This window comes from Crinia signifera, chromosome 7, assembly GCF_055691185.1.
Source record: "Crinia signifera chromosome 7, ASM5569118v1, whole genome shotgun sequence".
Taxonomy (NCBI): domain Eukaryota; kingdom Metazoa; phylum Chordata; class Amphibia; order Anura; family Myobatrachidae; genus Crinia; species Crinia signifera.
The window spans coordinates 59,793,475-59,937,653 of record NC_139223.1 but is presented as its reverse complement, the minus strand read 5'-3'; the positions used below and the strand labels follow the sequence as shown (position 1 = coordinate 59,937,653).

The window sequence follows — 144,179 nt, the reverse complement described above, 5'->3', positions numbered from 1 at the left end:
GGGTCACCAAATGTTAAAACATGAAAGAGATATGAAGAATATAATAGTGTAATACGTTCTCAACACAAATCTATTATAAAAACACATATGAGAAAACGTACCCATAAAATATGGGTGTTATGTGTTCAGAGTATGAACACATCAAGTCGTGTATGCACATACTGTATGTGACCCCTACCAAGATCCATTAAGGAAAATGAACACTGCTTGATACAGGATCCAGGTAGGATCCGAAACATGTTGCAGGTGCAGGAGGGATTCTAACTACTGTTATGCCCCTTTCCCACTGCAGCCTTAAAACGGTATATTGCCGATTTTTGAGGGCAAAATACCGTTTAAGGCTGCAGTGGGAAAGCGCCAGAGTTGAAATACCGTTTAAAGTTAAACGGTATTTCAACCCGTTTCCAAAGCAGAGTTTTACACGGTAATCTACCGTTTAAGAGGCAATGGGAATGCATCTTAAACGGTAGAGATGATGGCTGATTTTTTCAGCCATCATCTCCGTGTGTGTACGCTGCCGGGCTGAAAGATTAACCACTTTCAGCCCGGCGGTACGCCCCGCTGCCACCCCCCGCCCCCCCCCCCCTCCTGTTATACTCACTTGTCCACGCTGCCCCGCTGTGTCCGGCTGGCTGCTGCTGCGGCTGGATGCCGTTAGCGACGCTGGTCCGGCCACATGCCCCGCCTCCCTCCGTCCTGCTCCACACGGAGCAGCACTGGCCACCAATGTTTTATTTTGTAAGCCAGTAATATATAGATTGCTGGCACATGCCAGCAATCAATATATTTCTGGAACCACTGGGCACCAATGACAAACCTAAGCCAGTAATATATAGATTGCTGGCACATGCCAGCAATCTATATATTTCTGGAACCACTGGGCACCAATGACAATCATAAGCCAGTAATATATAGATTGCTGGCACATGCCAGCAATCTATATATTGCAGGCACCACTGGGCACCAATGATTTAGTTATTAGGCAGTAATATATACATAGCTGGCACTGGCCAGCAATGTATATATATTACTGTCCACCATGGGTTAAATTGAGCCGACACATAGCACAAATGTCTACGGCTGCGGGATTTGTACGCACCACTGGCCCCTCCCCCACCTTTTATTATGTGAAAACAACTGTGGGTGTGCACCTTTTTATCCCTGAAAAGCCCATTAAAGTCACAGGCACTCATTTGTGTTGTAAAAACGTTTTGAAGAGCTAAAACGTTTTACCTGCAATGGGAATGGTACTTAAATGGCATTTAACCCCTTCCCGACATTTGACGTACATTTACGTCATGGTCGGGAAGTACTTCCCGACACATGGCGTAAATGTACGTCATGGCTTGTAACTGTCACCGCGTCTATAGACGCGGTGACAGTTTCAACATGTCTGCTGTCCCTGACAGCAGACATGTCCCTGCATGCCCAGGGGGGGCTGCGATGCCGCCCCCCCGTCGGCGATCGCTGTGATTGGCTGTTCAGTGTGAACAGCCAATTACAGCGTTTTCTGTGTCACCGGCGAATAACGTTCGCCGGTGACACGCGATCGGAGGTGATTGGTGCTGTAAAGTACAGCACCAATCACCGCGGGGTGTAAGGGTGACACTGGTGTCACCCCACCTCACCCCGCCCGCCCCCAAAGGCCGTGATTGGTTCGTCGGACCGACGGACCAATCACAGCCAAGGAGGGGGATTTAAACTAACGGTGACTGCACTGCAGACGCCATTCCGGTCTGGAATTGCGTGCAGTGCGGTCACCGTGCCTAGCTGCCGCAGTATACTGACCTGAACCGAGCAAAATACTTACCTGATCACTGCTTCATTACTGCTTGTAGTGTGCTGGATGCTTCCTGGATCCTGTTACTGACTTCCTGTGTTGTGAACTTGTGCTGCTGCAGTGTAATAGCGTTAGATAGAGAGAGATAGATAGAGAGAGATAGAGAGAGATAGTGTCAGAGAGTGCTATATTTTGTGCTGCTGCAGTGTGATATAGTTATAGATAGAGAGAGAGAGATAGAGAGAGATAGAGAGATAGTGACAGATTGTGCTATATATTTTTTATATAACTGACTGCTGCCCCCCCTTTTGTGCTGATCAGTATAAATTAACTGATCAGCAACTTTTTGGGGGCGCAGGTTTTTTTTTATATATATATATACCTGTCAGTGCTGCTGCTGCAGTGTTATAGAGTGATAGATAGTGAGAGATAGAGAGATAGAGAGATAGAGAGAGATAGTGACAGAGAGTGATAGAGACTGCTATATTTTGTGTCTGCTGCCCCCATTTTGTGCACCCCCAGCAACTTTTTGGGGGTGCAGGGGTTATTTTTCATATATATAACTGTCAGTGCTGCTGCTGCAGTGTCATAGAGTGATAGATAGTGAGAGATAGAGAGATAGAGAGAGATAGTGACAGAGAGTGATAGAGAGTGCTAAATTTTGTGTCTGCTGCCCCCGCCTTTTGTGCTGATCACTATATCTGAGGTGATCAGCAACTTTTTGGGGGTGCAGAGGTTTTTTTTTTTTTATATATATATACCTGCCAGTTGCTGCCAGTTGCACTGTCAGTTGCACCAAAGGTTGTGCACCTGCTGCCCCTCACTGGTAATCAGTGTCGCATCACTGATCACCTTTTTTTTTTTTGAGGCTGCTGTGGGGTCTTTTTTTAATTTTTTTTTTACACACACTGTGATTTTGTGGGTGTCCTGTGGCCACTGTGCGCTGATCAGTGACGTACATCACTGATCAGCTTTTTCGGCACAGGGTTGATCTTTTTTTTTTTTTTTTGATCAAATTCCTGTTGCCTTTGAGCGCTGTTCAGTGACGGACGTAACTGACCAACATCTGTGCTCAATTTTTGGCGCAGGACCTTTTTTTTTTTTTTTTTAACCCCTTCAATTTTTTTTTTTTAACCCCTTCAATTTTTTTTTTTTTAACCCCTTCAATTTTTTTTTTTTTTGTATAAAGTATTTTTTTTTTTCTGCACTACATACACACTACATACCCCCCGGGTTGAAATAAAGTTTGTACCCCCCCCTACACTGTACACGTGTTGAAACATTTCACTACCAGTAACACAAAAATAAAAATGGCATCCCAAATGTCATCCCAAATGTCATCCCAAATGTCATCCCAAATGTCATCCCAGTCATCCAGAAGAATGTATTCAGCGGAGGAGGCATATGCCATGCTTGCCTCTGACTCTGACACAGCCAGTGATGCAAGCGGGGAATTTGAAGGCTTCGTCTTAAGCTCCTCTTCCTCCTCTAGTGATGAGGGACCCCCTCAAAGACGCCCCCGTAGAGCAGCTGAGACCCCCCCCCAATAATTGATCTCGTATGGACCCCACCACCAGACAATTTTGAGCCCCAGGTTCCTGAGTTTTTGGCCATGCCAGGAATCCAATTTGATTCCACAGGTCTCAGAGAAATTGACTTTTTCAAATTATTTTTCTCTGATGATTTTATAAATTTAATTGTGGACCAAACTAATTTATATGCCCAGCAGTTTATTGCTCAAAACCCCACGTCATCATTTGCTAGGTGGACCCCTGTAGATGCAGTAGAGATGATGACGTTTTGGGGTCTGGTGTTTCATATGGGCATAGTAAAAAAGCCAGAAATTAGGCAATATTGGAGTACAGATGTTCTGTACAGCACCCCATTTTACCGTATGGCCATGCCCCGGGCTCGATTTGAGACGATCCTTAAATTTTTGCATTACAACGATAATGCACAGTGCCCACCCAGAGATGATCCCACCTTTGACCGGCTATTCAAAGTCAGGCCGGTCATTGATCATTTCAGTGCCAAATTTGAAGAGATGTACATCCCAGATAAATTCATTTGCATAGACGAGTCCCTTATACATTTTAAAGGAAGGGTTAAATTCCGCCAGTACCTTCCCAGTAAGAGGGCAAGGTATGGCATAAAAATGTATAAGCTGTGTGAAAGCACCTCAGGGTACACCCACAGGTTTAGGGTATATGAAGGGAAGGATTCAAGAATTGAACCGCCAGAATGCCCCCCCTCCCTCGTAGGTGTTAGTGGAAAAATTGTCTGGGATTTAGTGCACCCCTTCCTGGATAAAGGTTATCACCTCTATGTGGATAACTTTTACACCAGCATCCCCCTGTTTAAGGCCCTTGGTTCAAGAGGTACAGCAGCTTGCGGTACTGTGCGCAAGAACCAAAGAGGCCTCCCAAAAACGCACATTGCCCAAGTAATGAGAAGGGGTGAAAGCAGGGGAATATGCACCGAAAATATGTTGTTGGTCAAATATAAGGACAAGAGGGATGTCCTTATACTGACAACAATTCACGGAGACAGTACCACCTCCGTCCCTGTACGAGGTACCAGTACCCACACCTCCAAACCTAATTGTATCCTGGATTACAATAGGTACATGGGCGGAGTGGATCTTTCAGATCAGGTACTGAAGCCGTACAGTGCCCTGCGGAAAACAAAAATCTGGTACAAGAAGCTGGCCGTGTATATCATCCAGATGGCACTGTATAACGCTTACGTGCTATTCCGTTCTACCGGCCAGAGGGGGACATTTATGCACTTTCAAGAGGAAGTCATAAAGGGCCTAGTATTTGGGAACCAGCAGGCAGAGGGCCCCAGTACTTCTAGTACTGGCCCCCGTATTGTACCAGGGCAGCATTTTCCTGATGAAATCCCCTCCACTGGAAAAAAGGGCAGGACACAAAAAAGGTGCAAAGTTTGCTATAAAAAGGGAATAAGAAAGCAAACTATTTTCCAGTGTGACACTTGCCCCGACAAAACCGGCCTATGTATAAAGGAGTGTTTTAAAATATACCACACATCTATGGATTTTTAGGTTCATCATTTCACCGTGCTTCGGGGGTCTTGCTAATGCCACATAGCACCCACCATTCATTCCACCAGAATCTGAGCCGCAAAATCCAAAAATCACTCCTTCCCTTCTGAGTCCTGCCATGCACCCAACTGGTATTTTTTGGTCACATGTGAGGCATTGCCGTACTCGGGAGAAATTGGGGCACAGATTTTGGGGTGCTTTTTCTCCTTCATACCTTCTGAAAATGAAAAATTTTGAGCCAGAACTGCATTTTTGTGTAAAAAAATGTAATTTTTCATTTTCACTGCCCAGTTGTATCAAAATTGGTGAAACCCCTGGGGGTTTGAAATGTACACTATACCCCTAGATGAATTCCCTGAGGGGTGTAGTTTGCAAAATGGGGTCACTTGTGGGGGGGTTCCACTGTATTGGTGCTTTGGGGGTCTTGCTAATGCGACATAGCACCCACCAACATTCCACCACCAAAAATCACTCCTTCCCTTCTGAGTCCTGCCATGCACCCAACTGGTATTTTTTGGTCACATATGAGGCATTGCCATACTCGGGAGAAATTGGGGCACAGATTTTGGGGTGCTTTTTCTCCTTCATACCTTCTGAAAATGAAAAATTTTGAGCCAGAACTGCATTTTTGTGTAAAAAAATGTAATTTTTCATTTTCACTGCCCAGTTGTATCAAAATTGGTGAAACTCCTGGGGGTTTGAAATGTACACTATACCCCTAGATGAATTCCCTGAGGGGTGTAGTTTGCAAAATGGGGTCACTTGTGGGGGGGTTCCACTGTATTGGTGCTTGGGGGGTCTTGCTAATGCAACATAGCACCCACCAACATTCCACCAGAATCTGAGCTGCAAAATCCAAAAATCACTCCTTCCTTTCTGAGTCCTGCCATGCACCCAAATGGTATTTTTTGGTCACATGTGAGGCATTGCCGTACTCGGGAGAAATTGGGGCACAGATTTTGGGGTGCTTTGTCTCCTTCATTCCTTGTGAAAATGAAAAATTTTGAGCCAGAACTGCATTTTTGTGTAAAAAATGTAATTTTGCATTTGCACAGCCCAGTTGTATCAAAATTGGTGAAACCCCTGGGGGTTTAAAATGTACACTATACCCCTAGATGAATTCCCTGAGGGGTGTAGTTTGCAAAATGGGGTCACTTGTGGGGGGGTTCCACTGTATTGGTGCTTGGGGGGTCTTGCTAATGCGACATAGCACCCACCAACATTCCACCACCAAAAATCACTCCTTCCCTTCTGAGTCCTGCCATGCACCCAACTGGTATTTTTTGGTCACATATGAGGCATTGCCATACTCGGGAGAAATTGGGGCACAGATTTTGGGGTGCTTTGTCTCCTTCATTCCTTGTAAAAATGAAAAATTTTGAGCCAGAACTGCATTTTTGTGTAAAAAAATGTAATTTTTCATTTTCACTGCCCAGTTGTATCAAAATTGGTGAAACCCCTGGGGGTTTGAAATGTACACTATACCCCTAGATGAATTCCCTGAGGGGTGTAGTTTGCAAAATGGGGTCACTTGTGGGGGGGTTCCACTGTATTGGTGCTTGGGGGGTCTTGCTAATGCAACATAGCACCCACCAACATTCCACCAGAATCTGAGCTGCAAAATCCAAAAATCACTCCTTCCTTTCTGAGTCCTGCCATGCACCCAAATGGTATTTTTTGGTCACATGTGAGGCATTGCCGTACTCGGGAGAAATTGGGGCACAGATTTTGGGGTGCTTTGTCTCCTTCATTCCTTGTGAAAATGAAAAATTTTGAGCCAGAACTGCATTTTTGTGTAAAAAATGTTATTTTGCATTTGCACAGCCCAGTTGTATCAAAATTGGTGAAACCCCTGGGGGTTTGAAATGTACACTATACCCCTAGATGAATTCCCTGAGGGGTGTAGTTTGCAAAATGGGGTCACTTGTGGGGGGGTTCCACTGTATTGGTGCTTGGGGGGTCTTGCTAATGCGACATAGCACCCACCAAAATTCCACCAGAATCTGAGCTGCAAAATCCAAAAATCACTCCTTCCCTTCTGAGTCCTGCCATGCGCCCAAATGGTATTTTTTGGTCACATGTGAGGCATTGCCGTACTCGGGAGAAATTGGGGCACAGATTTTGGGGTGCTTTTTCTCCTTCATACCTTCTGAAAATGAAAAACTTTGAGCCAGAACTGCATTTTTGTGTAAAAAAATGTAATTTTTCATTTTCACTGCCCAGTTGTATCAAAATTGGTGAAACCCCTGGGGGTTTGAAATGTACACTATACCCCTAGATGAATTCCCTGAGGGGTGTAGTTTGCAAAATGGGGTCACTTGTGGGGGGGTTCCACTGTATTGGTGCTTTGGGGGTCTTGCTAATGCGATATAGCACCCACCAACATTCCACCACCAAAAATCACTCCTTCCCTTCTGAGTCTTGCCATGCACCCAACTGGTATTTTTTGGTCACATATGAGGCATTGCCATACTCGGGAGAAATTGGGGCACATATTTTGGGGTGCTTTGTCTCCTTCATTCCTTGTGAAAATGAAAAATTTTGAGCCAGAACTGCATTTTTGTGTAAAAAAATGTAATTTTTCATTTTCACTGCCCAGTTGTATCAAAATTGGTGAAACCCCTGGGGGTTTGAAATGTACACTATACCCCTAGATGAATTCCCTGAGGGGTGTAGTTTGCAAAATGGGGTCACTTGTGGGGGGGTTCCACTGTATTGGTGCTTGGGGGGTCTTGCTAATGCAACATAGCACCCACCAACATTCCACCAGAATCTGAGCTGCAAAATCCAAAAATCACTCCTTCCTTTCTGAGTCCTGCCATGCACCCAAATGGTATTTTTTGGTCACATGTGAGGCATTGCCGTACTCGGGAGAAATTGGGGCACAGATTTTGGGGTTACTTTTTCTCCTTCATACCTTCTGAAAATGAAAAATTTTGAGCCAGAACTGCATTTTTGTGTAAAAAATTTAATTTTTCATTTTCACTGCCCAGTTGTACCACAATTGGTGAAACCCCTGGGGGTTTGAAATGTACACTATACCCCTAGATGAATTCCCTGAGGGGTGTAGTTTGCAAAATGGGGTCACTTGTGGGGGGTTCCTAAATTTTAGCATCTTATGGTGCCTAGAAACCTACATGGTGCCTAAAAAATAATCTCATAAAAAGGAGGCTCCAAAATCAAGTAGGTGCTCCTTCTATTAGGAAGCCTGTGGTTTGGTCAACGTGCACACTAGGGCCACATATAGGATATTTATGAAAACAAAAGAATTGGGGGAATCAATTTTTAGTCACATTTCTCTAGTAAAATGTACTGTGTTCCTTAGAAAAATGTATTAAAATTGCAAATCTGCAAAAAAAATGAAATTTAGAAATTTCACCTACACTTTGTTTTAATTCCTGTGAAACACCTAAAGGGTTAACAAACTTCCAAAATGCTGTTTTGAATACTGTGAGGGGTGCAGTTTTTGAAATGGTATCATTTATGGGGGTGTCTCACATACAAGTCCCTCAAAGTCACATCAGAACTGAACTGGTCCCTAAAAAAATCAGTGTTTGAAATTTTCTTGAAAATTTGAGAATTTGCTATTCATATTGTAAGCCTCCTAGTGTCCCAAAAAATTAAAAGGAAGTTGAAATAATGATGGAAACATAAAGTAGACATATGGTCTATGCTAGTTATTAACTATTTTGAGTGGTATGATTATTTGTCTCACAAGCAGAAAATTTAACATTTTGCAAATTGCAAAATTTTCCATTTTTTCACGACATTTTGGTATTTTTCACAAAAAAACACAGACTGTATCGACCCAAATTTACCACTAATTTGAAGTACAATGTGTCACGAAAAAACAATCTCAAAATCACTGGGATAAGTAAAAGCAAAAAAAAGTTATCCCCACTTAAGTGATACATGTCAGATTTGAAAAAAAGGGCTCTGTCAGGAACGCAAAAACTGGCTCTGTCAGGAAGGGGTTAAAACTGTAATCTGCTGCAGTGGGAATGCTAAATACCGTTTAAGATTACATGTAACTTAAAACGGGTCTGCAGTGGGAAAGCAGCATTACTTGGAGACCGAAAACATCACAGTGTTTATACTGAGGCTTTTCTTTCTCACCGTTCTGGTAAAAGTCCCCATCTTATTTTTATTGGAATTACCTCCTTTTTATTGATGCTATTTTCCCATATTTTATGGGTAATTATTCTCATATAAGTGTGTTTTTACAATAAATTTGTGTTTTGAACGTATTACATGATTATATTCTTCATATCTCTTTCATGTTTTAACATTTGGTGACCCGCCGAGGGTGAAGATACCCATAGAAGGGAAGTATTGTTCATATCCTATATCCCTATTCACAATTGATGTTTATTCCCAATTTGTAAAGCCTTTGTGCAGAAATCTCTACTCACATCCCCCCTCTTTCACTATTGAAATTTCAGGCTGTTTCTTTGAGGTATAGGGCCTTATTCTGGTTAGGTCGGTGAAACGGACAAATGGTCCGTTTCACCGTACGTTTCCCATACGCTCGCGGTGAGCGTAAGTCCGCCCACAGAACAGCCGCATACGGACTGTCACAAACACCGACAATGGGGAGTGGCGTACACTTGAGCATACGCCACTGTATACGGACGGGTCTCCTCTTAGACACCATTAACTGGCGTACAACAGAGCGTACGCCACCGTATAAGGAAGGGTCTCGTCCGTTTTCACACCGACATCTTCCGTATATCTGAGCGTACGCCACAGTGCACGGACGGGTGTGTGAGCGTACGTCCGTGCAGGGTGGCATACCCTTCACATATATGGCACTGCAAATCTTCCCTTTCAATTATAATTAAGACTTTTAATTAATTATTCTAACTGTTATCAATAATTGTTTTCTATTAACTCAATTGTCTACCTTAATAAACACCCTAATAAAACAACATTTTAACCCTCATTTCATGTATATTTATTATGTTCTAATGTTGCATTTTAATCACTATCTATGTGTCCCCACATTGGTTTTACTTTTAAATAAAGGTATGTTGGTGTTACAGTGAAAAAGTTGACACATGTCGACTTCTGTGAATTGAGTGTCCTGCTTTTTAAAGTATACAAAAACACTTTCTGAATGGGTGTAGATGGTTATAAACTAACTACCTTGACATATATAAGCAGGTCTTAGAATGAATCTTACCTAAAATTAAACCAACCTTTACATGTAGAGAAGTGTAGAAAGATATGCTTCCTATGTGTTTGAGGGCTGTGTGTGGCTTGCAGGTAGTGAAATCATGGTTTTCACTTAATAGGCTGCAGCATTGCTTATTACATTCAGGTGTAGTAATCAGCGTTAATTAGCAGACCCAGGCGTCTCTAGGGGTGGTCTGGAGCTATCTTTGGCGTCCGCCTGTTTTTGGGCCAAAATGCACGATGCTTTCGCTGATCGAGCGATTGTAGCACCGTACATTTTTGGTGCACACCCCCGTGTACGCCCATGTTTTCGCCCAGTTTTCCTCATTATTCCGGCTGCTCCCATAAAAACGCCCACAATGACCGTACTCTTGCGGACAGGTGTTTTCACACGGAGAGACCCGTCCGTGAGCGGTGTGAGGTCGCCGCACATGCGCATAGCGAAAACTACGAATGCGCAGATGAAAAAAAAAATGATCCGCCCGTATACGGTCCCACCGTACCAAGCAGAATAAGGCCCATAGCCTCGAGAAGAGTAGTGCAGCATTGGGTGGTTAGGTTTGCAAACATCAGCGCCATATAGTGGAACACTGCTCTCTTCATATGCACTGTATATATACTGTATTGTCTCATAAACCAGCCATGTCAAACTCTCTATACCAAACGTGGCTTGCCAGTCAATCATCCAGGTCCCATGCATGCTTGCAGAATATGCAGCCTGTAAAGTAAAAAAATGATGTGCCCGGATTAACATGGCGGGTCTGGTAGATAGCCCAAAATGTTATGAAAAATATGGGCTCATCTGGGTGTATGATACAGTAGGTAACCTTGCATGTTTCTCTGCATTGTCCCATTGTCGACCTTTCGACCTTAGGCCTGTTGACCTATTTCATATGTTGACCTAAGCACTAATGTATGTTGACCATCATAGAGTCGACCCTATGACCCATACACCTCTCCAACACTGCAGTAGACTGCAATTTTCCTGGAGTCTACTGCGAATGCACAGTTCTCTGAGAATATGGTGCCCACAATGTGTCTTCTAGTCACACCTCTCTTGTGCATGTGCAAATCGTCAGAAGTGGCAGCCATTTCCTAACTGATTTTTACAGCTGCACAGACAGTGCCGGACTGATGGAGAGGTGATTAAATGGGTTCAGGGTGTGCAATGTGTGGGCCCCACTGTAGATATACCAGTGTGCAAAAAGCATGCTGAGTAGCCATAATGTTATGAAGTGTCTGACCACGTAGTCACCCGGCGACCAAATATATATATATATATATATATATATATATATATATATATATAATTGCAATCGAAGGTATCAAAGTTTTAGAATGTTACATGTGACAGCGTGGGCCGTGTATATTGTTATTATGTGCAGGTTTTCACAGGCCTGTTAAGCAGCGTGGGGAAAGAGGTAAGTAAGACATGGTATGCAATGCTATGTAAGGGGATGTCAGATGGCCAAGTATATATTATTCATCAGGCAGCACGCCTGGCTCCAGCTTTGGACGGTTGGGCCGCATGGGCAGTGCGCCAAGTTACGGTGGTATGCGCAAGGTGCGGACATGCCCCACCCATTAGGTAGAACCTTGCTCACCAATCCTTACCTTCCCCTGCGACACATCATGGTATGTTATGGTTAAAGTGTTGTTAAGTTAATAAAATCTGTGACAATTTGGTCCAATGGACGTGTCGTCTCGTTTATTTTTATATGCGTGGGTGGAGGGGGCCGCCGGGTAGTCAGCCTCTCCCCCTTATGGGAGGGTAGGAGACAAAACATCAGAGCTAGGTGCACTGAGTGCACCTACATGGAGGGCTTCCAACAACCCATTACAACACCGCTGGTCTGGGCAGCCTTGGGGCCCTTAGCCCCCAGGAGCTCTGCTGTACCGATGATAGATAGGTGTCTGTGGGGCAAACTACTCTACTGCTTTGGGACTCCTATACGGTCAGATGTAAGTTAATTTTCTAAAACATACGACCCAGGGCGACTAGCACATGTGCTTACACCGTGGTGCCCCGCTGTGTATTACTCACCTCTCTGGGATTCTCCCTGATTTGGTGGCAACCCTCCAGGAGGATTGTCCCAGAATCCAGGTGACTGGAAAAGCCTGGATAGCCTCACGCACTGCCACTGACACACTGCCCGGCCTGCTGCAGACAAGCTTAGGTTGGTTGCCCCCGGGACAGAATGGTACTGCCCAGAGTAGTGAGGGTGAGGGCAGAAGTGACAGGTGGAAGCACTGTACTAGAGCATAGAGGTGGGGCGGAAGTAGCGGTCCAGTAGCTGACTGAGTGTGAGCCAGCTGCTAGGCAGAAGCCAGGACTCAGGAGCAGTGCAGTTGTGTGGTTAGGATGTGGCACTATAGAATAGCTTTTCTATAGGTAAGCTCAAAGCACCCCTCTACATATGCCTTCCCTCTATAGATGCTGCAAATTGCAGCATTTAAAGAGGGTAGGAAGCATGTAATCCCCCATGGCAGTGGGCATATAATCCCCTTGGCAATGAGCATTTAAACTCCCCCTGGGCAACAAGTATGTAATCACCCTGGGCAACAAGTATGGGATCCCCACTGGGTAACAAGCAGTGCTATTTTTCAGCAGGAACTCAGTTCCTGAACCTCTAATTACATATGACATCATCAGGAACTACAAATGTACTTTCCATAAGATAAGTTTTATTTTAAAGTCACATGTGAGTGCCTTTGTTTCTAAATGCTATATACACATCTATCTCTCCCTCCCTCTCTTTATTATATATATTATTTTTTATTTAATTGATCCAACCCCAGACCTGGAGTTCCTGCACCTATTTTTCCAGAAAAATAGTACTGGTAACAAGTATGTAATCCCCCTGGGCAAAAAGTATGGAACCCCCCCTGGGCAACAAGTATGGAATCCCCCTGGGCAATGAGCATGTAATCCCCACAGCAACAAGCATGAAACCCCTGGCATAGAGTAAGAAACCTCTGGCGATGAACATGCAACCCCTGGCAACAAGCATGGGTACTCTTTACTTAGAAGGGCGCCCATCTCGGCCATCTCGGGCATTGAATGCACTAAAAAATCAGGTGCGATGCGACAGACGAGATGCCCGAGATTTCCCATAGGGAACAATGTTAAATGTCTCAATTGACCCGATTTTCCTGTTCAATGCCTCAATTGACCCAATTTTTCCATAGGAAACAATGTTAAATGGGCCACAGAGGCCAAATAGGCACCCTGAAGTGAATAATGGCCACCTGAATTGTTAACGCCACCCCACGATCAACGTCAACCCGAAGCGTGGCGAGCGGCGGCGGTACGCGTCCTACGACCTTTTCATACCCCCACTATCCACGTCGGCGTGGAGTTGAGAATAGAAAGTGTGGCGAGCGCAGCGAGCCACCGAGCCCGAAGCGTGGCGAGCGCAGCGAGCCCCGCGAGGGGACGCGGATACCTTCACAGGTATCCGCGTCCCCTCGCGGGCTTCACAGCTGTCCGCGAACCCTCGCGGGGCTCGCTGCGCTCGCCACGCTTCGGGCTCGGTGGCTCGCTGCGCTCGCCACACTTTCTATTCTCAACTCCACGCCGACGTGGATAGTAGGGGTATGAAAAGGTCGTAGGACGCGTACCGCCGCCCCGCGCGGGCTCGCTGCGCTCGCCGCGCATCGGGTTGACGTTGATCGTGGGGTGGCGTTAACAATTCGGGTGGCCATTATACACTTCAGGGTGCCTATTTGGCCTCTGTGGCCCATTTAACATTGTTTCCTATGGAAAAATCGGGTCAATTGAGGCATTGAACAGGAAAATTGGGTCAATTGAGACATTTAACATTGTTCCCTATGGGAAATCTCGGGCATCTCGTCGGTTGATCGCACCCGATTTTTTAGTGCATTCAATGCCCGAGATTTTTTACTAACGATGCCCACGATCAAAATCGTGGGCGCCCTTCTAAGTAAAGAGTACCCAAGCATGTATGTAAGCGGTACTTATGTTGCATAATATGTTATAGACATTATGGTTTGTGGTATAAAATGTAATGGGCAATACGACGTGTGGTATAATATGTAATAGGGATTAAAGTGTGTGCTATAATGTGTACTAGGCATTATGGCAATGTGTACTAGGCATTATGGCATAATGTGTAGTAGTTATTTTGTTGTGTGGCATATTGTGCGCCTTCTTCCAATTTCTTGTTGATGGTGGTTTTGCCAGATTTTTAGTGAGGGAGTTGGTAATCTCACTCCATGGTTTTCCATTGGTCTCCAGGAATCGACGATGCATGAGGTGGCAACCCTACCCCATTGGGTAGGGGAAGAGATCCAAACCTGTATCTACACCATGTATAACATTACTATTCAAACCTCCAGCCTTTATTCATACACTCTGCATTAACCTACACAGGTTATATAACAAATTGAAATCACCATCCAGCACTGCAGCATTAATACTGCACAGTAGTAAATGGAAGATAATATTCTGCATAGAGTCCCTCCAGTCCCTGTGTATATAATGCCACCTTATAGCACCCTGATGCCAGGCTCCTGTCACTCTATAGAGGGTCCCCCCAGCCAGCAGCAGCATCAGGTGCCACTGCCGCCGATTTGACTGTCCCTTTAAGAGGCGCTTCCTGCTGCCGGCCAGGCAGAGTCACGCAGCAGCAAGGGACGATCACATGATCCGAGTCTTGTGACTGGCGTTGCTGCGCTCACTCACTCCAGTCCCCGCACATTAGGAAGAGGGAGTGTGAGTGCTAGTGTGTGCCTCTGGGAGCTGCTGACAGCGGGATAACCCGGGAGCCAGGTTCCTGCCAACCTGTGCTCACCTGCCTGCTGCACCCAGCGTCTCCTCCGCCGCTCTCACCGGGAGCCAGCATGGACAGCAAGCCCCTACTGCAGGACAGACCCCCAGCCTACTCTCCGGCGGCTCCGGGGGGGTACGAGTACGGGCAGCCGCCGCAGAACTATGGAACTATGCCGGGAGCCCCCCAGACTGCAGCTCAGACCGTGTATCAGCCTCCTGCATACCCTTACCCCACTGGCACCGGTGGGTACCCTGCACACAGCAGCCCGGGCTGCTGCTCACAGGCTGTAATATATATATATATATATATATATATATATATATATATATATATATATATATATTTATTTGATGGTCATCTATATTTTCATGCCAATTCAATTAGGGGTGATGTTACCCAACAGTGATTTGTTGCTATGTTCTGCCCTTTGCTGGACTTGTCAATTGCTGTCGAATAGTGGTGTGTACAAAAATCTGTGAGTCTGGGCTGAGAGTGTCTGAGGGATGGCATGGTCTGCTGCATTTATATGCCTTTACCTCTAACTGAATTGGCCTTTTTATATATTTTAGGGTAATTCTGGTTGCCTGCAACTAGTAGCAACTGACACCTATTGAGGTGCGCAGGAATATCTGTGATGCTGGACTACTGTATGTGGTCACCATGTGCAGCTGTATGCATCCCTTTCCCATCTTCTCTTATTATAGTTTTTAGACAATCATTTGATTTTATTAAGAACTATTTCTGGTAAATCAATGCACGCTGGCTACGTGTTATTTGCATTTCAACACAGGACTATCGGTCTTAGATCTGGAGCTGTGGCAGTGATCCAATGGTCTGTTACATTAGTGACAAACCATTGGTATGGATATACAACCGCTTCCCTCTCCAGCTGTTTCTTAGCTTTTTTTTCACCCAACCTGTGGCTATTCAGCTGTTGCGAACTACAAGTTGCAGCATGCCCTGGCACAGGTTTGCTGTTAGATGCTAAAACTGTGGCAAGACTTGCTGGAATGTTAGTTTCACAACAGCTGCAGTGGAACAGAGGTTGACAAGAAAGTACTCAAAGTGTAATAGTGGGCCTTATTTTGGTTCATTCTTTCTGACAAAATCCTTCTTAGATGGGCAAAACCATGTGCACTGCAGGTGGGGCAGATGTAACATGTGCAGAGAGAATTAGATTTGGGTGGGGTTTTACTTCAAAGTGAGATCTATATTGCAGTGTAAAAATAAAGCAGTCAGTATTTTTCCTGCATAGAAACAAAATTACTCACCCAAATCTAATTCTCTCTGCACATGTTACATCTGCCCCCCCCCCCTGCAGTGTACATGGTTTTGTCCATCTAAGAAGGATTTTGTCAGAAAGAATGAACCAAAATAAGGCCCAGTGTCTGACATGTGACCTGCCAGTGCTTGATACGGCGATCAGGTGATGCCTGAAAACCAATGGGTCCATTGTGTGTCTCAAAAATGGGATGCTTCCTGTCTTCATGCAACTAACGGTCCAGTGGTTTCCACACTGTGTGCCGTGGTGCCCTGTATTGGTGGTCCTTGACCAATTCAAATTATTCCTGACCATGTGGACAAACAGAATTGGATGCTGTCCATTACCACATAACTGACACTAATGCTGGGTACACACCTAAAGATTTAGATGTCCATTTTGTCTGAATGGAGCAAAAATCAGCTAATGTATGGGAGCAAATGGCTCTGGAATGATGGAATGCAGATATTGGTCAATCAGACAAATTGGTTGAATCTGTTTGATTTCACAAACGTATCCGGAATGTTTTGGGGCAAATGGACAGTTTTTTTCTTATTTTTATTTTGCTCCCATGGGTTACCAGATTGTTATTCCCACCAGATAGATTGGGCAGATAAATCTCTAGGCACGTACCCAGCTTTAGGATGAGATCTGTATTAACACGATTTACTTAACTTGGGAACCACTGCGTAACCACTGAATTCTGTTACAGCATCCGTTTCCATTAGCTTGGATTAGGAAGCCTTTATTGTTGTCCCAAAGTGGCCACCGCTTCTTCTGTGTGTAAAGGACTCCACCTAACTGTACAAACTCCGCTAGCTCCTATTAGTCATTTTTTAGCTCTAATTTAAAACAAAACCCCTGTGGTTTCCTGATTTTGATCATTTGTCATGTGGACTTTGCCTTCCTCTGGGAATTCCTGCTGCATAATTATCATGTGATAGACAGGTCATGTTTAGCAGAGTACTGGCCTGAAATCATGTTGCAACCCCACAGGAGGGTTCTTGTCCTCTTACAAAACTATACATTTTCTTCCAATACATTCTAAACGGGAAAAAAAGGGGTTGTCGGATATCCTAGAAGCCGCTTCTAATTTAACTTTCTTTTCTCTTCTGTAATTGTCTAGAACAGGGGTTCCCAAATCTTCTTGTAATCACGGCACCCTAGAGCAGTGGTTCCCAACCCTGGTCCTCAAGTACCCCCAACAGTGCACGTTTTCCAGGTCTCCACACAAGTGACATAATTAGCTCCACCTGTGGATCTTTTAAAAGGTGTCTGAATAATGAGTGCACCTGCTGGGTGATCTGGAAAACGTGCACTGTTGGGGGTACTTGAGGACCAGGGTTGGGAACCACTGCCCTAGAGTATCAGAATTTTTCCAAGGCACCCCTAGGCCCCCCAAAATATATATCAAATTAAGTAGATTGTGTTTATATGTGCTTCTTAGGTTCAGTTTTACGGTAAAGGGCAGGATTTGGTTCTGATTGTACACATTTTATGATTGGCAGCCACCAGCTCTGGTTTTGTCCAGAAATATTTGATCATAAATTATTATTATTTGAATTGGTCCTGGACAACCAACCCGAGGCACCCCTGCAAGTGTCCCGAGGCACCCCAGGGAGCCTAGGCGCACAGTTTGGGAACCACTGGTCTAGAACCCAGTAAATAGGCCACTATAGGTCCTATAGCAGTGGTTCTCAACCTCGGTCACCAGGACCCCCCAACAGTGCATGTTTTCCAGCTCACCCGGCAGGTGCACTTATTATTCACTGGCACATGGTGGGGGGGGGGTGGGGGGGGGTAGGGGGATCTGCGGACTGAGGTCGAGAACCACGTCCTTTAGCTTATAACCTATATCAGGGCTCTTCTAGCTATTTTTGTTTATCTAAAGCAGGAATTCTCAAACTCTGTTCTCAGGACCCCACACAGTTCATGTTTTCCAGGTCACCAGGCAGGTGCACTCATTACTCATTGACACATTTTAAAAGATCCACAGCTGTAGCTAATTATTTCACTTGTGATTCTGTGAGGGGACTTGCAAACCATGCACTGTGTGGGGTCCTGAGGACTTATGTTGGCTACACACCAGAACAACCATGATTGTGAAACGATTTCCTTGATATCGTACGATGGTCGCACAATGGATGGGGGTACACTATCTGCAACCAATCCAATGTAGATGACTAATCTCTAGTGCAGTAGGTAAAATCTCCAAAGTGACCCAACATCCGACGGGGACACGCAGCGGATCGGAGTTGCATTGAAGACCTGCACAATTCTGCTCTATTTACATACAATTGGTTGTAAGATGAGACAAAATTGGGGTAATTTAGCTCCAATTGTTCTGGTGTGTACCCAGCATAAAGCTATTTGGTGAAGTATTTTGCTATATGTAATACTGATGGAAAAATACTACTTAATGCAGATTGTAAATGGATGGATGACATCATCTTTTCTTGAGGTTAACTAAACAATCTGAAAAACATCAGTCTTCTGAACATGGAATAAACCATCTCTTGGCATGCAGTTGTCTTACAGGTTCCTTCCATCAAATGCCAGTCAAAGTGGGAAGTTTTCTATAAAAACAGAAAATCCACAGGAAATGAGGACGGTCTGCAATGCAGAATAACAAGGGGTGGCGGCGTTTTATTCACAGGCCTGCACTAGAACTTTCACTTTCTGAATGTGTGTCTTAAGGTGGATACACAATAGGACTGATGCAGGTTTGGCTGGATCTAGCATAGCTGCTGCTTCTTTGAATGTAGCAGCAGTGCTTACATATGGCACTGTAGCAGGAGGTGTCTGGGACAAATAGCTGCCTCCTTCAATCATCTGTGGTCCCTGCCATATCCAGGGGCACACCATCATATCATTATGCAACGCCAGCCTAGTAACCCTGAGGTTACGCAGGCCAGCCATCACCGTTCTGTTGTTGAGGCCAGGAAATCTCTTTTGGAAGACTGCACGCCTTGGCACTCCCTCCAACACAGAGGGGATATGGTCATAGGGTCTACAGCATGTTGGTCGACATGGTTCTAGGACTACAGGTCATTAGATCGTCACAAGCATTAGATCGACAGTCAAAAGGAGTTTTTAACTGTTTTTTTTTGGGCTGACAGGTGGTATTTCATGCCCTAGCATCCACTAGGGCGTGGTGGGAGAATAATATAGTGTGCCAAGCCCAGCGAGTGAATGCGGTGCACTGGAAACTGTGTCGACATTCGGGTCAAACAGTGAAAAACCCATGTTGACCTTTTGACTGTCGACCTAATGCTTGTGTCGACCTATTGACCTGTCGATCTTGACCCATGTCGACCTAATGCTTGTAGACCAACATGCTGTAGACCAAACGATCCCAACCCACACAGAGGCCACCATCGCCCTCACCCTGCCAACCGGTGGCTGCAGACTGTCATGTGACGTCTTTAGCCACACAGCCTGAATCAGGCCCACTACGCCATCTATTTTGTAATCTTAGTAACGTCGACCAATCTGTATGACTATCGTACAGCGTGTGTGTGTACCCAATCTATCCTTTACACGCGCTGTTCATCGCATCGCCCCATCTGATGTTCTGCACGCCAGATGGGAAGGTGCTCCGTACATTGTGTTACGTGTACGCAGGACCACATGATATGTTGGACTTTGGCATTTGTCACTCTCCTTCTGTACACAATGATTGCATAGTGTGTACAGGAGCGAAAATTACTGGACAGGGATATGTTGTGTCATCTTCCTGAAGATTGCATTGTGTGTATGCTAGACATTGTGTGCTCTGGGATTATGACTGTAGTGAAATGGAAATAACTAGTGCATCCTTTTATTAAGTTCATTAATAGGGTATCCAGATTAAATAGCAAATGACTAAATGTTTCTTATTACATTTTTCAGACCTTTTTTAACACCATTGCGAGCAAAATGTTAGCAATGTTAATATTTAACTTCCTAAGTGTGTTCCCGGACTGATACGTGGAAGTGCTTACAGCAGTACATGGCTTCTCAAATATTGGCTCTTCCCCCAGAAAGGAGATGTACTGCACAGCCAGCTTCTGTCTCCGCTGAGAGACCACTGTGGCCTTTCTCACATGCTTTATCAGTCCTGTCCACGCTTCAGGGCAGCTGATGTCTGTGTGGATGTGGAATAATGAATGCCTTGAACAGACTCATTTACTTCATGTAAAATTAGATAAGCTGGTCATGTGACAGGCTACAGCATTGTCAGGCCTATCGGCATATAGACTGCCAGGAGGGAGGGGTTAGCTGAGGGGAATGGTTGATGGACAAGCCGTTATCTTGTAACTAGAAAAACAACTCGTGCTCTGGCAATGAAATACTCTTTGTAGACTAAGAAGTAGGATTTTCCCAAGTTTAAAGGACAATGAAAGACAAAACAAAAAGTTCATGCAGATTAACAATATGAAAGATGTTAAGCCAGAGAGGTCCTGAAGTTTTAGGGAAGGTCATTATCACCTGACATGTGGAATGTAGTCAGGTGATGGCCTGATGTTTACCCATTGCTGCGTTGTGCCAACGCTGCCAATAGTGGTTATTGCCAGCCTGATATAGGTCATGTTCTACCCAAAACATACGGGTTCTGATTGCCCTTTTGCCGGGACCTTACTTAATTGTATGCTTACAGTAACAGTGAATGCCACCGGTTTTGATAATCTGGATGCGTGAAGTGCGCAAATATCACTTCACGCGTCATGCCCAAGAACATTGGGCGGGTTTAACCATTGTATGTTGTTACAAATGGTCTATCTGGGCACAATCAGCGTGTACCCCACAACAATTGAATAGGACCTGCCATCACTTGTCAAATTAGACAGGAGATCAGTCACTATGGAAACTGTCAACAAAATACTATAGGGACCCACCTCCAGTCCTTATTCCTTACCGCATCACACGGCAGTATATGTGTGGTCCCCAGCTCTGCTTCTAGTGTCGCCATACTAGCAGCAGTGATTCTGAAAGCCTATTACTGATCATGACTGGCTGGCTTCCAATGGGAGGGTGAGTGGTTCTGTCTTGTTACAGGTACATTGTCTAGTGAGCTTATCACTACTTATACTCCTGCTTCTATCTTCATGTAATCAACCTATTAAATTAAGATGTATTAATATATATATTTTTCATTTCAGGATACATGCCATCACCACAGACGAACTACCCAAGCACATACACGATTATCCAACAGCCAGCAGCAGTGACTTCTGTGGTAGTGGTTGGGGGGTGCCCGGCTTGCAGGTATTTTATTTGTGCATTTGTAGTGTTGTGGTTTGTTTTTGTTCCTGTCTTAAAGAGGCAAACTACATGCATTGCCCCCACCCATACACTTTTATTTTCCTCACCTGATTCATATACACCAGGCATGTCCAAACTATGGCCCTCCAGTTGTTGTGAAACCACAAGTCCCATCATGCCTTGCCACAGTTTTGCTATTAGGAAATGCTAAAAATATGGCAAGGCATGCTGGGATGTATAGTTTCACAACAGCTGGAGGGCCATAGTTTGGACATACCTGACATACACTGTCAAGAATCTTTTTCAGCTGTAGCTTCTGTAGCGCAGTACACAATAGAAAGAATACAAGGCAAAAACACTTGTATTTCTTATACCACTTTCAGACAGAAATATCTGAAAATCCCTGCCCAGCATTTTAAATTCCGGGACATTTTGCCAGAAGCAGCCTAAACCCCTTCACAAAGAAGATTACCGGAGTTAGTAATTTTGCTGAATAACAGCGGTATTTCTTCTGCGTGATGGGGTCAACCCCGGTCCTCGACCCCGGTAAATTCACAAAATTACCAGGTAGAACTGCTTCACCCGGTAATTTTAGTTTTCTGTGTGAAAGGGGTATTATTGAGTTGAATAGAGCCTAGTGGTCAGTTTAGCACCCTGCCCTTTATTAGTGAGGTGGGCATGTTTTTGATATGATGTATCACTACAGTATGAATTTGCCTAAAGGTCCCCATACACGGTGCGATGAGATGCGCTTCTGTCACACATCTCATCACAACTCAAAAAGTATACGCTGCAGATATTTGTTCTAGATCTCATTGCATTGCAAAACCAATGCAATGAGATGAAATATTGTATACAATAATTGTATTATGTATGGGCACCTTTTACATCTCCTCTTTCCAAATATTGATTGATGGTTGACATCCAACTTCATGCCATTATTTAATTGGAAAAGGCTGCAAGATACCTACATTGCATGGCCATTGTGAGTCTCTTGCTGAAACATGGCTGCAAATTACATGTTTTCAATTTACCAACAGTCAACAAAGAACATAATGTAGAACAATGAAACACACTGTACCTGTGACCATGGCTGCAACTAGGGGGGCTGGGTGTGTTACCCATATGTGCATGCAGGTGGGGAAGGGTGGTGGGGGGAGATGGAGCAAAGACAAATTACTGCCTTGCGGGTGAGAATCCTAGTTTCAGCCCTGTCTGACACAACCCGGCAGCAAATGAGATGAATCCAATCTGTCTCTGTACGATAAAGTGAAATGCTTGAGACATAAGAGATTTGGTTCCCTTTTTTATCATGTGACTGTTATAGAATGCAGATCACATGCAGAGACTGTTGTGTATAAACATTTGCAGCACTTATATCTAATCATGTTGTAATACAGCAGAATGTTCGGAGCCTGAGGTCTGCCAGCTACACTTTCTAGCTTCCCACTTCACACATAATAAATACATATGGGGCTGTAGATACGAAATTCATTATATTTGTACATAAGGACATAATCTCTCTGATTTCAATACATTTTGCCCCTCTGTCAACAAGCTTTCATATTCCTTCATTAAAAAAAGTTTTAGGCTGAGCTGTTAGTCACAATTGCACCACTGTCTGCACCTCTTCAACAGATGTGAATCTTCATCCTCTCATGGCTTCTGCCAGGGGACCAAACAGGTGATAGTCCAATGGGGTCGATATCAGGACTATAGGGAGGATGCTTTGACATCTCAAAACAAAGTTTTTGGAGTGTATTGACCGTAAGGGTAGCTGTTTGTATCTGGCTCCTTCTTCATGGCTGACACTTGTGTGACCTTCTTAGAACTTCTCTGTCCATGTATACACACTTCTTTGTGCACAGTATGTAGAATGTGCTTTATCACAAAGTCTTCGATAAATATCTGCACCAGGCACACCCTCAGACCACACAAAAATATTCACTGCACACTACTTTACTTTCATGAGAATCACAAGTAGGGCAGCCATTTTTTTTGTCCTGCACATCAGTAACCGTGGAGACAGCGACCTAGTATGGAAAGCATTGCTAAGACGTGGCTGACATGTTTTGATATAAATGGAATGTGGATAATTTTGTCTCACCCTTGTATAATTATGAACACAAGTATGCTATTATAGTAATAGTTGTCAATAAGGGGTTTTTATAAGTAACCTAGTAGAAAAATTGAAGTACTTAATAATAAATCTGTCCAATACATCTTGCTGATACCTGTGCTCCACACTATGCTCCTTTGTGTTGCATCACTTCTGTGCCAGAGCCTTGCTTTGAGTGACATGAAAGTGCAAATATGGTTTGCACACATGATTGCATCTCCTGCAGGGGGCGTGATCACTGCCAGCATAGCGGATGTATAGGCCATTGTAGATTGTTTGCTGTTTTACTCACCTCCTAACCCCATAGTTATCTTGTGTATGGAGATGTTGTTTTTACTTTTGAAGCTTAATATTGTGTTTTGTTATTCTTTTTTTGTGCCAGAGTTGGGGTTCTAGAGGATGCCTTCACCTGTCTGGGTATTTTCTGTGCCATCTTCTTCTTCCCGATTGGAATCCTGTTCTGCCTGGCTCTGAGGCAACGGAGATGCCCCAACTGTGGTGCCACATTTGGTTAAGAGGATCCAGGGAGGCGACACTGTCCTACACCTTCTCAATCTAGTTTTAAAAACACAATCCTCCTCTTTAATTACATAGCATCTTTATATCTGGGTGTTTGATACGTTTAATATTCCTGTTCTGCGTAGCGTGGGAGGGAGAGCTCTGTGCCATAGACACACATGGAAGTGTATTCGACTTCCAGACAGCAGTGCCTTCAGAGACTGTACAAAATTCCCAGCTCTGCCCTGTCTTCATGTCCTGTATCAACAAGTCCCTGTCGCTGGTGTTCACCTATTTGTATGTACATTTGTGTCACACCAACCTGAACCATGTATTTGGAAACAATTTTATAGTAAAAACAAAACAGCACTGTGACAATATGAACGTTTATGTCGTCATTTATGAAGAGCGGATGGTCTTTTTGTGCAGCTGCGAAACACGTGCATACAAAAAGATATCTCCACGTGCTCCCCATGCCCTGAAATAATGGTTGAATGTTAATCCACTCAGGAAAATCCACTCATGAAGACACTCAAAGAAAAAAATATTTCTCACATAGCATAATAACGTCAGTTACGGTGTCCCCACCAGTGGCTCCCACGTCCGACTTTCACTCCTCCAAAATTTTCCTCCACGGAATTATGTATGTAAAAAAGGAAATGCTCCCAATGGTGTAAACACCCTTTTTATTAATTAAACATACAGTAAAAACCAAAGATATATATGCAGGACTCTCATTCTTTTATATGGTCCACAATCTGGTTATAGACTAAAACAGATGAATGTTAAGTATCAAACAGGGGTTTCCCTGTGAGAGGCTGTGTATATCCAGGGTCAGAACGTTCAGCAAATACTCTCCAGGAATTCCTCCACCTAGAGAGTATTTGCTGGATGTTCTGACCCTGGATATAACAGCCACTTGCGGGAATGCCTGTTTGATGCTTAACATTCATCTGTTTTTGTCTATAACCAGGTTGTGGAGCATATGAAAGGGTGAGAGTCCTAGATCCTATTTTTATTTCAATGTAATTAATCCATCATTAAAAAGTTTTTCTTTACACCATTGGAGCTTCTCCGATTTTGACTATATACTCAAAATATCATGCTGAATCTCACCGTGTGCACACACCATAAGATAGCTGGCATCTTGTGGAGACTCCATATTCTTTTCACAAATAATTCTACTTACACAAAGCAATTCACCCTGGCAGCATCAGAGCATATATGGCAGTTTTTGGTTTGTTTTAGTATAAAGTATACTGCTAGCTGCATCTTTGTAGTGTTCACTCATTGATGCAGCTGTGATGCTGTATTTGCTGTGGCTTCTTATTGCTAACAAAGTCAAAAGGTGTCCTCTTCAAAGAGTAGCCATAATTGTCTTCAAGCTATGCTACATGATGAATCCTCCTTGCACAAGTGGTCCAAGAGTTGAGCCTATCAAAAGGAACCGAGGGAAGTCTACAGTGTATAGGTGCTGCACCCAGAGGGCATGTCTCCTTTTGCAAATACCTAAATAACATGTTAAGAAGGATTTCCATCTCTACTAGCATGGCCCAGAGACAGAAGCCGAAGTTCTAACCACCCCACACCCCCTCCTGCTTCAATAGACCGCAGTGGATGCTGTCATCTTGCACATGAGATACCAGAGTTTGCATGCATGCAGATCTAGGGAACTTGCCACACTAAGGATCTGTACTGAAATATGGGACCTGACCAATTTCCTTGATGTAAGATGGTTAAGTTGTGCTGCAAAGTAATAAAGCCAGGATTGGGCAACACAAGGCTTCCATGGTCCCTCAGCTTACACAAATGCTCACACTATGGTATTTCTAGCTAGTTTCAATCCTCATACAATAGACCAGGCATTCCCAACTACGGTGCTCAAGGCACACCAACAGGGCAGGTTTTAGTGATATCCAGGCTTCAGCACAGATGGTTTCATCAAAATATCTCTGGTATTGATGGGGTTATTTTTGTTAATTCGGTCCTCCATTCGCACGGAGGACCGATGTTGTACATCTACGGAGACGTAGGGTGCGTGAACCCACAGCAAACTTTTGGTTCACCGGGTGAATGCACCCTACGCGGCGTGCGGGGGGCCGGGCTGCCCCATTACCATATGAACGCTGGGCTTTCTCATGGTAATAAGGCCATGATGCGGGGGGCCGGCAGCTGACATCGCCGGATGTCAGCTGCCCTCTCATTTCCGTCCCAGCGTACACGAATATGGAAGTCACTTTTGTATGCGTGTACCTTCCACAACTTTCGATGGTCGGCAACCATCGAAAGATGTGTAAGGTTACCTGCAGCATATGAATGGATGTTTATGCTAAACATTTATTCGCAGCCAGTGCGGGCGAACCCACGCTGCGAGGGGGGGGTCGAGTGGGCGGACATTCGCAGGGTGGGGTTTGGTGGATTTGCAAGGCTGCGAATCAACCATAATAACCCCCCTAAGCCTGGATATTCCTAAAACCTGCACTGTTAAACTGCCTTAAGGACTGAGGTTGGGAATGCCTGCATAAAGCCATGGTTCCAAACTTTGTTGAATTATAGCACCCTAGAATATCAGCCTTTCGTGTTCTACAGCACCCCTAGGCCAATTTTCTTAACGATAAATTCAGCAAAAATATTAAACTGTACTTTGCTGTCATCCTTAGGTTCAGTTGAGTTGCGGTTCTGTTCATGTATGTTGTGACTGGCAGCCACCAGCACCGGTGTTGTCCATCACATTGACCCTAAATAGAAATTGACCAGGTACTGGTCCCCCGCAGCACACAAAGAACCAGTGCAATAGATGATGGCAGGGCTGTCTTAACAGCATCACAGGCCCCCGGGCAAAGCAGTGCAGTAGGGCCCATACCTAAAATATATAATATAATAAATATATATATGTGTGTAATCGATCAAATGCCACACCTTTGCCCTAACAAGCCGTTTTGGCAGGCATCTACCTTATTCAGAGGGCATCAACTTAATTATGGATCAACGTGTGTGTGTGTGTGTGTGTGTGTGTGTGTGTATATATATATACATACAAGAATCTCACCTGAGTGTAATAATAATCAGGCGTCCCTGCACATGGCGCCGGCGTCCCAGATGCACAGTGCGCTGTGGCTCAGGCGGCTGGTGCAGCGCACAGGTAGTGATAATGCAGCTCTCACAAGGCGCCCACCTCAGCAAAGCCTGCCCTCGGTCTCTACACCCACCTCTTTCTGGGGTGGAAGGCTTGAGCTTTGGGCCCCTAGGAATATGATGAAGTGATGAATCAAGCCCATGCGTTAAGATGGCCCTGGATGATGGAACCCTTGGAGTAACACTGCTACTATCCATGTGGCCATTTGTTGGGAATAGTAACTATTGATGAATGTAGGGGGACACCTTGCCCAAACCACGGAGAGCATATTTTAATAGTCAGCCAATCAGCCCCTACCTGCCATGTCACAGACTGCATTTGAAATATGTCAGACAGGAGCTGGTTGGCTGGCTGGCTCTCCATTTTATCACCTTATCACTGGCCCACAGTCAGTTATGCTAACCCAGGGGGCCCATGTTCTGAACTTGAACCCATGATAGCAGCCAATCAAACAATACTGGGGCCTGATAAAACACACACAAACCTAATTTGCAAATGTGTTTTATATTCTAGATTAATTATTTTCTGGTTTTACTATTTATAATGTACAATTGTATGTGTTTACTATAGCGCAGTTTGTGCTTACTATAGCGCAGTTTGTGCTTACTAGATTAGTGTGTGCTTTTAAAGCTTCATCTCCAGGGAAGAATATCGGTTAAATAATATATTTATCAGATACAGCTTCCTTTAAGTCACATGTCTTCAACCTAAGTTTCGTTTTCCATTACAATGCATTTTCCTGATCTCAGTGCTGCCACCTGTGGCAGCTGAGATGTACTACCTCTTGAGACTGAGTACAGTGCTGTGACTACAAGTGATAGAAGAAGTGATTAGCTGCTGCTGCTGCCAGGGATGGCCATCGGTGCAGACGCCATCGATGGTTGCCATCAATGGCGATTCTGCACTCAGCCATCGATCAGTGTTTTTACTCGGTCATGTACATTCCCCCTTTTTTTAAAGCGAGCCAAGGGCCCATCTAAAACATCCGTATCTTCCCACGGAGAGATCCGTCGGCTCCCGGCTCAGCTTAATGATCCGTGTTGCCCATCTCTGCCGCACACGCTCCTTCCCTTGTGTTCATCCATGCTGCTGGATGTGCAAGGTCTAACACCGACTCTCAGCATCTGTATATACAATAATACAGACTGGTACAACCTTAGATGTCCTCAGCAAGAACCTAGGACTAGTCACCCCTTTATTTGTGACTGCGCGTCTGTGTAAGCAGCCAATTTCACTGACCCCCGCAACTCTCCTATAAAACGACCATTAAATAGACCATTTTTGTGTACGCATCTAGGCAGTGCTGTGCAGTGGTTTTCAACTACAACAGCACCTCTGTGTGGACACTCTGTGTAATGCATGTGCTGTAAGAGTTGCAAAACCCCCCAAATAAAACTTTTGTGGACCATGGTACTGTCGACCTTCAGCACTGTGTACCTTTCATTTGCCGACCTTTTGACCATGTCACACGAATGCATGTCAAAATATTAACTCAATGTTCACACAAAGGAACGAATAGGAAACGCCTCATTCTTCTATGGAAGATTTGATGTATTAAAGGTGAAAAGCTCCAACCTCTGGAGTGGTAATGGTTAAAGAGATTCCCCACCTTTATATAACTTTATTAGTTTGTAACCGCCCTCATGCAGATGGTACCATATATTTATCTAGCAGGCTTGTATTATGACACGGGTTGTTTATTGTAGATTGATATGACACTAATCTGCTATAAATACATTGCGTTATCCTTCTGACTTCCTCATGTTTAGCAATGTATCGGGCTGAAGTGCAATAAGGACAGGGATTGTATTAGCTGAAGCTGGAAAGGGCAGTCACTTTGAAACTACATACTATTTGTATCATATGCTACATATTTAATATTAGTTTTTTGATGCGTTTTAGTTTAAGGACCATACAATCATGACATTGTGGCTGCTAGTTGCCATGTTTTGTATACAGTAAAACTCATACAGAGTGGCGTGACCTTGCTCTATTATATGGTGCATTACCTGGCAGCACCGGAACTTGGTCGGACATTGAGGTTTGGTTGGCTTCTATAAAACTACACAAACATTCACCAATCTAAACAAGCTTTTTTTATGTTAAAATAATCTCAAAATATATACGGCCCATGAAGCACCTCAATAGTGGTTCTCCACTCACTAACCCTGCAGTACCCCAATAGTGGTTCTTCCCTCACTGCCCCTGCAGCACCTCAATAGTGGTTCTCCCCTCACTGCCCCTGCAGCACCTCAATAGTGGTTCTCCCCTCACTGTCCCTGCAGCACCTCAGTAGGGATGTTAAGGACCCACCTGATAAAAGGCACACCTTGCCATGATAGCTGGGCCTAGTTTTTTTTTCTAAATAATTTTAAATTGTAAGACTGCAAAATACATAAAGTAAGATTACAGTGTTATTTTCGCTTGACTAATGTAAGGAGAAGAATATATAATTACAGTTGCAAGAAAAAGTATGTGAACCCTTTGGAATTACCTGGATTTCTGCATAAATTGGTCATAAAATGTTTTCTGATCTTCATCTAAGTCACAATAGTCACACAGTCTGCTTAAACTAATATCACACAAACAATTACATGTTCTCATGTTTTTATTGAAAACACCAGGGTGGACAAAGTATTACCTCTATGACACCAAAACTGCCGGGTCGCACCCAGGTTTTTGGACCTGGATGCGACCCGGCAGTTGCTCCCTTTTACACCGTCGTCCCCCGGCATTATGCCGGCAGTCGGGCCCTGAGCCGGCGCTTGGAGAAGACATCATCTCCAAGCGCGTGGAAACCCACCGTCCGACTGTACGCAGCCCCTGCCCAACCTCCGGACTGACCTCAGGGTGCTGTGATCTGGAGGTTGGGGCTCCCTGATTGGTGGAAATGGGTCCCTGGGTCGGATAACTCAGGCTACCCATTTACATGGCCCCTGACTCTGGGGAAGCCCCGTGTCCGGTAACAGGACCCGGGTTTTTTTTACCCCTTTTACACCAAGCCCCAGCCCGTACTGCAGCGGCAATAACCCGGGTCACGACTCTGGTGTAAAAGGGGCATAGGATTTAATAACTGGTTGACCTTTGGCAGCAATAACCTCGACCAAATGTTTCCTATAGTTGCCTATCAGACCTGCACAAAGGTCAGGAGGAATTTTGGACCATTCCTCTGTACAACACTTTCAGTTCAGCAATATTCTTGGGATGCCTGGTGTGAATTGCATATCAGACCTGCACTAAAATGTGGGGTACCAGAGAGCAGTATTTCTTCGTTATACCAGGCAGTGACTTTCACTGCAGCACAAAGACTGTTCCTAACCTGAATAGTGATGAAGAGTATGAATATAGGGAAGCCAGATGAAAAAAAAACTTGTTAACCCTTTCAGTGCCAAATTAATTTGTCAAAATTGGTGTGAACATTTTTTGTTCATCATAATGGTAATACCACCTAACGGGTCCTGTATAAGGTTGAACTTGATGGACACACATTTTTTTTTCAACCACAACTACTTTGCTACTATGTATTCAATGTCATTAACCCTTCATATTCCCTTGTCGGGATTCCGGCGTCGGGATTTTGAACGCCGGGATTTCATATCAATCCCCTTTTATTATCTTGGTTGCTCTTCTCTGGACTTTTTCCAGTTCCAAAATATCCCTTTTGTAATGTGGGGACCAGAATTGCACTCCAAATACCTGGTGAGGTCTAACTAGTGTCTTGTAGAGTGGTAAAATGACATGGTCTCCCCTAGTTTCCATGCTTTTTTTTTTTTATAAATGCCAATATCCTGTTGGCCTTAGTGGCTGCACTATGGCACTGAGCACTGCACCCGAGTTTGTTGTCAATTTGGACTCCTAGGTGCTTCCAATTATGATGTCCCCAACACTACTCTATGTCGCACACTGGTTATGTCCTCTGAGATGCATAACCTTACATTTATCTACATTGAACCTCCTTTTATCAGTCCATTCATCAAGTTTATCTAAGTCCCTCTGTAGAATGTTGACATCCTCAACCGTTCTAACAACCCTGCACATTTTTGTCTCATCAGCAACATTTGAGATTCTGCTTACTATCCTGTCCTCTATATCATTAATGAATATGGTAAATAGGAGAGGTCCTAACACTGAACCCTGTGGTACTCCACATAGTACTGGTATCCAACTTGAAAACGCACCATTTACCACCACCCTCTGCTCTCTATCATGCAGCAATTTTCTTACCCAGCTATAAATTTTAACCCCTAGTCCCAAATCCACGATTTTTAATTTTTTAACCAGCCATAGTGTCAAATGCCTTTGCAAAATCCAGAAAGACAGCATTGCTAATGTCTTGGTTTCTGCCAACTAATTAATTTCTAGGTATTATTGGATACGATCTCAAATAATTTCCCTATGATCGACGTTAAGCTCACAGGTCTAAAATTCCTTTTTTTAAATATACTTTAAAAATACTTCTTCCGCAATTCTCCAGTCCTTTGATGCTGCAGTAGATGACTAAAATGTATCAAATATGTAGTGCAGAGGATTTGCTATCTCCTCCTTTAGATACCCATTGGGATATATTCAACTGGCGAGGGGGTTTTTATGATGCGGATGGCTTGTTTTCGGCAAGGATCGACGAAAAAAAAAGCCATCCTCCCTGTTTAACCCGCTCGCCCTATTCTATGTTTTGGAGGAAATCTGACAACGAGAATTCCCCCGAACAGTGAGGTTCTCTGCTAATGCAGCACGCCCGCTGCATATAGCTGCGAGCCGCGCTGCTGGGCTCCGGCCATCCTGCTCTGGTTCTCAGCGATCACTGCCGGGGGTGTACAGCGCTCACCGCTGGGGGAGCACAGCACAGCCTCCTTCCTCTCCCCCATCGCTGCCACGCTGCATGCCGCCCTCTACTCCGGAGGCCGGGGATGGTGGAGCTCCAGGGATGGGGGACCGGAGCTCCACGTGCATGCGACCTCCCCAGCCTCCACGTTTATATATGCCTAGTGTCCGTGTGGATCCGAAACACTGCCATCTGTTAGCAGCGAGTGAACCTACATCTACTAACTTTGGAAGCATCTGCTTCGAGCGGGCTTATACTCTGTTTGTGGGTCTTCAAAACACTGCCATCTTAGCAGGGAGTGAAACTAGATCTCTTTCTCTCTCACACATGCACAAATACAGAGGCAATCACAAGGTAGCAGACTAGCGGGCTTACTAGTCTATGATAAGAACACAAACAATAATATGTGAGTTATATTTATGAAAAAGAAAATAGGGAAAATATATACAAGTAGGCAATCTGACAGTATTTAGTATTTTTAAAACACAAGCAGTAAACCTATTTCTATTAGCCTAGCCGATTAATCATTAAAACATCAAGCTTTTATGGATAAAAGACTTCCTAACCACATTTGAACTCGAGATGCTATTCAAGTATTGGTAGAGCATAATGATCCTACACGTTTCATTTAGAATAAACTGCATCAGGGATATGGGGGAAATGTGTTATACTTGCATGTTACTTGCCTATGTTTCCTGCTGAGGCAAAGCAGGAAGCCGCAGGACCATCTTGGATGCTGAAGTTGGAGAGTGAATACTCCCCCCTCCAGAAAAGACACAACCCCTCCCACAGCTGTGGAGTTGAACTAGAGAAAGAGCAGAAGACTAGCAGCATAAAGGCATGTGGACTGTTCAGCTGTATGCATAACCTGGTCATGTTCCACCATGAATTTGTTAGACTATAAGTAAAACACACACAACACACACTTTTATACGAGAATATTTATTTTATCATAAAGATCTTACAATATGGTGCTTTCCAATTTTATCCAAAGAAATATATATTCTTTTTCTGAAGCAACATAGCTTTAGGCATATACATACCGTATATATATATTTATATAAAGGCATTTCGCTTTTAAGTAACATAACAATCAAAATAACTTAACCAAACTGCTCTCATTCTGTGACACTTGGAAGCATTAAACACTGAGAGATAATGATATAAAGCATAAAAAAATGTTTAAAAATAACATTTTTGCTTGCGTGTAAGAGTTTTTGTCTTCTTTTACTGAAGAGACCACTAGAGGACCAGATGGAAAATCACACTTACCAGATAGGCATATGTATTGAAGAGAATATATATATATATATTGTTGGTGTACTTGTTATCTGTTTTTTTTCCAGATAGGCTCAAATGAGTGCGTGATTTATCCTTACCCCCAAAATATAAACAATGGCTGAATTACTCCAGTTAAAGGACAAATCATACGTTAGCTATTGGTAGCTTCACACTGGTGGACTCCAGACAACTGTAGGACAAATCAAACATTGGCCATTGTTTTCTTTACAACAGTGGACTCCACAAAACCGTAGGACAAATCAAACATTGGCCGCTTCACATCGGTGGGCTCCAGACAATTGTAGGGGAATTGAAACATTGGCCATTGGTAGCCCCAGACCAGTTGATTCCAGACAACTGTAGGACAAATCAAACATTGGCCATTGGTAGCCTCACACCGGTGGACTACAGACAGCTGTAGGACAAATCAAACATTGGCCATTGGTAGCCTCACACCAGTGGACTACAGACAGCTGTAGGACAAATCAAAAATTGCCTATTCGGTTGCTTTACAATGGTGGACTCCAGACAACTGTAGGAGGACATATAAAAGTTTGGTAGTGTAGCTCGAGATCAGTTCAACCTAATAATGGGTCTAATATCATGAAACCACTGTTTCCAGCTCTATATTCCAAGAGATTGTGGTCCATCAGCTTTATCCTAATGCACATGCTCCTTGGTTCCAAACCATGGTCAAGTTGAAATCTCGAAACTGGTAATGGGACATGTTTAGACCAATGACTTCATCCTCAGCTACATTGATCGGCATCCAATCTCTCATCCCACAGTCCAATAATCCCTGATATCCAAGAACAGCATTTTATGGCCTCATTACTTCCCTACATCGATTTTAGGATTTATATAAAAAATAACAACAAAGTGAGTTTGAATAAGATTTTTCTTTGTAAAGTTTGTAAAAATTGAAATTTTTTTTTTTTTACACAAGCTTTTTTATAATTACAGCATATTCCTGTTGAGAAAGGTTAGGGAATGTGACAGGGAAATATCAGTTATAAACTAAAGCTTGTGTTTCAGATTTCCTAAAATATATATACAGCACTTCATCTTTTTTTCCTGATGTAGGGCACAAATCATTCCAAAATCACAACAAAAACTTTCCAAAAAAAAAAAAAAATTAAGTTAAAAAAAAAAAATTAGTTTACACAACTCAAGATACATAAAATAATTAAAATGTTATAATTAAATTAATGAGCTCTGCTCATCGAATGACTGGTGCAGAACGGTCATTTGTTACGGTTGGTCGGAGCTTGACAGTAGAAAACGGATTTTCTCCACTGCAACGGAAAATACAGAAAAGATTTTATTTTACAGGACATTTGAAAGGGCAAGCACAGCCATCAGAGTAACACAACTAACAAACTGAGCTCTAGTCACATAGGTGTTTGCTTTCAAGTTTCAGTTGCTTTTGTTAATCATGTTTTACAACTCAAAAATCTAACATAAGGTGCCCAATACACAGGTCTGATGTGGCCTGTTTTCATCGGATCCTGACGGATCGGCCCAAAATATCAGATAAACACTGGCCAAATTGGAGGTGTTTGACATCAGATTGGAGCCTGGAGATCTTATGTTCAGTACATAAGATAAATCGGAATTGGACCATCAGCGGCACATTGTGGGGTATTTTTAGCCCCCACGATGAATTGTATCCGATCAGTGCCTAACTAGGTGTGTGGGAGTTTTGGTAGTGACGGGTGGACAGGAGATTTCAAAACTCCCATTCAAATCAATGGGTGGCCGCTGATTGGCTGAGAGAGCTTCATCAGCCAATCAGCAGCCGCCCATGGATTTAAATGGGAGTTTTGAAATCTCATGCCTGCCCGCCACTACTGCAGCCTGTTCCCCACTGGCCTCTGTCTCTGGCTGCCAGCAGCAGGGGGAGGATCAGTAGGCCCTCGTATGAGATAAATTGTATGTGAAAATGGCATCAAGTGCCAAATAAATCATATGGAACTCCTCCCGATGAACTGTCGGTAGGGGTGTTTCAAGAGAAATCGGGTCCTACTTGCCCTTCAGACAGGTAATATTACAGATAGAAACATTGTAAATAAGATTTCACTATTACTATCCTTTTTTGTTATATTTTACAGCTTACAAATTGCCACAAGTTTAGAAGCTCTATGTCTTAAAGCAGATGTGAATTTACAGTATCTGGTAATGGCAGTGGCGCAGAAATGTTGGACTTAGGGACAGCTTAATGGTCCCTGAAGGGCCAGGCATCAACTCAATACCTGTTCGTTTCAATCTCCAGCAAGCCAAAGTCAGAGCCAATAAGGACTGCTGGATGGGAGGGTTGAGAGAGGGAAGTGATGGAAGAAACGTTGGTAACCAGGTGACAGAAGTTTACTTCCCCAGTAGCAGTATAGTGGAGATTGGGTCACCTTTGTGGCTTATACTGGGATCTAAGAGTGTTTCTCCAATTTTATGTATATACCATACCTCCCAACTTTTGAAGTTGGGAGGTCGGGACGTTCTCCCGACGTGCTCCCGAAAAGGGGGCGTGGCCTCACGGGGTGACACGGAATCCGGCCACGCCCCTGTTTTCGCCACTCGTCGTAATATTATCGTGGTTTATATCTCCCAACCGTCTCGGGAAGCCGGGACTGCGGTAAGCAGTACCGGGACATCGGCCGTAAATCGTGAATGTCCCGCCGAATCCGGGACGGTTGGGAGGTATGTATATACACACATACATATATACATCTATTCTATTCATTCTAGGGTTAATTTTGTTGGGAGCCAAGCCACTGTGACCCAAGACATGGAGGCACTTGCGCAGTTAAGGAAGGAGGCTACCCTAGCGATGCAAGCATTTTGCTGTACAGCAAAGCCTTTGCATACGTGTACTGTTACTGCTTGTGCCGGCCGCCCGCCCCCCACCCCACATGCTAGTGAAAGCAGTAGTAGTTTAGAGAATCTTCGCATAACTACAACGGACGCTAATTTAGGCCCAGATCTAAAGTTATTACACAATAAGGGGGGTATTCAATCCTGGGTCACGACTGTCGATCCATCCTGACCGCCGTGACCCTGGCCCGTTTTCATTTGTTCGACCGCAGATTGCCAGGCCGGATTCAATGTCCAGGTTGCCGATTAGCGAAAAGGGGACGTGTCTGCGTAAACAGCCGTGGATTGTCGATATTCAGCCGCCATATTGACAATTCAGGGCCATAATCGACAAAAAGGGACGGAGAATGGACCGTTTCTTAGAACATATAAACAAGTTGTTGTCATGTATATAATGTATGTGCTGAATTATTCCCCCAGAGTTCAGCTGCGCTGTATAGTGGACACCATGAGACGCCCCAGAATCAGCATGCTTCACACACTCTTAAGCCCGCCTCCGGCTTCCCATTGGCTAGTTTCACAGGAGCCCAGGGGCAGACTTGGGAGTGTGTGAAGCATGCCGATTCCCAACTGCTACATTGCACCCGCTGTATTCTTCGCTGCTGAAGACAGGGGGAACCCTCTGAAGTGCAAAAAACTATAACCTCTTTGAGCCATTCCTGGTTTTAAAAAATTACTGGGGGGAAAAAATGTGTTGGGTTCCCCTGTATTTATTGAACCAACATTAGGTTCTTGGACTGGTCCTTGGTCTAAAAATCCAAAAGGAGAAAAAAAAAAGAGACGACATACATTTCAAATCAGCTCAACTGGTCAGGGAAGTAATGCCACATGGGACACACTTATATTGGTCTTCACCCAGGGTCAGGCCTATCCCCGGCACCCTTAGGATATGGGTACTGAGTTTATAGCCAGTCAGTTGTCAAATTTGCCTACGTCCACTCTCACATCTGCTATCAAAGCAGAATGATAATATGCAAATAGCAGTTTTGGCTGTCCTCTTTTGTACTAGCATGCAACGCAACGTGCAAGCCCTTTTCTGCACCCTTGTACCCAGGACCACTACTGGTGGTACTAAGCAATCCTCCATTAACCACCTGCACATGGGCATGGCAGCACTTATGCATCTGAGAACGCAGCCCTGCTCGCACGGTATTGCAGATATATTTGCATTCCCTTCATCTCACCCTCCAGACACCGGCCACCTGTTGCTCTCTATGAATAATTGCATTTGAGCATATGCCGTAGGGTTTCCATGCACAGTTGCAGATAATTGCCCAACTATGTCCACACTGGCATTGTGTGTAATTAGCATCCACATGTAATCCAGACCCTCAGTATATATATAGGCAGCTAACTTAGCACAGCGCACTAACTGCCCTGTATCATTGTGCTGCTGGTCCATACTCTTAACAGGTGAAACAATGGTTGGTACTAATAAAATTAATAATAATAAGACTGAAAAGTTAATGGCATACCTTAAAAATGGATGTTTCGGAATCCCATTTGGTGTTGGTTTCTGTAAAAACAAAAAAACACGTTACAAACCTCAGCCAATAGTTTTCCCTGCTGTTGAAATAAAAAAATCTGTATACTGTATTTGGTCTCTGAATTACTGCAGTTAATACAAATATAGTTTATCAATGGTCTGTCTGTAATGTGGTAAAGCAGCAGTAATTCCACTTGGAATACAGAAGTGTGGCCACTAGAGGTCAGCAATGTGCAATCCATAGATTTTTTTTTTTGCAAGACTAGACTTCATATGAGAAGTATCCATTGCCTACCTATTACATTACCTGCAAAAAAAAATCAACTTTTCTCCATATGATACTAACCAGTGCAGCAAGGGCCTGACCAAACCTACAGGATTTACATGAAATTACATTTTAAAAGTACCCTGTAGTGAAACATGACTTAATACTGACAACCTATCTATGGTGAAACTGGGCTGGGTGCCGAGTCAGAGATGCATATAAGGCTGTTTTGTAGATGGATCTTGTGGTTTTTAGTATAGCGCATGCTGCGTAGTGGAGTGCAATGCACTTACGCATTAATCGCATGCATCTCATTCAGAATGCTACTGGCACATGTATGGTTGTACTGGGCAGCACCAGGGAGTTTGCGGTTTTTAGTGAAAATGCTTGCAGGATGTTTAGGCAGAATTGCGGGATATGCCAAGTTGTGTGGACAGAGAGACCAGTTGGCTTTGACCAAGCATTCAAGGTTGTATGGATAATGGACGATGACATATGGAATGGAATACAACATGCCAACATAATAATGTCAATATCCTTGGCATGTGAACAATGACCAGGTTAACACTGTGGAAATGTCAACATAATTAGAATGCTGAGAAAATGTTCCAGATAGTCTAGCAATAATTCATCTGATTCAAATCCAGTGTTTTCTTCTGGATCTGGCACCCAGGGTCAACAGACAGTGATTTATCCCTATCCCTAACTCTCTCCTCCTGTAACCTATCCCTAACTCTCTCCTCCTGTAGCCTATCCCTAACTCTCTCCTCCTGTAGCCTATCCCTAACTCTCTCCTCCTGTAGCCTATCCCTAACTCTCTCCTCCTGTAGCCTATCCCTAACTCTCTCCTCCTGTAGACTATCCCTAACTCTCTCCTCCTGTAGACTATCCCTAACTCTCTCCTCCTGTAGCCTATCCCTAACTCTCTCCTCCTGTAGCCTATCCCTAACTCTCTCCTCCTGTAGCCTATCCCTAACTCTCTCCTCCTGTAGACTATCCCTAACTCTCTCCTCCTGTAGACTATCCCTAACTCTCTCCTCCTGTAGACTATCCCTAACTCTCTCCGTAGCCTATCCCTAACTCTCTCCTCCTGTAGCCTATCCCTAACTCCTCCTGTAGACTGTCCCTAACTCTCCACACTCATAGCCTTCTCCTAATCTCCCCTCCCATAGCCTATCCCTATCCTCTGCTCCCACAGCCTAAACCTCCACACCCTCACCCTAAGGGCGTGGATCGTATTATCGACCACACTTAGATCGACAGGCAATAGGTCAACAGGCAGCAAGGTCGACAGTGTTCCAGGTCGACATGGATGAAGGTGGACATGGGACAAGGTGGACATGGGACAAGGTGGACATGGGACAAGGTGGACATGGGACAAGGTCGACATGGGACAAGGTCGACATGGGACAAGGTCGACATGGGACAAGGTCGACATGGGTTTTCCACCATTTTTTTGACCCGAATGTCGACACAGTTGACATGGACACAGTTGGAAGTCAACCGCAGCCTCTCGCATCGCTCGCAATGCTTCAGGCACGGTACTTCGCTGCACTCGGCACACTATTTTATTCTCCCACCACGCCCTGGTGGATGGCAGGGCATGAAATACCGCCTGTCAGCACATGTCGGCTCAAAAAACAGTGAAAAAACCCATGTCGACCTCGCAACCTATCAACCTAACCCATGTCGACCTAATGCATTTGTCGACCTAGACACCTGTCGACCTTCATCCATGTCGACCTAGTTGCCTGTTGACCCAACGGTGTTGACCTAATGACGGTCGACCTAAGTGTGGTCGATATTACGACCGTATCCTCAGCCTAACCCCAACCCTCTAATCTGTGCAGAATACGGACATTCACATGTCAACATTGTGGTCTTGAGGTTACAACTGTCGACATGATGACTGCATCCCATACTGGTGTGATTCACACTGGCGCTGCCTAATGTAATCAAAGCTGCTGTAATGGAGGGTATCATCCTCCTACAGAAATGATAGTATAGTGTAAATAAAGATAGAGTACTAGTAATGGTAAACTACTAAATAACACTTTGACAGAGTTCCACAGGTGTGTCTGATTTGTTTTCAGGCCTGGGGCTGAACTGCTCATGTTGCTTCTGAAGAAGCTGGGGGGAGAAACATGTTTCGCAGCTATTCAACCTTTTAAAAGCTGGTCTACACCTTCCACTGACACTACAGTGACTTCTCTGGATCCTCCAAATTAGGACTGCAAAGTGCACAGAAACGGCATCGAAACCAAATAGAAAAATAGACTGTGCAGGCAAAAACTATATACCTGTAGTACAGATCTGTACTGTATAGTCTAAATCGAATGTGTAAAGGTCTTGCAATTCGATCCTGATTAGATCGGGACTGAATCGGGATTGAATAGAAAGTACATTGCACTGTGTGTAGACTATACAGTACAGATCTGTACTATATACTGTAGTCTTGCCTGCACAGTCTATTTTTTTTTAATTTGATTTCAATTGGGATCAAATCAAAATCCAATGCATTCGATTTCGATTCGACTTATATAAGCAAAATTGAATAGAAAAATACACCGTGTGTATGGGGCATTACATCAGCATATAGCTGTGCATACTGAATGTGTGTTCATTTGCTTTCTTCATATTTATGTGGAACTTCCCTTTTTTAATCTCATAAATGCTTAAGTTTTCATTTTTATCAGCCTCACAATTATATTTATTGAATATATATTTGTACTGGTCATACTGGGATTCTGTCGGTATGTGCATGAACACGCACAAAGTTCTGTTCTCCACACAAAAAGGTCATAGTGAACAGAATGACATCATGACCAGCAGCCTGTGTTATCTATGGAGCCTGTGAGTCAAAGTACATTGGGGAGTAACATGCCATGACTTCTGTACTACAGCCTCTCTCTTATGCAATGACCTGTACTACATATTTATGCCGTGATCCTTGAAAAACAAACATGTGGCAGTGTCATAAAAGGATACTATGGGGCGGATTTAGAGTTGGATGTCCTTCTCTGAGTGCACACGTGCTCCGTGGGGATATGCATGGATGATTGGCGGTCAGAATACCGACAGAATCAGGTAAGTATACTTATCATCCCCCTGCCTTCCCCTAACCTTCCCTGGTACTTGTGTATTTTGGCGGCGCCCCCGATGTCCGTCGTACGACGGACAGATCGCATCGCATCGCATGCCATGCACCCGATGGCATACGATGCGACGCGATTTTGACCCCCTATACGACCAAAAATCGTATAAGCACCCTAAAGGGTGCTTTTCAGCACCCAAATGGGTGCTTACAATGTTAAATGCACCCCCACGCCACCCCCCCACTATAAACGTGAACCCGAAGCGTGGCGAGCGCAGCGAGCCAGCGAGGGGCGGCGGTACGCGTCCTACGACCTTTTCATACCCCCACTATCCACGTCGGCGTGGAGTTGAGAATAGAATAGTGTGGCGAGCGCAGCAAGCCACCGACCCCGAAGCGTGGCGAGCGCAGCGAGCCCCGCGAGGGGACGCAGATACCTTCACAGGTAAACGCGTCCCTTTGCGGGCTTCACAGGTATCGGCTGCGCTCGCCACGCTTCGGGCTCGGTGGCTCGCTGCGCTCGCCACACTATTCTATTTTCAACTCCACGCCGACGTGGATAGTGGGGGTATGAAAAAGTCGTAGGACGCGTACCGCCGCCCCTCGCGGGCTCGCTGCGCTCGCCACGCTTCGGGTTCACGTTTATAGTGGGGGGGGGGGGGGGGGGGGTGGCGTGGGGGTGCATTTAACATTGTAAGCACCCAAATGGGTGCTTAACATTGTATAAGCACCCATTAGGGTGCTTATACAATGTTTAATCGCATCGCATCGTATGGCATTGTATGCCATGTACAATGGCATACAATTTCAAAATTGTATGCCATCGTGCACTATCGTACGATATCGCGTCGCATCGCATACCATCGTATACGTTATGGTATGCGATGCGATGGGCGCCGCCAAAATACACAAGTACCCCTTCCCTTTCCTGCAGCCTAGTGCCTAACCCCCGTAACCAGCCACCTAAACTTAACTCTGCAGTCTAACCATAACCATCCTTTCTAAGTACCTAACCCTAACCTACCCTCCCTGCAGCCTAACCATAATCCCCCTCCCCCTCCAGAGTAACAGTAACCTGGCCCGGTTACTCGCTGTTCAACATCCTAGAAGTCGGGATTCCGGCACTGGCATTCTAATTGATGTTAGGATTATGGTGCCGGTCTCCTGCCAGCATTTGAATGCAGGCATTCTGACCGTTAGAATGCTGAGTGCATCCCGTTTTGTGCTGCTGCAGTAGGGGGTACATGTTCTGCCCCTTTCCTGAGTAGGAGCCTAATTTACTGCACATACTGTAGAAATGAAAACACAACAAACACACACGGGTGACTGCACCAGATATACCTTAATATTAGCAGGCACATTAAGACGAAAATACCAGCACAAGTTGTGTGTATATGCAAAGTTAGGCAAGTGTTGGCATCTAGCGAGGATCATGGAATATTAAAAAAAAGAAACCTTTATAAAGTGTGAGTTGTGGCACACAAGCCCTTCCCTCTCCTCAACGAAAGTAAGCATTGTCCACAACGCCAATCGGGCACTACACACGGAGCGATATTCAGACATATTCTAAGCAATTTTACATTTTATTAATTCATTCAGAAAATTCATGAAAATCACGGTGTATGTGTGGACTACACAGCGATTTAAATGCGCGGCCCCACGGGTCTCCGATTAATAACCTGCACACAAGTTATTAATCGGTCGGGGCCAGTGTTCCCAATAGAGAACACTGCGCTGTGCGGAGAGACCTGAGGGAAGCAGCATCGCTCAGGACGCTCTCCCTACACACGTCGGTACATGTACAGGGCCCATTACAGAGTCTGTAAGATTGCCTTATTGCGCTCATCACAATCCAAGGTCAATATCAGTATTTATTTTATGCAGGACCCACACAAATTATACATACAGTATTTTTTTTTTTTTTTTAGGAATGAACTTTCAGAAAACGCTTTTTATTTTGTTTATAAAGATAAAATCTATTCCAATTTTTGTTTAAATTTAATGAAACAGAAATTAACACAAACCCGCATTATATAATTCGGTTTTCATAATAAAATCTCAATCTAAAAATGAACAATGCACCAAAAATTTTTTATTGATTTCTGCGCCTTAAACTAAACGTATGCAATATATACGAATGATACGTTAGCCCGGCAAGGCGGAAACCAGCTGCATTAAATAGGGGAGAGAAGGTGGTGGAGCTATGGGCATTAGACCCGCACCACATCTGTGGCAATTTGCCTATTAATATGCAAGGTTAGGTATCATTACATGGTGGTCACATGACTGCTAAGCGGGAGATATTTTCTGATGATCAATAGACAAATAACTACTGAAGGGCCTCCTTAAAATGTGGCAGCCCTTGAATTAATGGATGGCAGGATGGGAGGGATCTTCCACATGTATAAAGTCAATGACCTTGGTGATATTGTCCCATGCCTCCCACCCCAGGACAAACCTGATTTAAGGGCATGACTGTAGAGGTTAAGGCCTGTTGGCTGTAAGGATTGCAAACAAGTTGATGTCCGTGTTAAGTATCGAAATTGGATGGTTACCTGCCTTATATGCATCTCTGAAGATTAGGGTATGGAATAACGACCCCGATAAATAACGAAGGAATAACGATCCACGAAAAGCAGCCACGGCGAGTAACACTGGGGAATTTATCCCGGATCCCATGCGTCATCGTGCTATCGCAGGTCCATGTTTGGATTATGTAAACAGCCTCTAATTGGATACCGTGATAATGACCATCAGGCTGTTTTTATCAGCCAATGTGATACCCCCTTAATGTATTTCAAATGACACCTTTACACGAAACATGCTCAGCTCTGACGAACTCCAGAAACTTTAAAACTGGGTACACAGGGAATGCTCCTGCACCAAGGGACTACTGCCCAATCTAGGCAACCAAGCTGAGCAACTACTAAACCACAGCTGGTGGGTGAGCTGCCAGATTGCTGCAATCTGGAGAGGAAAGCTCACACAGGTAACACATGTTCCCACTGCATTTTCAGACATGTCTGATGAGCGGATCGCGATTACCTATCAACACTCCACATCACTGAGCCTCCTGTATCATGTAACTTATATAATAAAACTAGAATTTTAGATTATGTGGGGTATTCAATCCTGGGTCACGTCCCAACAGTCGTGACCCAGGCCCGTTCTCGACCCGCTCGACTGTTATTCGGCAGGAGGGATGCAATGTCCCACCTGCCGAACGTCAAAAATGGGGCGTGTCTGCGGAAACAAGATACGGCCATGATCTCGACAAAATGGGCCAGACTGCTTGTAAAGGTGGGTCCGTTCTGCCGAGATGCATCTTCAATGCTGTCGGGAAAAACAGCATTGAATAGGCTCCCGCCACTATTTCCCCCATCAGAAATAGCGGCGGGGGATTGAATACCCCCTTTAGTGCCTTTTTAAGTTATTGAAAAAAGTATTATGACTAAAGATTGTGGTAATAAAGGTGAAGATAAAACAATCACACAATGAGCTTCTTCAGATATCTTACTTGTTCTTTTATGGTGTTGATTGCTCTCACTTCTGATAATAATAATAATAATAATAATAATATCTCACTAGGCTTCCACTGCATTCTTATTAGTGCATTAACCCTTTGAGTGTCAAGTGAATTTGTCGAAATTGGTGTGAAAATTGCCAAGCAAACATTTGTATTCCTCATAATGACCTGTAATGTTACCTTATATAGGAATATAATCTTTTTTTAACCAACATATTTTATTTGAATCTATATAACAAATGTGACCAACGCTGGCATTTTTAGCAGTTATTTTGAACTTCTCTCACAGAGATGCTGGCACTCAAAGCGTTAATACAGGTTTCTGTACTACTCCCAACAATACTGAAATGTATTTTACATTGCGAGGAAGGGCAGCCAGGAGTGTTCAGAAAGGTTTCAGTGGTATGTGCAGTGACACAATACAACAGTAGGGGGCAGTATCTGTTACTGAGAAATCTGAGGGAATGTGTATCATACAACAAAACACTTGAAGTCCGCGGCAGGGTCTTCAACACCGCTGAAATAGGTAATCCAGCACTAAACGATGCAGATAACCTGTGCTATCTTGTGACAGATCTCTGATAAGGTGTAAATTGCTTTGAATCTTTATGTTAAAATCTGTGCAATGGATGTGCTATTTGCTGCAATAAATTCTCCTACATCTGATGAGACTTTAACCCAGGTACGAGAGGTGAGAATTTTTTTGCAGATTGTTACATGAAATGAATATGGTTCAAGTGGTAAACACAGAGCGAGTGTTTCGTTTTTATCGGACTCAAAATATGACTGGGTATATTCAATGCCAATAGGCACTGCTATGATGGTGAGCAGTGCCTATTGCTCAGTGCAGAGGTGGAAACTGCAAGTGCGGTCACTAAAACAACGAGGCTCGCGGCTATATGCAGCGGACTCCCTGCATTAGCCGCGAACCTCACCATTCGGGGGAATCCTTGCCATCCTCTGACGTTGATGATCGCCCCGGAACATAGAATAGGGAGAGTGGCCAGCAAGGGGGTGAAATGGTGAGGATAGTTTGTTTGTTCCTCGCCGAAAACAAGCCATCCTCACCATAAAAACCCCATTGAATACACCCCAATAACAGTACATCACTCTGAAATAGCGGTGTGATCAAATAGGTATATTGCAGAGGATTTTCCAGAATGTTAGTGCTTTCCAGGTACATGAAATGCACATCATTCTGGTAACGACATCAATGTGTATAGCAGGTAAGGGATCAGATGCTAGCATGACACTAAAATGACTTACCGGTGATCCGTTGTTAGACACGGTGGTAAGATCTTTGGCAAGATATGGGGTATATGGAACTTGCTCCTGGTCAGAGGAACTGCTAAAGGAAGATGTTTCTAAATAGTCCGGTTCGGGAAGAACCATGTTATGTTTGTCAATTAAGTTGGCTGTGCTGAGACTTCTCACTGGAGCGGGGCTGGGAGTCACACTGAAAAAGAATAGATTAGAGAAAGGATGTAAGCGAGTGTCAGGCACATTTACCCTATACTACTTACAGTGCAGTGTTGCACATTCCCATAGCAGTGTGTAAATCACTGTGTCAAAGATGCAGCGTCATCATCTCGCCACTAGAGCAACAGTCACAGCCACAAAGCATTGGCTAATCGCCATATCCTGCAGGTTAGCATGTTCTAGGTGTGGTCACATTGTCTACATGTAATTAAGTGTCACATTAGTTCCCACATTTGCTGTCTTGCAGCGTGCTGTGGTTGTGTAAAACAAGGCAGCGTATACATCGGTAAAGCCTTGTCTGCTTATGTTTGGTCATTAAACTGGGAGTGCTCTGCACCAATCTATATAAACAGTGAGCAACCAGCCTCACCTTGGCACCTGCACCAGGTCCTTCCCATTCTCTTCCAGGGGCCTGGTGTATGACGAAGGGAACCAGCCTTTTCTGTAAGTGGGAAGGAATTCAAATAAGAGGGATTAGGCAATAAAATGGGCAGATATTTGCACAGCATGTGCCAACTAGAATATTAACAGATTCCAAATATAGCACCCCACAAACAAGTTTTCATCATGGAACTTATCACAGAGTCCGTGGATCCTGGTGTGTGAGTTTTACTGAAGTGTTTTTGAATTAAAAACTCCTTATTTGATTGCTGAGAAGGAAAATTCCTGTGGCCAATTAGAAATTGGACAAAGGAGTCAGGGCGTTCATGGCTAAGTGCGGAACAGGAGCACTGGTGTTGCAGATGTGTCCTCATACAAAAGGCCCTATTAGGGCACCAGGTCCGTGGCAACTTGGCCACCTTTATCACACACAATTATGCGTCTTATTTGCACAAAAACAACTGGAAGTGACAAAATTGCACGGACCATTTTGATATGTGACATTTGCCTGTGTGTGTGTGTGTGAGTCAGTACGATACAGCATCCGCACTTTGAGAGCATGACAAGTTCTGTTATCCAATTTCTTTGCGCAGAAGTTGAGAATGCTTAAAAAATGTTTCGCAGGACGAAGGTGGTGTACGGAGAGCAGTGTCTCACACAGTGCACCATATTCCGGGGGTGTCAGCGTTATGAGGTGGGACGCAAAAGCATCAAGGACTTGCCAACTTGGATAACAGAACTTTGTTTTGATCTGAAGGAATCCATCATGCATCCGACTGCGCAAAACAAGCATTCCAGGAATAAAGAAACTGAGGCGAAGACGTTCACTACACATGCTTAACTGGGGAAGATACCACGCCATCTATCAGCAAACACATTAACCCACTGCAATTAGATACAGCGCCACTACAGTCTCCTTTTCATTTGGGCATACCTTATAGTTAAGTCACAAAATTATTTTGCAGATAGAACATTTTACCCCACTCACAAAGCAGTGTTTTTTTTACGGATATATATATATATATATATATATCCATGGTAGGAGCTGATTGGCCGGTGATATAAACCTGACACTATCACTTCACCGAGCTTAATAAATCTACCCATCAGTAGTATGACTCATTCTCCAGTCATACCACTGGTTTATAGAAATAGACCAGCACTGAGGGGTAGATGTATGAAGCAGTGATAAGGGAGAAGTAAAAAGTGCGGTACTTGTGTAGTTTCACGGCGCCAGTACGGCGCCGTGCGTCTGAGTCCCCTTGCGGGGCTCGCTTCGCTCGCCCACGCTGTGAGCTTGGTGGCTCGCTACGCTCGCCACGCTATTTAAAATCAACTCCATGCCAACATGGATAGTGGGGGTATGAACTATCCATGTTGGCATGGAGTTAAGTTACTTTTTTTAACATTAGTTCGTGGCGAGCGTAGAACCCGGAATGGGCCATGCTGGCGCCGTGAAACTACACAAGTACCAAAAGTGCCTATTCCTTTATCACCGGCCAATCAGCTCCTGACTGTTAAGTTACAGGCTGGGTTAAAAAAGGGACAGTTAGGAGCTGATCGGGCGGTGATAAAGTACCAGGCACTTTATCACTTCTCCCTTATCACTGCTTCATACATCTACCGCTCTTTGAGACATAGGGGTGGATTTATTCAGCTCGGTGAAGTGATAAAGTATCTGGTTTTTATCACCAACCAATCAGCTCCTACCTGTCATTTTTCAAACCAAGCCTGTAACTTCACAGTTAGGAGCTGATTGGCCGGTGATAAAAACCAGACACTTTATCACTTCACTGAGCTTAATAAATCTTCCCCAAACTGCCTTATCGGTGCCCCTAGTTTAGCACATATGCATTTATCTTCATCTAACACCTTTAGGTCCCACAGATTGTAAATAAATAAAACTATGTCCATATAATTGTGGAGTGAAGTCTGCCTTTTTAAGTTTCTATAAAAACACTTACAGTTTTGTTGTGTCGTGCTCCCCATACAACCAGCCATCTTTCTCTTCTGGAAGAAGAAGTGTGATGATGTCACCTTGGGCAAAGCTGAGTAAAGTCCTGCTGTTTCCGGTGTGAGGGAAGATTGTTTTGACTTTTGCCCTTTTCATTAGATTCAATCCTGTTGCGACAGACATGGACCGTGGCAGGTTTCCCTCATCCGTGGCCTCTGCTGTTGAGAAACAATGGAGTTAATGACAGGCCTGGCTATTTAGTAGAGTCTGCAGAGTTAATGACGGTTAATACAGCTTCCTGTATCTGTAAGCAGACCGGTGTGTGGCCTACTGGGCTTTCAGGAGCTTTATAGTTGCACAGAACCATCGTAACATAAACACAATACTTTCTTTGCTCCTATCTTCACTTCTAACTATATTTTAAGGACTCTCCCTAAGTAGCTGCCAGTTCTGATACAGTGGAGCAAATGGCAATACTGCACTGTGTTATATTGGCACCGTGGCCTTCTTGGTCCACGTTTCCACATGTCCTTGTTTGGAACTGGTTTCCCTGGAGTGAAAGGTGTGAGGTGATCTCATTACACATTGCAGAGACTAATTTGATTTTCCAGTCACTCTGCTTGCTCTCTAGGCAAGTTCATTCATGTTATTTTTCTAGATCATCAATCTGGACCAGGTCTGCCAATACCAATGCCATTTATTTTTCATTCTTCATAAATGTTATACTCCCGATAATGTCCAATTTGCTATATCTACAACAGAGAACTAACACCTGTCTCTCACTTTATGGCTAACCTTGACACTCCAGATGTTTTTAAACCACACATCACAGCATGCTCTGCTTCAGTTTTGCTATTTTGGCCATGCTAAATCTGATGCAGAGCATGCTGGGATGTGTAGTTCAACAACAGCTGGAGTGTCAAGGTTAGCCATCAAGGCTTTATGGTATTCCACATTAAATTATGCAACCACTACAATAGGATGTACGCTCGGCAGAACTATGGGCCTTATTCTAGTTCACTCTTTCTGACAAAATCCTTCTTAGATGGACAAAACCATGTGCACTGCAGGGGGGCAGATGTAATATGTGCAGAGAGAGTTACATTTGGGTGAAGTGGGTTTAAACTGAAAGGTAAACGGCAGTAAGAATAAAGCAGCCAATATTTACCCTGCACAGAAACAAAATCAATCCTGCATCTGTAACTCTCTCTGCACATGTTACATCTGCCCCGCCTGCAGTGCAGCTTGGTTTTGTCCCTCTGCAAAAATTGCCGCTGTGCTAACAGGTCTGAATCAGGACCCAGAGAGGCCACATCAGAACCTAAGGCCATCGATGTGGTACTGCACACCAGAGTTTCAATGCCACCGGTTATGTTTATTTCATGTCCATTGCAGCACAAGTATCACCTATTTAGTAAACATGGCATTTAGTCTACACTGCCAGCAAGAACCAGTGCCGGCCAGTTGCTGGGAATTGCTTCTTTCATATTTTTATTACTTAACAGTTCCTGGTTCAACAGTACATATATTATGGATCTTTACACCATTGCTGTTTGAGAGGGGCTCAAGGGGCTGTAAAGAGAAGTCTGACCAAAATAGTTGTAACAGTATAGATAATGAATACTGATCATGCAGCATTAGGTAAGCCAGAACCAGGCATCTGTGTACAATACTATATACACTGTACAAGTGATTTGTCCTCCCTTATCCCGTGCCCCCAGTTCTCACTCACCCTGTGATGATTTTAGCCTGTCATATGACACCTTTGTGGCTGGATTGTTAAACATGTCCACCAGGGGACTTGTCTGCGCCCGGCTTGGGGGTGCCGGTGGCATCCGCAGCGTGTTCCTAGAGATTGTATCATCTGCGTTCATCTGTAACACATCGAACACGATATAAACAGAGGTCATCAATCTTCTTACTGTAACATTGCATTAGTGCTTGCCATTCCCCCAGTTACACCTGTCACACATCCTTCTTGTATGCAAATATACTGTAAATTGGGACAACTGCATCCATTATTTCCCCAAGGTGATATCAGTTAGAAACAAAAATAGCTTTGGGTTTACCACAGCATGAACAGTCCTAGTTATGGCTGACTGCTTAACCCTTTGAGCGCCAAGTGAATTTGTCAAAGTAGGAAAAAACAGCAAACATGTATTCACCACAATGACCTGTAATGTTACCTGATGTAGGAAATATCTTTTTTTTTTTTTACACATTTTTTATTTGAATTTATAGAACAAATGTGAGCGACGCCTGCATATTCAGCGGATATTTTGCACACCTCTCACAGAGCTGTTGGCACTCATAGGGTTAATGTAATATTGCCAACATTTCATTTAGCACTGATTTATTCACTAAAAGATTGCCCTCAACAAAATAAAATGAAGTAAAAAATGGTTGGAAATGTGGGGAGAGATGTGACGATGTGACCATTGGAACTCCTAGAAATCACTGTTACACTAGTACGCAATGAATAAAGCAGGACAGAGCCTGCGGAGATCTAATTCCATCATGTACAGTAGTGTTCATTCTAGCACCCGCCATCTCTGAAAACCCATGCAGTTCCTCTTCCCTGCCTGGGGTGTCGCTGTCTGCTGTGGTGTTTCTAGCACAGGTCTGGTTTGCATATCAGTGCTGATATACAGACCACACTGTGCTAGAAGCACTACAGCAGACAGCGAGACCCCAGGCAGGTAAGAGGAACTGCAGGGGTTTTCAAAGATAGCGGGTGCTAGAATGAAACATTAGTACAGTATACACCAATATGAATGCTCCTGGTCTTGAAGACTACTTCCAGCAGGTATATACAGTATATATTTTGTAGTGGCTACAATCTAGTCTGGGAGACAACTTCCAGATAATCCTGACAAAACCCATTCCCGACTCTCACATTACCCATATAATATTTATCTTGCTACTGCAGTTACTGAAAGCATGTGCAGGGATGGCCTGGATTATCATCTCTAAAACCATAAGACCCGCACACATCTATAGAACGTCATCAGTATGTACGAGGCACGTATAGGTCTTGCATCTATCAGGCAGACGAACATGAAACATCTACTCTGGTGAGTGAGAGGCCACTAGCCAATGACAAACAGTCTGAGATACAGTAGTTGTGTACCAGAGCTTTCTTGTCCATAAGGGGAGATGGTTCGGGGGTCCCATAGATTGGAGTTGTTCCGGGAGTCTTCATATCCTGGTATAGGGTATTGACGTTTTCCGGGACTTGGGAGACGTCACTGCAAGTTTCCTGCCACTTGGGGATTTTAGCGGTAAGTAAATCCGTAGCCTGCAAGGGACAAGAAAACAAAACAGCGCTGCATAAGTGAGGGTATCATTTCACTGACAACCATTTTAGGAAAAGCTTTAAGGGAAATATAGTTCTAGGTTGATTCGTCGTAAAACTGTGGTACTATTAGTGAAGTGGAATCCAACATGGTGGAGAGTGTTCCAGCACTCTACAAGGCCAAGACAAGGTGACCAAACAGAGGTGACTTTTGGACGGCAGTGTAGTCAGCTGCTGCATGGTTTATTCACCTAAGTAGTGCCTGAGATTTATGCCTTGTGCACACAAGCATTTTCTAATCCATCTCTCCTCTGCTTATCAGGCAGAAAATGGAACGGAGGAGACAATTCAAAAGGACACAAGCACTTTAGTAAAGACGGAATGAGTCCTAATTGCACTTTATCTATCGCTTACATCATTTGCTAAAGCAAACAACTGCCACTCAAAATCAATAAACACAGCTGGCCCCTGGGAATCACGTAGGTGGGATAGGTATCATCCAAAATATGGAAACACCTTATAAACAGGAAAGCAATGTACAAACATCAATTCATATGGCTTCAAAATCTTTCGATTTAATTAGTGTGAGTGTACAGAGAATATCAGGGCTAGCATTACTTGTGCTGCTGTGTGACTTAAGGCCCCAACACACACATGCGATTTGGGCCGATTTCACCCGATTCCGACACAGATTGGGCTCAGAAATTGGGTGAAATCGGCCCAAAGCACAAGTGTTTCACATCCCATACGATGCGCGGGTTGTGCGCATCAGAGTTGGAGGTCAGATCCAGAAACTTCTCATGAAAAAACCAACCAACGTTTCGGGGCAGCGCCCCTTTGTCAAGGTGTAGGTGAGAACACTCACTAGCTACCTGTGATGGAGCATCTAATGCTGACTATGCACTACGCCAATGGATCGCTTACCTCTCTGATGATCAATAAGTGCATACACACTTACTAAATGTCGGCCTGGTGTGTTGTCTTTATGGGCCATACACACAGCATGATGCGCAGATACATTGGCCAGGGGTCCACACAATATGTGTGTGAATGATGTCATACACACCCGCTGACGAACCTATTATATATCAGCCATTTAATTAAAAAAATGATATATCAGCCAATGTGTACTCGGCTTAAGTAACCCCAAGCACCTTGACCGTATGTCGCACAGGCCCTCAGTGAATGAGGACACATCTGTATGCATGCGCATTTCTCACAATACCAATGGAATGTGCATTTCTGTGTTCACTTTGCAATAACACAGCAACTGTAAAGCACTGAAGGGTGTTGGGGTAAGGCATGTAATGGGCTTTCATCTCTATATTAATAAATACCTCAGCCTTAACTACACATGCTTAGTAGCAGCCATCTTACCTGTATGTGGTAGTAATTAAGATAATTAGCAAAATTACAATGTTTGTCCACCAGGAAGCAGAACCGCCTCTTCTCCTCCAGCAACGCTTCCCTGCAGCCCTCAGCTATAAATTTCTGGATGTCACTCTGGCGGGAGTTAATGGTCTTCAAGTACTAGCACAAGGGAGGATAAAGAGACTTTTAGCCCAACGGCGCATCATTCAGAAACCTAAATAAGATCATTGCTCTACATACAGGCAAGATACAACTATAGGTGCGGATGCAAAGTGTGACATTGTAGGAAAATAGAGGAGGGAAGACCTTGCTCAAGCAAGGTTTCTTCTGGAAAACCAGCGTTCTAGCGAACAAAGCTCCAATGGAATCTGGCTGCTAACAGAATCTCACTTCTGTATCAAGCCTACACAGTCTGATTTACACAGCTCAATGACAAGGCAGTGGAAGAAGATGTGATTTAAAGATGACATCAGCAAAGGCTTGGCTAATCTGTGAATGAGTTACCATGTAGCGAGCAGAGCATTCCAATGCTGGTCCTCTGATAATCGCTGGTCATGACTTATGTGGCATACAAGCATCTTCCCCCGCTTACACTTTATTTTGGTATATTGAAATTCGTAGGTTCTGGCCAGCTGGCCCTAGTACTATGCAGAATACTAACTATGCACATGGAACGTGCGCAATAAGACTGATTCCTCAAAGTGTGCTAAAGGCGTGTAAGCAAAGAGTTCCTGTATTGAGACGAATTTGCATTTCTAAGGGTTTTTTCATGAGGCGTTTCCAGAATCGGCAATAGCTTTTATATTACAACACAAACCTCTGTCTCCTTCACGTCATATTTTGTAGCGTTTTTCGTCCCTTGGCTTTTTCTCCTGAGTTTCTTCAGTTCTGCCTCCGATTTCTCCAGCGAGTCCATTTTATGTCGGTGTTCTGTCTGGTATCGTTTTAGAGTGGCCTGGCGATAATAAAATGATAAGCTTCGGTCATCTGTAACGTTATAGGGCAGATCTATATAGCCCATATATAGTCCATATTAGCCCCAGGCATTTTAAAGAGCTTACAGTATATGTCAACAGGTCCTCTGATTTTACGTGATGATATGACAACTTCTGTCATCTGTCACAGTTTGTAAAGCTGCTGTACTGCCAGCATTAGAATTGGGGACAGCCGTTAGCCAGGTAGTATGGAGACATTTCCCTGCTTTCAAAAAAAGGGGCTCTGATGGGAATTTCTAAAGTCAATATGCAGTTATAATAAAAAAAACAGCCTGATAAGACTCCCTTTTGCCCAGGACAGGGCAGTAAATTCAGTTTGCATGAGTTATACTCTCCAGGATCAGCATCACCCTGACTGCACAGCAGAGGAAGCAGCACAAAAGTGACCATTGCTGTAGAGTCCGATCGCATGAATCGGAAGATGAGCTGGACTATCAGACCCAGGAGCCACTTCCACCATAGACATTGATGTGAGACTGGAAAATGCTGCTCACAATACGTAACTTCAGCAATCAATTTGGGAGTCCGAAAAGAACAGAAGTCACCAACTCTTATTTTAAACTCAACCCCCAGCCGACTCTGCCTCTAATACTTTATATATCGCTTACAAGTAAAAATTAACAATGCAAAGTTTACTATACAAAGCAGAAAACAGCACATATCAATAACATTTACACCGGCTGAATGTTCATATCATTCTGCAGCTGGATAGAAGCTTTTGGAAGTGATCACAATAGATGGATTGTGCAAAAACATACAGAATGGTATATGGGATAAGTCCCCAAGACCATGTGTTATTGCGGGTCCTGCGGCTATTCCTAGCATAATCCCCAATACGTTTGGGTATCGGGAGACAGAGACACCAGCATAGGGCCTAATTGGGACAGTCCCCAGTGAACCATTACCGTGGGTAACTGGATGCCCCCTGTGTGCTGATCATATCATACAGACTTACATTCATATATTTTACATCTTGTTCTGTCTTCTTTTCTAACTCTGCAACTATTTCTTTGTGAAACTTCCGGAACTGTAAGAATATGAGAGATCAGTATTATTACATCAAAGACGACTGAATCTACAAGAAAACCACATTTACAATAGTAAAAACACACTGACTAGCAAGTAACAGAAATGCGTAGTATAACATGCAGTCTGTTACCCTGGATTAGTTGAGTGCAACTTACAAACACAAAAGCATTCCTAGTGTCAGTATACCATAGTTCTGGGAAATAAGAAGAGGTATACTGCATACAGGACAATCCAAGGACCCCCAAAACACATTCGGAGAATCCACATGTAATGAGAACATGATTGGTTACTACGGCAACAGCGTTAGGGCTTCGTCCAGGGCCGTTTCTGCAGACGGACAAGCCGTGCAGCAGCCCAGGGCGCCGCACAGCTTGTCCACCTCTGTTAAACAGCCGGGGCGCCCGGCCGGCAGCTGGGCTCCCCCCAACGCCGCCTCCAAGTCCCCCCCCCTCTCCCCGTCCGCAACGAACAGGCACAGCGTGAGCCCCAGGGGAGGGGAGGGGAGCGCATTGCGCGTCTCTCCTTCCCCACGCTCACTGTGTCATTGGGCTGGCAGCCAATCAGAGGAGCTCACGGGCTGGCAGCCAACCAGGAGCCAGCCCGCGAGGTATGAATGGCTGACACAGTGAAAGCAGCAGCACCAGCGGGCACTTTGGGGGCATGTGTGGCACTGTGGGGGCATATCTGTGGCACTGTGGGGGCATGTGTGTGTCACTGTGGGGGCATATGTATGGCACTGTGGGGGCATATACAGTATATGTGGCACTGTGGGGGGCATATATATGTGGCACTGTGGGGGCATATATATGTGGCACTGGGGGCATATCTGGCACTGTATCGGCATATCTGTGGCAATGTGGGGGCATATGTGTGTCACTGTGGGGGCATATCTGGCACTAGGGGCATATTTGGCGCTGTGGGGGCATATATGTGTGGCACTGTTGGGGCATAGCTGTCACTGTGGGGGCATATATGTGTGGCACTGTGGGGGCATATGTGTGGCACTGTGGGGGCATGTGTGTGGCACTGTGGGGGCATATCTGCCACTGGGGGCATATATGTATGGCACTGTGGGGGCATATCTGCCACTGTGGGGGCATTTTAGTAAACGGCATGAGTTGTGCGGTAGCGGCGTGTGGGGCATAATGTGTAATAGGCATTACGGTGTGGGGAGTATTGTGTAATTGCCATCACAGTGTGGGGTGTAACAGGCATCATAATGTGTAATTGTCATCACGGTGTGCGGCGTAATATGTAATTGCCATCATGGTGTGAGGCGTAACGTGTAATTGTCATCACAGTGTGTGGCGTAATGTGTAATTGTCATCACGGTGTGCAACATAATGTGTAATTGTCATCACGGTGTTCAGTGTCATGTGTAATTGGCATCACGGATAAATAGTGTATAATGATTCAAGTAGCCTGTCATTGTTTGGCCTTGATCTGTGAGGCGTACTAGGTCACGGTGTGGGCCTTTACCGTATATACTCGAGTATAAGTTGACCCGAATATAAGCCAAGGCACCTAATTTTGCCACAAAATAATGGGAAAACTTATTGACTCGAGTATAAGCCTAGGGTGGAAAATGCACAGGGTCTAGGGCAGGCATTCCCAACCACGGTCCTCAAGGCACACCAACAGTGCAGGTTTTAGTGATATCCAGGCTTCAGCACAGATGGTTTAATCAGAATCCCTCAGATACTAATTAAGTCACCTGTGCTCAAGCCTGGATATCTACAAAACCTGCACTGTTGGTGTGCCTTGAGGATCGTGGTTGGGAATGCCTGGTCTAGGGGCACACTGACACACACTGACACTGAGGGGAGTTTTAAGTTGTGGGACCCATGGTAGAGGGGTTAACAGTGAGGAGAAAGTGATTGATCCATAGATGGCTGCTGTCACTGTGAAGGAAGCAAGTCCTCCACAATGCCTTTTACCTCTCTCCAGTGCCCAGCAGAGTGTACAGGGATCCAGGCACCTGGTAAACCTTAGCAGGGTAGTCAGACCCTCAAGGTCCAGGGTCAGTAGGTGCAGCTCCGGCTGTAAAAGTCCGCGATTTTCGCCATGGAGCCCGATTCCCGGCCTGGCTCCAAAATTTAGGCCCCGGCTTACCAGTCATGGTAGGCCTCAAGCTGAAAAACTGTCCACCAGGTCTGCAATGAACAGCGCTATGCTCAGGGGACATCTGGCTATCGGATGGAGCCCAAACTGAGCAGATACAGCGCAGTTAGAGGGGAATAGGTCTGTGGGAAGTAGCATTAGGCCTGGATCCACTTCCTCACAGTCTAAACTACAGTTACCGTATTCACCCTAGTATAAGCCGAGGAGGTGCTTTTTCAGCATGAAAAATGTGCTGAAAAAGTCGGCTTATACTCAAGTATATACAGTATATTTTTATGTCACTGTGTGGCCTTCAACCCACCAACTAAAGTGCGGGAGTACAATGACAATTCCTGCCGTAACCAATGTCTGGACATGCAGGTTGCAAAGGTGAGATGTAAGGTAATTGTTTTCCTGCTAGACCACGCTCTTATATTAAGCCACACCCCCTTTAAAAATAAACCACGCCCCCATGGAGGGGGGGGGGGGGGCGCAAATTTGTATTCCTTTGCCCTGGGAGCTAAATTGTCTAGAAACAATATCACTAGGAAAGCCTGTCCTGTTGTAGAACAGTGGGAAGCAATTCCCAATTGAGAAGATGTTAAACTACTGTATATGGAGACTTTTTGCTAAAACTTCATTCATTTTTAAAAGTTGCTTACGTTTTCTTCGAGGCTTTCATTTAACTTTTTGTGTACACTAGAGATCTCCAGAAGGACCAGACCTGTTAATAAAACAGAAATAACAAATCTAAATGTAAACTGTACTATTCATAGAAAAATAAATACATTTCTTATTATCCAGAAACTACAATACATTCCATATATTTGTTCCCATTGTTATCATGTTTCCAGTTATATTTCTATTATTGCCATTAGAAGTATCCAAGTCAGCTTTTGCATTTCTGCAGTTTTTGATACGGCATGCAAGATAGAATACAAGACTGCAGTACAGCATATACTTGCACAGGTTAACATGGTTCACCTGAATACCCTGTATATTTATTAATAATTGAAATGCATGTTTAATAACAGAGTCTACATTTCTTGGTAAATGCATCATTGTACATATATATATAGATTTGGACTATAGGGCATTGCACTTAAACATAAATGGTACTTTCATGTCTGAGATAGGATAATGGTTGCAGGAGCCATAACTTACTGTAGCCACTAGGGGCACTGTTTCACTAGATTGCTTGGCTGCTGTTGCAATGGTCACTTACAGTACATGCATCAACACGGTCAAAAGGTCAAAATGGGAAGGGTCAACAGGGTCAAAAGGTCAACATGGGAAGGGTCAAAAGGTTGACATGAAGAAGTTAGACACATAAAAAGGTCAACATAAGCTTTTCGCATTACTTTTGGTGTCAATGTCAACATGGACCACCAGTTGGTTTAACGCGTACCCTAGCATGGCTTGCTGCGTTCACCATGCTTCCGGCTCGGTTCCTCACTACGCTCGGCACACTTATATTCTCCTTCTATGGCAATTACAAAAGAAAAAAACCCTTGTGAAAAAAGTATGTCGACCTTTTAAACCTGCTAACCAATTGCAAGGCAACCCTTTAGGGTAGGGTATATGATTCTGCAAAACCTTATTCTTGCATTGAAGTAAGGCACCTCTACTGAAGCCTTACTTCAAGGCAAGAATAAGGTTTTGCAGATTGATAGAACCACTTTATTACAGCCCAAACAAAATGTGGAATCAAGATGCAATGTGATCCCTTGGGTCAATCGTTTCAATGCAGCATCTAAAGCGACCACATCACTAGTTAATCCAATTGGCCTTTAATACAAAGTGAGGTACTTGTTTCCTAGCAGGGCGCCCACTACTCTATTTACGTAGTGGGCTATTCAGGGTAAGGAAATTGGATCGCATCGCATTGTATGCCATTAATGTCATCCAATCAGATGAGATCCAATTTTTTTATCTTATCCTATCTTTTTAATGGGCTAAGTCAGAGAATACATTAAAAAGATAGGATAAGATAAAAAAATTGTATGGCATACAATGAGATGGGATCCAATTTTTTTAATCTTATCCTATCTTTTTAATGGTAAAAGCGCCTAAATACATGTGAAAGATAGGATGCCCCCCACTATCCACGCCACCCCGTAGCGTGGCGAGCACGGTTGACGCCACCCCGCCATGAACGTGAACCCGAAGCGTGGCGAGCGCAGTGAGCCCGCGAGGGGCGGCGGTACGCGTCCTCAGACCTTTTTATGCCCTACTATCCACTAGGGAGTGGAGTGAGAATAGAATAGTGTGGCGAGCGCAGCGAGCCCGAAGCGTGGCGAGCGCAGCGAGCCCCGCGAGGGGACGCGGATACCTTCACAGGTAAACGCGTCCCTTCGCGGGCTTCCCAGGTGTCCGCGTCGCCATGGACACCTGGGAAGCCCGCGAGGGGACGCGTATAACTGTGAAGGTATCCGCGTCCGCTCGCTACACTATTCTATTCTCACTCCACGCCCTAGTGGATAGTAGGGCATGAAAAGGTCGGAGGACGCGTACCGCCGCCGCTCGCCACGCTTCGGGTTCATGTTGATGGCGTGCTCGCCACGCTACGGGGTGGCGTGGATAGTGGGGGGCATCCTATCTTTCACATGTATTTAGGCGCTTTCACCATTAAAAAGATAGGATAAGATAAAAAAAATTGGATCCCATCTCATTGTATGCCATACGATTTTTTTATCTTATCCTATCTTTTTTTTTTTTTCCATCAATAGATTTTTATTGGTGCAGAAAATTTATATGGGGTACAAAAAAGAAAAGGGGGCATTCCAGGGAAGGAGGGGGGGGAGGGGGAAGGGGCGTGGATAGCAAACATAAGGGGGGTTACAAATCAGACACAGATCATAACATATCACTGCGCAGAGTGATCCACGGTAACGGCATAAATTCAAACAATACAACACAAGTACTGATTATTATTGTACATTGTATATTGCTGCTCTGTGGCCTAGGGTTAATGGACTCTCAGTTATAGGAGGTAGAGGGAGCAGGGCTGCGGGGCTGACATTGAACTGGGGAGGCATCAGGAAGCTCAGTCAGATTGAATTGTGGCGAAATAGGAGTGGTATCGGGGGGGAGGTGACCAGCACCATCACCCTCCGAGGTGTATATAAACCAAGGCAGCCAGCGGGAGTGAGGGGGGGGAGGTCTGGAGGAGAGGGGTAGGGCATTGGTTTCCATAAGATAATGATGGTTAGTCTTCAGGATAACCTTAAGGAGAGAAGGGGGGGAGGGTTGTTTCCATTGCTGTGCCAAATTGGCCCGAGCAGCGATGAGGATATGCCCTAGGACATAAGTTTTCTGTGTCGAAACATCCTGGGGGTAGATGTGGAACAGGGCGATATGGGGGGAGGGAGTAATAGGCGTCTGGAGGACTGTGGAGGCTAGGTTGAAAACCTCCTTCCAGTACTCCCGGAGTTTTGGGCAGGACCAAAAGATGTGGTATATGTTCCCCACACCGCCACACTGCCTCCAGCACTTATTTGAACAGGAAGGCCAAAAGGTATGGAGGCGGTCGGGGGTTAGGTAGAGCCTATTGATGAGTTTGATATGCATCTCAGTGTGATTTAGGCAGCGGGACATTGTGTAGGAAGATAGAAATATTTGACGCCACTGGGCGGGCGACAGCGGTCCGCCAAGGTCCACCTCCCACTTCTTATGGGCTGAGGTTTTGGAAAATTCAGAAGGGGTCACCAAGACTTTATACCAGAACGATATATCCCCTTTAGAGTGTACCATGTCGGGCCTCGCAAGGGCCACTTGGGAGAGTGCATCTGGGGGGGAATAGTTTTGGAAGTTAGATTTCCACCAGTGCGCGAGTTGCAGATAATGGTAATATTCCGATTTGGGGAGAGAGAATTGGTGTTCAAGGGAGGTGAAGGGGGCCACAGAGTGTGCTTCCAGGATGTCGCTTAGGGTTTTAATCCCATGGGCTTTCCAGACCGTCAGTCGAAGGTTGGGTATCAATTTCGCTACTGTGGTGATAGGTAAGGTGGCTATAAGAGAGTTCGAAGGGGGGAGCGAGGCCGTAAGTTGGTCCCACGTATGAAGGGAAGCTATAGTGGATGGAAGCAGGTTCGGGAGGTTGGGTCTAACATGTTGCGGGATCTTGAGGAGATCTGATAATGGGATAAGGGGGGAGCGGGTTTGTTCGATGGTCACCCATGCCCTGTGGGAAGAAAGGTCAGTGTAGTGCTTAATTGGGGCTAGTAGGCATGCTGCTTGGTATTGGAACAGATCGGGGAGATCAAGTCCCCCGAAAGCTCTTGGGATTGACATCTTGGAGCGGGCCATAGTCGGAGGTTTCGCTGCCCAGATATATTTTGTCAGGATGGAAGTGGCAAGTTGTAAGGACTTTTTAGGGAAGATATATGGGATGGTACGAAACAGGTACATTAGTTTAGGAAGTAATGACATTTTAAAAGCTGCCATGCGTCCCAACCAGGAAATTTCAAAAGAGAGCCAGGATTTGGAAAGGGCGGCAAGGGAGGTGAGGAGGGGGGATAGGTTGGCATCAAAGACATTTGCCATAATGGGGGTAATGTGTATGCCAAGGTATTTTATTGATTTGGTTTGCCAATTGTATTTGTATATGGATTTCAGTTGCTGCAGTGAGTTGGTGATGTTTATCGGGAGGGCATCAGTTTTAGTAGTATTAAGTTTATAGTATGAGGCTGCGCTATATGAAGCTAGTGTTGAGTGGAGAGACGGAAGGGAGGTAATAGGGTTGGTCACAAAAAGGAGTACATCGTCTGCGAATAGGCTAAGTTTATGGTTACTGGATCCTTTTTGCAGACCTGGGAAATTTGGATTATTGCGAATGGAGACGGCCAGAGGTTCTATGGAGAGAACAAAAATTAACGGGGAGAGGGGGCAGCCCTGCCTAGTGCCGTTTGAGATCTTAAATGGGTCCGAAACAAAGCCGTTGGTGAACACCCGGGCTGACGGGGAGCCATATAAAGATAGGATTGATGTGAGAATTCGATCCCTGAAGCCAAAGCGCAACAGCACCTCCTCCATATATTTCCAGTTTAGTCTATCGAATGCCTTTTCGGCATCCAATGATAGGAGGAGGAGGTGCTGTTCCGCCGAGAGAGAGTCGACCAGATCAAACACTCTTCTGGTATTGTCCGAGGCCTGACGCCCCGGGACGAATCCCGCCTGATCCGGGTGCACCAGCAAGGGCAGAATTTGGTTAATACGGAGCGCCATAAGTTTAGCAAACAGCTTAATATCGGTATTTAATAGTGCGATAGGTCGATAATTTTGGCAGAAGGCCGGGTTTTTGCCTGGTTTCGGGATGGTTACTATACGGGCCTCTAGGAGCTCTGGGGCAGCATGACCTGTGGAGGACAGTTCATTGAAAAGATTCGTCAAGTATGGGGATAAAAGGTCGCTGAAGGTGATATAGAAGTCTGTAATAAACCCGTCGGGTCCAGGGGCCTTGTTGCGGGGAAGGGATTTAATGGCCGATTGAACCTCTGGCTGTGTCCAGGGGGCATTTAGGGAGTCTAATTGTTCCGGGGTTATGGAAGGGAGTTGTAGGTCGTGTAGGAAACTTGAGATAGTGTCACTGGTGGGCTGTGGTGTGGAAGGGTCTGAAGATAGATTGTACAGTTTGGAGTAATAGTCTGCAAATTGGTTGGCTATATCTTTGGGATTGCTAAATTTCTCTTTGGACGGGGAGATTATACATTTGATTCTATTCCTGGCTTGTTGGGTACGTAATTTGCGGGCTAACATTCTGCCGGATCTGTTGCTGGAGAGATAGAATTTATGTCTTAATCTATTCAGAGCGGACTGGGTACGCGCCAGGAGAAGTTTTTGGAGTTGGCCACGTACGTTGGCCAGCTCCTTCTTCAGGAGATTCGATGGGGCTGACTTATTTTGTGATTCCAGGGCACCCAGCTTAGTCTCTAGGGCTTTCTGTGTTGCAATGGCCCTTCTCTTTAGGGTTGCTCCCGCTTGTATGGCCGCCCCTCTGGTGACCGCTTTAAAAGCGCACCAGTGGGTGGTCACAGAGGTGTCCTGTGGTGCATTATGAGACATATAGGAGTTGATGGATGCTAGAATAGATGTTTTGGCGGTGGGGTCAGACAGTAAGTGTGGGAAGAGGCGCCATGGTCTGGGGGGGATTTTAGATGGTTGGAAATCCCACTGCCACAGAACTGGCGCGTGGTCAGACCAAGTAATTGGGAGGATGTCCACCTTGGTGGTGTGCTGCAAAGCCCATTTATCGCATAGGATGAAATCGATCCTAGAGTACGTGTTGTGTACTGGGGAATAAAACGTATATTCACGTCCGGTGGGGTAAGAAGTTCTCCAGGTGTCATAGAGATCGAATTCTAGCAAAAGGTTGCGAAATGCTAAGGACATGTTATTGGAGGAAGATTGGCCGGTGGCGGGGCGTCGGGATTTGTCCAGCAAGGGGTCTAGGGTCAGATTAAAGTCTCCTAACAGTATGAGGGAGCCTTTGGTGGAATTCCTAACTAGAGAGAGTAGTTTGCGCAGGAAGGGGAGTTGGTTGGAGTTAGGAGCGTATATGCAGACAATGGTCGTCAGCTTGTCCTCGAGGAGACCCGTCAGGATTAGATACCTGCCATTCTTATCAGCTATTTGGGATTGATGGACAAAGGAGGTGTGGCTGCTAATCAGGATTGCTACTCCATTTCGTTTGGATGGGCCGTTAGCATAGTAGGCTACGGGATAGTTCGAGTTCTTAAAGGTGGGGGGGTTGGGAGAGGCAAAATGTGTCTCTTGGAGCGCAACCACATCCGCCCTTTGCTTGTGAAAATATGTAAGGGCAAGCCTGCGCTTATTGGGAGAATTCAGACCTTTAACATTGAGTGATAGGAACTTAGGCATTCAGGGGCTTAAGGTGGTACGATAAGGGTGGGGGGCGTCTGGTCTGGTGGGGGCTAGGGCAGCAGTCTTTGTTATCCATTACAGGGAGGGGGGGGGGGGGTGGGGGGGAAGATGTGGAGTTGGGTAGGGACAGAGAGCGAGGAGAAGAGTAAGAAAAAGGGAAAGGCAAAACAAAAGGGTCCAGTAATTGGGCCCGCATGACTACTGCAGGGGAGAGAAAGGGAGGGAGAAACTCGTGCAGTAGTAACTAGAGGTTAGGGGGGTGGCCTGTGTTTTGAGCGGGGAGAGAAAACAAGGCCGCCACTCATAGTTATACAAACAAACATAAACATATAATGGGGGGAAAACCAGCATATTATATTGTAATAAAACCTGAGAATATTACGAAGAAACCGTTTGACACATCTAAGTAATCAGAGGTAGATAGTATAAGATTATGATAAACTGTCTAATGTACTATCAAATACCATAACATATAACTAACTAAAAATAGAAAAGTTACAACTATAACCATGGGACTAGGCGTCTGGCGCCCTGCTTTGCTAAACAAATAGAGAGAGTATACTCATCGCTAAGTCCTCATCCCGGTGGAGGAGGGAGCAGGGGGGACGGCCGTAGGGTCCATGGATCAGCAATTATGAACAAACGTGGAGAGGGACAGTCTTTCAGGTGTTGGACCATTCCTGGCGCATGGACTGCGGGCGTCTCGGTTCTGGAGGTCTTGTGATCGAGATGTCCCATTCCAGTAGGAGCTTGATCCCCGCATCCAGGGAAGATATGGTGTACGAGGTGTCATCATGGTATATTATCAGTTTGACTGGGAACCCCCAGCGGTACCGGATATCCTGGGATCTTAGTGCCGAAGTAATGGGGGCAAATGCTCTCCTGTTAGCCAGGGTGGCGGGGGAGAAGTCTTGAAACAGCTGGAGGCCGCCCAAGACGTCAGTGTTCCTTTGCTCACGTGCCGCTCTCAGTAGCTGTTCTTTTATCGTGAAGAAGTGAACTCTGAGGAGGGTATCCCGGGGTAGGTCGGCGGAAACCGTCTTAGGTCTGGGGAGGCGGTGTATGCGGTCTATCAACAGTTCCTTGGGATCTGTGGAGGGGAGAAGTTTGCGGAAGAGAGAGACGGCATATTCTTCAAGCTCAGAGTTGGCCACAGAGTCGGGTATGCCTCGGATTTTCACGTTATTACGTCTGGACCTGTCCTCTAAGTCCGCCAGCTTGGATTTAAACTGGGTAATCTCCTGTTGTTGTTGATCGTATGAGGATATCAGGTCGTTGTGGGACGCAACCAGTTCTTCCATTTTCCGCTCTAAGTGGTCTGTTCTGTCGCCTATTGCCACTAGCTCAGTTTTGACCTCTCGGATGGCTAGTTTGAGATCTTTGGCTATCTCAGCCTGGAATGCCGAGAAAACCTGGCATAGGGATTTTACCGTCACCGGTTCATCTGAGTTTGCGTCTATCCCTGCCACTCCAATTGCAGGGGTAAGCTCCTCGATTACTCCCAGGGGGGAGGGCATGTGCTTCGGGGGGCTAGGATGGGGGGCAGGGATTTGAGAGGATCTCCGCGAGGACATAGAAATTTTTGCCGGGACAGCGTCCTTGGGTCTCTTAGCGGGCATGTTGATATTGACGGCACACACAAAAAAAAAAAAAAAGGAAATTAGGGTACAGTCAAAGGATGGTACCGTGGGGGTGTTTGACTCAGGCTAAGAAGGCATGGTAGTTGCTGGAGTTCCGGTATTAAGTAGTGGCAGCCATGTAGTCAGAGTGCTCACATTTGTACAAATAGGGATGCAAAAAACTGCGTTAGATCCACTAGGGTGTGCTGGAGCTGCTATAGGACCTGTAACAGGTCAGTTAGAAATCAGGCTGCGTGGACCTTTTAGTATGGTCCCCAAAGTGAAGGTGATATGAAGCTGTCCAGCAAAGTTAGGTTAAGCTGTGTTAAAAGGCAGTGGGTTGAGCTCAATTTTAGTGGTCTCTGTGGGAGCTCCAGGGGGGGGGTTCAAAGGAAGATGGTGGGCTCCAGTGGCTGTGGGGCTGTGGGTGTAGATGCCGGCTGGGAAGTGGGGGCGCAGGGTATTGAGAGGCTGTAGGCACACTCTTAGAGGGGTACTCACAGTCAGCTTCAGGTCCACAGGGTAGAGCCTTATGCGTTGGGAGGCACAGTCTGTCACCTCTGATGGCTGCTGCACTCTCTTCTGTCTGTGCAGCGCAGTGTCCCTAAAGCAGGCCTGTGTGGGGATGATGACCCTTTACTAGGGTGGTGCTGTGCGGGGACCGTCTCTGCTAGGGATCGCCGCTCCGTCCTGCAGTGCTGGGGGTTGAGGGCCGCGCGATCGCCGCGGCTCCAAAATCGAGCCCCCGGCTCCGGCCACCGGACCAGGCCGCAACCCGCAAAAGCGCTTAGAAGCGCTTCCCGGCTCCGCGGCGGGGACCTGTCGCAGCCGGAGGCGATGGGGCAGTCGGCGTGAGTGTTGTGGAGGGGTTAGGTCCACTCAAAAGCAGCTTTTGGGCTGTTGAAGGAGCCCGGCGGTGGGAGCACCCGTGGAGTGCGTCTGGTCCGCTTGCGTGCCAGGCCACGCCCCCCTTATCCTATCTTTTTAATGTATTCTCTGACTTAGCCCATTAAAAAGATAGGATAAGATAAAAAAAAAATTGGATCTCATCTGATTGGATGACATTAATGGCATACGATGCGATTCGATCCGATTTCACTACGGTGCCGTACGTACAAAATCTGGGCGCCCTGCTAGGAAACAAGTACCGAAAGGGATAGTTTTTTATCACTTACTCAGCACCGTATTATGCCATGTTATTCATGTGGTCGTAATCTTAAACATTGGCTCATGAAAACCAATGTTACTTACAAATCAACTCCCATCATTCGCTATTGGTTGGGAGAATTAATGAATGGTTGATTTAAATGCACCTGTACCACGTTTATCCGGTGATACCTTCCATCATCCTCATACCGGCAAACCCTTCAAAATTAAGCATCACCTCACTTGCTCGTCTTCCTTTGTAGTGTATCAGATTATTTGTCCATGTTGCTTGAGCTACACTGGCAAGACGGAGCGCAAATTTAAAGAGAGCATGGCGGTACATCGTGGTGCAATCCGTCAGGCTCTTTAAACAGGACAAAGTAATCGGCAGGTGGCACGGCACTATGTTGAACATAAACATTCATTAAGTAGTTTGAGATAACACATGATCGATTGCATCCCAGCAAATGTACGTTGGAGGCAATCGCTTACTATTATTGCGCTGCGATCACGATGGATACATCTGTTAGAAGTTATCTCACCGAAAGGGTTAAACAAACAAATTTTGTTTTCTGTATTTAGATATTTCTCTATCATGTTGTCTTTTATACAGTAATTTTCTGATATTTTGATACTGTGTCATGTATTTGGATAGCCTTGTTAGTTTAAATGGCTTATTTATATGAACTTTATTGCCAATTACTTTGTTATTGTGTTTCTATTGCTTTATTTAGCCTGTTTCATGTCTTTATGGTGTTTCTATGGTGATGGTTGTTGTTATGCTGATTGTCCCCATTGAGGACTCTTCAGTCAATGGGTGCGTGATCCCGCTGCGGTCAGCTTCATGTATGTCTATAAAGGTATGTGTTTTTGTGCAGCACCACCGCGTCTCTCTCATATTTTATATATATATATATATATATATATATATATATATATATATATATATATATATATATATATATATATACACATACACACACACACACACACACACACACACACATACATACAAAAAGAACATATAAAACTGTAGCCAAAGCAACAAATATTATATAACCTTGGCTCTAAGAAAGGATTACTTCACCTAGAATAGAATATCCTCTAACCAGACAGGCCCACAGTGTTTGTATGGAATAATACCTTAATTAGGTTGACCCATATGGTTAACACACATTAGGTACAAAAGATCAACATGATCTTTATTTTGACAGGAAAAAGGTTGACGTGGTCATTCAGTCGACAAGCAGAAAAGGTTGACAGATACAAATATGACAATGCTCAACAATATTTTGGCACAGATAACATTTATTATTTTTTAAATGTTGTGTTGACCTTATTTGTTTCAACTATTTTCACAATGACATATTTGTCCTGATGCCCATTTTATACCATACACTGCTAACCACGTTCATGTTGAACGTATGGGGTCAATGTCGACATTGACTGGGGTCATGTTGAACGTATGACCTAATATGGGCCCCCCCGCAAAGAGTTCCCCATTTCACACACAGCAATTCACTTACTGTGATATACCCATCAAGTCAGTGACTCATAGCACATAGACTGGGAATATCCAACACGGGACAGAGAGGAATCCGCAATCACGTGGAGCAAGATGCCGGAGATTGCAAGCGATTATTTGTCATTGTGAGTCAGTTTGACGAGCGTTTCATTTTTCAAATAACGGTCTAATTACTCTCCAAAATTAAATGCCACCGGCAGCAAAAGAACGAAGTACATTTCTCATAGAATATCTGCTAAAACAGTAACATTAACGAAGATTAAAATAAAAATGTACAATAGCAGATAGATTGTAAGCTTGCAGCAGGGCCCTCCTACCTCCAAGTCTGTCTGTTGTTACCCAGTTTGTTTTATATCTGTCTACTATTGTAAAGCGCAACGGAATCTGCTGCGCTATATAAGAACTAAAATAAATAAATAGAGGACTTCCCCTGTTGCCCAGAGAATGTGACAGACACACCACCTGCTTTCTGCTTTTTATATTTCCTCCTTTGCCGCACCTGTTGGAATGGAAAGGTGTGACCTCGTCGAACTAAAGTGATCAGGAAGTCATGTCGCTTATACTGGCTCAGCTGCTTCTTGGCTTGTGTAACCTATTATGTATTTTTCCATTACAATAGAATACAAGATGAATATTTAAGAGCCTGCTGGCACAATGACAACTCTCAGCGTATTGTGAGCCGCATTTCACATAAGAAGTTTCCTGGAACCAATGCAGCTGTGTATGTGCCGTATGGGCCACTGTTATGGGAACGTGACACCACTGCTGTTTTATAAACTTTGGGCCTGATTTAGAGTTGCCTTTACACTATGGCAATGTCTTTTTAGTGATTATTGGAAGAATTTGCATGCGCCGCGATCACACTGTGCATGTGTATAGGGGTCTTTGGGAGCCTGCTCGCAGCGAGGGTCTTTGGGCGCCTGCTCGCAGCGAGGGTCTTTGGGCGCCTGCTCGCAGCGAGGGTCTTTGGGCGCCTGCTCGCAGCGAGGGTCTTTGGGCGCCTGCTCGCAGCGAGGGTCTTTGGGCGCCTGCTCGCAGCGCGGGCCTTTGGGCGCCTGCTCGCAGCGAGGGCCTTTGGGCGCCTGCTCGCAGCGAGGGCCTTTGGGAGCCTGCTCGCAGCGAGGGCCTTTGGGAGCCTGCTCGCAGCGAGGGCCTTTGGGAGCCTGCTCGCAGCGAGGGCCTTTGGGAGCCTGCTCGCAGCGAGGGCCTTTGGAAGCCTGCTCGCAGCGAGGGCCTTTGGGAGCCTGCTCGCAGCGAGGGCCTTTGGGAGCCTGCTCGCAGCGAGGGTCTTTGGGAGCCAGCTCGCAGCGAGGGCCTTTGGGAGCCTGCTCGCAGCGAGGGCCTTTGGGAGCCTGCTCGCAGCGAGGGCCTTTGGGAGCCTGCTCGCAGGGAGGGCCTTTGGGAGCCTGCTCGCAGCGAGGGCCTTTGGGAGCCTGCTCGCAGCGAGGGCCTTTGGGAGCCAGCTGGCAGCGAGGGTCTTTGGGCGCCAGCTCGCAGCGAGGGTCTTTGGGCGCCAGCTCGCAGCGAGGGTCTTTGGGAGCCAGCTCGCAGCGAGGGTCTTTGGGAGCCAGCTCGCAGCGAGGGTCTTTGGGAGCCAGCTCGCAGCAAGGGTCTTTGGGAGCCAGCTCGCAGCGAGGGTCTTTGGGAGCCAGCTCGCAGCGAGGGTCTTTGGGAGCCAGCTCGCAGCGAGGGTCTTTGGGAGCCAGCTCGCAGCGAGGGTCTTTGGGCGCCAGCTCGCAGCGAGGGTCTTTGGGCGCCAGCTCGCAGCGAGGGTCTTTGGGAGTCTGCTCGCAGTGAAGATTTCATTGCAGAGCGGTTGACAGGAAGTGACCGTTTAAGGGAGTGCGGTAGACATGCAGCTGTGGCATGGCCGTACTCAGGGCGCATATATGCTTCGATCACATGGATTTCTATTTCATTTCAGAGTGGAAGCGTCACTAGCTAAGCCTTTTGTTTATAAAACTCACCTGTAAACGATGTCAGATGGACCAGGAGTCAGCAACCAGCAAATCCAGCAAACACACTTTCTCCCTGACACTTTGGTCTTTAAGGAAAAACTACTGTGGCCCGGTATATGCCATCTCCACACTGTAAGATACTCAATAGAAGCTGAGAAGCTGGCGCAGCCATAACAACGGGGACTGGATCGAGGACCCTATTCATTGTGACTGTCAATACATTTAACAACATGATGCCCCCAGAATGCCATCTGACTTGTGTTGTCCAAGTTTTGAAGATTTCGAGAGAGGAAGGAAGTAGCATTATAATGGATTGTCTTCCGCATATTAATTACACAACACCGGTCACTGATAGCAGCCTAATGCCTTACACACAGTGTGCGTAGTGAAGAACTGAATTACAGCAAATACAGCATTAAAAGTTCATCAATACATGTCTGTCACCAGTTAGGTTGGGCTGGCCTAATCATAACAACAACAACAACAACAACAAGTCTATAATTGTAAAACAAAATCTACTGCACTATATAAGAAACTGTATATTTATATATATTCTCCTTTCCATCAGGATTGCTCACAGAAAGCGCTACAACCACATATATAGAGGGAAGATTTCTAATGCCAACCAACGACTAGTCCACCACTTTGTCTTTCAGGCCCTTGGCTCTCAAAGAACCTTCATTGACCTTCCCATAACCTCATTTTTATGTGCACTACCAAGACGATCCACACACAGGGCATTACATGCAATCAGGACCCTATTATATAACATACAATCAGAAACACTTGTTTGGGAGTAATGGCAATGGCGATTTCCGTGTTCCAGTCACCCAACAAGAAGTAACAGTATAATATCAGTACTGTGTATTTAGTTCTTGTTTAGTTAGTTGCTTCAAGTAGCAAGCGGAGCCATATCTGCTCTCACATTATCCCAAATATCATCTTCTTTCAACTTCCCAGGTTCTAATGGCAAAACAAGTCTATGAAGTCTCTGACTATGGGCCGCAGCCCTGCTTACTATCAGATGAGCGCAAATGAGCACGGTACACTGTGTGTATGCGCGCGCTGCCCCTGCGGAGGCAGCCAGCGCTGAGTAAATCCTGGTTTACTCATTACTGCGAACAGAGGGGGAAACCTAGCTGATGGCGAGTGACCGCGAATGGTTTTCCCCTCATGGGCATGGATGCAAACGAATTTGCAGCTTGCACATGGGTGGGAATTCGCTGGGCTCTGAAAACTCGTAGCCCAGCAATCAGCTCTGAATCGGGCCCTATGCAACGTTCTGATAATGGGAAAGGAGTGGCAACCATTGTCTAGATCCCCAAAGAAAACCACAAAACAAATTTCTGCTGAAAGAACAATTGTGTGTGCACCGACCATGCAGCGTCTGAACAATCACAAAGAACGGAGTATACTGTACTTTAGTATGTTTATTACCTGGGGAGAAGCAATGCGGCTTCTTGAGTAACCTCCAGTCCATAATCAGATTAAACAGTCAGAATGGGAATTAAAATCTTTGATGAGATTAACATTTTGAGCAGGGTGTAAATATGTTCCACTGCCTCGATCAGCCTACTTATATATACATGTATTTTATTTAACCCTTCTAGGTGCTGGCTTTAGGGTGACGGTGATGAACCATCTGAGAGAGGGAGAGAGAATGCGTCACTGATAGGAATGAGCTTTGGCCATAATTTACCACAAACAGCCCACCATGGCAATATCATGATCCCAGTGAAAGAACAGTCTTCTCAGTGGAAGCAGCCACTTTGTTGGCTTAACCAATAGGGGCAATGCAGTCTAACCATTCACTATTAATTATTACCAGTTCTTACATAGCGCACACATATTCCACAGCGCTTTACAGAGAATATTTGGCCGTTCACAGTCCCTGCCCCCAGTGGAGCTTACAATCTACATTCCCTACCACATGTACATGTGCACACAGACATTCTAGGGTTAATTTTGTTGGGAGCCAATTAGCCTACCAGTATAGTTTTGGATTGTGGGAGGTAACCGGAGTACCCGGAGGAAACCCACACAACCACAGGGAGAATATACAAACTCCACACAGGGCCATGGTGGGAATTGAAACCTTAGTGGTGTGAGGCAGTAATTAGAGGTTGCATACTCATGAAAGTTTGTTAACTCTATGAAAAGTCATGTCCAAGGGCGGGTATGGATCATTGGATAGACAGCAACTAGGTCGACATGCATAAAGGTCGATATGATTGAAGGTCGACATGGGGTTAGGTTGACAGGTTCATTAGGTCGACACAAGCATTAGGTTGACATGGGAACGGTCGACAGTCAAAAGGTTGACATGCGGTTCTTCACGTTTTTTTATCCCAAATGCCAACACAGTTGACATGGACACTAAAAAAGTGCACCGCTTTGCTGGCTATGCTCGGCACACTATTTTATTCTCCCTCCATGTCCTGGTGGATGCTAGGGCATGAAATACCGCCTGTATGTTGCATGTTGTTGTAGACCTAGTGACCGTATCCCCCAAGGGCGTAGCTGGTGCAGGTGTGGCCTGGCAGGTGTAATCCTGCCCCCTCTCAGTGTGCATAGCTGCTTTGTGGCAGCAGTCCGCTTCTTCAGAGCACAGAGTATTTACAACAGGGTGTGGCCATGAATTTAACCCCACTCCATAGAATACCTAATTAATTGGTATCCAGTAATCTCTTGACCATCGACCACAAAAGGTCTGCCTCCATTGTTTGTATGTGAAGTATACACTTTAAGCCTGGCTATACACACTTATGGTGCCCACACATGGTGAAATGTGTGCTAGGTGCCATTGAGCTATACAATTTGTGCTATGCAATTTGATCTTTATACACTGTGCTATTTGAACTACGTAAGATGTTGACTAGACTACAATATGTAATTTAAATATGTAAAGTACATATCACATGCATTTGGTGCGATTTTGCCTTGCGATATGGACTACATCAGAGCGCGCATCGCAGGGCAAAATAAACAGTTCCATTCAAACTAGATGCGATGAAAATGAACTAATAAGTTGGCATTGCATGTGAGAATCACACCGTGTGTGGGAGCCTTCACACATCTATTCTCATCAGAAGCACACGTTACAAGCAAATACTATATTTTTAGTGCATATACTGTGTTAATGACTGAAGTCTAGTTCGACTTAAATCATACAATTGCAAAATATATATACCAGCCATTCAATCACGTCCATTGCAATAACATTTTTCACCTATAACTACTTGATTATCAATTGGTTTAACATCTACATTTCAAATGTACTGGCTCTGTCAACAAACTAGGGGAACAAATCAGATAAATAAAAATGAGAATACTGAGGCTCAGAAGTATCAAGCTTCAAAAAGTGATAAAGTGGAGAGTGAGAAACAACCAGCCAATCATGACGGATTGTAAGCTTGTGAGCAGGGCTCTCCTACCAACCTGACTGACTGTAACTACCCAGTTTGTTTGATCTCTATTCCCAATCGTAAAGAGCAACCAAACCTCCTGCGCTGTATAAGAAACGGTTACGGTAATAAATAAATAACTGGGCTGGAAAGACTCTCCACCGCATAGTGTTCGTCTAGTTGAGATTTATTTTTGGGTTGGTTTGATTTTTTGCTAGAAGCTTCGACACCTGAGGATATGACTTATGTGTGTAGAAATGTCGACGGCAAATGTTTACAAATGTTGACAACTACATCCAGTAAATCCATTAAAACCAGTAGAGTCCAAGGAATTTTCTAAGCTTAGGAAAGGGTTCAGTTAATTTTGCACTTGAAGTGCTTATTGGGATAGAACATGGATTATCATTGGGGCCATACAGTCCGTCATACACTTTGCTAACCATGGGAAGCCAGCTGAGGGATGACCGGAATGAGCTTTTCCACATCTTTTAGATAGATCTTGCCTGAAAGACTCTGGGTATGGGTAGATAAGTCGATAGTGTCTAGGGCATCCACTATTGGTCGACACATGGAAAAAGGTTGACATGTTGTAGGACAACACACGCAAAAAGTTCAACATGTATATGGTCGACACAGGAAAATTATTGACACAAATTTTTCAGTCTTTCTGGTGTCTATGTCCATATGGACACTGTATAAGTGTGACCGTGTTCCCTCGCACGGCAAGCTATTGTATTCTCCATGAACAAGTCAGTTAAAAAAAAAAATGAAAAACTCATGCCGTCCTTTTACTGTGTCGACCATTGTTATGCAGACCTTTTGGTCGTGTCGTCCTATTGCCCATCGACAAATAGTGGCCATCTTATTCACTGTCAACCTATCAACCTCATACCAAGAATGATGGGGGGGAGGGGCGGGGTTGGTTTACATTTAGGCTTTTTTTAGGTATATAAGTGAAAGGAGAAAAACAAAAAGTGGAATAATTAGACTGAAGACAGAGAGTGGAAGTTTTCTTGAGGGGGACAATGTAATAGCAGATAATATTAATAATTATTTCTGCTCAGTATTCACTGCTGAAAGAGAGGGGAAGGGGCCACAGTTAAGCTGCAAGTATAGTCAGAAAACTGAGGGAGAGACAAGTACATTTACAGAGGAGAAAGTCCTCACAGAACTCTCAAAACTGAAAGTGGATAAATCAATGGGGCCAGATGGGATACATCCAAGGATACTAAAAGAGCTTAAAGGGGAGCTGGTAAAACCAATAACAGAATTATTCAACCAGTCACTAGCTACTGGAGTAATCCCAGAGGACTGGAAAACAGCGAATGTAGTCCCACTGCACAAAAGTGGAAGCAAGGCAGAGGTAAGCAACTATCGACCAGTGAGCCTTACATCAGTAGTAGGGAAATTGATGGAAACACTCTTAAAACAAAGAGTTGTAGAATATCTCAAAACCAGCAATTTACAGGATCCAAAACAGCATGTGTTTACTGGGGGAAGATCATGTCAAACAAATCTTATTGACTGGGTGACTAAAGTAATAGATCAAGGTGGGGCTGTAGATGTAGCTTATCTAGACTTTAGTAAAGCTTTTGACACTGTCCCACATCGCAGACTGTTAAATAAACTTGAAAGCTTGGGATTGGATTTTAAGATAGTTGAATGGATAAGAGCGTGGTTGCAGGACAGAAAACAGAGAGTTGTAGTAAACGGAGTACAGTCAAAGGAGGGAAAGGTTACAAGTGGAGTACCCCAGGGATCTGTACTTGGACCGGTGCTTTTTTAATATCTTTATTGGTGATATTGCAAATGGAATTGAGGGTAAAATGTGCCTTTTTGCAGATGACACAAAGGTATGCAACAGGGTAGACACACCAGGAGGGGTAAATCAAATGATTGAGGATCTAGGCAGATTAGAGAAATGGTCAAGAGAATGGCAACTACAGTTTAATGCCAACAAATGCAAAATCATGCACTTGGGTCTCAGAAATCCAAAGACTCAATATAGTATAAATGGCACTATAATGGAAACTACAGAGGAAGAGAGGGATCTAGGTGTCACTATTTCAGGGGACTTAAAAGCAGGTAGGCAATGTAACAAAGCAATGAAGAAGGCAAGTCAGATGCTTGGTTGCATAGGGAGAGGTATCAGCAGTAGAAAGAAAGAAGTAATAATGCCACTGTATAGGTCATTGGTACGACCTCACCTAGAGTATTGTGTTCAGTTCTGGAGGCCATATCTCCAGAAGGATATAAATACATTAGAGACTGTACAAAGAAGAGCAACTAAAATGGTGCATGGCCTACATCACAAAACGTACCAGGAAAGACTAAAATATCTTAATATGTATACTTTAGGTACAGGAAATATTGGCTTAGCGCTCACCTTGGAAAGGATAGATATGAAGCTGTTATATGTGCAACAATATTTTATTGATGCTAAACAAGTGCTGTACACAACTATGCAAAAGTCTGCAGGTATGGTGGGGGGAATGGGGGGTGGGAGAATGGGTGGTAGTGGGGCGGGGGAAAAACACAGTCTCGGATTGCAGAGGATTGCGGGGAGCTGGCGTCCCAGTCACCCGCAAGATACCTTTGTGATCTGAGGATCAGATGGTGCAGGTTCGGTCCCTCGGTGCAAAGTAGTCTCTGTTGGGGTTCATTAGTGGTAATCCACGGTGACTCACGGAGCTGCAGCCCGCGTGTTGTTACTACCGAGTATCGTCCTCACGTGAGGACGCTGCCCAGAGCAGTGCACACAGACCGGCTCTCGTGCGCTCTCTCAGAGGAGGAGACTTCAGAAACGATGGGGGTTAGAACGGAAAGGAAGCAGCGGTGTGCACTGCTCTGGGCAGCGTCCTCACGTGAGGACGATACTCGGTAGTAACAACACGCGGGCTGCAGCTCCGTGAGTCACCGTGGATTACCACTAATGAACACCAACAGAGACTACTTTGCGCCGAGGGACCGAACCTGCACCATCTGATCCTCAGATCACAAAGGTATCTTGCGGGTGACTGGGACGCCAGCTCCCCGCAATCCGAGACTGTTTTTCCCCCGCCCCACTACCACCCATTCTCCCACCCCCCATTCCCCCCACCATACCTGCAGACTTTTGCATAGTTGTGTACAGCACTTGTTTAGCATCAATAAAATATTGTTGCACATATTACAGCTTCATATCTACCCTTTCCAAGGTAAGCGCTAAGCCAATATTTCCTGTACCTATTACCAATGTGAGCTTGGACAGCTCAGGCACAGCAGCCCCTCAAACATTAGATAGAAGCAGGGCCGGTGCTAGGGTGTCCGGCGCCCTCCTGCAAACCATACATTTTGCGCCCCTTCACATTGCCATTGCAACAAGCTACACAGCAGCACAGCACAGCACACTGAGAAGAGGGAAGGGGAGGCGGTGCTGCTGCCTGTTCATCATTTGATTGACAGCTGACAGGTGCAGGGAGCAATGAGTAGGGGGCGGATCCGGACATGATATGTCATCCAGGCATTCACAGACAGCGCTACATGCCTCAGCGCAAGTGTCCGTGAGGAAGAGGGGGCAGGTCGCAGGAGGAGGACAGTGTGTGCGCGGTGCAGGGAGCTGCCAGGCTTCTCTATACTGCCACCCGCTGTCAGACAGGCACTGTGGGCGGCATGCAGGCTGTGTGCACTCACGGTGCACGGAGCAAATCTTTATACTGCCGCCTGCCCGTGTGCGAAGTGCAGGAGACAGTGACAGTGAGGGCTGAGGCAGCTTTAGCAGAGCAGGGAGGGAGAAAGCGCCTTTTCAGCATGGCGCCTCCCTGCTTTGCAGGAGCTGCTGAGTGGGTAGCGCCGGCCCTGGATAGAAGTGAGCGCATGTTATCTAAAACCCATTCCCTCCATGTATACATTAGAGCAGAGAAGGGAAAGGGGGGACATGATAGAAACTTTCAAATATATTAAGGGCTTTAACAAGGTACAGGTGGGAGACATTCTTCACAGGAAGAGGAGCAACAGAACACGAGGACATGCACTGAAACTAGAGGGAGGAAGATTCAGGGGAAATGTGAGGAAGAATTTTTTCACAGAAAGAGTAGTAGATAAGTGGAATAGCCTCCCAACAGAGTTGGTAGACGCAAATACAGTAGTACAATTTAAACATGCTTGGGATAAGCATATTGATATCCTTACAAAAAAATAAGGATCAAATATGGTTTGAGGTAACATGTTTAAAAAAAGGGGCAGACTAGATGGGCCAAGTGGTTCTTATCTGCCGTTAAAATCTATGTTTCTATGTTTATACCCGTTCATCTATGCATTGTGTGTACAGTATGTAACGGTTTCTGAGCCTACTCCAGTCTATACCCTGTCTTCCATGCATTGTGTGTAAGTTACGGTTTCTGAGCCTACTCCAGCCTATACCCTGTCACCCGTGCAGTGTGTGTATGTTACGGTTTCTGAGCCTATTCCAAACTATACCCTGTACCCCGTGCAGTGTGTGTGTGTTTTATGCATTGTGTGTATGTTACTGTTTCTGAGCCTACTCCAGCCTATACCCTGTCACCCGTGCATTGTGTGTATGTTACTGTTTCTGAGCCTATTCCAAACTATACCCTGTCACCCACGCAGTGTTTGTATGTTACGGTTTCTGCGCCTACTCCAGCCTATACCCTGTCACCCGTGCAGTGTGTGTATGTTACAAACTGTTTCTGTAACCTTTTGTGAAAACTAAAAATGGTTTATGCTGAAACAGTCTAAGCAAATATTGACTCTGGGCTTCCACTGTGTCACATTGCCAGCAGACTACACGGAGCACCTTCTGTCTGACACTGCAGGGACCAAGAGGGATACATTACAGTATGTACAAGTTTTACACACAGGATTACATGATTGATGAGAACTCATCCATATTATTCAGACTACAGCTGAGGATACTGTAGATATAGGTAATAAAGACTTTTCTGGATAACCAGAACAGGAGTCTGGAAAATACAGGCGTGAAGAACAAGTGTGCAAAATGTAGATGCCTGATATTTCTCTTTCAGTGTTACAATATGTATCTGAATTAATAGATGAGCAGAGGTGATTTTCTGATGCAAGCAGGGCGGGAAAACATGAGGAGCAGAGAGTGTGTAAGATCAGCCACAGTGTTCTGATCTCTCAGGATGAACTCAAGTTTTTAAAGTGATTGGTGACACCTTTACGGAGAGGAGTAAAAAGTATAGTTTTGTATAACGAGAAGCAGTAAGTTATACGGTACACCTATGGCATAATGCTAAGCCTAAGCAAGGTCCTGATCATATGTGAGAAGAAAGCAAGACCCTGATCATATGTGAGAAGTAATGCTAAGCTTAAGCAAGGTCATAGAGCAGTGATTCTCAACCTCGGTCCTCATGACCCCCCCTAACAGTTCACGTTTTCCAGGTCTCCATACAGAATCACAAGTGAAGTAATTAGCTCCACCTGTGGATCTTTATAAATGTGTCAATGAATAATGAGTCCCCTGTTGGGGGAACCCAGGGTGAGAACCACTGATTTTGAGTATGGTATTGAAATGCACATGGTCTGAAAGGCTAACACCCCTTTCCGATCGCACCTAATTACCAGGTTCATGCTGGTTTGTTGCCGGTTCGACCCAGTAATACTGTAGGTGCGATCTGAAAGGGGTTACCGGGTCATTGGCGGGTTGCTGTGCAGTGTGAACGGGTTAACCGGGTCGAGTGACCCGGTTCCCGTTTACGCTGATGGAGGAGGCAGTGCTTGGAGCAGCATCTGCTCTGAGCTCTGCCTTCTGCCCTGCCCAGCCCAGCCCCCACATGACGTCAGCGAACCGGCAATATTGCAAGGTCACTGAAGGGATCCGAACAGAACAAAATGCAGGGTCGCACCGGGACTGAACTGTTTCAAAGTTCCGGTATGACCCTGCATTTTGCAATGTGAATGCAGTATTATTGTACATTTTATTCTATAATCTTTAACCTCTTTACCCTTCTTGCCTTGCCATATTGCTCTCGGATTAAGATTGAACAACATTAGAGTGCAATGAAACTTTCATGTACTAATATCGCTCGATAAACCGCTATTGGGATCCTGCATATCCGCCTACTCTCTCGGAATATCTTCGGGCCTTGGGAATTTAAAACAACTTGTAAAAAGTTTGGGCTAGTGACGTGATTCATTGCACAGCACAACCCACTCCTACCCATTCAACACTGTGGAAAGCTGCATTTTGAAGTGGGGGAGAAAGGCAGAGATGTAGCAATATCCCCTATGGATGCCCTTTGTACAAAAAAAAGGCGGAATCTATCATCATATCTGGTACAGAGCCATATTACCCCTATTGAGGTGAAAATGGGTGTTGGGGCACATTGGAGTCTGCGCACTGACATTCTAAGAATTGGACACAGGATAAAGTGGATGGACAGAATGTACCATCCTTATTGTCATGTTACAGGCGGTGTTTGAAAAATGACAGGACCACGCTTACTACAAAGACTACATTGTCACAGAAGGCTAAACCAACTGGCAGGTCCTACTACTGAACCAGAGATCAGTTTTTTGGGGGAGAGACCACCTTTGCACCCAACCTCTGGCTCCTGCACTAAAGCATAACACTAGGCTACCCTACACTTGGCCCACTGTTACTGCTGGATATATTGTTTAACTCATATGTAATATTACTGTATAGCAAGGTCAGTGTAAAGAGCCAAGCTAATGTTCCTAAACAACGAATAGTTATTTTCAATGGAGGACGAATTACAAATCTATGTAACGGCATAATGATAATCAATGCTATCAAATCTATCTGGTTTATAGATTTATTAATCTGTGTACAAGCAGCTTAGCACGTGGTTTTCACAGCTGTATGGTTTCTCAAGCTGTTTTCAAGTTGATGTTAATGCATTGTTTATTGCAGACAAAGGGCGAGGATTAACAACTAAATACATTATAAAGACTTTCCAATTAATTCATATTTGTTAAGAATATGTACATTTCTCATAAAACAACAACAAAAAAAAAAAAACAAACAGTCTTTATCTAGAAGAGGCCAAAAGGAAGGAGCCACATATGTGGAGTCGGCGTCTGATTGCCAGGAGAGGAGCTAGAATGGTCACTATGCACAGACCACACCCCCATGGTGCTGGTTATTCCCCTATGGTAGCACACAATAAGCCTTTCATCAATAGATCTTGTGGACCTTAATCTAGCACAGTGTAAAGCATGTTAATACTATTCCCAAAGATGGTCATTTTAGGCAATTTATTTATTTGAAGCTTTCAAATATTCCATGTGGATTGTGTCCCTACATTGCCGCTACGGTATGGTTTGTAGGAGAACAGCCACTTCATAGATACTTTGCTATAGCATGCTAACCACCGAATAAATATAACATGTTGGAACTAGTCCCCGGTTTGTAGCAGCTGTTAAGCAGGTTATGTAAGCATCATTAAGGAAGAGGTGGGAGACTTTATATATTGAAAGGCAGGCATAAAATAATAATAAATAATTCAAACAATGGAAACAGCATGACAAACAAGCATTGTGTTCTTTTTGATGACTTAAAACAGTTCCCTCTCAGTCAGCCATAACATACAGGTACTAACAGATGATTTAGTACATGTGTGTTTTAGCTCCTGAAACTCAACATCAATTTAGTTCAATTAAACAAACACACAAATATATATATATATATATATATATATCCACAGTGGTAATAAGGATGAGTATGGGGGTTATACTGATTCACTCAGAAAGGCACAATCACTCTCTAATGGACAAAACCATATGCACTGCAGGTGGGGCTGATGCAACATGTGCAGAGAGAGTTAGATTTGGGGGGGGGGGGGGGTACTTCAAACTGATATCTATATTGCAGTGTAAAAATAAAGCAGCCAGTATTTACCCTGCACAGAAACAATAAAACACCCAAATCTAACGCTCTCTCAGAATTACACCCATGCCCATATTTAAGCCAAACAGAGCTAACTAAATACAAACCATGAATATTTACTTTTATGCCCACCTATACCCTAAGATGAGAGTGGGCTAAAAAGTATTGGGAAAGTTGGGAGGGTAAATTATATTTTTAAAGGTTTTACAATACCCGGACATGGACTTTAGGCCTTATTCCAGACCAAACAAATTTAGATACGGATTATAGAAAGGTTTTATAATCACTTTTCTGGTGTTATATGCAGCCTTGCACTGGGGAATAAAGCCATCTTGGTCTGGCTTTTATTTGGGTGCAAATCACAAACTCTGGATGAGTGGCCAAGCAAGAATCTTCAAGTCAACATAGAGCAAAGAAATAGACCTATAACTGTAATACAAAGAAGGGTAACTGCAATCTTTTGTGATGACTACAATCTATGCCCTGGTGGAGGCCCATTCCTATTTCTTGCTAAGGAGGCGCTAGACCGGATATGCCTGCAGACGCAGTACAGTACACAGGAATGCTGAAGCAGTGACTATACCAGTAGAAGAAACAACTACCCGCAAGTATAGCTAGGGTTGGTTCTTCTCCACTGCATTCCAGCAAAATTATCTGCTAAAGCACGGCACCTCCCACCTCCGCAAAAAAGCTCTATTAAGAGCTGTCAACATTATTGGTATTGCATACTTTATCTGATTTTGTTTATTTTTATTTCATTTATTTAATTACTTATTGTCCCCATATAGAGTGCTTTGTTTTTAGCATAATAACAAATATGAATATGAGCTGTTAACCGAAGGAGGGTTGGAGGTGGCAAGGAAGTCATACAAGAAAGCTTCAGATTCTGTTGAAGACATAGTGGCTTTGAAAAGCATCACCAGATTGCAAATTAACAGATGAGACACCAACCCAATCCCTCTCAATTTGACCCCAGGACAGACCTCTTGGTGTAGCAGTTGACATTGCACTTGGGTAGTGTCTTTAGCACTCTTAGCAAAGGTAAAAAACTGGAGAGGAGATTATAAAACCAGGGTTGTATTGATCGGCTATTTGCTGCCGCACCTTGCTTGGAAAATTTATAGATGTTGTCTGAAGAAATACAAAATTCTTAGTAGGATATTAATCCGAATTGGCACCACCTTCCTGAATGATAAGATCACGCGCCGTCTTTATCCAAATCTGTTTGTATCTTGGCAAACAGGAAGAGGAAATTCCCTCAATATTGTAGATTATAGCTACTCATAAAATTACCTAGGTACTAAATCTATTCTGGTCTTTCCAGATTCATTTATCAGTTTGAGCTAAAATTAGTTTCTCAGAGTCTGGGATATCAATTGCCGGGTCATGCCTCTTATATATTGTCATTTGTTTTTAGTTCATACAAATTTGGCAGAAGTGGCATGGAGAAGGAGCATACCTTTTATATACAATACTACAGAGATGTTGAGCTGGGCAGTACGGAGGGTGTAATGGTTAGCATTACTGCCTCACAGCGCTGAGGTCATAGTTTCGATTCCCACCATGACCCTAACTGTGTGCCGTTTGGATATTGGGCCTTATTCTGATTGACTCGCACAGCTGTGAAATTCACAGCCTTGCAAGTCCATCAGATGCCGCCCTCCGCCCGCAGTGCCGGCTGCCCCCCTCGCATGCCATGCTGCCTCGCACGGCTGCAAATAGATGATTTACATTCAATGGTCGCCGACATGCAGTTCAGAGTGACCTATATAGTCACTCTAAACTGTGGACGCCCTGTGCAAGGACAGGGTGGTCAGCTGCCCACCCCCCCGCATGTCCGTCACGGCCATTAGCCTGAGAACGTCTCTTGGGAACACCCATGGAACGCTGGGCATTCCAATATGCTAATGGAGCAACGCTAATGTCCTTCTCCGCCCCGCCCCCCCCCCCCCCCTGGTGTGTAGGGTGCATGCACCCGGCGAACCGAACATTCGTCGTGGGTGCACGCACCCTGTGTCTGCACATGCGCAGAAATGAATTAATCAAAATAAGGAAAACCCCGTGCTTGCGTGGGTTTCCACACAAGTAGGTTAATTGGCTCCCAACAAAAATGAACCCTAGATGAACCACAGTTTGGACATGCCCGCCTTAAAGGGACAGAAGTAATCATTCTAATATATGCCTACTCTGCATCTATAGAAAGGAATTGTGTTTTATTTAATCACAGGTTTTTCTTAAAATTATGTAGAAATTACAGTTCGAAATAAATTTTATGTAAACCAACTTTCAGCGGTATTCACTCTCCATCCAGGCCTCCTCTGCAGCCGGCAGCGCTGCTCTGAGCACTAGTGGACTCTGGCACTGTGCCAGAATGTACCGTGCATGTGCTGGTCTCCAGGGAAATGGCCTGCTGGTTATTTTCCCAATGATTTCCTTACTGCACGTGCACAAAACCAGGAAAATGGTTACACACCCATTTTCCTGGTGATTTGGCAGTTCTGCGGTTGCTGACGCTAGACTCTGTAAAAGGCAAGTATAGAAGAAATGGGTGCAGGGTCTACGGTGTGGGTCCCCCTGGAAACAGGGACCCATGTGCACCACACACCCTGCACCCATTATAGAGATGCCATTGCCCACTATATATTAATAGCCAAATGATGGAAAAATGGTCTATGAAGGCATTCTGGACTCCACCCAGCTCTGGGCACATGGGCTATCAGAATCAGGGATGTAATTCACAGGGACAGTGCTTATTGCTACCGCTGTCCCTGCAAGTTATCTTTGCTACATAGAGAAGATACATTGGTTTAAAAAGAAAAGTTCTGCTGCAATACACATTGTTACTATTTGCAGCAGTGCCACAATAACACACGGGAACAACCCGCGACTAGCGCTGTTGTGAAAGGCTCCTAGGCCAAAATCCTAGGACCTGATGTGCCGGGATTTCAAACCTGCTAGCTAGCAGGACTGTGTGAAAGGTACTTACCTGGCTTCTACTCACCCGGTGAGCAGGTGATGGCGGTAACCAGGGCACCGGACCCAGGGGATCCTGTCCATGTGGGGGTGGGACGGGTGCCGTCCAGGAGGTAAGGCCTGTGGGGGGTTGGGTGCCGGTCCAGTCAATCCCAGTTGCACACACACACACACACACACACACCCCCCGCATCTCACTCACAGCTCAGAGCCAATGTCAAGCTGGCCTCACCAGCAACATCCTACTCACACCAGAAAATGCAGGGACTAGGCATGATCCCTGGACTGTATCTCCCGCATTTTCTGGTGTGAAAGCGGTATATGTATTGTTTATGTGTGACCCAAATTGATGGACCAGCAGGATAAAACTCACTGTGTAACCATGCATGAGAACATTTCTCATTGAATAAGCTAATGCATATTGGTCTGTGGGGCGAATTCAGCATGGGTTGCTAAACAGAGAATACCTAAAACAAGCACTTACCAAACTGCGTGTGAGTACCATATTCATTACGCATGCAGAATTTGCGGCAGAAAACACAGGTGTGGAAATATTTTTAAATGACTAATGTGTTGCTGATAAGCCATCTCATCTTGGGACCTTTCCAGATGTCGGGTCTTTTATTACTTTGCCTTATCCTCGAATTGTTGGTCAATAGTGTGCTCTGATCTTGGGGATCCAGTCTAACCTGAAAGCTACAATGTCAGTAAATTTGCTGTGGAGAAGTTACCATAAATAGATACCACTCTATCATACAACAAGGATCCTTCTTGGTGGCTCCACCAGTGCTTCCAACCAGTCTGCCTTATAGATTTACCAATATCTGTGTTCATTTTGGGACCATATGTCCCTTTAACAAGAGATGTACACAAACGAATGGCCATTTCAGCAGCTTCCTGATAAAGGCTGGAAACTTAGGGACTGCCTAGACTGTAATCGTTTCTGATTCAGCCAGAGCTGGAGTTGCCTAACAGTATTTTGTTGTTTGGTAACTAAGGACACAACATACACACCCTTTATGATCTACAATGCAATATATCTACGTAATCATTACCTTACAGGCTGTCTTCCCGTTTCCCACCAACACAAAACGTCTATATTAGTAAAAGGGGCTGTAACAAAAATGGTGCACCCAGAAAACAAACAGCATTACAATCTGCACAAAAATGAAAAGTACAGAATTTTAGAACTATGCAACACGTGCAGAACTAGAAGTCTCAGCATGTGCCACATCTGTAGGGCACCTACTTGACCTCATCTCATTCTCATTTGAAGGAGATGAGGTCAAGTAGGTGGTTGCTCACATAACTGCCCCTGATGCACCTGCTACAACCGCAAGTATTTAGATCTGAAAAGCAAAATTTCTTATCCTGATGTATATATATTAAACAATATCTTTTAAGGGGTCTTTATAAAAATTTATGTGATGTCAGTACATGCACCTGTAGTTTTTCCTTTGCTAGCCGCCATCCTGAAGAAATGGGCAAACTAGCCATGAAACATTGATGACCCCACTGGCAGCCACACTAATGTTTTTGTTTGGATCGCCTTCAAAATTATTTACAGTTACTGAGGAGGGCCGCTGTTTGTTCCCAAAAGGAACTTTTATTTTACCCTTGGTTAGTGGTTGGGTGAAGCCATTTATTGTCAAGCAACTGTGTTTACTCATGTTTAAATCATGATTACAACAGAAACTACCCAAATGACCCTGATCAAAAGTTTACATACCCTGGAGATTTTGGCCTGATGCACACAAGTTAACACAAATGTGTTTGAATGGCTACTAAAGGTAACCATCCTCACCTGTGATCTGTTTGCTTGTAGTGTCTGTGCATAAAAGGTCAGTGAGTTTCTGGTCTCATGAAAGACCCTTGCATCTTTCAATGGAACGCATATAGGTGTATTTACGGTGCAAGTCCATCAGGTGTATGAAACGCACAACCATACTGTTTCCAGCTGGGTGGACCAAATTAATGAATGTGCATTAAGTGCAATTGCTTGTGTGATATTTAAACCTCGCAAGAAGACTTATTTTCCACACTTCTGAAGAAGGTATCAATCTGAAACGTGTTAGGTGTGGTTATGCAGTGGAACTAACCTACCCCATTTGATTCAGCATACCTTCCAAGTATCGAGTGGTCGACTGGTCCAGACCAGGAGCTGCTTAGGACGCTTGTGAGCCATCTATGGTTGCTGCTTTGCCTGGGGATTCTGTTTCATGCCTGTTTTAAACGTCTATGTTTTGTGAGTGCATATCTTGATTAAATTATTTTAATTTAAACATTATTGCACTATCTGCATTTCTTCCTTGTCAAAACGATCAGTTTATGGTGACATTTAATTATTTTTTCACACTTGGTGTGATTTGCCTGTGGGAACACCAGAAGCGCTGGACACCTATACACTTTCTCTGTAGTGGTTTACAGTGGGATCCAAATATGATCGCTGCTCTTCAAACGTAGCTCTGCTGTGAACCCGCATATTTAATTTGCTCTATGCCCTACTAACACCTGCAATAGAGGACAGGATGGCTCCCGCATAGCACCACTCAATCTCTGCTGCAGCAAGCAACGGTGCACCTTCAGCTGAACTGTGAGACCGGATGCACCGGTGAATGCTTATTCTGAATGTTCGTGAGTTTGATCCTGACCCACCAGCCAAACTTGCACTGCAAAGCTAGAGCCCTTTATTTAGAAGTAGGGGGCACCAAAGTTCAACTTGCCTCCGGGCCATTGGGATGAACTCTAACATTGGCAGTATGAATGGCGAGTCCCTGAGCGCCACTCACTCATTTGTGCAGAAATAGGTAATCGTTTCCTAAATGGGCAAGCCCGTGTTTGGCCAACTCCCTCCTCACTATCTGGGATTGCCATTCACATTGACAGCCCAGGTAATGAATAGTAATTTGGTTAAAGCGTTAATCTTTTGTAATATAGCCCCATGTGGGAAGATCCATTTCTACAGACATATATTTAGTTGATAAAATAAGTCCCATAGTCACCTAATAGAATTCTTGCTAAACACTAGTAACTACTGTAACAAAATCCAGAACTGTGTGAATGGGATCACACCTCCACAATGTGGAGCAGGAGGTTAACCCCTTGCACAAAACCGTGCTAATTATAGAGAGGAGGCCTGAAACCTACAGGGAGTGGGAGATTAACGTAACAAAGTCCCAGCTGACTGTGGAAATGATTGTTATGTCTGGTGTGTGCAAGCCAATTGTTAGTGAAAGTAATGTAAGTTAATACCTCAGCGTGTTCCTCAGCGTGCTACTTTCCAGCCTGTATCAGGTGCAACAATGCCCAAGCTGTCCTCTAGCACCAACACGTGATGTCATTGGGTGTCATAATGTATTTCTTTCCTGATGTAGGGTTGAGCTACCATGAAAAATGGCTGCATACAGATGGTCCAAATACAAATTCAATGGCAAAATCTCTAACATTGCAATGTGCAAAATTAAATACAATAGCTCCATCATTTCAGACAGCACTAGAGTGAGACTGATCACACACAGGAGGTGTGAGCAGTAATGACATCAAATATTTAAGTATAAACATGTCAATGCCCTTTATCACTAAGCTCTAAAAACTCTGATATAAGCAGGGCCCACAGTACCATTTATTTTCAAACATGGTGGTCGCTGACAAATATTTTTTCCCAAAAAAAGTATGGTTAACCCAGTGATTTCCAAGCTTTAACTCGCAGCACAACAAACAATTATTTTTTTTAATTGCCACACCATCAGACCCCCACAAGGAAAAACAAATTGGCCCCACAGGAAAAACAAACAAACAAATGGGCCCCTATGTGAAATAAACAATCACACCAATCCCTTCGGGCAACAAAAATAAAATACATTGGCCCTCACATGATAACAAGAGACCAGTGAATAACACTTGAACTGGTGGTGGATGTAAACTGGTGTGGACATCTCTAGGCATGGTGGCACAATTACGAACAGCTCAAGGAACACTAGTGTGCCAGGGCAGTGGTTGGAAAACACTGGGTTATCCCGTGGTTTTGTTAGAATAATACTGATGTTATCCATAGGTTATATCCTTCTCCATCACTAAATCTAAACCCAGCCGGGCATTTATTGGAACACTATCCCAGACAGCATTTCCCCCACCGTCACCAAGGGATCAAATAACTTACTTTTTTAAATTGCAGTTTCCAATATAAATCATACCAATACCTGTAGTACACTTAATAAATAAAGAATAATATATAAATAATAAAAATATATAAATATAATAAGTAATAATTAATATATTAATAATATAATTATATCATAATATTAATAATTATAATATTTATAGTTTCCAGCCTGTATCAGGTACAACAATGCCTAAGCTGGCCTCTAGCACCAACACGTGATGATGTCATTGGGTCTCGTAATGTATTTCTTTCCTGATGTAGGGTTCAGCTACCATGAAAAATGGCTGCAGACATTTAAAATAAATAAATTATGTCTATTATTTATTCATTTATTGACTGCACCCCATAGTATTCTCACAGTGATACAAAGAACACTGACTTAGCTAGAAACTAAGAAAAACCCAGCTACCTTCATGGTTGCCCTTCACCCCTACTGAACACGGCTCCAATGTGCAACAAAATGAATTTGTGTTTTCACGCACAAGTAACCATGAGGAAAGATTTACTGGAAGTTTTCACTGTTCCTTTTACTGTGGAGTAAGACTTACACACACAATTAAATCAAGGTCTTATAAGAAAAGAAAATAATATGGTTATAAAACTTTTTCCACTCCATACAGGAGCAAAATGTATTATAACTAAAATTTCATTCCAAAGCATGTCAGAAAGAACCGTGGGCATGTTCAAGAGACAAGTTTTATTGCTCATCACACTAATGTTTGGACTGCCAAGTAACACTGCCGTCAGTCCACCTAGAATCGAACGTTATCGGAGGCCTAAACACAGAGCAAGATCTGAGACATGAGTTCTGAGGTAAGTATGGTCATTCATTTAAAAACAAAAAATAAGAACACAGATGTGCAAATGGAATTCATAGAGAAAGAAGGGGGATTTTAATATCTAACGGAAAAAGCACATGGTAAAACACATAAAAGTAACTGATAGTTGTCTATATTGGCACAATAATTTCACTTTACAATATTGACTTTTAGCATAAGCGGTATGCAATTAATTTTGGTTGGTTTTGCCATTGGGTTTATTATAGAAACTATCCCATTTCAAAACAGATAAGAAAACAAAAAGGGGATAAAAATGTGAAAGAAAACATAAGAAAATACAAGATGCAAAAGCAATAAAAATGAGGGTAAAATATAAATGCTAGAAAATAAAATAGTAAAAATAAATAAAATAGATAAATAGAAAAAAGTAATAAACACTAAAACCAAGCAACTGTAATATAAAAACAAGTTGGATTCATAACCATATATAGGAGGTGGACAACCCAGATGAGCAAATGTGAAAGTTTACGCACTTGTTCCCAAACATTGCCATCATGTCTGGTTTTTTTCGGGGCACTGACTGATGAACTGCACATAGAAGCAGAGACATAACTCTGGGAGGCAATGGAGTCATCTGCCACCGGGCTTGTTCTCCCAAGGAGGCACCTCTCCTCCCCTGTGAGTTTAAATTAGTTAATTGAATATATAAAGTCTGCATTCTGATATATATGTGTAATATATATTATATATGTATATATATATATATATATATATATATATATATATATATGTGTGTGTGTTCTTATACACACACACAAAATACATACATACACACATGCATATATTTATTAGTGTTCACTCCGCCGTCATCAAAGGGGGAGGGCCCGGCCGCCGCCATCAAAGGGGGCGGGCCCGGCCATCGTCGCCACCAAAGGGGGTGGGCCCGGCCCCTCCGAAGTCGCTGTGCTGCCAGGGAAGCCCTGGGCATCGCCATCTACGGCGGCGCTGGGCTTCCCCGTGAGGCTGTTTTAGCGGGGCGCTGCTAGAGGGGCAAGGCGCATTTTGCCCTTGAAAATCGGGCAGGGCGCAGCACCCCACTAAAACAGCTTAGCGGGAACACTATTTATATAAGGTGGGGGGGGGGGGAAGCATCAATATTTAGCTTGCCTCCAGGCAACTGGGAGGAACTTACGCCACTGCACAGAAGCAGTAGCCTTGTTTTATGCTGAAACAATGAGTTTAGTCTATCAATTCACAACATTATATGAATTAAAGAAATTCAAAGTTCAAATGCTATTCTGTTCTTATCTTATTCTTCATTCCACAAAACAATAACGGAGCCAGTTACTGCAGCACATCACCATCAAGCAATAAACAGATGGATACCAACTAAAACACAAATCCAGCAATCTGGTCTCTTAATGAGTACTCTTCAGCAGGTCGGCTCTCATATCTTGTTCCTCTGCACTTTGCATAAGAAAAACACCTTTGTTAACGATACGGAACTCGCCGTTTTAAAATGAAGCAAACAATCCTACCCTAATCTATTAACTAAGCAAATAAACAAATGATAGGCTGGGATTTATGGAAAACAGGGGCACCGCAATACATATGACACACCATCTCCATGCACAGAATTCGTGGTATAATGTAACACTGATGAGCAAAAGTCCTGCAAGTATCAAAACTCAGGCATTACAGTAGAGAAGAAAACTGCTGATGTATCATCATTAGTATCTAGAACGACTTAATTGTAAATATGATTTGCTTCCGGTAGGTAGACCAAGAACCACTTGTAGCAATTATCGATCCTGCACAACAGCATGGAAAATCTTAGAAGGCAACCTTTACTTGCACAGAAATCTGTACATGAGCAGGTTCTAGGTCATTGCCATAGCAATCTATTGGTCGGGCATTCTTTGTTAAAGCGGCGGGATAGCAGCCTATTGCAGGTGTACAATACAATCTAGTAAAATATTTATCATGGTTGGTAAAGTATGTTCCTAGGTCCAATACATGAAACATCAGTTACAACGTCGTTCAGGGAACCAAGGATTACACAAACAAGTCCATTATTTATGAGCGTCAGCTTTGGGGAACATTTGGCATTATTAAAGTAGAAACGGCAATATATCATATTATCTCATTATCCAATTAAAGGCTGTTTTATGGGCCAACACCAGACCTCTGTTTGGGATGAAAACACATGGGATCAGGGATAAATCCCGTTCCAATGTATTGGGGGTCTGGCCGCTGCATATTGGGGATTATGCTTAGCAACACGAAACAGAGTAGTGCGGATATCTGGAGTAAAGGACGCTAGCATCAGGGTGAATCGGATATCCTGCGGAGACCCTTTTAACAACAGTACAGTACCGCTGCTAATCAAATACCCTCCATAGTGTCAACCTATTTCCTGAAACATTTTATTTATTAGATATCAATAAAGTTACAGTATGCAGGTCTGTTAACAGATGATGGTCAACAGGCTAAATGTTATCCTCTTGGATAAGCGTATACAAGATTTAGGCCTATCCCCATTTAGCCATTGTCATTTACCACAGCTAATTAACTCCCAGGTAATTGAATAGAGTTTATGGCAAAGCTGTAATTAGGCATGGCACTAAAGATAAAATCTACAGCATCCCAGTGCTTGGTATCACAGACATCTAGTGCACTAGCCCGGGCCCTTCATCAGAGGAGCACCAATGTTGAACAATATGGACACTTAAGGGATAACTAGTTTAACCTGTTAGATTTTCCCATGTAAAAAAAACTTTATTGCAGAGATAAGCAACCTCTACAAAAAAAAATGTTTTATTTTTTTTACATGCAGGGTAAATATTGTCTGCTTTTGCATATAGCCCACAAACACTGGGCAGCTAGGACACGGCTCCGCAACTCTCTCTGCACATTTTTAAATCTGCCCCACCTGCAGTGCAGCACGGTTTTACCACGGTGCAATTTGTTTTTTTTTGGTACTTGTGTATTATCATGGCGCCCATCGCATCGCACTGAATAAGGTATGCGATGGCATGCGATTGTGTCGAAACGGAAAATGTACAATTAAATATTGCATCACATGCGATGCGATCACATGCAATTTTTAATTGTACAAGCACCCTGATGGGTGCATACAATGTTAAATGCCCCCCATTGTCAACGCCAACCGGAAGTGTGGCGGTACGCATCCTCCAACCTTTTCATACCCCCACTATCCACGTCGGCTTGGAGTTGATTTTAGATAGTGTTGCGAGCGCAGCGAGCCCAAAGCGTGGCGAGCGCAGCGCGCCCCGCGGAATACATGTGAAGTCATCCGCGTCCGCTCGCCACGCTTCGGGCTCGGTGGCTCACTGCGCTCGCTACACTATCTAAAATCAACTCCACGCCGACGTGGATAGTGGGGGTATGAAAAGGTCGGAGGACGCGTACCGCCGCCACTCGCCACGCTTCGGGTTGGCGTTGATAGTGGGGGTGGCGTTGACAATGGGGGTGCATTTAACATAGAAAGCACCCATCAGGGTGCTTGTACAATGAAAAATTGGATCGCATTGCATGCAATGTATGCAATGTACTAAGATGTACATCGTGGGCGCTGTGAGAATACACAAGTACCGGGTTTTTTTGCCTTCCAGCCAACCCTGAATCGGACTCATTATGTTTATTTTGAATAACGCAAGTACACAAAATAATTTTCATTGGTGTCATGACATTCGATTGAAAAAAATGCCCATGAATTACCTACAATTGGATACTCCACCCGCTCATTTACTTCACAAGTCAGTAGAAAAGGGCTCATTGGAAAATACAGACAAATGCCATCATATGTAAATCCAGACATCGTAGCAGCTGCTAACATCTGCGGCACAACTGAATAGCATTTTTTAAACAATGACCTCTGAAATCCACACCTTACTTACGCATAGCGGAGGTAGCCATATTGTGAGCTGAACCAACATATCAATAAGCTATTACTATTAATATTCTAGTTCCTCCCAATGAATTGGTAAGGCGACATTCCTCAGCAATAAGCTCATGTCACAAAATGGCTTTCTCCATTGTCTGTGGGCACGACGTGCATGTTAAAGTTACAAACAATCCAAACTATTTGCAATACTTGCACCAGTCCGTCAGCCCATGCTTTGAATTACAGTCGTTTATTTACAATCCTGGCAGACTACACCTCACATATCTTGGCTCCTCGCACCAGAGATACCGGTTTTGTCCCCGAGAACTCATCTTCTGCTCAATTAGAGAATTACATTTCTGCAGGAGGAAAGTGGAACTGATCACCGATGCAATAAGGGAATCCATGCAGGACTGCAGCTGGAGCAAACCGAAGGGGCCGAGTCATTTATTCATCCACTTGTAGCCATGAACACTCAGGGGCACTGACTGAAAGACTACACTGTACAAAAGGGGCTTGTTTTTATATTCCGGATCAAGCTCCAAAAACTATTATAGAAGTAAATGTTCCCAGAAGTATGCAGAGCAGCCTCAAAGAAGAGATTCACTTTACCTTGCCATGGGTTGTATATATTACCGGCAATGTGTGAAACTGTTCCCTGGATAGTGTGGTTTGGTGGCTATATGGCGTCCGATTTCCCGGGTGCCGGTCTTGTGTTAAGTTGTCCATCCTGCGACCAAGGTCCTTGCTATTGGACCGAAATGTTGGGGACAAACCTCACAGGTTCAGTATTTTTTCTTTTGCTGCATATCAGTTGAGTGCTATTTCCGGACATTAATTTATTTATATACACATATATACATATATACTACCCCCAATAGTGTTAGGCGCCCTAAGGTTAGTTAGATGGTTATTCCTGTCTTTCCTTGATTCAAATGAACCATACATAAAATATTTATTAAAACATAATTTTCTTAAAACAGGTCCTTCAAATCTTTTTCTTGTCATAGAAGTACATTCATTGGATTACGGACGAAATCAAGTACTTGATTTCGTCCGTAAACCAATGAATGTACTTCTATGACAAGAAAAAGATTTGAAGGACCTGTTTTAAGAAAATTATGGGTACTTATGTAGTATCTGGGTGCCCGATTTAGAAATCGGGTCGGATCGGGCACATCGCATCGCATCGCATGCGACCATCGGATGCGATGCGATGACCCGATTTTTCCATAGGAATCAATGTTAAAATGGACTGAGTCCATTTTAACATGGAAGTCAATGGGAAAAAGGGGTCCTTTTCATACCCCTACTATCCAAGTGGGCATGGAGTTGGATATAAACCTGTGGCGAGCGTAGCGAGCCACCGAGCCCGAAGCGTGGCGAGCGTAGCGTGCCCCGCGAGGGGACACAGAATACCGGTGGCTCGCTACGCTCGCCACAGGTTTATATCCAACTCCATGCCCACTTGGATAGTAGGGGTATGAAAAGGACCCCTTTTTCCCATTGAATTCCATGTTAAAATGGACTCAGTCCATTTTAACATTGATTCCTATGGAAAAATCGGGTCATCGCATCGCATGCGATGGTCGCATGCGATGCGATGCCGCATCGCATCTGATTGTATGCCTTAACTTAAGGCATACAATCAAAAAATCGGGCGCCCAGATACTACATAAGTACCAAATTATGTTTTAATAAATATTTTATGTATGAAATTATATGTATGGTTCATTTGAATCAAGGAAAGACAGGAATAACCATCTAACTAACCTTAGGGTGCCTAACACTATTGGGGTAGTATTTGGTTTGTGGAAGCTCAGTTAGTAGGGAGCTAAGTGTTATTGGCGACCACTCAATCGTAGCGCAATTCTAGGAATTTTGTTGTCTTTTATATATACATATACACATACATACATACAAACACACAACCCATCTCAGCTTTGCCTGGGAACAATTTAGAATTTACACTAAGATGGAATATTAAAATTTTAAATTGAAGAGCTCCACAAAAAGAAACTAGTTAACACCAGCCACACATGAATGATAGATTGTCCCCAAGCTAAGAAGTTTTTTCGGTTCTTGTGTAGTTTCACGGCGCCAATTTGCATAGTTCATACCCCCACTATCCACATTGGCATGGAGTTGATTTTAGATAGCGTGGCGAGCCCCGCAAGGGGACTCAGCCATGCTGGCGCCGTGAAACTACACAAGTACCGTTTTTTCTTTTACTTGCTTCGCTAAAATGGTCACTGCTCGACTCCCTTTTGATAAGCAGCCACCAGCCTTGGGATGGGACAGAGGCACAGTAGGAAATATGCCAGAGGGAGATTTACAGTTAGGCACTCATGGGGGTGGGGGCAATGCTTAGTCAGGCAGGAAGCAGAGGTACATATGGGGAGGGGTGATGATAGGTACATAGCAGGAGGTAGGAGGCAGACGCATGCACAGGGAGGGGCCAGAGGTATACCTGGCAAGGCAGGATGTATATCAGGGAGGGGAGAGGATAGTAAACATGGGAGGTAGGAGGCAGAGGCACTCATGGGGAGTGGGGTCAGAGGTACGCTTGGTGGTTTCAGGTGTTTTTTTTGAGGGTGGTAGCATTTTTTTACCTTTTTCCTACCATGAACCATCCATGTGGATTACAATTTTTTCATGTGTCAACATTATCTGTATCCACTTTTTGCTTGTGTCGACCAATTGTTGTTGACCTAGACACATTTTTTAGTAATGTCCATATAAATGGATATTCCTCCGTCATCTATGGGCAATTTACATACCCATGACTGATAACATGCTGGATTCATACAGCTCCTCCTTGTATGGTAGCCAGCTATTATCCTTTTGTCTGTGCTATTTTGGGACATCGAACATCTCTTCTCCAAAACTCAATGAAAACCAAAACCAATTAAAAATACAGGTATACTGTAGCTACTAGTGTTCTTCTCCTGCAACAACATTGATAGATGATCCACCTCATGTAAGTCTACACTTTTAATTCTTAAAATAAAAATACAAATAAAGCTGTACACTACATTTGAGAAAATAAATATATAAATATATTTTAAAAAAAAATAGTTTTCACTGTGATTCAAGAAATAAACAAGAGAAACCCAGAAAAAATTAGCACAATTCTTATTTTGTAAAATAAATACATTTTTGTTAATGCAAAGTTAGTGGTAAAGAAAAGAATGACCATGCAAAGCTTCTCGTAATCCTTCTACTGCGTCCTCCTGACTCGCAGCTTTTCCAGACAAACAGGCATTAAATGGGATCCTTGTCCACGCTCTGAATGACTGAGGCCACAGTATTTCAAAATAGTACAAAGGTTTCACGGCAACCACACATCTATGGTGTATTTAACCCTACAATATAAGTATGGACAGCTAGAAAATTAATTTTCACATTGAAAAAACAAAAAAAGAGGTACTTGTATAATATCTGGGCGCCCGATTTTTTCATTGTATCGCATCGCATGCAATATAGTGGCATACAATTCATGCAATGCGATTTTTCATTGTAAAGACCCGATTTTTAATTGTATAGTCACCCATGGGTGATTTCATACCCCCACTATCCAACTACACACGGAGTTGACTTCATATAGTGTGGCGAGCGCAGCGAGCCACCGAGCCCGAAGCGTGGCGAGCCCCGCGAGGGGACACAGAATACATGTAAAGTAATCCGCGTCCGTTCGCCACGCTTCGGGCTCGTGGCTCGCTGTGCTCGCCACACTATATAAAATCAACTCCATGCGCAGTTGGACAGTGGGGGTATGAAATCACCCATTGGTGACTATACAATGAAAAATCGGGTCTTTACAATGAAAAATCGCATCGCATTGCATTGCATGCCTTAAGTAGTGGCATGAGATGAAAAAAATTGGGCGCCCAGATAATACACCAAAAAAGATTTAACTTAAGGGCCTAATTCAAAATGGGCAATTTAATTGTTCTCACCTGCCTGCCCCACACACCTGTCTTGTGCACTTGCCAGCAGCAATTCAATTGCTTCTGTCAACGGCAATGCTGACATCATGTCAAAAATGTCCCATTTGTTTGCACAAACGCCATATTTTGAATTGCGCCCAGTACTTTAGTCGGGTTTAGCAATTTTTGTAGTCAAGCCCAATACTTTGGGCTCCCATAGCTTTTGCAGCTTGCATCCCAATCGACTGTATACCACACAGACTTATGTGACGGAAGATATGCAATTGAATTACCTCCTATTGTCGATATTATTTACAATACAGCAATTTGTTACCACTGTGCATGTGCTGGGACAGAAATTGTAGGAAGGATTCATTTGAATAGAGTGATTGGTAGTAACAGTATGTGGGATGTAAATGGGGAGGGACAACTAAAATGCTTGCGCTATCCCTTAGCGCTGGGTCTTACGTCTGTTACTCAGAAGGATGACTGTTGACTGATGATCATCCTATGGATGCGTCTTTGTATACAAGTGGCAGCTCTGAGATGTCTTTAATACAAATTCCTGTGGCTGCAACAGTTGCATATTTTTGCACACTGATGCTGCAAAGACATATCCCCATAGAAAACAAATAGTGAGTGCCATAGGTCAGCAGAAACCATTTTCATTTCCCTTCAGTACTCCCAGACTCCCTTATGCTGAGGAGATCTGGCACAGAGGCTTCAACTAAAACAGTCTCAAACAATATAAAATCCCTTTAATACAATGAATACATTGATTTTGTTGAACGAACACACAGAAATGGAGCATTTAATGGCCTGTGCTTGGGATGGCCATTTTCTGGGAGCGTCAAGGAAAATGCAGGTGTGCCCAAGCATTTTTAGGTAGGGTGTGTGAGGTCTGCTTCGGCCCATGATCCGACTGCTCCTATCATACCCACCGTGTAACTCCAGGGCTACGCTCAGATTGCACACAGTGGAAAAATCATTAGATGGTGAGCGTCATATGAATGGATTTGCAGGGAATCGCCGATCCAGCTGATTTTTGCAAGCCTTGTGATACAATTCGCAGGCTTGCGCAGGCTGGGATTTCACTCAGACTGGGCAGTGGCTATCTATATTGCTGGGCGCTGCTAAATTTCATATTTTGTATGCTACTGCTTTCACTGATGGCCGTGACACTTCCATAACAAGTCTATAACAAGTCACTCACAGTGAGTGCATTACGCCTCATTTCTGATACTGTGCAATTGGATATCAGCAGCACTATTGGTGCTCACTCTGGTGGATATTCTGGTTGATTAACAAGGCTGTGAATTCGCAGCCTTGCGAGTCCACCAGAACCTGCCTTGCGAATGCTGATACACACGCCCTCACCTCGCACACCGCGTATGCTCACATGGGCTGCAAATGGATGTTTTTACATAAACATCCATTGCAGGCTGTGGTGGAACACCCACATAATTCGATGGTTGCTGACCATCTAATGATGGGGAAGGCACACGCACATCTAAGGTTACTCTGAGGTAACCTAAGATGTGTGTGGGCATTCGTAAGGAAGTATTCGTAAGGCATCCGATGATGTCAGCTACCCGCCTCCGGCACCCAGGTCACCGGGCGATTTCCATGGGAACGGCCAGCCTCCACCATCCCACACCTCCCGCCTGCAATATTGGGTGCAAGTTTTTGTGCAACTTTCACAGTAACAATTTTTTTTTTTAAATGTAAATAAAATCACTCAACTACGTAAAACACCTGCATGCTTATGTACAAATATATGTATAAATATAAGAAATGAAGTGCATAAATAAATAGGGCCCAAAAAACGGGACAGAAGTAACACATAAAGCAGATACAGAAGTAGGCTACCATCCTTATCAGTACAGTTGTGGCTCGTTCCGATCTTGTAAATGTAGTTCTGACCATGTGACTGGCGGAACATACTCTGTGGCAGGCAGGGTAGCACCTACTGTACATCCCCTTTGCCAGGAGGACCTTTTTCATCATCCACTGGGTCCACGTATACCTAGAGGGGGATATAAACCTGAAGCAAAGAGAGCCTGCAAGGGTACACCGTGCCCGAAGCAAAGGAAGCCTGCGAGGGAACAGCTTTGTGTTTCATCGTGCCTACTTTTAGCCTCCCCCTGCCCTCTCGGCTCATATGGTACAGTATGTCCCGTCAGACACAACATTTACATGAGAGGATATAGACACAACCATATCAGTACAGGGGAGTGTAATCAGAGAGAATAGCCTTCCTGGTTATACAATGCCTGGTTCACAAACAATAGGAAACATATTGTCTCCACAGTCCTGCTGTCACTAACTGTTACTACAGAAAGACAATCAGGATCCAGTATACTTCCCTTTGCCTGAAAGTAACTTCCTTATAGCCAACATTGGGGTGCTTCCCTTCAGCTTCACATCACTCTCTATAACAGAGCTACTAATCATTTCAAAGGGACAAGAATGGAATGCCCTACTTGTGTTTATGGCTTTAAGTGGTTAGACATACATGCTGAAACTTTTGAAGATTTGTAAAAATGATGCATAGAGGACACACAAGCAATTTTAATCAGCAAGAGCCGCTTGTGCATCCTATAAGCCTTGTTTTGCGAATAAGATTCAATTTAATGGAAAGAGATGCATGCAAATGCGCTAGGTGCTACCGAGTCACACTACAGCATGATGCATCTAGAAGTGATGTTTAAAGCGCGAGGAGGCTAGATGTATGTGTATGTTTAGTAGCACATAATGTATTCTTATTGTCACATCGGGTAATTCAGCTCATGGGATGAATTAATGGACCACCAGGGTTTCTCGCTATCTATCGGCCAATGAATGCGCTTGCAAGATAATACATGTTGTAGAGCAGGTATGTCCAACGTTGGCCCTCCAGATGTTTTGAAACTACACATCCCAGCATGCTTTTCAATAGTTTTAGCATTCTCTAATAGCAAAACTGTGGCAAAGCATGCTGGGGTGTGTAGTTTCACAACATCTGGAGGGCCAACGTTGGACATGCCTGTTCTAGAGCAAACATTTTGGGTCTCGCAAACTTGCAAAGAGGGTGCAATAATGTTTTGGAGAAATCAACACTCTTCACAGACACAGACACAGGTCTGAAGTCAACCTCCAGGAATCTGGAGTAATTATGGAAGTGGACCGTATAAGTTCAATTTTGGTCATGGAGCAGTAATTTAGAGGAGACTTAAGGGGATATTCAATCTCCCGCCGCTATTCCCGACAGGGGAAATAGTGGCAGGACCCTATTCAATGCAGTCTTTACCAACAGCATTGAACAGGGATCTCGGCAGACCAGGCCTGACTTTAGAAGCAGTCGAGCCCGTTCTGCCGAGAAAGGTAGTGGATTGTCGAGCTCCCGGCTGCAGCTGAATGATCCACGGCCGTATCTCATGGTCACGCCCCCTTTTCGCCATTTGGCAGGTGGGACATTGAGTCCCGCCTACGGATTACCAGTCAAGCCGGCCGAGAAGAGGACAGGGTCATAGCTGTCGGGTCAGCCTGACATTCGTGACCCAGATTGAATATCCCCCTGGGTCTTGAAATTCTGTAACTGTAAAACAAAATAGATAAACTGAAAGAAAATCTCTGCAGTGACAGTCACACAGCCACCGCTGTCGGTAGGAAATATAAAATGATGGTTATTTACATATCTTCAGCTCTGCCAACCTACAAAAATGAGCACTATCATATAAAAGCTTGTATACACTCGATAACTTGTATCTGAGTATATTTAACCTTGGAACATATTTTTCCCTGTCTCAGATATCCTTCTCCGTAAGTCTGACCAAAGCAACCATGCAAACAGTGATATACAGTTTCTGAATGTGTACTCTGGTCTGTTTGCTCCAAGCCACACCTTCAGCTGGAATGCTCGGTGAAAGCGCTCTATAGTTAAACTGGCAACCATGAACTCTTTAAAACCCGGACCATTGACTACAGTCAACACATGCATCCACTTGTCCTAGAGGTAATGTTTTCTTACTGACCAATGATATTTTTATATCAAGCCTGACGCATACAAGGGAAAGTTTTATGCATAACTTACCAAGCTCCTTTGAAACTGGAGAGACTGTTGTCATTTCCCCGACCTTGGCTACCCCATCGTAATAGGCTTTCCCGGCTTGCACCATGGCTGGAAGTAAAAAGTACATTCATTAAAAACAGCAATTCATCTGCACATGAAGTGAAACAAAAACATTTTATTTGAATGTTGCAGTGTAAATCCTATGTCTTGGGCACAAGCAAATAATACTACCTATAAATAAAAAGGAGAAATCATTTGATGGTCGGCCACTCTGCGATCTTCGCAGAATCATCCCCTTTGTCTATTGATTGGTTGGTTGGTTGGTTGATGCATAACAGGGGCAGGCCAATGATATTCCAGCAACTCACATGGCAGCATGTATAATCGGGACACTGTCTTATGTAAGTAGAGCTATAGCCATCAGTATTGCAGTGGAGAACAGCTGCAGTGCATGCCAAGTTAATGCTGAACAGTGTGTTTTACCTTTATGGTTCAGTAAATGTCAATTTTGGGGACCACGGGTGAAAGGGACCCATGTTATCCCAAGCTCCTAGAGGTTACTAGAAGCATTTATGTAAATGGCAACAATTTTACTGGAAATATATCCAATATATACGAGTATGCACATTTCAACATCATTACTTTTACTCCAAACATCTTTGAGCATTCAAGGTGAATCAGAATATCAGCGACAAGAGCAGTAGTTTTCCTGTTGCTAGGTATACACAATTCCCAAAGCCTACATACAGCACTACAAGGTGTTATGAAGGATATGATCACTATTTATTAGGTGTGTAATGTACAGGTATTCTCATGTTAAACATTTGATTAGAGTTAAAAGAAGAAAGAAAAACACAAATGGGGGGGGGGTATGCAATTAGTGCCGATTATTTGGTTGCCAAAAGAGACAGTGCCAAATAAAGTCCTCTTGTAAAAGACTGGAGTACACTATATGACATAAAGGGGAGACTTCATTGTGTTTTGTGCGTTCTAAATAATAGGGTTCAACAGACCAATTCAATTGCGGCTTCACTAAATTGCTCCCCCCAAAGAATATATAAAACAGCCTGCGCTAGCACCAGAACCATGGTAGGTGCAATAGAGAAATCAGAAACCGATTTCCCTTCCCTATATGTCCCACCAACAAGTCAGTGCTGTTACAGGTGTCTCATGGTCACTGCCCTGTACCTGCTCCTAAACGCCAGATTTCACAGAAAGACAGATCCGGCTTAGTTGCGATAAATTTACTCTAAAATACGTAAATTTGACTTATGCGCTGTATGTAAAAAAACTCATCGCTTGTGCCCATGCGCAGAGATCTATCCGACTCCGGCCCTTCGTGTGCATATGATCAGTGCTGGACACTAATCCCAGTCACCAAGCTAGTTCACAGAAGCTAGGAAAAGGCGGCAGCAGACTTTGTAAACAAGGGAGGACATCACAAGTCTGCTGCAATCTATGTAACCTTTGGGTGTGGTATAGCTCAGACATTGCCTAGATCCACAGTCATCTGAATGACACAAAAAGCTGACCTGCACATACATGGTCCACATTGACAAAATATCGACACAAGTAAAATGTTGAAAAGTGGATTCATGATAAGGTCAAAATGAGGTTTTTTGTGTCAGCATCGACACCTGAGCACGTGCACCGCTCGCTTCACCCGCCATAGTTCATGCCACGTGTCCCGCTTTCTTACCACTGCTCTCGGCAGACTTTACCATTTAAATCTAAATTAAACTAAGAAAAACCAAACATCTTAAAAATGGATTTCCACTTATTAGATTATAATCTATGGACACAGAGGGGCAGAGCTGTGTCACATCAAGAACGCTAAATATTTTAAGTGGGTGAAGAACTAAGTGGATGTTTCTCTGGGTATTAGCAGGCCTTCCTTGACACAATGGCCACCCTCTGCGCCTCGCTCGGCATCGGAGCCTGAAGATTGCACCTGCTGCTATATAGATTTATTGAGTCTCAGTAGGCTTGGCTGGGACTGCATACAATACATACATGGGAAACGGTCACTAGATCGACTTAATACATTGGGTAGACCACTGAAGGTCAACAGGGTTGGAAGGTTGACACAAGCATTAGATCGACAATCAAAAGGTCGAAAAGACATTGTCACATTTTATTCCCAGCCGACAGGCGCTATTTCATGCCCTACCATCCACTAGGGCGGGATGGGAGAACGTAATAATGTGCAGAGTGCAGTGAGGCATCGTGCCCAAAGCATGGCGAGCGCAGCCTGCCATGCGAGGTTACATGGTAAACTTGGATGGAGTCCATGTTGACAATCGGGACAAAAAAAAAAACCCATGAAAAACCTCGTGTCGACCTTTTGACTGACGATCTTCCCATTGTCTAACTATTTCAGGTGTCTACCTAAGCCTTCAACTTAGTGTCAACCTTAATTGAGTTGTCCCTATTACCCATACCCACATATATGAAGGGTCCTTGGCTGATCCATTGGTAGTCTTACTCTACCACTGCTTATATCAAACTGTTCAAACACCGGCTCCTACATTTGCTTACTTGGCTCCTGATTCTATACTTGGAGCCAGTATACAGAACTGCAGATAAGGCCACATCCACTGTAACCCTGGAATCTCAGACAAAGCCTAAAACCAACTGGCACCATACCTCACTATAATGCTATCTGTAGGTTTCAGGTATTTCAGAGGCATGTACTATTATTCCAAACGTGCATACACCAAAACACTTTCAGTAAGGTAACCCTTCACACAGCACAGACAGTATAAGGCTCCGAGCAGAGTTATTTTAGAAAGTTCTGGCAGGCAGCACTGTACACCTAAACGGCTGAGGTATCCGATACGGCACATCAAATTTCACCCCACTTCCTCTATCTGAGGAGCATAGGATGGTATCAATAATTTAGGATAACTTTTAATTAGACTCAAGCTAATTAAGTACTGCACATAGGAATGACTTCTAATGGCTACAACAAAGACAATGTAAAGCATGTCACGAAAATCATTTTGAGATTTTATTGCAAAAAAAAATTAGAGACAATTCTGTGTCCTGTGCCTTTCTTTGTAGTTGGGACGTCTTGTGAATGATGGGAGGAAGCAGCACGTGCGAGCAAGATTGGTCAAGGAAAGGGGAAAAGGGGGGGGGGGGGGAACATGAGAAATTTTGCATACATAACCTTCAAAATATAATCAATACATAAATCATGTAGACTTGGGACAGGCAGTACCAGGCGATCCAAGACAAGGATCAGAGGTTTATATTTGTGTGTCGGCAATTGGGTAACCGCACTATATCCAGCACAAGACGCTTCCTGCACTGACTACATGCATACTGGCTGGCCCATCGCCTTGTGGTAGAGCCAAGCTGCACTTAGGCAAGGACTGATGATCATGAAGAACATTCCACACTAAGTATACAGCTGTAACACATTACAGCTACAGTATATAATAAGTGTGGAATAAGAATACAAAAATCATTATTTTCTAACTAGAACCAGTTAGCAGAAAGTCTAAGGGCCCTTGTGGTCTTTATTTTCCAACTACTCTCTGTACAGGTGGTAAAAAAACAAAATCACACTTCTACCTATAGTAAGCTGTTATTCATATGCTCTACAGATGCATTTACCGTTTACACCATCAGGCACTGTTTCGAGCAGGGGTTCTCAAACTATTTTGCTCTGGGACCCCATCAGACCATAAAAATTATTACAGGACCCCAGCAAGTTATGACAGAATGGCCGCCAGAATTGTGGTTAGTGAAGTGAAGTCACCGCTTTTGTGACAGGGAGGCAGTGGGTAATAAGGGGATGGAAAAGGGGGGTGGAAGAGGGAAGCAGAGGGTGTTTACTTAAGGAGTTATCCACTGTCCACCCTCCACAGACACATTAATCTGATGGTCAGCAACATGGCGCCGTGACCCCATGCTGAGGTGGTCGGGACCCACAGTTTGAGAACCGCTGGTTTAGAGCATAAGAACAATACTGATGAACACTCTAATTTTGATAAACTCTTACAATTAACATGAAGTATAAAAGAACTTCAATTATACTCCATGTTAATTGTAAAAGTTTATCAAAATAATTTTTACTATCAGTGTTCTTAGCACCTAGACAGTGTGCATCAGTATTGTTCTTTTTTCCTGTATGGTACTAGAAGCCTTAACTTGGTAGCACCTCTCATTAGGTTTAAAAATATGGTGTGCAGTCCAGTCCCCCCCCTCTTTCCCCAATATTTGTGTATATATTGTAGACTTGAAGGTAAAAGGTGCATACACACTGTACAATTTTTTTGACCAATTTGATTGAAAGATATTTCCATTGAACCCAGTGTACTGGACGAAAGATGTTGACGAAAGATATTGACGACAGACGAACGACGAATGATGATGCGCATACCCGCCAGTTGTTCATCAAGATTATTCGTCAACTGTGCATGCAGCTCAATTTGGAAATCTTTCAAAAAGAGCCTATAAACTCTTTCGTCTGTCGTCAATATCTTTTGTCAATATCTTTTGTCCAATACACTGGGTTCAATGGAAATGTCTTTCAACCACATTGGCCCAAAAAATTGTACAGTGTGTATGCACCTGGCTCCTTGATTCTGGCACTGGCACATCTACCCTCAGGTGTTTTAATTAGCACAGGTTCCTACATTGCTGACTGCATGTTAATATGGGCTCTATTTAAAGGTAAGGCCTGGATACATTTATATAATGTGTTAGTATTAGAAATGTTAGGGACCCATCTAATGAAGTTCACCTGGACGAGTTTATCAAAATTATTTTTATTATCAGTGTTCTTAGCACCTAGGGTGTGCATCAGTATTGTTCTTTTTTCCTGTATGGTACTAGAAGCCTTAAACTTGGTAGCACCTCTCATTATGTTTAAAAATATGGTGTGCAGTCCCCTCCCTCTTTCCCCACTGTTTAGAGCATAGGAAGAGCAGGACCACCAGCGCTTGGAGAGGATGCCATCCCCAACACTGGGAGAACAGCTAACACTGGAGCTACGGTGTAAACCGGGTCTGTTTCAAAGGCTGCCCCAGGTTGGATGAAGGAGTTTAGTGAGCAGATCGTGCAGCATTCTAACAAGTTCCCAATTCATCACACAAGTACCAAAAATACAATATAAACATATAATACAATACAATAAACATTTATATGGCTGCATCCTCCTACATCTAGCCTCAGCAAGCACCAGATGCCTGGTGTAAGTGAGCGCCCAGGTCTTGCGCAGCTCCGCCAATGTTGGTCATCTTTTTTTTTTCCTGCCAAAAATGCATCCACATCACAACGTTGATTGGCTGATTAATGGGATATATTACAATTGTATATTGGGGTGTATTCAATGCGACCGGCAAGAGGGTTTTCATGGCGAGGATGGCTTGTTTTCGGAGAGGATAGGCGAAAACAAGCCATCCTCGCCGCTTAACCCCTTCGCCGGCTACTCGCCCTATTCTATGTTCTGGGGGAATCCCCATGAACGGTGAGGTTTGCAGCTAATGCAGTGCACCCACTGCATATAGCCACAAGCCTCGCCGTTTTGATGACAGCATGCACCGTTTTTTCCTCGCTTTTTACAAATAGCAGTGGAAACGGCGAGTGCAGGGGGTCAGTTGAATACTGATATAGGCTGATCTTCCTGGCTAGACGCTCATCGTCTGCTGATCCGCTCTGCCAGTCCCTCCATTGGTTGCCTGTATCTTACCGTATTCAATATAAAACACTTCTACTCGCATATAAAGCTATTAACCATGCTGCACCAGCATATATCTCTCTACTTATCACAAAATATCTCCCATCTCGACCACTCCGCTCTGCACAAGATTTGCGTCTCTCTTCTGTACGGATCACTAGCTCCCATTCACTATTACAGGACTTTAATCGGGCTGCTCCCATCCTATGGAATGCCCTTCCACGCACAATAAGACTCTCCACTCATTCAAGTGTTCCCTGAAAACACACCTCTTCAGGCAAACCTATCATATTTAAGTTCTACATGCATAACCCTCTGAGGCACTTATGTATTATATAGCTTCCCTTCTGGACTTGTAACTTGGTGGTACTGCTATGCTATTACTGGTGCCTGTCCTTGTGTTTCCCCCCTATATCCCTATAGATTGTAAGCTTGCAGCAGGGCTCTCCTACCTCCAAGTCTGTCTGTTGTTACCCAGTTTGTTTTATCACTGTCTACTATTGTAAAGCGCAACGGAATCTGCTATATAAGAAACTGTAAATAAATAAATACTGGGATGGGCTATGACAGTGAGCAATAGGCACTGCACACCATCATAGCTCACCTGATAGGCATTGAATATACCCCATTGTGTGTGACTGTCTGTACATGGAGCTATAGTGAACTTGTATTGGATAACAGCTGCTGCTGCTGCTCTATTCAATTCATGTACAAATTCAGGGACTCAGCCACACACAAAGATATAGAAAAAACACTTGGTTTCCTCCAGCACAATGACACCAGTATCCAGATTTAAATACTACATGAGAATAGAATACAGATCTCTTGGTTACATGTATTTGTAAATACATGGATAAGCCCCAAGCTTTTCAGCAGGCTTATCTGAGTATTGGGGGCCCTTATTGCTATATCTAGGTGTGGCACCCCAACAAAAAATCCAGAAAATTCAGAAAGCCCAGAGCAGCACACCAGTGAGAAAAGTGTTAATAAATGTTAGTGTTAAGAAGCCAGATGCAAAAGTAATGAATGTAATTAAAATATGAAATAGTGTTAGTGAAAAGATTAGTAAGAGAAAACTGTTAAATAGAATGCAATAGTGTGCCAACTAAGAGCCATCCAGTTACACCAGAGGCACTGCACCCCAAACCCTTGTTACCCCATTCTGGGTCTAGAATGAATTAGTATAGAGCCATCTGTAGATGGGTCACCACCCCTCGGTAACAAAGTGATGTAGGGCTTACTTTTATTTATCTATGTTTTTATCCTTATTTTGTATGTTGGGAGTCATCTTCCATTAAAACTTTTTTGAGCTAATGAAAATCCCTGATGTGTAATTAAAAGATACCTTTATGGGAGCCTACCAACAATGATTGCATTGAGTTTGGGTATGCTATATCCACATTTAAGGTGAATGGAGTTAAAATGGATGGTGCACTGTACCATACAAGTCTCTTTTAGTGTTCAACACTAAAAGAGACCTGTATGTACAGTGCACCATCCATTTTCCCTTGAGTTGGGGTGCAATCCTTTATTGATGTAAAGATACCTTTATGGGCACCGATTATCACTCACAGCTGTGAGTATGATACACCTACATTAACATATTGGAAGAAGAGTCCTTCAATTACACCCTAGAAATGTTCCTAAAGATGTTTGAATTGCTGTTGCAGACAAACTACACCATTGTGCATATTCCCTTCTTTTTCATACCACCATCTTTATGAGGAGGCTGGATTTACATCAATCACAGGAAACACCTTGGAGATTGATCTACTATCTACAACCAATAATAAGGGGAGTCAATGTGATTGTGTTTATTTATGTTGTTTATATATTTATTGGTAGTGCTTTGGTGTGTCCATCTATCCCTACCTACTTTTCTCAATAATTTGAGTGATATCACTCAGATGCTTGAAAGGAAGTGTAATACGGAGTAAGAAACAACACACACAGATGTACAGGTGTCGATATTCTGCACAGTCTCCTTGTGCGTTCTAGTCGAACTGCATTGTGATTAAAGCGCATTTTCGAGGAAAAAAAAACAAAAAACACAAAAGCTGCTCGACGCTAGAAGATTCTCACATGACCTGGTGGGCCAAGAGGAGCAGTTTGGTGTGACTGCAGCAAAGATGTATGAGGACACATTTGTAGCAATAAAATGGCGCAATCTCTGTGTTGAAAGTCCGACGGAAAACAAAAAACATTGTAAAACTTATAAACAGAGGTAACATTTTGAAAACACAATGGTGGGAACAAGCTCATAACATAAAACATTCATCCTTCTTTTAAGCCTCCCAATAACACCTGAAAAGCAGAAGCGTGAACAAGGCTTGTAGGTGGCGTTACTGCCTGTGTAAAGGTAGCAATTAGTGTGGTCTATACACTGACACTTCCTGGGTTTATACAGTATGTCGGAGAACGACATTCTGTCACTCAGCACAATGTCCAACAGCGCACGGGAAATAAACAAAAATATGCAAAATAAGATGTCTCAGAATACACAGAGCTGCGATATGCAAGTCAGGGAGTATACTGCTTCCACACCGAGCCCTGCCACACACTTACATTAACGTGTATTTATAGCACACAATTATATGGGCGGCAGGTCGACATACCTTAGATCAACATGGTCAAAAGGTCAACATGATTTTCACGTTTTTTTTCCAAAGAAGTGTTTTCCCATACTTTACCATCCAAGTGGATATAGAGCCACCGCACCCGAAGTATGGCGAGTGGGTCAAGCTACACTTATATGGTATCCATGTCAACCTATTTTGACGCAGACACCAAAAATTTTAAAAACTCATGTTGACCTTTTACATGTGTCACCCTATGGCCTGTCGATCAATAGAGGTGGACTTATTGACTGTCCACTTTTAGTGTCGACCCTATGACCCTTACCCAATTGTATCAGGCAGACACTACCAAAGTATGGCCAATGTGCATTTCAGAGATGTGTATTGCAGAATGGGTGGTGGGGTTATGTACAGGCGTCCTGGCACAGTATATGTAGCATTTCACACTTATCATTCTAGATTTGAAAGACCTGAAACATATGTCTGGAGAAAACTGTAACTACTGTATATAAGTCCAGATCTGCTAATGCAATATCTGTAATGCTGCCCATACACTTATGCAATCAGAATGTCCCATCGCATCTGATCGCATCAAGTGGTGCCCAGTGCAGCACCCGATGTCGCATGCCATTGGGTGCTGGAAGAGGGGTGGTGTGGGGCTGTGTAGGCGGGACCGGAGCTTGTCAGCAGCGGGACTTGTCAGCAGCAGCAGTGACTTTGAAACACTGGACGGCCCTCTGATTGGCTGAGAGAGCTCTCTCTCTCTCTCAACGGTCTCAGCCAATCAGAGGGGCGGCCTCAGCCAATCAGAGGGCCGTCCAGTGTTTCAGTCATCTGCTGCCGCTGCTGAGTCCCGCCGTCTGAAAGCTCCACCACTCCGGTATTTATTTATTTTCCCGATCTTTTTAAAATGTATAGGGATATTGTCCTGCCTTTAAAAAAAAAAAAAAAAAAACATTATCTAGGGCAGGCATTCCCAACCACGGTCCTCAAGGCACACCAACAGTGCAGGTTTTGTAGATATCCAGGCTTGAGCACAGGTGACTTAATTAGTATCTGAGAAATTCTGATGAAACCATCTGTGCTGAAGCCTGGATATCACTAAAAACGGCACTGTTGGTGTGCCTTGAGGACCGTGGTTGGGAATGCCTGATCTAGGGTTATACAAAAAAAGAAAAAAAAAAACCCTAAAACCAATAGACATACAGATAGAGCCACTGTCATCTATCTCTATAATAGGATTAAGTGAGTAATTGGATTACTCTGCTAATCACCTACTCTATTGTTCTATGTATTGTATTGGAGCTGAGAACAATAGGATAGCCATGCTGAGCCATGGCCTAAGGAAGATAGACGAGGTATATGAGGGAAGTCAACCATTTTCCCTGTGGCCACCACTAGATGGCACCCACTGGAACAATTCCATTGTTGCTCCATCCCAGGGCAATTAACCGTGGGAAGGCACATCTCAGCTCACAGCGCCTAGGGTTGGTGAGGTAAAATGTGCCCAGTAGTTTAGTCAGATTTTGCTGCTTTACCCGGCTACACCTGGTATGTTCTGTCACACCGTGTGCGCTAAAAAATAAATAAATATCACCCCTTGATCTCCCGCTGTTGAATGGCTGCAATAAATCGGTCATTCTGAGTGCACATTATGGCGAAGGCACCATGCATCCATGTGCTCCTTAAATTGTGGTTATTACAGTAACAAGTGACCCTCACTGCCTGTATCCACCACTCCATGCACAACAGAAAGGCAGTTACACAGATGCAAAGCTCCTATGTAAACAATCAGGAATGTTTCTTTTTTCCCCCATTTACATTTTCACCTCTTGCTTCCTATGCATATAGGTCTGTCTATATCTTTCCAACGCTAGCCGAGGCCCTGTTTGCGGAGCTACAAAGTGCGAGCACAGCACACTACAAAGACGCTGGGTCATGTAAGATTTCCACCTGCTAATGATTACCACCCAGTGTTACTGAAATGCCACAAAGCTTATATATAACCTTCATGCGACACTACTGTCTTCCTGCAAGCAGTGTAACAGGGGCCTCCAATCACATACTAAAAAGACTGAACATGGTGACTTACTGTGGGGTAGATGTATGAAACAGTGATAAGGGAGAAGTGAGCCAGAGGAGTAGTGGGCCCATGTCAACCAATAAGTACGGACGTAACATCTATAAAATTATACAGAGCATCTGATTGGTTGGCATGGGCCACTTCTCCATTATTACTACTTCATACAGATGGATCAGGCTCCATCTTTGCAGCGGTCGGCTATCGCCAGTGCGCGCACACTCGAGACGCTCGCGCATAGCGCTCCTGTCCTTTACAGCACACTGGCTCCTTAATACATGGGGGAGAAGCGGTATCAGTGTACATAACGTGCACGGATACCCCTTCTCCCCCATACCAATCATACATCTGCCCCAGTGTTTCATACAGATGAAGAATCATTTGACTCTTGACAAAAAAAAACGTCTTCCAAGTTTTAATGCAAAGCCGGGTTATAGTATAACATATAAACTACATAAATGTTGTTCATACACCATTCATATATCATGCACTTGGGTCTCAAAAATGCAAAGACTAATTAAATATAGTATAAATGGCAATACGGTACTTGTGTAGTTTCATGGAGCCAGCATGGCGTTCATACCCCCACTATCCATGTTGGCATGGAGTTGATCTTAGATAGCGTGGCGAGCGAAGCGAGCCCCGCAAGGGGACTACACAAGTAGCCAGCATTACTGTATAATGGAAACTACTGAGAAAGAGAGGTGTCACTATTTCAGGGGACTTAAAGGCAGGTAGGCAATGTAACAAAGCAATGAAGAAGACAAGTCAGATACTTTGTTGCATAGGGAGAGGAATCAGCAGTAGAAAGAAAGAAGTAATAATGCCACTGTATAGGTCATTGGTACAACCTCATCTAGGGTACAGTGTTCAGTTCTGGAGGCCATATCTCCAGAAGGATATAAATACATTAGAGACTGTACAGAAGGGCAAATAAAATGGTGCATGGCCTACATCACAAAACGTACCAGGAAAGACTAAAAGATCTTAATATGTATAGTTTAGAGCAGAGAAGGGAAAGGGGGGACATCTTCAAATATATCAAATATATTCAAATTTTAACAAGGTACAGGTGGGAAACATTCTTCACAGGAAGAGAAGCAGCAGAACAAGAGGACATGCACTGAAGCTGGAGGGAGGAAGATTCAGGGGAAATTTGAGGAAAAATTACTTCAAATTACCTCCCATCAGAGGTGGTAGAGGTAAATACATTAGAGCAATGTAAACATGCTTGGGACAGGCATATGGATATCCTTACAAATAAATAAGGATCAAATATGGTTTGAGGTAACAGGTTTAAAAAAAGGAGCTGACTAGATGGGCCAAGTGATTCTTATCAGCTGTGAAATTCTATGTTAATATCCAGCTACAGTATCTCAGTGGTTAATCATATCAGAAGTATTTAACCTGATAATAAAACTGTGATCAGTTATAATGGTAGAACACTTACCAGAAACTGCTTTTTCATAATTTTTTCCTAAGTTAACAAGGTTCCTTAGTCCGGGGTTGAACTGGTCCATAACATTCTGAAAACATATTAAACAGATATCAAATATAAAAAATAAAAAAATCAAGTGGAAAAATTATATAAATAATTTATATGAGGATGCTAATAAGCAATACCACAAAATAAACAGCAATCTCCATTAATCTAATTAATTCTAAGTAAAGTCTTTTTTTCAATGGGGAATGGCACATAACAGCTGATACAACAAGTGATCGATGGTTTATCATGATGGGTAACAGTATATAGTTCTATTTATCACCTTATACAAATTCCATATTCTGCCTACCGACCAAAAGGCTCCTAAACTTTGGCTCTATAAATAAATAGCACATATGTGTGGGTGCAGTGGTGTATGTACATTCTAGGAGCTCACAATGGAGATAGCTGTTGTTGCCCCCCTGTCATTCACTGCTGTTTAGCTGAGCAGTGGTGAATAGATGCTGTGCGAATGCACACAGCATCTATTAATGGGAAAGGTGGTATGGCCAGCAGTCCTCGTAGTGCTGGGCATGCCCCCACAGTGCCGGAAAACATGAGGAGTGGCCATTCCCACAAAGCCTCATCCCCTTTGATGACGCACCACCCAGCCCTCTTTTTGGTCGCACTGAGGAATCCAGATTGAGACATCCATAATGTTCAGAGGTTTACTAGCATTCACTACAAACAGCCCAGCCTGAAGCAGCACTACAAGGAGACCCCTTTAGATCAAATTCACTTCCACAACCCCAGCAGTACCCAGACACACATCCATTCCCCTTTCATTCACTACGAACAACCCATTACACCCTAAATGCACTCCAAACACCAAGGAGCACCTAGATGCACATCCTCACCAATGCTTATTCCTGCTCTTACATACAGCAGAACCTGGAGCAATGAAGTAGTTAGCATTGCCCCCTCTGGGGCTGATGCCTGCAGGAAAATGCATTCTATTGCCTCCTCATGCCCCTGTGTTAGTGCAGCCTTAAAAAAAAAAAAGAAAAGAAAAAAAAACACCACAGTCAGGTTCCAGGATGTGCATAAAACCGTAGGACAACCCAGTGCATGCATAGGTGAAAAACATAAATGGAATAAAGAAAATTGTGAGACCTTATAAATATGCACACACACATTTGTAAGTGGTCTGCTGAGCAACACTCGACAGAAGGTATACTGTGATGTGGTGCCTGAGCAGGACTCCACTCATCAAACTCAATGGAGGCCTGCTCAAAGCATATCCTTGCACAGCTTGAAACTGGGAGCACGCAGCAAAACTTTGAGAGAGATCAACTGGAGCAGCCAATCAGCTTGTACCGATCATTTATCTAGCAGTCTATAAAATAACCTCTAGAAGCTGATTGGTTGCACTCTCCACTTTGTCTCTTTGAAAGGTTTGATTCATCTCCCAAGCAGTACGCCATTATCTTGCGTAAATAGCGTAATATACCTTATATCTCCTAAACATGACCCGTCCAATTACAGTTTTATCAGTGACCATACAAGGCCAGCAAGATCTTGTAGGCATATGTGGAGCTTCTGTACCATGGTATAATTTATGGTAAAATCTATAAACCAAAAAGACAGAGGAATTGGGATAAGCCAGCAGCAGTACCTCTGCATCATACCTGTGGGGCAGCACGGATGGTTAGCATTACTGCCTCCCAGCACTGAGATCATGGGATCTATTCCCACCATGGTCCCAACTGTGCAGAGTTTGTAGATTCTCCCCGTACTTGCGTGGGTTTCCTCTGGGTACTCCACTTTCCTCCCACAATCCAAATACACACTTAAAGGTTTATTGGCTCCTAACAAATAAATTAAACCTAGAATGTCTGTGTGTGTGTGTGTGTGTGTGTGTGTGTGTGTGTACATGTGGTAGGAAATATAGATTGTAAGCTCCACTGGGGCAGGGACTGATGTGAATGTTTAACTATTCTCTATGAAGTGCTGTGGAATATGTGTGCGCTTTATAAGAAACTGGTAATAAATAAATAAAATTCCCATGACAAGAGACCACATCATTAAGAGCTGCCCATGTGTCAACTGGCAAGAAGACAAAGCAGATACAAGGTATGTGCCCAGGTCAGTCAGAGTGGAGAGACTACACAACCTCCAGCAACAGGGGATACAGCAGAAGTAACAGGCAGAACCATTTGTTTGTAGAAAACGTGGCACATCCCACAACAGTTACATGAACCACCTTTATTAAGCCCGAGGCCATGCATGTGGTACCCGAAACATGTCATTAGTTTGTGGTAAGTGATACATTATGTATGTGCCTGATGCAGTGTGACTGTGTGTATGTTCATTTTGTTAAATTGCCATTGGGCTTAATAAAGGAAGTTCATTTAATCCCATTTCTTTCATGTGCCAACTTTCAACAATAAGCGGTGCTGTTCCTTTCTTTCATTGCACTGCCAGGTGTCAATACCTGGCCCTCCTGCCTGCATGGCAGTCCTCCCCTTTGCATGTGAGCCTTCTCCAACTAGGATGTACCCCTGCCAAAACCCACGGCACCAGGCAGCCTAAACTTGCACGTCTAGCTGTGTGGAATTTCCAATCTGCCTCCCACAGTCCAAGTGTTACAGGGAGTAAAGAATTGCAAGAGACACTAAAGAGACTTTTGTATATGAGGAAATCAGTTGCTTCTCTGCCTTTCAGCACAGGTTCTCGTGGGGCAGAATGGGGCCCCCAGTAGGTGATCTGCCATCTCCCGGTCCAAGAGGCTGGATGATTGAATCCTATGCCCTCCCAGTGGCATTTGAGCCGGTAGTTTGGTGACATCTGCCGACTTTGCACTACGCATTTCTATTTATCAGGCAGCACAGCTTATCCCCTGCCCAGACCAAGGACAATATTCTATTACATCTGCACCTCAAATGACCCCCTGGAAAAGGTTTTATAGCCCCCAACAAAGAATATAGCACATAGAATACTATTGTCCTGTGAAAGAGCAGACCATTAGCGCTCATTACCTAATGTTGTAATTAGGATTTAAGGAGTAAAGTTCCATCTAACAACTTATAGGTTTGTTTTCATGATCTAACTTGCGATCATTGAGAGGAATGAATATACATGCTACGTGCTATTTCGGAGCAGATTGGGGATATTAGTAAAGGAGTCCCAGTATCTGGTTGAATTTCACAATTAATTCCAAATTTGTCAAGCATTGCTTACTCATTGCAGCGGTAGAGCAAGCGGAGAGCTGGATTCAAAAGTTGCCTGCTACAAATATGACTGGCAGGAATAGCATTTGAATTCAACATTTAACAGGTAGAACACAAAGCAGCCAAACACAAGTTGCTCGTTTACATACCAAGTCCTGGCATGTTTGAAAAATATTAAATATAGAATTTAATAAAACCACACACACACATACACACTTGATTGTCTTGCCCTGATAAATATTATTACTAAAATGCAGGTGTGTTGCAACAGTTTTGGAAGTGCATTGCAGCTAGCAAATTCGGGCACTGCGGAAGATATGAGAAGCCGACAGTGGGCTTTAAAAAAAAAAAAAAATACATCCGCTGCAGTGATCAGATTTGCACACAATGGAACAGATGTATTAAAGCCTGGTAGATTGGCGATAAAGCAGTGATAAAGTGGAAGATGATAATGCACCAGCCAATCAGCTGTCATTTAAAAAGGACAGTTAGGAGTTGATTGGCTGGTGTGTTCTCACCTTCCACCTTATCACTTTACCAGCCTTAACCCTTTGATTGCCAACATCTCTGTAAGGGATATATAAAATATCTTCTAAAAATTCCAACGTCGCTCACATTTGTTATATAAATTCAAATACAATTTTTTTTTTTTTTTTAAAGATTAATTTCCTAAATATGGTAAACCTTACAGGTCATTATGTGAATACAAATGGTTGCTTTCGCAATTTTCACACTTGTTTTTACAAATTCACTTCGCAGTCAAAGGGTTAATAAATCCGTCCCAATGTTCCTATATACTAGAAAAATAGAAGCACCTAAAAAGGTGTCTGATGTAGTACTAAAAACAAAGATATGAGAAAACAGGTTATATGGGTTGTCATACAACATTTGCATATGTTGATACGGGTAAATAAAACTTCCCAGATCAGGATTAAATGCTTTTACATGCAATGTTCTGCAAAATGCTGTATGACACTTCCTGTCATGGCTGCAAAACAAAAAGTTTATAATACATATATTTTGAATTAAAAATCACCAACATTATACATAAATATATTTATTATACACAAATTCATATACACAGAGGGACAGATGCACCATTGGACTCAAGTTGGCCATAAAGGTACCAGACATCTCATGCATGGGACTAAGGGGGCTATTCAATCACTGGTGAGCATCTCCCGTAGGGGGAGATGGCCGCCGGGCCCTATTCCTCGACAGCATTGAGCAGGGGATCTTGCAGAACTAGCCCGACTTTACAAGAAGTCGGGCTTGTTCTGCTGAGAACGGCCAGGAATTGCCGAGCTCACGGCTGCAGCTCGACTATTTCCGGCCACTTCTTTCCGTCTCACCAGCTTTTGTGAAACCACAAGTTCCAGCATGCCTTGCTACAGTTTTGCGGTTAACCCCTTTGGTGGTATGCCCGGAAATTTTCCGAGTTCAGCTGCGCTGCCGCAGCGGGCTGTCCCGGAAACTTTTCCAGGCATACCACTTATATGGAATAGGTGCGCGCCAGTGGTGTCGGGTGCCGGACAGTTTCCCGACAGTCATTACCCCGACGTCGGGATCCCAACAGTCAAAACCCCGACACTCGGGGTCCCGATGGCCACCGGCTATTCTCCCTCGTGGGAGTCCACGACCCCCATAGAGGGAGAACAGAATAGGTGGCGAGTATAGCATGGCGAGCATAGCGATTTGTTGCGCTCGCCCCGCTGTCTGAGTCTGGCCAGTCGGTATCCCGACTGTCGGGACCATATACCACACCCGTGGTGTCCTGGTGTGCACTAGTGGCGCACCACCTCTAGAGCCCCCCCATCACACCCCACAACACCTCTGCTCTGGCGATCGTACGCCAGAGCTCCCCTGACCCCTGCCGCTTTACAGCAGTGACATTAGTGGCAGGCTCGGGGATGTTTGGGGAGGCTCGGGAGCACTTGGGAGTTCAGGCACCCAAGTCCTCCCGAGCCGCCGGGCAGCAAAGGTGAGGGGGGACTCCTAAGATCTGTGGTGGGTTTTGCTGGGGCAGAACAAACCTGCCCTGGTAGGTTTGTCCTGCCCCAGCAAAACCCACCACTCAAGGGGTTAAAGAATGTTCAAACCTTGGCAAAGCATACTGGGATGTGTAGTTTGACAACAGCTGGAGAGCCAAAGGTAGGCCAAGGCTGAGGTACACACACAACTCTTATAAGCTCACAATTCCATCAAGATAATATCCCCAAACTGTACAATTACATTGCTCAGATCAATAGCCTATGTTATGCTTATGTACATCATTTGCTGCCACTAGCAACAGGTAATAGAAATAAAAAGAAAAAGAGAAACGGAGGCCTCCTCCTGCAGCATCCAGTCGCCTAATAGTATTTTTGCTTAAAAATGGCATAATAGGAATAGTTCTTTAAAATGCGCTGATAAGAAGACGAGATATAGTGTATAACAATAGTGTTCGGCAGATAAGTGACGTCTTTATTGGCTGGTCTAGAAAGGTTTCTTGGCTACGTAGCAAGGACAAGTGTGTTGCTTTACCATTAAGTGCATTTCTGTGCTCCAAAGTTCAAATTCCAGGTACAAGTTACATGTGCAGTATCCCTGGTACACAAGGCTTTTCAACTGTGCAAAACAGAGCCGCAAGGCACACGGCCCCTAACTTTCAGGGATTACATCAAACATGAATAGAAGTCAAAGGAGAATAATATTGGGACAAAAATAGAAAACCTTTTATTATTGAGGGGTGAAGGCCAAAAGAGATTGCAGACAAGGTAGTGCAATTAGGTTTCATGAGACAGGACTGTAGAAAGTGGTCAATCATTGCTATGGAGATTATGGGTATTTTCAGATTTGGAGATCTAATGGAAGTACTGTATAATATTTTTCAGATTACGCCCATTTATAAATAAACGCTCTCAACATTTGATGTATATTTGGGTGGGGTTGCAAATCTACCCCCCCCCCCCACCTTTTTTTTTTTGCAATGTATGTTTACTGATTTCATAAACAAATGCAACATTTACAAATACAGTATAACAGAATATGTAACAAAAGACATAGTGCATGAAGTAGTTAGAGAAGTAGAAGTACTTACATACATAAGATAACTACAAAGCAAAGAAAAAAAATAAGAAAAGACACCACCCCCCAGAAACAACCCCCCAAACCCCCGGAATCAGGGCAGAGATTTTCAATAGACACATATATAGATCAATTCTGGCAAACCATTCCATGATTGTGGGTGTGGAAATAAAATGCCAGTGAACAGGTATCATGTCTTTCGTCCCACTATAAAGACTTTTTTGAGGTTGGCAGAAGGTCAGGGTATAGCTTAAGAAGCTAAAAAGAGGGATATGAGGAGATCTTACCACCCACTATGGACTTCCAAATAGATATCACCTGGTCCCAGAAGGGGTGTAGGAGACTGCAATCCTACCAAATATGTAATGGGGAACCAGCCACCAAGGTACAATGCCAGAAACAATCCTACCCCCACTTTTTTTGATACAAGCAGCAGGTGCACTTATTGGGAAATGTAAGGTTAAATCACAGAGTTTTTTTTTATTTATCTATGCCGCAAAAAGCAAATCCAGATCCATTCCACATTTATCATCAAAAGGAGAAACGTATACCCTCACCAAGATGGAAGGGGGAATATCAGTAACAGACATATTACAAGCTCTAGAATGTGCTACCTTCTCAAATAGAAAGCAGTTATATTAGGGATAGTCACTCCCTTATAAAAAAAGGAAATGAAAAACTTTACTACTCTGAGGAATAATTAAAACATGTTCTCACGCAGCATATGGTTAACAATAGAATCCAATGTATTAAAACACTTTAAAAACAAGTAATTGGGCCCAACTGTGTATAGCAAGATAAAGTGAGGGAATGTTACACCTTTTCTCCTAATGATAGGAGTCCTGTTACTATGGCATACCTTGGTTATAGGTGCAGTTAATAAGGGAAGGTATTGGTATCCACTCACGATTGTTAGGGATCCTGTGGCTCAGAAGGGCAGCTGTGATGACAGGATAGGTGCCCTTGGAGTGGTATTTAATGCAATTTCTCCATTCAATCTGATAACGTCCCTCCCAAGATAGGTGCCAATGGGTCCTGATTCAGGCTTCCTTGAATGGTTTGTACAAATTACAAATGGATTCAGTATTGTCCAATAGAGTCCGGGTGCAGTACCGGCGCATTTTGCCAGGCAAGCTCCAAACTTTTTCAAAGGTGGAGAAAGGGTGTCACATTCCCTCACTTTATATAACTAAACCCAGTTGGCCACATTGGTTGTTTTTATTAAATTGGATTCTATTGTTAACCATACACTGGGTGAAAACATGTTTTTATTATTCCACAAAGTAGCGCAGTTTTTCTTACCCTCACCAAGAAGTTGTTGTTGTCTGAAATGGCAGGAGAACTAACATTGTACAGTTAACGACTTGGATGTGGATAGGCGTATCATTTGGCCATGCTTAGATCACTGGATGACTTGGATGTGGATAGGCGTGTCATTTGGCCATGCTTAGATCACTGGATGACTTGGATGTGGATAGGCGTGTCATTTAGCCATGCCTAGATCACTGGATGACTTGGATGTGGATAGGCGTGTCATTTGGCCATGCTTAGATCACTGGATGACTTGGATGTGGATAGGCGTGTCATTTGGCCATGCTTAGATCACTGGATGACTTGGATGTGGATAGGCATGTAATATGGCCATGCTTAGATCACTGGATGACTTGGATGTGGATAGGCATGTAATATGGCCATGCTTAGATCACTGGATGACTTGGATGTGGATAGGCATGTCATTTGGCCATGCCTAGCTCACTGGATTTTGCATTGACCCCAGTACTTTGTGTATTACAGGTATACAGAGACAAGTAGATGCCAGATCAACCAGCAATATTGGCCTACAGTAGACATAAATTCTATAAAGCACAAATGTTACAGTATTTGTCTGTTTTGATATGGAGTATGCAATAGCAGTGGGGGGGAACAAAAGCAATTACCCCATGCTCTTTTGTAGAAGCCTTGCTGTTGAGGCTCTTTATGGTTTGGGACCCCCCGACGTATTATATGGAAGCATTAATGGCAGTGCAAGCCTTCAGCTACTTCTGTAACTATAATGCCCTTGCCTTTACGCTTCAACAAGTATCACCCAAAGTTAAATATTCACTTAAAATCCAAAACTTAGTACATGTAAAGGGAGTAAAGGAGAAACCATAAAGATTACAGGTACACTCAGGAAATACCGCCACACATTCTTCCTTGCCCTTAGCATACCTGGCATTTTTACAACGCTATTACATACTTAAACATCGACAGTTATTGTGCTGTTACCAAAACAGCACGGTTTAAGATCTGCTCTGTGGTCCAAAATGTTCACGGCACGGGCAGAACTAGCAATCTTCATACACATCTACTAACCCAACTTATTCTTAAAACTTAACACATTGGAACAGAAAGCGCAAATGTAGGTTGACCATCCATGTGTTGGCCTGCATTCAAGTGGGGCACGCCATGTGGTTGTAGGGAAACGCCACTCTGGTCTAGTAAATCTCCTTTAGAACACATGTTCCTTGAGTCCAGATCGGACCCTTCATTCTACCTTAATTCATTCCTTCTTTGTTTAGGAAACCATCTGTTCTTTTCTGTAAAGAGTTCATTATCCTAGTTTCATTTTAGGAGGATCTGGATTTTGTTCATTCCTAGTTTTGCACTCCAGTCCTACAGAAGGCATGGACACTAATCATCTGCCTAAAGGGATACACACATGGAATTTGACATCAAATGTAAAAATACACATTTCATCTAGTAATCCAACATAGAGGCCAAACATTAAAGTAGTTTTCCACCTTCAGAAGATTTGCTGGCGTGCACATGGCCTTCTGCCACGTTTCCTAAACTCATTGCTTTTCTTTCAAATTTCCTTTGAGGTTTTTCACCAAAGTCATCATTTTTTATGTGTATTTCATTCGTGTTACTTCTGAATATGAAAAACAATTGTACTGGGCAGGATGTAGGACTTCTGTATGGAATACCCAGGAAGGAACTGTAATCACTGCTCCTGTACACAAAGCCCACTCACCTGTCACTCCAAATCCATTTAATTGTTGGCAAGGTAGAATGAGCAAGATTCCAGGGCAACAGTGCAGAGGCAGTGTTTCTAGTGCAGAGGCCAGAGCAACTAAACAATAACCCCAACTGCCTCTCCTGTATGTCTATGTCACATTGGTAAGCTCATTGAAAAATGGTTTCCATTTTCTGTTAGCCATTTTTAGTATTTACAGCACATACTTTATTTAAATTTTTTTATTATCCAGCAACACGCACACATACTAAGGGCGAGATGTATTAATATACATCGCCGCCCGTCTGCCACGATGCCAGTGCATATGTACTAACATATGCAGCTGGCATCGCGATGCAGTGACGGAGTCCTCTCGCGATACCTATAATGTGCGGGGGGGGGGGGTGTCCGTCACCTCCCTGCCGCCTCCTGCTCCCCTCACGCTGGGGACAGCTAAGCAGGCTGTCCCCGGCACCACCTCCTCCTCCTCCCCCCTGCAGCCGGAAGGACGTCCGGCTGCGTCACTAGGTTTTACCTTCTGGGTCCAGGAGGACCTGGACCAGGTAAGCCAGAGGGAGGGGGAGAGGTCGGCGGGTTTGCGGCAGAGGCGGCAAAAACAAGCCCATATGCTTCGATAGGGTATCGCCACCCAAAGGTGATTTGATATCTTACAGTCAATATTATTGGTGTACCCAGTAGTAATAAGTACATTTACCAACTCACATGGATTCCCAGAAATCAGTATGTAATTTTATGTATGGTTTCCAAAGGCTAATATTCCTATTGCTATCGGAGACTCTGGCTCTAATAACTTCCTTTAAAGAAAAAAGTCAATTGTATTTAATCCATCCAAATGCAGACAAATGCACTTTTCAACTTGTGCATTGTCCCGATTGCTGCATATACACTGAGTCACAAGTTTGCACAAGCCCATTGATGGAAAGAATATAAAAAAAAACACTGCAAAGCTCCAATATTCCTTAGAAAGCAGACTTTTCAGAGAATTGGAAAAATAAACACTGTCGGACAGGTGTTTTTGTAAACCGGCAATGTGTTCCCTTATGTGGTACAGGCTTATTGTGAGGCCCATTAACAGGCAATTCTTGTTCTACTCTCGACTGTGCCACCTTGTACTGTCCAGCAAAATACAGCCCTTATACCACTATAGATGTACGCTATTATATTATATTTACACTCCAGCCTTTAAAAGATGGTGCCTGAGAAATACAACGCCACACTAAAATTCCAGGTAGGGTCTCAAAAACCATTCATGGCATTGTTTTACAGACTCGGGGCCCGGTTCAGCCCTGGTCGAAGGGCTGCGGGTGATTATTAGAGGACCGTGCATGCCCTACGTGCGGCCAAAACCAGTGACTGCCTGTGATCGCAGTCTGTATGATGGCTGATTGACAGCCGGCCAGCGTTTGCGGGTGAGCGGCATCCCAGCTTTTTCTGGGAGTGGCGCACAAAAACACAGACCCGGTCGTTGGGAGGGAAGGCTGCGGACGTCATCAGCGGTCCAACCCCTCCATCGCAGTGCAGAGAAAATATTGACTTACACAGCGCTGCACACGGGGGGAAGTGGGTATCCATTCGATGTTGAGTGGACTTTCCCTTCTTTGCACGATTGCAGAGCCATTTGCAGTTGTGTACAGGGACATCTCTCGTTATAGGGTGGGGAGGGGGTTAACTGATCACAGGGCTGCAAAAAGTTGCAGCCCTGCAATCAGGTCTGATTCAGCCCTTCAGTATTTAATTATTTAGCTAATTGTTCCTAAAACTAAAGAAATGAAAAGCAGTATATGTGTGTGTGTGTGTGTGTGTGTGTGTGTGTGTGTGTGTGTGTGTGTGTGTGTGTGTGTGTGTGTGTGTGTGTGTGTGTGTGAGAAAGGTGATCTTGGTTTAAAAGGATGGAAGTGATCAGATTCTATCATTTTCTAGGATGCAATAGAGAAATTATAGAACCTGGTTGCTATGGGCAACATCACCACTTTTCATTTTAAGAAACTACAGGGCCGTGACATGAAGAAACTAACGGGGGTATTTATCAAAGCTTGGAAGAGATACTGTGAGATTGGGAGATAAAGTACCAAACAGCTCCCAACTGTAATTTTTTACACACAGCCTGTAACATGTAAATTAGTACTTTCTCAGAATTTCCTCTCTCAAAGTTTTGATAAACACCCCCTTAATCACACAGACACTGTAAGAAAGGTGGTGGCACGTTCCGTGCTCTCTCTCTCTCTCTCTATATATATATATATATAAAATTTCATTTATAAGTGGCCTATTTCACTAATGTATACAATATATTGTTTAGCGCTGACCCATTTTCTTTTCTTTTGCTACTTTGCATTCTTTAGGAGGTTGGGCAGCCTCCTAGTTGAGCTGCTTAGATTTTATGCTACCCATGCACTTGTGAGATATTACATGCAATCATTCGATTTCGACCGCATCTGTTCGATAAATCAAATGATTGCATGCATATTTTATGGGCCATTCGATGCGATGCGCGGGCCCGCTGTCGAATGTTGCGTCGATAGATATTAGGTGCAGCACATACTATCGAATTGCAGGAGCGATCGCATGTGGTTGCGATCGCTTAAATGCAATCCGCGGGTGGGGGATGGGGGGACCGCTGCAGGTGTCCATCTGTGCAGTTTAGCGCTGTGAAGGAGCGCCAGGTGGTGGCGGGGGTCATCGTGGCGGCAGAATTGTTTAAAACACTGGCTCTCTCAGCCAATCAGAGGGCCGCCCAGTTTTAATTTTAATTAATTTTTACAAATTATGCCGCCTCGCTGACCCCCGCGACACGCTAACGCTACTTCATAGCGCTACGTTACTCCGCAGCCTTCTTCCAGCACCCGATGTGCCATTGCAAGATGTCTGATGACATCAGGTGCTGAAAGGGAGCACTTTTTGCACGCATAAGTGTATGGGTAGCATTAGTGTAATCATCTTTAGCACCTTTGGGTGCCTCAGGCTTTTTTTTTTGTTTATGTCAAAAGCAGTGACTGCTAAACATCCAGTCAAAACCCAAGTAAGTCAGTGGGATATTGTTTATTCATTAAAATTATCTTATATAGCGCCCACATATTACATTGCATTTTACAATTTTAAGAATGGAAATTCTACTAGGGTTATTGTTAAAATACAAGTATTGCTGTGTACCCACGGTACAATTTGACATTCAATTTTGACTATATAGTCAAAATCGAATCGGGATCGCATATACATTGTATGAAGGTAGAACAAGTTTTTGAGCTTTCTATCCTGATTCGATGCCGAAGCCGATGCTCGCTCCAGTTCAGCTGAAATCGAAAAGCCAAATAGAAAGTGCAGCAATGACTATTTAGTGCAAATTAAATGTAGACAGATAGAGAAAAGTTTCTTATTGAGAAATAAAAAAAAAAATAAAAAAAGAGGAAGAGGTTTAAGTTAAGTAAATAAGTAAAATTGTGTTTATCCAGGACTCCCTTCTATTGGTACACATAGCTCACCAGCCCTGGTTTTGCCTATCACATTGACCATAAATAATTTGCATTGGTCCCCGACTTCCAACCCAAATCGCCCATGCAAGTGTCCCGAGGCACCCAAGGGTGCCACTGTTCTAAACACTAAGCTATGTAAAGTGTGAAACGCTTAGCTCTCATAGGCAAATGAATATGCACCAAAAATAATGATTGTTTTGTGAAGTATGCCCTGTATACCCACAAGCAGCCAAAACAGCCTATACCATATCAAGTTCAACCATTGTTTCACAAATTGGTTATTTCTACTAGTAAACTACTTCCATTGCTTCCATCATAAGAATGTAAAAAGTATATAGATAAAAAATACAAAAATGGGAAACCTGAATGCCCTGAAACTAATAGGGCCTACACACAAGGGGCGATTTCAGGGCATTTTTTAAGCAATCTCACTAGGGGCCGGATGCACTAACCTTCAAAAGTGATAACATGGAGAGTGATAAACAACCAATCAGCTCCTGCCTGACATTTTTCAAACACAGCCTGTGACATGGTAGGTAGGAGCTGATTGGCTGGCTGTTAATCACTCTCCATTTGATCACTTTTGAAGCTTAATGCATGTGGCCCTTAATCCCTTAGAAAATGCCCCTATATCGCTCCGTGTGTAGGGACCATAGCGATGCATTGCGCTATCACCCGGCAATTAGTCCCCGGCATGCTGGATAAATCTACTTAATCGTTGGGCAGAGTCAGGCTTCTCAGCGTACAGCATTGGCCCTGACAGATCGCTCCGCACATCTCCCCATGTGTAGGTCCCATTAGTTCTACAGTTAGGTTTACTTTACTATAGCTAAATAAGAGGATAACATACATTCTTCTCCTGCTTTCAAGGAGTGGAGTTTTGTGTCATTCCCAAAACAAAAAAACTTTTGTATCATGCACGGTTTCATTACGGTGGGGCCTGACCACATCTGCCAAACCACAACACCCATCAAACGGACTGAAGCTTTCTAATCCTACTTCCAGCAATGGCCTCATTCAGAGGTCCCCCTTTCCTCGCACACACCCCTAGTGAACCCTCAACATGATCATTCAGCCTCATTCTATCACTGAACAAAATAAAAATGAAGGCATTAGGAGGTTAAAGATTTGGAGATATGTGACAACAAACTAGATACTCCCTGCATGCAAATACTGTTTACATTTGCCAGAATGAATGCCACATATTTGCAATATAGTAAAATAGGAGCTTTTGTCCCTTCCTCTTGCAAGGATCCTAATAATAGGAGAAATACGAAACATGAGAGGCCTTTTATTGTTGTACAAACTACAATTATATATAAAGGGAGATGTCAAAAGGCAGTGTATTAAAGAGGTTAATAATACAAAGAAGTTGCAGGTTTAACCCTATGAATGCCAATGTTGCTGTGAGAGATCCTCAAAATATCCATTAAAAAATGCCAGCGCCGCTCACAGCGACTGTTCTTTTAGTATATATAAATACAGACAAGTCAGTTCACTGAGGTTTAGTTACACGGAGCAGCCGCTGACATTTTTAACGGCTATTTTGAGGATCTCTCACAGCAACGTTGGCACTCAAAGGGTTTAATAAAAAGGTCTGCTTGCCAACTGTCACACCTATTTTGACAAATTTCCTTGTCACTCAAAGGGTTAAATATGTACCCAATGATCTCTATAACCTCTCAGCTCGTTACCATATTTGATAAGGCAGAGTGGGAATGACATATTGCGGTTGTGCAAACTCACACTGATGTGGATTCATACATAGTAGCAGGGACACTCATTTCACAACTAGTGATTGCATCCACAGCTTTTTTATTGGCATCAGATCACACAAAGGCAGTGGTAGCTTCATCTGTCTGTGAAGGCCCATACACGCTGGGTCATTTTTAAGCTCAAAAGCCGGCCAGTGTGTACAGGCCGGCGATGTTATTATGTTGAATAATTATTATCATTATTAATTGCACCGATCACACCCTGCAGTGTTGGTTTTGACTGCATAAAACTGCTAATCCTGACTAAAGTGCTAAGCGTGATGTGAAGCATGCCATTTGGGGCACCCAAACGTGTCACTTTTTCTACATTTCTGCTCGCCAGATGGTAACCAATACGTTGCATTGCGTGGTGACCATTTGCAGCCCTTTATGAAGTTCATGTAGCCCCACAAAGATGGAATATTCCAACAGATAATGCACCATGTCCTCAGTCCCAAAGTGTCCAGAAATGGTTCAAGGAGCAGTATGGAGAGTTCCAAGAAGTAGGGGGCCACCACGTTTGCCCGACATGAATGTAATTAAGAATTTATGAGAAGTGATGGATACCATTATAAGCTAGCTATGGGAAGCTATTCAGAAGGCATCAGAGGTCTTCCTTCCACTTGTGGAATCAACGCCACATTGAGTGGCTGCACTGCGCTGGGCTAGGGTCCTTCAAGAGGGATGCAGTCAATTTCCCGGCGGTCTGAATCCCGGCGTTCAGAATCCCGACCGCTGAAATCCCAAAACTTTCTCCCTCTGTGGGTGTCCACGACACCCATAGAGGGAGAATAAATTAGCTTGCCGAGTGTAGCAAAGCACCGGGCCCGCTGCCTGGCGAGCGCAGCAAGCCCGCAAGGGGGGGCGCTCCACGTCCCCCCCTTGTCGGGATTTCGGCGGTTGGGATTCCAACGTCGGGATTTTGAACGCCGGGATTCCGACCGCCGCGATTCCATACCGAATCCCTTCAAGATACTAGGCACCTATTCCAATGACTTGAGGCACTGGCACTTCAGTCCATCGCATGATCAACTTGAATAGAGTAGAGGAATCTGGCAAACACAACATAAGGTCTTTGCTACAATAAAAAATAATACCAATCATATTACACAGGAAGATACTGTTATTTTCAATTTTACTTTCTCAAATAGAGAAGCATACGGCACCGAAAACGTAATCCAAGAGTACAAAACTAGTCGTCAGTCCATTTCACAACACATATAAATCATCTCTAGAGTTGGCTAATAGACAAATGCCTCATTCAGTCATAAAAGGACAGTAATGTGCTATTTCAAAACCCGTTCTGGAATATTTAAGGGAACCAAGGACATCGAACGCAATTTTTTTTTCTAAATTGCTAAGCAACAGGTTCAGGTTATTTTTTTAATTATAAAATGATCACATCAACATTTGAGTTTCAAGTGAAACGCAATTTAACATTGCGAAATATTCCTTTCAGGTAGCAGATCTTGTTTTTCCATCTAAAGACTAATGCCAGATTTCCAAGATGACCTGTGCGAAGATCAACAGAAATGTGCAGAACGTCTTCTGCAGAATCTGGTTTCAAGACGCTTTGGCACCTAACACCGAGGGAGGGAGGTGGGGGCTTCTGCAGGGGATCAGAAGTGGGACAAGTCAGTATATTTCCAGAATTTCAAAGGGCAGGAGAAACAATTATTTTTTACTAGACATTAGAACTGTTCCGAAATGTACATATAAGCGAATATAGAGCACGCTATAATAATAAGAATTTGATGATGCAGAACAGTTTATTTAGCACAGTGTTAGAGGCATATGCAGGTTAGTATAGGGGGTCCGTATGCAGTCTCCCTTTTTCTCTCGGTAGGTACATCTGCACAGTGCCAGAGTCTTCAGATGCACAGGTCTCCGGGAACATGGAGTCCAGTGATTTCTATAGTCCTGGGCTCCAGAAAACCAGGGGACCATGTGCACAGCACTCCATGCATATAGGATAGAATTGTATGGGTCATTGGTTTGACACATATTAGGTCGACATGGCATTGGGTTGACCACTAAAGATCGACATGGCTCAGATCAACACATGACAGGTCAACAGTCAAAAGGTCAACATGAGGTTTTCACGTGTTTGTCCCGAAAGTCGACACAGACACCGTTTAAGTGTACCACTGTGCTCGGCACACTATTTTATTCTCCCACCATGCCGTAGTGGCTCAACAAAAAAAAAAGGTAAAAACTCATCGACATTTTGACTGTTGACCTTACTATTGCCGACCATAGCCATGTCTTCCTTCAGTGGTCAACTGAATGACCATATCCCGGATAGATAAACGCCCAAGGCTTACAAGCATGTGCTTTCTAGTGCACTACAATATAAAAAAATAAATCACGTTACATTATAACATTTTATTGTTGTTATATACCATGTCATATTTGGACGCTGCTGCTCACCCGGGTGGGGAGGGATGGTGCCGGGTGAGCTGCTCTCACCTGGACCTGTGGCGGGACCCAGTGAGTGATGGAGGCGGGTGCCGCTGGGCGAGCTCCTGCTGCTCACCTGGTACGGTTCACCCTGCCTCAAACTGACCATCTTTTCAAGACGGAATGAGATTGCCGGAAACGTGTCCGAAACCTGTTGGATTAGGCCACGTTTCCAGCAAAAGCACATGGATCCACGGCTATTCCACCAATCCACCTGGTTTCCAAGAAGTCTGAGCATTCCGACCTGTCGGAAAAATCAGTCCTCATTAAATAGGTCTGTTGGAAACAGACGTCTTTCCGACAAGACGGCAGCTTCGACTGTAATTGAATATACTCCTTAGCTTAATCATCAAGCATTCAGTGACAGTAATACCTATCCCAGAAGCCTTAGCGCAGGAATCTGTTGATTGATCATTTCCACTTTAGGGAGACACAAGTCACACTTCTAAGATGCCATCACTGCATGGAAAAAAAAAATTATTTTGCCCTGACACTATCAAGGGGACCCCCACCAATATTAGTGGTTCTAGTTCATCAGGCTCCTCCTCCTGCTAGTTCTGGTTGAGCAGCCACCACTGGTCGAGTATCCAGATGATGGTCTCTGGGTTGGATAGCAGTGCTTCAGAAACAAGGTCAGAACACTGGCCATCACAATGTCGTCGACCTATACATATTGTACATTTACACCCATCATCTGGATACCCATGCCAATGAGCCTGACTATGGTTTTTGACAGGTCTGGCCATCTCGATCGCAGGTGCATCATATAGAAGAATAACACAACAACAATTACAATGATAGATAGCTACACAGATAAACTCACATAACACTGGGAAGTTTATTACCGATCACTTATCACAGAAAACCTCTAAATCTTTATTTCACACAGATAGGGAATTGGCACAACTATATCTGGTCTCATTGGAGCGTTTAATATCACAGAAGAGATTGCTTAAGCTCCAATAAACTTCAAATTATCCTATTTTAATAGAACAAATGCAATGGGAACACAAAGCACGATGCAAGCAGATAACCGAAACTACAATGGCACACATCTCTTCACAGGTCTCAAAAAAGCCTCAAAATCTAAAAAAGATGGTGAAAAGTTTAGGCACCTTTTCAGTAGTACATTCTTGGAGAGCCGGCAAGTATGAGATACAAAAGTCTACATGGGACAAGCATACTTTTGCACATGGACAAATTAAACTATTGATGATCCACCAGATGAGTGTAAAGGTGCGTACACACGAACAGATTTGGCCAACGATTCAATCTCGTTAACAATTTCCTCTGAACCTCCTGCACAAACGATTTGGTGTCAAATGATGAACGATTGAGCAAACAATTACACATGAACGATTGATCTTTAACGATGGTGGAGGGACAGGGAGTCAAGTAGCCTTACCAAATCGTTCATCGTGCATACACATGAAACGATGGGACACATCGCTAACGATTGGTCTATGATCTTTCTGCATGCAGGAAAGATCATCAACCTCTATCAACGACTGTCAGGTACGCGCATCGTCCGATATATATCGTTCTTACACACTGAACAATTTGAGCAATTGGTTGTTTCAATCGGTCAAGAACCCCCAGATCTTTTGCCAAATCTATCCGTGTTTACGCACCTTAAAAAGGTGGCCATACACTATTGCAATTTATCGCAGCAGTATATGGTCATCCGACACCCCCTGAGCAGCCCAGGACCTTCCCGGATGGCAGGATTGCATGTGACCCCCTTACCCACCGCCAGCAGGGGGGCCGAGTCGGATGTCAAATAGGCAGCTCATCCGTCCACCGTCTCTGGTCCGCTGCACACAGGATTGCGCATCGGACCCGAGGTGGATGTCAATCACATCTGATTTGGGCCGATTTCTCAGCATCGGGTGAACTCAGCCCAAATCGGACCAGTGTATGGGCACCTTAAGGCTTGGGCAACACAAGGAATATGCACATGGTCTTGTGTCTACACATGCGATGGTGCCGTATCCGAAGGATGCAACAACAGCATGCTGCAGTTGAGCAGGATGACAGGACAACCGGATTGCTACAAGAACACATACATTTGTGCCACAAACCTTGCTACTAATATCACTGTGACACTGGCCAGACACAACAGATCCTGTTCTACAGCATCCTGATAAATAGGTCCTGTTCTGTGGCATCCTGCAAAGACCCAATGTGAGGACCAAAACCAAGATGCAAAAACAAGGGAGTCAGGAGAAAAAAAAAAACAAGCATTGGAACAGCAGAAAGTAAAGGTGTGTGAGAGGAGTGACATGATAAGGCAATTATTTAACCACACTCTTGTGCCACAATATAAAAGGATAAAACATGTTGCTTGGTGACTCAGCCGAGAACACAGGAATAGAAGGGTGAAAGGTATTTCATGGGCAGCCTCCATTCTTCAGAGAATGACATAAGCAGACAAAACAACATCAGGCCCATGGCAAAAGCTGTTCCATGCTGAAGACTCACAGCTATTTTATTAATCAGACACACCTTTTCCTAACATTAGGCAAGCATGTAAACTGTCCTTCAATGCGTTCCCTCACATCCCACAAAGAGAGGTAATGTTGCCCATACCAACCAAACAGATGATGTCTATATCACCTTTTATAATTTTTTAGAAGCTGTAGTAAATTTTCACCTTCATCTCTACAATGGCAACATAACTAATCCAATTCTAAGTTTGGGCATTAAATGGTCACAGACTATGGGCCAGATGCACTAAGCTTCAATAGTGATAAAATGGAGAGTGATAAACAACCAACCAATCAGCTCCTGCCGGGACATGGCAGGTAGGAGCTGATTGGCTGGCTGTTTATCACTCTAAATTTTATCACTTTTGAAGCTTATTGCATCTGGCCCTATGTGAGCGATATTGCCTCAGGTAATTACCAATGCTATTATGCTGCAGAAAATGTACGATAGAGAAAGAGAAAAAAAACTTCTTGGACTTTTTACACACAAATGTCATAAAAGTGCTGCACAGGTTTTATCCGCTTGCTGTGCCAAAGTCCCTGTATACAGGCACATACTTATGTTTGCACCTGTATACAGGGTCATGGGAAGCTACGCACGTCAGGGAACATTACATTCACGTACTGTTACATGATTTGCTAGCTATATTGTAGTTACATAAAAGGTCTACACGGATTCATTCATGCAATAGCCCCTAGACTAGCCCTGGCCAACCTGTGGCTCTCCAGGTGTTGTGAAAGTACACCCAGCATGCCTCGCCATCATTTTGCTTTTCTGGTATGTTAAAACTAATACAGAAAATGCTGGGATGTATAGTTTTACAACAGCTGGAGAACCACAGGTTGCCCAGGCCTGCCCTACACCCTCAGTAAACGGAATAAAAGGCGCCCCCAAGGAAACTCCTACTGGAACTGCAAATGTCACAGGGGATGCAGTTATAGGAGTCATAACGGGATCTTATTGGCTATCCAGCTATTACATGTTTTGGAGCAAAACCATGTGACAGCATATAGCCAATAAGATCATGTTTTGAGGACCGGTTAAATCCAGACCTGCACATCTCTATGTATGACAGTGAAAAAGTGGACCATATATATATTTTTTTTTTTTTACAAACTCCATGTTGACCTTTTGCTTGTGTCGACCTAATGCATGTTGATCTCTTTGGTATGTCAGCCAATAGTGGTCAGTCTAATGAAGGTCTTTTCATGGTCATACTCCATCTTTAGTACCAAAGGAAAGTATATATATATATATATATATATATATATATATATATATATATCAAAAATCAAAAATCAAAAAAGCCAACTGGAGAACTCACAGAATCAACAAAATGAATTTGTTTAATGGTTTAAGAATTGTTTCACACATTTATTAAGGTCTTTTGTAGTCTAATTTTACAGTGTACCAATTTCCCCTTTAATTATGTAACTATGTCCCAAGAGTCTGTATTTTTAGACAGCTTTTCTCTGCGTTACTGTATGAGATATAATTAAAAGCAGCTTAAAAACAGAGTGAAAAAAAAAATGCAAGCCTTGGTGACTACAAGGCCTGCCCTAAACACCAATAACAATCACATAGTAACAGTTTAGTACTGATTTTGTCAGACTCACTACATTTGAACAATCTCCCTGCTTGGCAATACTCATTTTGTAACAATTACAAATTCGAAAAATATTTAAATATTCCAGGCTGTGTGATATCAGTGACTGGTAATGTGTTGTCCTATATTCTACTATTCAATGCAGCCATAGGAAGGCCTATATTTTGTATTACAAACATGATCACGTATTAAGCAAGACAGTAATTACGGTACGTAACCGTTTACCTTCATCCTTGTAAGAGAACCTTCATACCCCTTTAACATCGCAACTAAATTACCGGGTACAAGCCGGTTTGACTCAATAATTAGTGCGATGTGAAAAGGGTTAACGTGTCCCAAAAACGGGTAGAAACACGGCAAAACAAACCGGTAAAAAAAGCAGAGTTCTTACCGGTTCGTTGCCATGTTGCTTGATGGTGTGAACAGATTAAATGGGTCAAGTGACCCGTTTCCCGTTCACACTATGGAGGAGGCAGCGCATGGAGCAGCGCCAGCTCTAAGCGCTGCCTCCTCCCCCGCCCCCAATGACGCGCCGGCTCGCTGTGGGACTGACCCGTTTCAAAGTCCTGGTGTGAATCGCATTTTGCGATGTGAAAGCAGTATCAGATTAAATTACTAGTGTGTCCTCATACACTACTGCTGCAGTACATCCTGGCTTGCCATGTCCTCTGCCACGGAATCTGGTTGATAGATCTACAGTGTCTAGATAAACAGTCAGTAGGTCGATATGCAATAGGTCGACAGGGTCAAAAGTTTGACATGATTTTTCCACAATTCTTTTTCATACTTCACCATCCAGGTCGGCATAGAGGGAGAATATAATAGTGTGCGGGAGAATATACTAGTGTGTCGAGCACAACAAGGCACCTTGCCTGAAGCATGGCGAGCGAAGCAAGCCATGCGAGGGTAAGCGATACACGAAATTGATGGTCTAAAATGTAAAAGACCCATGTTGACCTTTTGAATGTTGACCTTTCCACCATGACAACCTTTTCTCTCTGTCAGACTTTTGAATGTCAACATTTTGACCCTGTCAACCTTTTGCTGTCGACCTACTGTCTGTTTAGACACTGTAGATCTATCAATCCACAACCCCCTGCAACTTGTCTTACACCGAGGGCCAAATGTAATAGGGTGAGAGTTTCAGAAAGTGAGAGATTTTGGGAGAGTTTTCCCATGTTTTTTAAAGCAGCAATCAATTACATGGCAAAATCAACCTGGTTTTGCCGTGTAATTGATTGCGGCTTTAAAAAACATGGGAAAACTCTCCCAAAATCTCTCACTTTCTGAAACTCTCACCCTATTACATTTGGCCCCAGCATCTTTTCCACTCAATTATGTCTCAAAATGCTACACGAGACTGCACCTAAGACATTTCATTTTTTTTTCCTTGCATAAGCAAGTTGGGCTTCAACTGCGACTTTGTGCCTATTTAGAACTAAAGGTGCCCATACATGGTGCAATAGCAACATGCGATGCGCGCCTCCGCGGGCATTGCATCACACAGTACAAAAAATACGTGCTGCACATACTTTTTGTACTACCCGCGGATCGCATGCAAAAGGCATGCGCTGCAGCCCATAATGGGTGCGATCATTTAGCCAGTTCTAAATAAATAGGCACAGCCTATCATCTGTGCTTAAAAAATAACAGTTGACTGGCGTTTGCGTTATTACCCTGCCCTAATTCCTGTGTGGTTACAGTCGCAGCCCGGTGAGTCTCCCACAGGCTGAGTGGTGTTTTGCTGCATATATGGTGCGAAGAAGACAGCATATTGAGGTTAGGTGTATAATGAGTAAGGACACATCTGTACAGACTTGAGTTTACTTGTGTATCTCTATCAGTTTGGCACATCTCCACATTACATTTGTCTCCCAATGTTATACCCCTTTTACACCGCCGAAAAATCCGGGTCAGCGGCGGGTCAGACCCGGATCTTCGGCGGTGTAAATCCCTAACGCCGTGTCCCTTTACACGGGATTTCTACCCAGGTCCTGACCTGGGTAGAACACGGCTAGGACCTGGGTAGAGGGCGGTGTAAATGGGAACGCCGGGTCGGATGACCCGGCTCCCATTTACATGAATGGGGAACGTCCAACCTGCGGACCGCAGCGTCCGCAGGTTGTCAGCCTGACACTGACAGCCGGCGCTGCTGTCTGCTATACCCTGCAGACAGCAGCGGCGGCGGGGGAGGGAGGTGAACGGATGCCTGTGTGCGGCATCCATTCACCTCCTATGCGACGGCGAGGAGGTGCGCGCGGTGACTGGGGGCAGCCCAGCAGCTTACCTTAGTGCTGGGCTGCCCCCAGCAGCGTTCCGGTCCGGCGGCGGCGGTGATTGGCGCTTGGAGATGACATCATCCTGTCATCTCCGAACACCGGGACGGGAGGGGAGGGGGGGTGTGGGTCGGGCTGTCCGGTGTAAATTGCACTAAACGCCGGGTCGCACCCGGCTTGAACCTGGGTCTAAAAAAGCCGGGTGCGACCCGGCGTTTTGGTGTGAAAGGGGTATTACAAATCATTTCACTAGGCCCCCTTAGGATTGACGTCCAGGTACTGACTCAGTCATACAAGGAAATTAACTTTTTTATTTTGACCTCTGCAGTACACTTTGGGTCATTGTCTGGAATATTGTATGTTCTCCTAAGACCTAGCTCTATAGCAAGCCATAGCAGGGTTTCCTGAAACATTTGTCTGTAGGGGGTATTCAATATGAGATTTTGACTGTTGTAATCCAGGGCTGTTTTCGCTCAGTTCAACTGTAACTCGACAGTGGAATTCAATGTTCAGGCTGTCGAATGTCAAAAAACGGGCGCATAGGCGAAAACGTCCACAGATTGTTGAAAACCGTCTGTGAATTCAGCAATCTACGGTCGTTTCTGACAAACCAGATCCGACTTGTGGTAAAGTCGGATCTGTTTTCTCGGAAATGCCTTCAATTCTGTCAGAATCTGCAGCACTAAATAGGCGAGGGACGATACTTCTGTTCTTTACTAGCAGTTAAAATTTATTTCAGGCTTTTTTACATTAGAGTATCTTTGCATACAGATTAATGTTTATAATACCCATATAATTTTGATTCCATCATACCAAAAAAACCATGGATAACATAATAATAATAATAATAATAAAAAATCACCAGAAGCGTCACTACTTTTATTAGGAACACCTGCTATTGGGGTTTCTGGACAATTGGTTGGCAGTGCTATAAAACAAAATAATTGGTCACCACTTGTGCATTGGAAGCTTTTCAGCCGGATTACAAATGACAGCATGCTTTGAGCAGTGACAGATGAAGTCACATGTCGTTCCTTGATGAGCAGCGACTGTTCCCATTACAATCATCTGTTGGTAATCACACAAGTGGCGATTGATCAATAGCCTTTTTACATTCCTGGTGAATTATATTGCATATTTCCATGCCACTCGTGCCATCGGTAGCTTCGAATGTGTCTGTCATAGAAGGAATGCCTCTATTACCCCTCTTCATCTTTGGGCGTCATTAATATTTGGTTGTAATTATGTATGTGAGAATGTAATTACTTACTAAGACGATAAAGCCACATGTTTAGCAACAAATATTTATTTGTGATTAGTCAGAATACATATATCCAGCACCATACAAGCCATGCTAGTGGGTCTACTGGTAGAGCTGAATGGACTCTATTGGTATTAGCAATACATTTCTGTATTGTGACCAGCAGTTGTGGTGTCCTTCTGCATCTGCAGTCTGAGTAGGTCTTACATTACTCAGGCAGTTTTCTTATTACTTTATTATATCTTGTCATTCATAGATATATATTGGCCCCATCATCGCTGATCTTTACACTACAGCAGCAATTCAGTAGCTCGGTTACTCTGGGTATGGATCATTGGATAGACATGAACTAGGTCAACATGACTGGAGGTCGACAGGGTCATTATAATGACACAAGCATTAGGACAACATGGGGAAGGTTGAGAGTCGAAAGGTCGACAGTCCAGTCCATGTCGACACTGAAACGTAGCACCGCATCCCCTCGCATGGCTCTCTGCGCTCTCCATGCTTCGGGCATGGTTCCTCGCTGCGCTCAGCACAGTATTTTATACCCCGCATTCACCTGCATGCCACGGTCAGTAGGGTTGGCCCATCTGACATGCAGCACATCAGATGGTGATAACCGGGCAGACAACACTGAGAAATATGGCCAATATACCGTGTGAGTGTGACTGCTTATATTACTGCTAAGTGACAGGGATATGTGTAATGTTAGTGACAGAACTGTCAACAAACCACTCTGCTTTCACCGGCGAAGTCACTCACTGCTCATTACCAGGAACAAGCAAATTAGTGCAGTAATATACTGCTAACCACTCATCATGAAATACAAATTACCTACTACCCAGCAGTAAACAGGACTTTACTATATTAATCTCTCTTTTACACCACCATAAATATCCTGGGTTATTGCACATGACATGGGATACTGTGCAGTGTAAAAGCACTCAGCTGCAATTATCGGGTCCAGCGAACCAGCATTTCCATCCTGGGTAGTGGGCACGTTTGAACACAGATTCAACTGGGCTCGCTGGGTAGGGATGCCAGTGTAAATCTTGCAGCAGTGTTATGGTGTGTACACACAGGTACAATCAGCATGAGATTTTGACTATATAGTCAAAATCGCATCGGGATCGTATGCAGATCGCACAGGTTTTTTTACCTTGCGATCCCGATGCGTGCTCCCTTGGCAGCGCAAATCAAAACCCAGATAGACAGGGCTGCAATGACTACATAGTGCAAATAGAATGCAGATTGTATGAATTGTATGTAAAAAGTACAGAGATAGCAAAGATTGCATAGCACTCGAATCTTAAGTCGAATAGCAAGGGGACATAAATATTTAATGAAAGATGATTAGTCATTAGGACCAGTCATATTAATTGACTACATTTTTCCTTGTGCACGATGTTATAGGCAATAAAAACTTTGCACCAAAAGAACACAGCTCACCCAGTAGAGAAGATATTACCTAGCGCACTATGCTCTATCCCTGGAATGCATGAACTCCATTCTGCAAGGCATGGAAGAGAACACAGTGTAGACCAGAGCTGGCCAAAAGTTCAATGGTGATCTACCGGTTGATCTCGTAGCCCCGCTGGTAGAGCACGATCAAGTGCCGGACTGTCCCATGCAAATATCTGCCGAAGCCTCTGAGAGGTTGTAAAGTACGATCGCTCAGCACACATCGCGATAGACCCATGATGTACACCGCCATGTGTGCTGAGTGATCTGTGCAGAGCGGGGAGCAAACACCGGTGATCTTGCAGGATAGACAGTGCAAGCAATGTCTTTCCCTGCGGTTGATGGCGACGCGTAGCCCGGGGCTATACACATGGTGCGATCAGTGCTCCATTTCAGATTGCTTAGAAATGGGGCGAAAATGGCCCAGTGTGTATGCTCGTAACTCTCTCTGCACATGTTACATCTGCCCCACCTGCAGTGCAGCATGGTTTTGTCCATTTTGAGAACAATTTAGGTCTGAATTAGGCACAATAGGTCAGCTATTTATAACAGGATGGTACGAAGTGAACTTCGGTCCATTTAATAAAACATTACTGACTGTCCATATAACAACTACATACATCTAAAATATTTCCACGAGTGTAGTATCCGGGATCCCGATGGTCAATATACCGACATCGGAATCCCAACCACTGATAGACGATGAGGGGACGAGCATAAAGAAGCCCCTTGCAGGAGTTCCATGTTCGGTGGTTTGCTGCGCACCCCACAGGTTCTATTCTCCCGCTATGGGGGTCGTGGACTGTCGGGCATTTAAAACAGTCGGGATTCCGATATCGGTGTCGGGAAGTCGTCCATCACCAATTTCCACTACTCGTTGGTATTTTGTACTACCATTCTTAGTTTGTACTATAGAGCCCTAAAATAAATAAGAGGGTACACTACTAGACGATAGGTCATCTGACCCAGCAGGTCAGACTGACATACTGGGCACATGTGTACATGCTATGTTGCTGATGATTGTCAGCAACATCCTCAGTTGAAGCAGGCATGCATGTCCATCAGACGACATAGTTAGCGAGGACCATGCTGCCAGTATGGCTGTTGCTATGTCGCTTCCAGCATCGGTAATGGTATACGCACTTGCTGATGCCAACTCCCGTCACCAGCGATGTCCCTGGGTACGCACATTGCCTACTGCGTACCCAGCTTTCAAACCCATTCAGTATCATTTACAGGGGATTAATTTGGCGAAGAGAAAATAAATAAAGTACAAAGTAACACAAGTCCAGGCCTTATAACCCACATTTCTTCCATGTACACAGTCCCTATGCAGATTATTAAGTTTACAGACAGCTGTAGTTCTGAAACATCTGGGATCTTCAGATGTCCAATCCTGAAAAGCAACTATAGTACTAGAAGTCCCTCTACAAAAGATAGTTATTAAATGATATGGCCCAGTTATATGTCCACCATTATGTCCTTCCATATAGATGTACAGCACCAGTTGCTGACATGCATTCTATATGTCATTATACAAACACAGATGCGGCAGAAGTAGTATCTCCGGTCTGACACAAAACACTTTCCTTGTGCTATACTGTTCTGTTTACCTAATAACCTATCATACTGTATATACACTACGCTGCAGTGCTAGGATGGGACACACTGATTGTCAGCTCTGGAAACAAGTATTATAACTATACACGGTACCAACAGCGCCAGAACTCCTATACACACACACACACACACAGGGACAGCAATGCATCTCCTACACACACACACACACAGCAACAGCAATGTATCTCCTATAGACACACACACACAGCGACAGCAATGCATCTCCTACACACACAGCGACAGCAATGCATCTCCTATACACACACACACAGCGACAGCAATGCATCTCCTATATACACACACACACACACAGCAACGTATCTCCTACACACACAGCGACAGCAATGCATCTCCTATACACACACACACACAGCAAAAGCAATGGAACTCCTATACACACACACACAGTGACAGCAATGTATCTCCTACACACACACACACAGTGACAGCAATGTATCTCCTACACACACACACACAGTGACAGCAATGTATCTCCTACACACACACACACACACACAGCGACAGCAATGGAACTCCTATACACACACACAGCAACAGCAATGCATCTCCTATACACACACAGCGATAGCAATGCATCTCCTATACACACACACACACACACACACAGCGACAGCAATGGATCTCCTATACACACACAGCGATAGCAATGGATCTCCTATACACACACAGCGATAGCAATGGATCTCCTATACACACACAGCGATAGCAATGGATCTCCTATACACACACACAGCAATAGCAATGGATCTCCTATACACACACACAGCAATAGCAATGCATCTCCTATACACACACAGCAATAGCAATCGATCGCCTATACACACACAGCGACCGCAATGGAACCCCTATAAACACAGCAACCGCAATAGAACCCCTATACACACAGCAACAGCAATGGAACCCCTATACACATAGAGACAGCAATGGAACCCCTATACACATAGAGACAGCAATGGAACCCCTATACACACAGCAACATTATTACTCCTATATACTGTGTATACACTAACAGCATTGTATCTGTAACACTTCCATTACACTCTAGTTTGGAGATTAGCTGAGCAAAAAGTTACCCAGCATGTGAGACTATGGAACTACAAGCACAGACATGACGTGGCAGGACATGCTGGCAACTGTAGTTCCACCAGCCTATGGGGAGCCACAGGTTGGCCAGCCCAGCCAAGCCACAGGGGCATATACTGTGTCTGTCCCCATATACAGCGACCGTGTGCCCGCCCAGCGTCCGCCTCACCTTGTAGGTGTTCTCGGTGATCTTGGCCACGGTTTCGGGGTCCCGGGACATGGCTCCGGCTGTCTCCTGGTCACCACACACACGGGTAGATGATACAGTTCCCCACGCAGGCTCTCATAGAAGCCCCGGCAGCAGCAGCAGCTCTCCCTCTGTGGGCTGTTCCTGGATTCTCAGCAGCACACCTGGCTCTGCCCTGCGCCCCGCACCATGCCCCCGCCTCCGACGCTCTAGCTAACGGGTCCAACTCCTCACTGTCACAACTTGCGGGGACCGACCGGGACCGGCGCCTGCGGAGAGCGCTGGAAGGTGGGGCCGGTGAGGTCAGCGGCATCAGCCGGGGAGGGGCGCACCTGCGTGGGGAGAGGGGAGGAGCAGACACCGGGAGGAGAGGGGAGGGGGGAGCCGGGCTACATGAAGTAGTGGCACTGTGACTGCCGCTGCTGCTGCCCGATGGTCTCCTACTTACAGCTCCAGAGTCCAGCTCCTTATTCACAGAACCGTATTGTTTAAACATAAGATTAAGTTGGATCACGCGTATACCACCGGTGTGTCTCTTACACAGGTCACCTGGCTGGCACAGCGCGGCTTAGGGCGTGCACTCAGGTGGCACAGTGGGCACAAGCATCACATTTTATCATTTTGAATATGAAGCTGGGGTCAGTTGCCACCTACTCGATGTTTTGCTTGGCCCAACTAATTTTTGTCCATGAAATCTTGCAGCACAGGTGGCAATATGTACATTTTTGAATAAGATGCTGTAGTTTTGAAAGGATTCAATAGCCTTGGGCCACAATTGATAGCGTTAGCATATTCCATTGCACTTTCCAATTAAAGTATTAAAATAAGTGTATATTTTCCGTAATCTTTATCTATGCAAAAAGAAACCAGAATTTATTTCTGACTATAAAAATCTGTAAAAATACAAATATGTGGGGTGACTCAGAGATGGACCCTAATTGCAGCAATGCTGGAATGCAGCATCGATGATAAAATATGCTCATGAGGCATCTGAGGGCCAAAGTCTGCATCACAGATCCGAAGATGTTGCAGCATTTACCAATGGCTGCCCAGCCTAGTAATGCTGCATTGGAAGCTGCCTCAGCATTCCCAGAAAAGGGCGACCAGATATACCTGTTTTTGGGAATGCTGCCTGGAATCGCCCCCTCCCCAACCCAAATAGCTTCAGCCTTTCAATCAGATTGTGGCTTAGGGGCACTGTGTGCAATGATGTAGGACCCATTCTGCACATGCGAAGAACTGGTCCTGGATGGTGGCCCCCCCCCACCATCATAGTTGTATTGAAACAATCGGATTTGTCTGCACCAATTAGTGTTGGAAGAGTCAGCCCTAGGAATACATACTTCCCAACTGTACTGATCTTCGCTGCACAGTCCTGATTTTTGGGACTGTCCTGCTGTCCCACCCGCGAGTTGCTTTGTCGATGGGGGAGAAGGTGGGAGGCACCCCATCACTCACCATCTCCCACTGCTTCCTCTTGTCATCCTCTCCTGTCACTCACTGCCTGTCTCCCTCCCTCTCCCTGTGGCGTGACATAGTAGGTTCAACACAATTAAGGTTGACAGTCAATAGGCTGACCACTATTGGTCAACAGGCCATAGGTCAATACATGAATAAGGTCGACATAGCTTTGGTCGACATGATCAAAAGGTCGAAATGGAAAAGGTTGCCGTGTTTTTTATGATTTTCTGGTGTCTATGTTGACATAGATGGACATGGACACCGTATAAGTGTACCACGTCCCCTCACAGGGCTCGCTTCACTTGCCATGCTTCAGTCACCGTGCCACACATCGCTTGACATGCTTTGGGCACACTATTTTAATCTAACTCTGTATCCAATTGAATAGTAAAGTATGAAAAAAGTCCTTAAAAAAAAAACACATGAAAAACTCATTTCGACCTAATGCTTTTGTCGAACTTTTGACCACATCGACCGAAGCTGTTGTCCTTTTTCACGTGTCAACCAATGGCCTGTCGACCTATTGACTGTCGACCTTAATAGTGTCCGCCTGTGACCACCACCCCCTGTCACTTCTCATGGCATTACCTATTGTTCTTCTTCCAACAACCTCTATCTCCTGTCACTCACTGCCTCTTCCTGTCACCCTCTGCCCATCACCCACTGACTCTCCCGATCACCCTCTCTCCATCACCCACACCCTCTCCCTGTCACCCTCTGACCAT

At 44.1% G+C, this 144,179-nt stretch overlaps 2 protein-coding genes across 3 annotated transcripts; one reads left to right on the top strand and one right to left on the bottom strand.

Annotated features, from left to right (window-relative positions):
• The first annotated feature begins 14,691 nt into the window (after positions 1-14,691).
• Positions 14,692-24,314, top strand: BRI3 (brain protein I3). Its single transcript, XM_083153167.1, has 3 exons — positions 14,692-15,054; positions 21,215-21,320; positions 23,819-24,314. The coding sequence occupies exons 1-3, from the start codon at positions 14,883-14,885 to the stop codon at positions 23,949-23,951; spliced, it is 411 nt and encodes a 136-aa protein (XP_083009293.1). The 5' UTR covers positions 14,692-14,882; the 3' UTR covers positions 23,952-24,314.
• Positions 24,315-32,847: 8,533 nt separating this feature from the next.
• Positions 32,848-142,380, bottom strand: BAIAP2L1 (BAR/IMD domain containing adaptor protein 2 like 1). 2 transcript variants are annotated; one of them, XM_083153166.1, is made up of 14 exons: positions 141,976-142,380; positions 113,017-113,092; positions 101,243-101,329; positions 57,679-57,740; positions 54,843-54,914; positions 53,710-53,847; positions 52,899-53,051; positions 51,357-51,524; positions 49,959-50,100; positions 48,237-48,441; positions 46,262-46,333; positions 45,679-45,868; positions 37,517-37,557; positions 32,848-34,468 (listed from the first exon to the last, which is right to left on the bottom strand). In XM_083153166.1, the coding sequence occupies exons 1-14, from the start codon at positions 142,024-142,026 to the stop codon at positions 34,393-34,395; spliced, it is 1,533 nt and encodes a 510-aa protein (XP_083009292.1). In that variant the 5' UTR covers positions 142,027-142,380; the 3' UTR covers positions 32,848-34,392. The 2 variants fall into 2 exon arrangements, with proteins under 2 accessions (XP_083009292.1, XP_083009291.1); XM_083153165.1 differs by having other exon boundaries at positions 48,237-48,444; positions 141,976-142,379.
• Positions 142,381-144,179: the final 1,799 nt, after the last annotated feature.

Bases quoted from the DNA above. Each gene is read 5' to 3' on its own strand.
- BAIAP2L1 (XM_083153165.1), bottom strand. From the start codon at position 142,026: ATGTCCCGGGACCCCGAAACCGTGGCCAAGATCACCGAGAACACCTAC. The intron at 51,525-52,898 runs GTAAGATGGCTG...TGTCCCTTGCAG, and splicing joins TTAATTACTACCACATACAG to GCTACGGATTTACTTACCGC. The intron at 37,558-45,678 runs GTAAGTCATTTT...TTGTTTTTACAG, and splicing joins TGTCTAACAACGGATCACCG to AAACCAACACCAAATGGGAT.
- BRI3 (XM_083153167.1), top strand. From the start codon at position 14,883: ATGGACAGCAAGCCCCTACTGCAGGACAGACCCCCAGCCTACTCTCCG. The intron at 15,055-21,214 runs GTGGGTACCCTG...TTTTCATTTCAG, and splicing joins CCCTTACCCCACTGGCACCG to GATACATGCCATCACCACAG. The intron at 21,321-23,818 runs GTATTTTATTTG...TTTTTGTGCCAG, and splicing joins GGGGGGTGCCCGGCTTGCAG to AGTTGGGGTTCTAGAGGATG.